The 144,179-nt window shown below is 34.7% G+C and overlaps 1 long non-coding RNA gene and 1 pseudogene across 3 annotated transcripts; one reads left to right on the top strand and one right to left on the bottom strand.

Annotated features, from left to right (window-relative positions):
- Positions 1-18,965: 18,965 nt before the first annotated feature.
- LOC100918213 lies at positions 18,966-19,563 on the top strand (annotated as a pseudogene).
- Positions 19,564-39,631: 20,068 nt separating this feature from the next.
- Positions 39,632-116,898, bottom strand: LOC116419047. 3 transcript variants are annotated; one of them, XR_004229271.1, is made up of 4 exons: positions 84,245-84,424; positions 78,620-78,846; positions 72,484-72,565; positions 39,632-39,850 (listed from the first exon to the last, which is right to left on the bottom strand). It is a non-coding gene; the product is annotated as an uncharacterized LOC116419047 (long non-coding RNA). The 3 variants fall into 3 exon arrangements; XR_004229273.1 differs by lacking the exons at positions 78,620-78,846; positions 84,245-84,424 and adding an exon at positions 116,828-116,898; XR_004229272.1 differs by lacking the exons at positions 78,620-78,846; positions 84,245-84,424 and adding an exon at positions 89,692-89,983.
- Positions 116,899-144,179: the final 27,281 nt, after the last annotated feature.

Here is a 144,179-nt window from a genome sequence, read left to right as displayed (position 1 = left end):
ACTAAGTACTATTTAGCTTTTAAAATCCTATGGAACTAAACACAATCTATTTTCCTGGCCTCTTTGACCACTTTGCCACCTTCCATACACTGTGATTCAATCAAACTGGTCTCACTCTTTCTCAAAATAATACTTTTATCTCCTAGAGCTCTAGTTTTCTATTGGCTATGTCACACACTTAAAACATACTTCCTTCTTACTATTATGGTTCTCCTAGACCCTCTCTTAAAATGCAACCCCAAAACAGTTTCTTCATGAAGTTCTCTCTAATTGCTATTATCTTCTTTCTCAGATTAAATTGCATGCATTTATATTTATTCACATTATAATATGTATTTACCCCTACATATGTATATAATGCATACTTCTCTCTTCCATTATATTCTTCTATATATCCCATCCAAATATTATAATAGGAATTTGTCATTCTTTGTACTTGTATCTTCTGTGCTTAGCATAACACTTGGGATAAACAGGACCTTAATAAATAATTTTTGATTAATTGCCTCAAAAGCCTATTAATTGTCAAGATCCTATATTTAAATCACAGCTGTCTCTTGCTCGGCATTAGCACTACCATTGTTTTAATTTTCACCCTGATCGTTTTTTATCTATGCATTTGACATGATCCCCAGCATTTCTCCCAGGCTTCTAGTCTGTCTGCTCAGGGTCAATAAAGGAGATGATATACTATAAAGAGTTCTGGATATTAATAGAGGATCTGGTTTCTTACCTCATCTCTACTATCTGTGTGATTTTGGTCAAACCACTTCATTGACTTCATCCAAACATGAATATTTAGAGAGGTAGAATCATACTTTTATGTTGCACAAAACCAACCATCATTCCATGTACTAGCTATTTTCAAGTTCCAGCAATCTGAGCATATAGTTTTGTGAAAATAAGTTGCATGTGAAACACTTTATAAACCTTAAATAATTATTGCTAATTAAATTAGTATAGTTATCTGGCCCATTCCTTTCATTTTAACAGAGAGAAAAGATAAATTATCGATATCAGAAAACAGTTATCACTAATAGTAATTTGATGCTTTGGTAAAAAGAAAATCTATCAGAGAATTTATTTTATAATTGATAGTACCAAACCATAGAACTGACTTTTTATTGCCAAAGCACTTTATGTCCATTATCTTATAGCATCATAACAACTCTGTGAGATAGATGCTAGGGAAAATTTTATCCCCATCCTATGTACTAAACAGTGACTTGCCCATAACCATCTGGTGAGTTAGTTAGGGGCACCATGCCAAGCCAGGCTTTCCTGATTCCAAATCTACAAGTCTATTCCCTTAGCTTAGCTGCCCAGTGGCCTTCTCACCCAAAGCCTACTATTTCTAACCACTTGGACAGGACATCACAAAATGAGTATTTAACCTGAGTGTCATACTTAGCTAAATGATCATTAGGATATTTTGGAATGCAAAAAATACATGCTTGGAGAGGAAATATGTAGGAGTGGATTGAAAGCCGACTTTGGAGGCTAGAAGAACTGAGCGTAAGGCCTGTCTCTGATACATAGATGCTGGTTGACCTTAGAAAAATCTTTTAGCCTTGTAGTATTATCAGGCAACTTACTAAAACTCTAAGTTGCAGTGCAGTTGAATATCTGTATAAGTAGGAAGAGTTTCTTCTTCTCCTTTTTCATACAAATAAAAGTATATATCCAAACCCCTCCCCAAAAAAGGAATTTTAAAAGAACAAACAAACATGAAAATTTCAAAATACTTTAAAGATCCATAAGAAAAAAATGTGTCCTCAATAAACTTACATTCTATTAGGAAAAAAAAATTTAGTCATTCAGTTGTTTCAGGTATGACTCTTTGTAACCCTATTTGGGGGTTTCTTAGCAGGTATGATACTTAAACATTTCTTTCTCTACTTCATTTTACAGATGAGGAAACTGAGACAAATAGGTTTAAACTATTTCTCCAGGGTCATATGATTAGAATTATATGAGACCACATTTGAACTTGGGTCTTTCTGACTTCAGACCTAGTGCTCTATTCACTGTGGCACTTTCCTGCCCCTTCTGTCTTTTAGTAAACATGTAATAGATCAATTTTGATTGATTAATTGAGCCTCATATCAACTCTGGGAAGTAGGTACTACAGATTCTTTCTCATTTTGAAGAGTAGGACAGAGAAAGTCATGGTCACATAGTGGTGATCAGTGGCTTTTTTTTTCTTATCCATCTTTAAAGTATTTTGAAATTTTTAAGAAAAATTAGGAAATTGTGTTATTTAGGGCATGCCACTGTGTAAAACACAATTATATTGTGTAAAACATAATTAATTCACCAAGTTGTTTCTGTTTGCTTGTTATTCTTGTTTTTGGGGGTTTGGATATATACTTTTGTGCAGAAGAGGAAAGGAAGAAAATCCTTCTGTTTATGCAAATATCTATCTTCAGTATAACTTAAGAGTTTTAGTAAGTTGTCTGGTAGTACTACAAGGCTAAAAGATTTTCCTAGGGTCATCCAGAATCTATATATCAGAGTATCTTTGCTAAAGAAACTCTGATTGGAGTCATAGAGAGTTGTATATTATTGAAGCAACTAAATAACAATAACAAGGCATGATGCTATATATTAGAAATACAAAAACAAAGATCAAGTAGTATTAGCCTTCAAGAAACTGACATTCTAAGGGGGAAGACATCATGTGATTTGGAACTACATATAAAATATATGTAAGATGATTGTGGAAGAGGATAATACCAACTTGGGGGAAGGGAAGAGGATGAGCAAAAAAGACTTCCTGTAGAAGATGGTACTTTATTTGAGTCTCAAAGGGATTCAAGGATTCTAATCAACCAATTTGTGTAAGTCCAAGGGGGAATATGGGGAAGGATTCCCTCCTCATAATTCACATAGCATATGCATATCACAAATGAGATAATATGTCTAAAGTGCCTTATAAACCTTTAATTATTATATAAATTCAGTGATTATAATTATTACTAAATGAACAAGTCTGCATGTCAAGTCTTTTTGGTACCTCTTGAGCTCTGATTGGATTATAGTGATCATGTACTTAATTTTCAAAGCCCTAGAAGAAAAAAAAATATGAAAAGTTCCTTCCTACACCATCAGACTATTACAATCAGAAATCCATTTATCTTGGATTCTGTGAATCCCCCTTTGTTTCAGAATTCCAGAATCTCAAGTTCCATTCCCAGATTTGTAGTTTCATATTCAGCTGGACTGCCAATTATCTGTTCTTGTCTAAACACGGACACTGAACCAGCACTGCAAGTAGAATTTTTTACACAAAGAACAAGTATGAAATGCACTCTCAATTGAGCAAGTTAGGATAGAGAAAGATTTTCCACTAGTAGGTCACTTTATAATACTATTTGAACTAATTATTCTTGCCAAGTAGGTGCTAAAATACTGCAAGTGTGTCAGCCTTCTAAAAATCAATACCCTGCTATAATGTCCTCTTCATCTGATCCTAGTTATACCTTAGCTAATCTTTTGCTAAGACTCATATCAAGATATAAACCTCCCCAAATAAGCCTGAAGTTCAATCCACTTATAAAAGTCCCTATATTCCTGAGCTTCTTTGCTTGCCCATTTTCACAGGAGGATTCCACAATGTTTTGTTGTAGTTATGAGAGCTAAGATAGATAAGTATCTCTGCTTTACATCCACCCATGCCAAGATTTCTGGATTCTCCTACCATGATTTGGGTCATATAACATTACTTTGATTATGGCTTCTCATGTCTGATACAAATACATTCGCTTTGTGCATATTCCTTTAAGCTGAAGTACAAAAATATATGACTCCACTCTCTCTCCTTCTTTTCTTTTTCTTAAGAGAAATAGCAATGTGTAGAGAGCTGGAACTCTAGAAAGGTATACTTGAATTAAGGACAGCAGGGTGCTTATAGTTAAGCACCTAGTCAGTGTGATTGATGGAATAATGGTTCTCTAGTTAAATATATACTTAATGTGATATAATGATGTAATCACTCTAGTTGGCATATACTTAGTACTATATGGTGATGTAACGACTACAGTTGGCACATGCTCAGTTGCTGTAGTGATGTAATTGTACTGAGGTATTTAAGGGCTGAGAGGACTGGGAATTGTTCTCAGATACAGAGAGACTCATACATAGACACAAGAGAAGACCCTTGACTCCATCTTTGACCATCCTCATGTGTCTCCTGCCTTCAGCACTCCTCCACTAAGATCAAGGACTCGGGCTGGTCCTGAGGTCCTCTAGATATCTAGTCCAGACATTACAGCAATGTAATCATAATTATACATACTTCTCACTGACAACTGGACAAGCTCTTATTTTTTGTATTCAGAACCCTCCAAGAATGAAGTCCATTCTAACTTGGAGGAGTTGTTTTATCATTCCATCTAGGATTTCACAGTTTTCTAATCCCTAAAGTATTGACTCATAAATAGTTGAGAAGGGGGAAGAGGAGGAAGGAGGGAAGGAGGGAAAGAGGGAGAGAGGGAGAGGGAGAGAAGAACAGGGAGAGGAAGAGGGATAGATGGAGGGAAGGAAAGAAGGAAGGACAGAGAAGAAAAGATTGTGAGAGAGACCAGAAGAGAGAAATAAAGAAAAAGACAAGGAAGGAAAGGAAAAATGTACTTACAAATTTAAGTGATTAAAAATTCTTGCTACTGTGGATCTGGTAAAAACAAACAGCAGTATAATGTGTAAGGTACAGCTAAAATTTTACTAGCCTTTAATAACTCAAAAATTATAATTGTTGGATAATTGGTGTCATAGATTACTTGGGATCGAATTGTAATTCTTATTAAATGATAAGATTTTAAATCTTGTCTTTAATTGCCACATCATTTAGTGGGCTGAGAGCCCTTTCTTTTCACATGTAAGGTCTTGTGTAATGAATTGTACTCTTCTAAATTTAGAACTTCTAACAGACAATGAGAAGAATGATTCATGGGGGGAGCTGCTGATCTTGGAAAGAAAAGTTATGGGTAGTTTTGCTTATAAATAAGCCAATTTCTCTTGGTTTCAAATTGGCTATGAGCCAAAAACATTAATGAACCTTACTCTTTCTATACAGACCTTCAGAAAGGTCAGAATGGGGGTATATTATTTATGTTTTATGGGAAGATGTATTTAATGTTTGTTTGTAAATCCATTTGGATAATAACATTGATTTTAACAGGCTGATAGATGTATTTGTCTTTTAATGTCCATTATAATAACGATCGCCTAGAGCCTATGAAATATTCAACATGTACTTGTTGATTAGTCTGTTTTTTTTTTTTTTTTATTGTTGGAAGTCTGGATTAAGCAAAGTTTCCAAAGGCATTAACTTCTCTACCAAACGACCTCCTTATTACTTCAAGCATCCTAAAATGTATAAAACTATAACTTTAGAGTTGGAAACAATCTTAAAGACCATCTACTTCAAACTCCTTGATTTACAAATTAGGAAACTGAGTTCCAGAATCATGTGAGTGTAGAAGGAAAATGATGACTTGAAGTCAAAAAACTGAATAGTTCAGGATCAAGAATTGCATTTCCTCAAGAATAAAGCAATTCACTTCAATAAGTATTTAAATGCCTAGTATGTGCTTAGCGGCATGGAATAGATGGTGAATGGTCAGCTTCTATTACAACAACTGAAATTATTCTTTTTTGAATATAGATGCTCATTACCATGTACAAGATTTTTAGATTCTCGGGATTTCAGAAAACTTATTATAGGATTACCAATCTGCAATTTATTATATGATACAGAGCAAGTCACTTAAACTCTGTAGGATCCCAGTTTTCTCCTTTGTAAAATGATGGACATCTAGGTAGTATAGTAGATAAAATACATGACCCTAGAGTCAGAAAAATTCAATTTTCTGACTTCAAATCTGACCTCAGACACTTACTAGCTAGTAAGGAGGAGTTAGCAGACCTAGCAGACCATTTTGGTATGGAATAAATGAAGGATAATAATGTACAAAGATAAATGAGAGCCACATAGTAAAGAGAGCAACAAATATCAAGCTGAAGATTTTTATTTTTTTGCTAAAAGCAAAAGTTCATCATTGAAGAATTTTGAGTAGAAAAGTGATATGTGGAATATCAATTTATCAGCTAAGAAGAATATAGATTTGAAGAACGAGACACTAGTATTAGGAAGCCTAATTAGGATGTGAAATACTGGGCCACTGAAGTTTGGTAAAAAAACTATGTGACTAGAGATGAGATTTATTAAAGAAATGTGGTATAAGAATATCAAAAATAATTAATTGAATATGAGTGTTAAGAACCAAATAAATCTCTTGGACAATTCTGAGTTTGTAAATGTGGATAATAAAAAAGCTATCTATACTTTCAAGAGAAATTTGGAAGTTTGGATAAAGGATAGATTGAGAGATAGCTTGATTTATTGCCTTTCATTTGAGAAATACTGAGTTTGAAATAACTAGTGAACCACTATGTGGAAATGACCAAAGCATGTTTATTAATATAGGAGTTAGATACTAGATTTAGGTGATATCAAATGATAATTAATCCATAATTAGCTGAAGATATTACCAAGAGAAGCCTACCATAGGACAGAGGGTTGGGAAAGCCAACACAGTAATCAGGAGTAAAATGATGAACCAACAAAGTATTTAGATTAGAAATGGGGAATTATCATCAAGAGGTAGAAAAATCAAGAAAGAGAGAGACAGAGACAGAGACAGAGACACAGAGAAAGAGAGAGAGAGAGAGAGAGAGAGAGAGAGAGAGAGAGAGAGAGAGAGAGAGAGAGAGAGAGTGCAAAAGGAGGTTTTCCAGGAAGAGGAGATAAGTCATAGAAACAAAAAGCCAAAAAAAAAATTCAAGAAGGAGAAAACGAAGAAATTTTGGAGTGGTATTATTCAAATGGAGGTATCAGAAGTCTGTTTGCAAGTTGGTTAAACAAAAGCAGGTGAGCAAGTGAAGAAAATGAGCAGAGATAACAAGATTTTCTATTGGTTGACCACTAAATTACATTACCAACTTATATGGTTAGGGGAAGAAGAAAACTTAGAGGTCATCTAGCCCAACTGTCTGATTTTAAAAATAAGGTACTGAGATAACACTACATGTACCTCAACTGGCTAAGATGATAAGAAAAGATATAATAAATGTTGGAGGGGATATAGGAAACCTGGGACACTAATATGTTGTTGGTGGAGTTGTGAACTGATCCAACTATTCTGGAATGCAATTTGGAACTATGTCCAAAGGGCTATCAAACTGTGCTTACTCTTTGATCCAGCAGTATTTCTACTGGGTTTGTATCCCAAGGAGACCATAAAAAAGGGGGAAAGGACACACATGTGCAATAATGTTTGCAGTAGACCTTTTTGTAGTGTCAAGGGACTGGAAACTGAATAGATAGATGTCCATCAGGTGGAGAATGGCTGAATAAGTTATGGTATATGAATGTTGTGGAATATTATTTTTCTATAAGAAACTATCAGCAGTATGATTCAAAAAGGCCTGGAGATATTACATAAACTGATGCTAAGTGAAGTGAGTAGAACCAAGAGACCCTTGCATACTGAAGCAACAAGATTATCTGATGATCAATTCTGATGGCCGTAGTTCTTGTCAACAATGAGGAGATTCAGACTAATTCCAGTGGATTTGTGATGAAGAGAGCCACCTGCACCCAGAGAGAAGACTGTAGGGATTGAATGTGGATCACAACATGGTGTTTTGCAAGTAAAACACTTTACTTGCTTTTGAATTTCTTTCTCATTTTTTTTTCCTTTTTGATCTGATTTTTCTTGTGCTGCATAATGATTGTGGATAGATGTGTGGAAGAATTGCACATGATTAACACATAATGGCTTGCTTACTTTAGGGGGGGAGGGGATGGAGAGAAGGGAAGGAGAAAAATTCAGAGCAGAGAGTTTTGCAAGAGTGAATGTTGAAAATAATCTTTGTATATATTTTGAAAATAAAAAGCTATTATTTAAAAATAAAATAATATAAGGTAATTAAAATTTAAAAAGTGTAAACAATTTGCTCAAGGTCAAACAGGTAGTTAAAAGGGTGAGCCACAGGTCAAACCTAAATCCTCCTGACTTCAAATCCAACATGATTTCCCTTGCACTGCACTGCAGCTAATTTGGATGCTTTTATTTAGAATGAAATGGTTAGGAGTTTACCTATGATCTTTAAAATGGAAAGAGAGAAACATTTAATTAAATGCATAAAGATAAAAAAGAGGGTTTATTTTCTATTGAATTGATACAGTTGCAAATGTATTTATCTTTTTATAATAAAATATGTTTGGGAAAAATATTGGAGAAATGATCTTCCTCTAGACCTTGGTGCTCTTGACTATTCAAAAAAAAACTTTTAAATAAAATATAATATTGAGGCTGTGTTCTGCATGCCAAAACCATATCGGTGTTGAGCCCAGAGAGCCAGTAACTAGACTCCAGATAATTAAGTCTGAACAAAATTACATTATCCATCCTTTTCTCCAAAAGGTAACTGCATATTGTAAAAAGGGTCAAGAACGCCCAGACAACAAGCATTGTATCCCTTACAAAATGCATAGCAAAATAAAACCAAAAGGATCTCAAATATGCCTTACTTATAAATTCTATATTTCTGTGTGTAGTTGGGCTTGATATAGTAGATAAAAGAAGCCAAATGCTACTGTTCACAACTGAATAAATCTACCATCTAGAATGCAGAGAGCTTCACAACTGGTTCATAAGAATAATGGGAATTTATGGGGGCTGGAGAGTCTCTGTCTATGCTGATTAGAAATTTCTTCTACAAATATAATCCAACAAGCAATTATTCCAGGCTTGAAAAATACTAGACACTGCTAGATACAAAGACAAAATCAAAACAGTCTGACTTTGACTTCGAAGAATGTACATTTTACTGGGAGAGGGTATTATAGAAATTAATAAATATGGAAAATATAATTATGAACCCATTTTCTTTCACACAAAAGTTGCTATTTGGGGATTTTTTTTCTCTGCTTACTCCTTTTTTAAATTTAATTTTATTTCACTTGTAACAGTTTACTATTATAATCAGATTTTAGTCCCCAGCTATGGATAACGTTACCCTGAGCCTCAGGTCCTCTTGATTGTCATTTTCTCAATTCTGCCTGAGAGCTCAACATCAGGGACTCTTCTCCTACCCTAAGTCCCAGTTAGGGGCCCCAGCTACATTTTCTTGAAACTGTCCCTGCTATCTGCAGTACCACAGTCACAGGGTGTGTACTGGCTCCTGTTCAACCCCCAACCACAATCTCTTGCTCAGCAAGAAATGACCTGCTTTCTGAAATCACAAGATAGCTCATCGATCTTCTCCCACTCAACCATCTATTGTTCTTTGTGAGGTAAAGTCCCTCAAGTTGTGATATAAAAACTTGTGAGGTGACATTTCTTACAGCCTCATCTCCTTCCAATGGAGCTGCCCCTAGGTCCTACTATCTGTTGATTCAGTAAAATTGATCTGCAGGTGACTACACTCAACTGCAGTTGACTTGCAAGTGAACACACTTCACTCAGACCAAACTCTAGTTCTTGGGAGCCCTATCTTTTCTGAGATCCTCCAAAGTTATCTTTTTTTTCCTCCCAAGTTATCTTAAGAGGACAACTGTTTTTCTCCTTTATTTTTGCTGTTCTATGTTCATTTTGTGGCAATCTTCTGTCTGTTTATGGAGGAAATCTGGAGAATCTGAAAATTACTATTACTCTATCATCTTCCCAGATTTTTTTATACATGACTATACATATATAACCCATATCAAATTGCTTGCTGTCTCAGATGGGTTGGGTGGGTGAGAAAGAATTTGGAACTCAAAATTTTAAAAGTTGTTAAAAATTCTTTATATGTAGTCGGAAAAATATTTTTTAAAAAGAAAATGCAATTATGATGATGTTAATTACTGGCATGTCTGTCTCATTTTAGGTTTGTAAAGAGCTGTACATATATTGTTATTCTACCCTCATAACATCAAAATATCATCCCCAGTTGACATATTAGGAAACTGAGGCTTAGAAAATTGGGTTATTTGTGCAGTGTCAGAGACATGACCTAAAATAAGAGTTTTGCTCTCTGCCAAGTATAATATATCATCCACCATATTACTTACGATTTGAAGAGAAAGCATGAAAAATAACATCTAGTGGAAAAGGAAAGGTTTTTTATAGGAGATGGTGCATTACAGCTGAGTTTTGACATAAGCTAAGAAAGCTAACAGGCAGAAGAGAAGGGAGTGCTTTTCAGGAATCAGGGATAGACTGAACAAAGGCATGAAAGTAAGAGCTAGAATACTGAAGAGAAACAGCAAGTGGGCAAGTTTGAAATTAGAACTGCAGTAAATACTAATTCTGTCATATATTAGTTATCTTATCTTTCTGAGCCTCAATCTTTCATCTTTCATTTGTAAAATGAGAATAGAAATACTCACATTATTTATGTCACAGGGATGTTATGAATATCATAAATTAAATCATTTTCTAAAGCTCAAAGACTGCCTAAATTTCTCAAAATACATAGATGAAAGATCCCTCAACCTGATTGTGCTCATACAACAAAAGCTTTAAAGGTAGGGCACCACATCAGAGAGAGAGACAGACAGAGAGACAGAGAAACAGAGACAAAGAAAGAGAGACAGAGACAGAGAGAAGTATGAATACTTTCACTATATACATTGGCTTACACTCAGCTATTTGTGAAATAACTTTTTATTCAACAGAATTTACATTTCAATCAAATAATCCTTGAGAAATAATGCCTGAGAAAGCATTAAATGTCTGATCTATGACAAGTAATGTCAGGTGCTAGGGATACAAAAACAGAAGTGGAAAAATCCTTGTTCTCAATTCTGTAATTATATTGGTGATGAGGCAGTTGTGCAGTAATTCTGCTTGGGTTGGTGTCTTCCTAAAATAGATTTCATGTTTGGTCTCCTTACTAACTATTGCTCAAAAACTTTTCTTTCCCTCCCCGTCAGAAATAATTTTTCCCTCCTATTAATTCATTTTTTTTTTCTGGTTTCTGATTCTTCTTGCCAATGGAGCCTTCCCTCTTAGAAGGTATTGTCTGTTTTGGATGTATCTTGTACATACAATGGTCTTTCCCATCAGAATGTAAAGTTCTTGAAACCAGGGATATTTATTTGATTTTACTCTGTATCCCCAGAACTTACCATAGTGTCTGGTTCTTGATAAGTATATATTTGGTGCTTAGTAGTTGATTAATTAATTGATTTCACTGGAAGTTGACAGGAAAGTTATGAGTCTCTTCTCATATTACTTAGGGATATGTGCTAGTTGTGGTTATATATTTAAGTGACTCCATGGCTTCTTACAGATTGATCAAGAAATTCCCTCCTGAAATATATTTTCAATAATTGCCACATTGATCAATTTCTTCAGCCAACATTTATGAGGTACCTATTATGTACACTACTAAATCCAATTGCCTTTATTCAGGCTTCATCTTTCTCAAACTCTCTACCACAATTGTTCTACAGATGCAGAGGCTATCTATATTCAATTTCTGTTGAAGTTGCCCATCATATCTATGCATATCCAGCTTCACAAACTCATTGCCATACTCATTTTTTTCCTTTTCAATTGTTCCCATAAACAATTAGTCCAAAGTTATATTGATTTTGCTCCCATAATATTTCTTACAATTCTTTCCTTGATTCCATTCATATGACCACCCTTCTAACTCCACTTTAATCATCTGTTTTCATGTACAATTGAAGTCACTTGAGAACTGGACTCTTGGTTTCCCATTTCATCAGTAGCCAATTCATTTTCCATGTGATTTCTAAAATAATCTTCCTAAAATTACCTAACCACATCACTCCTTCCCTCAAGAACATCAGTGGTTCCCTATTGCACAAGGTAAAATGCATACTTAAGTAAACATCTAAAAACATACATAAGCTATCTCCAACTTCATCTAGCTCATTTGATGAGAAAGGGAATACTAGGGCTCAGAAAGGGAAAGTGATGTGACAATAGTCATATAACTAATAAGAGAAGGAATTACTGTTTTGTCTCTGATTGTATAACTCCAAGTCTTTTTCTCTTTTTAGAAGATCATGCTTCTTCTCAAGCATCAAGATCAATGTAGCAACATTTTAATAGTAGGATGTCACTGATGCCTTAGGAAATTAAGGCACCACAATCTATTCCAAAACTGGGCATCTACTTTCCCTTATATTCTATTTTTAGCCATACATATTTATACAATTATCTCGCTGCACAAGAAAAATCACATCAAAAAGGACAAAGAAGTGAGAAAAAAAATAAAATTCAAGCAAATCACAACAAAAGAAGTGAAAATGCTACGTTATGATCCAGACTCAGTTCACACAGTCCTCTTTCTGGATATATATGCTCTCATGATCACAAGTTCTTTGGAACTGGCCTGAATCATCTCATTAGTGAAAAGAACCATGTCCAGCAGAATGGATCATCATATAATCTTGCTGTTTCCATGTACAATGATCTCCTGGTTCTGCTCATTACACTTAGCATCAGGTCATCTAAGTTTCCCCAAGCCTTTCTGAAATCGTCCTGGTGATTATTTCTTATAGAATCATAATATTCCATAATATTCATATACTATAACTTATTCACCCATTTTCCAAATGATGTTTCTCTAATATTCTGGAGAAAAACAGCTGCCATTGCAACAGCCTTTTAGTCTTAGTACAATACTAGTATCATATTTATTCTTTTCTTAATCTTTGAAGTAAATATGATCCCAGATGAAGTTTTTCACCATAGATAGCTGCTTATTTTGGAATGTGAAAAAACAATGTAGGAATATGTTGATAGATTTGTTGTGCAAACTTAGTGTGCCTCAGTTTCCTCCTCTGAAAATTGGGGTGGGAAAGGAATATTATATGATCTAGAAATTAGAGTTTCTTCCAAATCTAATCTTTGTGTCTAAAGTATATAGCAATTAAGATGATCTTATTCTATTTATACCTTCGAATTATGTGCAATTCTTTCCCAAATCCTTCTGTATGTAATTCATTGAATATCATTTTTCCTGCTTGACTTGGCCTAGAAATATAGTTTTAATATTTATACATAAACCAACGTTCTATTTTATGTGTGACTACCAAACATATGAAGCCTTTTCAAAAAGAGACAAGGATCAACGAGAAGATGACAAAATCAAGAATCTGGGTGATGAGATTGACCTATGCAGTTTGCTTAAGTGATCAATTCTCACTTTATCCTTGGACATTCAATCTGAAGGAATTCTGGCACATGTGTGATACACTATCTACAATATCTCCTCCTAGACATCTATGTGGCACAGTATATAGAGGGCTTTGTCTAGTCAGGAACATGTGAATCAAAAACATCAGCACTTAAGATCTGTTTGCCTTAGTTTCCTCAATTGAAAAGTGGGGATAATAACTACACTTACTTCCCACTGTTGTTATGAGAATTAAAGGAGAGATTTTGGCTTAGCACAATACCTAGTAGATAGTAGGTGCTTAATAAATGGTTGTTTCTTTGCCTGAGAAATTCTCTAAAGCTGTAGTTACAGAATAGTTGTGAATTGCAAAGCAAGAAAGACTTTCTTTCTTGGGAGTTCCCAATACTGATGAAATCATAAGCCAGGGTCATTTGTAAAATGCAAGATTTCTTTATGAAGTCAAACTTCTCAGTCAAAGGTCTGTATTTTAAAAGTCATCATTACTTTTTTTCTGTTTTTATATAATAGCTTTTTATTATTTTATTATTTGTTTTATTATAAAATATATGGAAAGATACTTTTCAACATTCACCCATGCAAAACCCTCTGCTCCAAATTTTGTCCTTCTTTCCCCTCACTTCTTCCCCTAGACAGCAAGCAATCCAATATATGTTAAACATGTTCTATTATTCTATATATGTTTCCAAATTTATCATGATGCACAAGAAAAATCAGAACAAAAAGGGAAAGAAATGAGAAAGAAAACAAAAAGGAAGCAAACAACAACAAAAAAAATAAAATAAAATGCTATGTTGTGACCCATATTCAGTCCCCACAGCCCTCTTTCTGGATGCAGACAGCTCTTTCCATCACAAGTCTATTAGAACTGGTCTGAATCACTTCATTGTTGACAAGAGCCATGTCCCTCCAAACTGATCACCACGCAATATTGTTATTGCTGTGTACAATGTCTTTTGGTTCTATTCACTTCACTTAACATCAGTTCATGTAAATCTCTCCAGACCTTTCTGAAATCATCCTGATGATCCTTGTTTTTAAATTAAAGCTTTTTTATTTATAAAGCACATGCATGGGTAATTTTTCCAACATTGCCTTTTGCAAAACTTTTTGTTCCAAATTTTCCCTTCCTCTCCACACCCTTGCCTAGCTAGCAGGTAGTCCAATACATGTTAAATATGTTCAAATACATGTGAAATCTAATATATGTATAATATATATATATATATATAGTTATCTTGTTGCACAAGAAAAATCAGATCAAGAAGACAAAGAAAAACTAAGAAAGAAAATAAAATGCAAGCAAATAACAAGAGAGAGAGTGAGAATGCTATGTTGTTTTCCATGCTCTATTCTCATAGTTCTTTTTCTGGGTATAGATGGCTCTCTTCATCACTACACAAGTGGAACTGATTTGAATTGATGATCCTTTTTTATAGAAAAATAATACTCCATAATATTCATACTCCATGACTTACTCAGCCATTCTCCAACGATGGGCAGTCACTGAATTTCCAATTCTTTGCCACTACAAAAGGGCTGCTATAAACATTTTTGCAAATCCTGATTATTTTTTTCCTTTTTTATGATATCTTTGGTATTCAGACCCAGTAGAGACACTTCTGGATCAAAGAATATGCACATTTTGATAGCCCTTTGGGCATAGTTCCAAATTGCTCTCCAGAATAGTTGGATCAGTTCACAACTCCACCAACAATGGATTAGTGTCCTAGTTTTCCCACATCCCTTCCAATATTCATCATCATCTTTTCCTGTCATCTTAGCCAATCTGAGGGGTGTGGAGTGGTACCTCAGAGTTGTCTTAATTTGAATTTCTATAATAAATGCTTATTTAGAACATTTTTATAGGACCAGAAATGGCTTTAATTTCTTCATCTGAAAATTGTCTGTTCATATCTTTTGACTATTTATCAACTGGAGAATGGCTTGTATTCTTAAAAAATAAATCAATTATATATATTTAGACATGAGGCCTTTATCAGAATCTTTGAATGAAAAAAATTTTTTCCCAGTTTTCCATTTCCCTTCTAATCTTGTCTACATTGGTTTTATTTGCACGAAACTTATACTATAATCTTATAATATAATCAATAAATATAAACAATAAATAAAAATAAATAAATATAAACTTATAATCAAAATTATTCATTTTGTATTTCATAATGTATTCTAGTTATTCTTTTGCCATAAATTCCTTCCTTCTCCAAAGATCTGAAAGGTAGACTATATTTTGTACTTTTAATTTACTTATAGTATTACTTTTAGTATTAATTAAAGTATTTAGTATTTACTTATAGTATTACTTTTTATGTCTAATCATGATGTCTACCTTATTATGGTATAGAGTATTAGGTGTTGGTCAGTGCCTAGTTTCTGCTTTATAATATAGTTTAATGTCTGGTAGAGCTAAGCCACCTTCATTAGCATTTTTTCATTAATTCCTTTGAAATTCTTGACCTTTTGTTGTTCCAGATGAATTTTGCTAATATTTTTTCTAGCTCTGTAAAGTACTTTCTTGGCAGTTTGATTGGTATGGCACTATATAAGTAGATTGATTTAAGTAGAATTGTAATTTTTATTTTATTAGATTGGCATATCCATAGGCACTTGATATTTTTCCAGTTGTTTAGATCTAATTTTATTTGTGTGGAAAGTGTTTTCTATTATGTTCAAATATTTTCTGACTTTATCTTGGCAAGTAGACTCCCACATATTTTACATAATCTACAGTTACTTTAAATTGAATTTCTCTTTGTATCTCTTGCTACTAGACATATAGAATGCTAATGATTTATGTGGATTTATTTTCTATACTGCAGATTTGCTAAAGTTGTTAATTGTTTCTAGTTGAAGCTCTAGGATTCTCTAAATTTTTTTCATGATTTAATTTTTTTAAATGATACTGTATATCATTAAGTATACAAAAAGTGATCATTTTGTTTCTTCGTTACCTATTCTAATTCCTTTAATTCCTTTTTTTTCTCTTACTGCTAAAGATAGTATTTCAAATACAATATTGAATAGTAATAGTGATAATGGGCAACCTTGTTTCAGCTCTGATCTTTTTGGGAAGGTTTCTAAATTATCCCTATTATATATGATGATAAATTATCCCTCTTATATATGATGGTAAATGAATAATTTTCATTTTAATCCCCAGACTTGTTTAGTTTAATCGTTAGGCCAATCAGACAACAGGTTTTTGAGTTCATTGATATCATAATTATTCTCTTCAATAACTATGCTCACATAAGCCTACCATACCATGCAACTCTTCTCCATGTTATCTTAAAGTTTGACACAGGGATGCCAGGCAGCATGCTAGATACAACTGTTGTATTATCTTTTTTTTTTTTTAATAGCCTTTTATTTACAGGATATATACATGGGTAACTTTACAGCATTAACAATTGCCAAACCTCTTGTTCCAATTTTTCACCTCTTACTCCCCACCCTCCCTAGATGGCAGGATGACCAGTAGATGTTAAATATATTAAAATATAACTTAGATACACAATAAGTATACATGACCAAAACATTATTTTGCTGTACAAAAAGAATCAGACTCTGAATTATTGTACAATTAGCTTGTGAAGGAAATCAAAAATGCATGTGTGCATAAATATAGGGATTGGGAATTTAATGTAATGGTTTTTAGTCATCTCCCAGAGTTCTTTTTCTGGGCATAGCTAGTTCAGTTCATTACTGCTCCATTAGAAATGATTTGGTTGATCTCGTTGCTGAGGATGGCCTGATCCATCAGGACTGGTCATCATCTAGTATTGTTGTTGAAGTATATAATGATCTCCTGGTCCTGCTCATTTCACTCAGCATCAGTTCGTGTAAGTCTCTCCAGGCCTTTCTGAAATCATCCTGTTGGTCATTTCTTACAGAACAGTAATATTCCATAATTTTCATATACCACAATTTATTCAGCCATTCTCCAACTGATGGACATCCATTCAGTTTCCGTTTTAACCACTACAAAAGGGCTGCCACAAACATTCGTGCACATACAGGTACCTTTCCTTCTTTATAATCTCTTGGGATATAATCCCAGTAGTAACACTGCTGGATCAAAGGGAATGCACAGTTTGATAACTTTTGAGCATAGTTCAAACTACTCTCCAAAATGGTTGGATTGGTCACAACTCCACCAACAATGCATCAATGACCCAGTTTTCCACATCCCTCCAACAATCATCATTATTTTTCCTGTCATCTTAGCCAATCTGACAGGTGTGTAGTGTATCTTAGAGTTGTCTTAATTTGCATTTCTCTGATTAATAATGACTTGGAGCATCTTTTCATATGACTAGAAATAGTTTCAATTTCTTCATCTGAGAATTGTCTGTTCATATCCTTTGACCATTTTTCAATTGGAGAATGGCTTGATTTTTATAAATTAGAGTTAATTCTCTATATATTTTGGAAATGAGGCCTTTGTCAGAACTCTTTGACTGTAAAAATATTTTCCCAGTTTATTGCTTCCCTTCTAATCTTGTCTGCATTAGTTTTGTTTGTACAAAAACTTTTCAGTTTGGTATAATCAAAATTTTCTATTTTGTGATCAGTAATGATCTCTAGTTCTCTTTGGTCATAAAGACCTTCCCTTCCACAGGTCTGAGAGGTAAACTATCCTATGTTCCTCTAATTTATTAATGATTTCATTCTTTATGCCTAGGTCATGAACCCATTTTGACCTTATCTTGGTGTACGCGTTAAGTATGGATCAATGCCTAGTTTCTGCCATATTAGTTTCCAATTTTCCCAGCAATTTTTATCAAACAGTAAGTTCTTATCCCAAAAGCTGGGATCTTTGGGTTTGTCAAAGACTAGGTTGCTATATTTGTTGACTGTTTTATCCCTTGAACCTAATCTATTCCACTGATCAACTAATCTATTCCTTAGCCAATACCAAATAGTTTTGGTAACTGCTGCTCTATAATATAATTTTAGATCTGGTACAGCTAAGCCACCATCATTTGATTTTTTTTCATTAATTCCCTTGAAATTCTTGACCTTTTGTTTTTCCATATGAACTTTGTTGTTATTTTTTCTAGGTCATTAAAATAGTTTTTTGGGAGTCTGATTGGTATAGCGCTAAATAAATAGATTAGTTTAGGTAATATTGTCATCTTTATTATATTTGCTCGCCCTATCCAAGAGCATTTAATATTTTTCCAATTGGTTAGATCAGACTTAATTTGTGTGAAAAGTGGTCAACTGTTGTATTATCCATCCACATTAAAAAGATACCAAATAAAGTAGATGGGCAGTATACTAAATATCCCTAATTTGTACTGTATAATTATACATATTTTCTCCATGGCTTTTTTGATTTGTCTTTTATTCAAAGTCTCTTTCATAATATTTTGCTTATGTTATATAGCAGTCTATGTTTTATTTTATAGTTGTTCCACAAATTTAGTTTTCCCAAGACTAGAAATTCATGACTTGCAAAGTTATGATATAACAGGAAAAAAATCAATTTGTGATTTCAATGAAATAGGGAAATTTTGTTAAGAAAATACTCTCTCCCAATGAAATTTGGCACCTCTTTATTCCTTATAGAAATACATGTAGATTATAAGTCTCTAGGAATGTAATTTTTGGTTAGTTATATTTTTATAAGATATTTTGAATTTGGGGTCCTTCCCAGGGTGCCCAGGAGAGAACAGCCATTCTCCTGACCTTCTAGAAACTGATTGCTTTCAGACATGGTCCATCCAATCAGCTGCAATGTCACTGTATTCCAGAATTCAGGCATAGATAAGAAAGGAAACTTCCCTTGGCCCCCACTGAGGAATGAATTCACATAGTTACAGCAAATGAATAGAGCTCCTTCAGTAGAAGGTAAACAAATCTATTGGTAATGGAGAAGAAGATATGATTTCCCATTCTTGAGAAGAACTGACCCTTAAAAGATAGGAATAATTTAACTCTCAGCAGATAACTGAAGGAACCTCCTCCTGGAGTTCATTATTTTGCTAAAAGTCAGGATGATGCATTAGACCTCAAATGTCTAGAACTAGCAAATAAGGTAGACCTGATTTTGGTGGATGGAGGTAGCTTTGTGTATCAGCCATGCAGAAATCTGGTCATCAACAACTGTTTTGACAAGAATTTTGCAAGAATTTGAGAGTGATACATTCCCCCACATACACACAAATTGACCTAAATTAATATAAATTTCTCCCACAATGTCCAGGTATTCTTACTTATATCCATGTAGAAAAAGACATTCAGTATAAATTTGAAGTATCTGAAGAAAACATGATTAATATTAAAGGTTTGAAGATTGTTATTTCCAACTAATTCTTTTTTTTTACCATATAAATTTTTTTTTATTTTTTTTTATTTAATAGCCTTTTATTTACAGGATATATACATGGGTAACTTTACAGCATTAACAATTGCCAAACCTCTTGTTCCAATTTTTCACCTTCCCCCTACCCTCCCTAGATGACAGGATGACCATAGATGTTAAATACATTAAAATATAAATTAGATACATAATAAGTATACCAGACCAAAACGTTATTTTGCTGTCAAAGTCAGCTAATATTGCAATTAGCTTGTGAAGGAAATCAAAAATGCAGGTGTTATAAATATAGGGATTGGAATTCAATGTAATGGTTTTAGTCATCTCCCAGAGTTCTTTTTCTGGGCATAGCTAGTTCAGTTCATTACTGCTCCATTAGAAATGATTTGGTTGATCTCGTTGCTGAGATGGCCTGGTCCAAGAACTGGTCATCATATAGTATTGTTGTTGAAGTATATAATGATCTCCTGGTCCTACTCATTTCACTCAGCATCAGTTCATGCAAGTCTCTCCAAGCCTTTCTGAAATTATCCTGTTGGTCATTTCTTACAGAACGTAATATTCCCATAATTTTCATATACCAAATTTATTAGCCATTCCCAACTGATGGACATCCATTCAGTTTCAGTTTTTACCACTACAAAGGGCTGCCAAAACATTCGTGCACATACAGGTACCTTTCCCTTCTTATAATCTCTTTGGGATATAATCCCAGTAGTAACCTGCTGGATCAAGGGTATGCACAGTTTGATAACTTTTGAGCATAGTTCCAAACTACTCTCCAAAATGGTTTGGATTCGTTCACAACTCCACCAACAATGCATCAATGACCCAGTTTTCCCTCCTCACAATCATATTATTTTTCTGTCATCTTAGCCAATCTGACGGGTATGTAGTATCTTAGAGTTGTTTAATTTGTTTCTCTGATTAATAATGACTTGGAGCATCTTTTCATATGACTAGAAATAGTTTCAATTTCTTCACGAATTGTCTGTTCATATCCTGCCATTTTTCAATTGGAGAATGGCGATTTTTATAATTAGGTTAATTCTCTATATTTTGGAAATGAGGACTTTATCAGAACCTTGACTGTAAAAATATTTTTCCCAGTTTTTGCTTCCTTCTAATCTTTGTCTGCATTAGTTTTGTTTGTCAAAACTTTCATTTGGTATAATCAAAATTTTTCTTTTTGTGTCAGTAATGATTCTAGTTCTGCTGGCAAGACCTTCCCTTACAGGTCTAGGAGGTAACATCTATTTTCTTCTAATTTATTAATAATTTCATTCTTTTGCTAGGTCTGAACCATTTTACTTATCTTGGTGTACGGCATTGTTGGATCAATGCCTAGTTTCTGCCATATTGGTTTCCAATTTTTCCAGCAATTTTTTATCAAACAGTAGTTCTTATAAAAGCTGGGATCTTTGGGTTTTCAAAGACTAAGGTTGCTTTTTGTTGACTGTTTTTCCTTGAACCTAACCTATTTTCTGATCAACAATCTATTCTTAGCCAATCAAATGTTTTGGCTGCTGCTCTATAATATAATTTTAGATCTGGTACAGCTAAGCCACCTTCATTTATTTTTTTCATTAATTCCTTGAAATTCTTTTTTTTCCATATGAACTTTGTTGTTATTTTTCTAGGTCATTAAAATGTGTTTTTGGAGTCTGATTGGTATAGGTAATAATGTTAGTTTGGTAATATTGTCATCTTTTATTATGTTGCTCGCCCTATCAAGAGCATTTAATATTTTTCAATTGGTTAGATCGGCAATTTGTGTGAAAAGTGGTCTGTAATTTTGCTCATAAGTTTCTGATTTTCCTTGGCGAAGGGTTCTAAATATTTTTTTCAGTAGTTACTTTTGGAATTTCTCTTTGAACTCTGACTGTTGGATTTTGTTAGTGATATAAAGAATGCTGGATGGGTTTTTTATAACCAGCAACTTTGCTAAAGTTGTGGATTATTTCTAATTTTAACAGTCTCGGGGTTCTCTAAGTATACCATCATGTTCATCGGCAAGAGTGATAATTGGTTTTCCCTTGTATTCTTATTCCTTTAATCTTTCTCAGCTCTTATTTTATAGCTAGCGTTTCTAATACAATAAAATAGTAACGGTGATGGGAAATTGTTTCACTCGATCTTATTGGGTGGTTGGTTTGTCTCCATTACAATGTGTACTGATGGTTTAATACATGCTGCGATTATTTAAGGAAAAGTCCATTTATTCCTAACTCTCAAGTGTTTTTAATAGGAATGGATGTTGGATTTTATCAAATGCTTTCTTATCTATTGAGATGATCATTGGTTTTGTATTTGGTTATTAACAGGCCAATTATATTGATAGTTTTTCCTAATATTGGCCAACTCATTCCTGGTATAAATCCTATTGATTGAGTGTATTATCTTGGAGATGATTTTCTGTAGTCTTTTGTTAATATCTTATTTAAGATTTTAGATCTATATTCTTGGGAGATTGGTCTATAATTTTCTTTCTCTGTTTCAGCCTACCTGGTTTAGGTATCAGTACCATGTCTGTGTCTTGAAGAATTTGGTAGGACTCCTTCTTCCCTATTTTATCAAATAATTATATAGCATTGGGCAATTTTCTTTAAATGTTTGGTAAAATTCACTTAAATCCTCTGGTCCTGGGATTTTTCTTAGGGAGTTGTTTGTTGCTTTTTCTTTTTCTGAAATGGAATATTCAAGCAATTTCTTCCTCCTCTGTTAGTCTGGGAAGTCTGTATTTTTGGAGGTGTCATCCATTTCACTTAGGTTATCAAATTTATTGGCATAAAGTTAGCAAAATAACTCCTTATTATTTCTTAATTTCCTCTTATTGGTGGAAAGTTCTCCTTTTCATTTTTAAGACTAATTTCATTTCCTCCCTCCTTTTTCTAATCGGGATTTACCAAAGGCTTTCTATTTTATTGGCTTTTTCATAGAACCAACTCTTAGTTTTTAATTAGTTCAATAGTTTTTTTACTTTCAATATTTTTAATTTCTCTTTTAATTTTAGAATTTCCAATTTAGTATTTGATTGGGGCTTTTTAATTTTGGTCTTTTTAGTTTTTTGTTAGGCCAATTCATTAATCTTTTCTTTCTCTGTTTTATTCAAGTAGCCTCTAATGATATAAATTCCTTTTATTACCTTTGGCTGCATCCCAAATTTTGGTATGATGTCATCATTGTTATCTTGATTGAATTATTAATTTATCATAATTTGCTGCTTCACCCAATCATTCTTTAAGATGAATTGTTTAGTTCCAATTCTTTTTGGTCTATTTCCCCTAACTTTTTTGTTGAATGTGGTTTTATTGCATCATGATCTGAAAAGGCTTTATTTCTCTTTCTTGCATTTAATTTGAGGTCTTTATGTTAAATTTCAATTTTTGAATGGTTCATGGACTGCTGAGAAAAGTTTTCCTTTCTATCTCATTCAATTTTCTCCAAAGATCAATACCTAATTTTTATTTCTATTTACTTCTTTAATTTTTCTTATTTGCTTTGTGGTTGATTTGTCTTAATTCTGAAGTTGCAAGGTTGGATCTCCTACTATTACAGTTTTGTTGTCTTTCTTCTTGCATCTCTTAACTTCTCCTTTAGGAAGTTGGTGCCATCCACTTGGTGCATATATTTAATATTGATATTGCTTCGTTGTTTATGCTACCCTTTGGGATGTAGTTTCCTTCCTCATCTCTTTTAATTAGATCAATTTTACTTTTGGCTTGATCTAGAGATATGGCTACCCTGATTTTTTGACTTCACCTGAAGCATAATAGATTTTGTCAGCCTTTTACCTTTATATATGTATCTCCCTGCTTTAATGTGTTTCTCTAAAACATATTGTAGGGTTCTGACTTTTGATCAGTCTTTCTTGCCTCCTTTTTATGGGAGTTCATCCCATTCATTTATGGTTAGATTACAAATCTGTATTTCCTGCATCTGATAACCCAGATTATGCTTTTTATTCTTGCCTCCCCGACCCTCTTTCCCCTTTTAATTATGTCCCTCTTGTTCCGATACTTATCCTCTTTATAATCCCTCCCTCCCCCTTTGAGTCTTTCCCTTCCTTCCTCATTCTTTTCTTTTCCTTTTCTCTCCCCGTTTTTAATGAAGGCGAGAGAATTTTTCTAAAACAAATGTCAATTATTTTTTCTTTTGGCCAACTCTGATGAGAGTAGATTCAAATTTCTCCCCTCTCTAAATTCCCTCAGATATGATGTTTCCTTTGCCTCTTTGTGGGGATGTGGTTTCCTTTTTATCCTCCTTCCACCTTATTCTGCATCATCCTTTTCCATATCACTTCCTTTTTTGTTATATCAGTACAAATCAAATTTAATATATTCTTTTTGTATATCCAAAGAAATACAATTATCAAGTAATTTTTCCTTCTTGATTTCTAGTTGGGAATCAAATTTTTGTTTTAGTTCTGGTTTTTCTTCAGAAACAAATGGAATTCATTTGTTTTCATTAAATGCCATCTTCTTCATGGAAGAAAATGCTACTTAGCTGGGTAGTTTTTCTTGGCTCATCCCAAGTTCTTGTGCCTTTTCGGAATATCATATTCCAGGCCCTTCTTTCCTTTAATGTAGAGGCAGCCAGATCTTGGGTGATCTTTTTGTGGCACCTCGGTTTTAAATGTTTTTTTTGTTTTTTTTTTTTTGCTGTCAAATTTTTCCTTAACTGATAGTTCTGAAATTTTGCCACAATATTCCTTGGGGTTTTTTTTTTGGGTTTTTTCAGAAGGTGTTCGATGAATTCTTTCAATGCCTATTTACCTTCGTTCTATTACATCTGGGCAGTTCTCTTTGATGATTTCTTGTAAAATAGTATTAGGCTCTTTTTTTCATCATGGTTTTCAGAAAGTCCAATAATCCTTAGATTATCTGTGCTAGATCTATTTTCCAAGTTTCCGTTTTTGCAAGTAGATAATTCATGGTTTTCCAGTTTGTCATTTTTTGTTTTTGTTGACTGATTCTTGCTGTCTAATGAATCATTAGTTTCTTTGTTCAGTTCTAATTTTTAAAATTATTTTCTTCATTAGCTTTTTACTTCTTTCTGTATATGTCCAATTGAGTTTTAAATGTATTGTTTTGGTCTGTGGAATTTTTTTCCATTTCACTAATTTTTTTTTTTTTTTAGTGAATTATTTCTTTTCCAATTCACAGATCCTACTTTCTTCCGTGTTCTTTGTCTTTTCAATTCCACGATCCTACTTTTCTTTGAGTCTTTTCTTTTCCAATTCATAAATCCTACTTTCTAGTGAATTCTTTATTTTTCCAATTCACAATTTCTTACTTTCTAGATTTTTTACTTTTTCCAATTCGTATTTCAGGAAGTTGTTGCTCTCTTGTAAGGCTTCTCTTTCCTTTCCCCATTTATCTTCTAACTCTCTTTTGAGACTTTTAATGGTCTCTTCTAGAGCATCATGTAAAGGAGGACAGTCGATGCATGTTTGCTGTTTGAGGTCTCTTCAGGTTTGCTGACCTGCTCTTTTTCTGCATAAAAGCTGTCGATTTCTTTTCATCTTTTTATTCATGTTTTAAAGCCTTTAGGGTAGGTCTCCTAGGAGGGGTTACCAGCTTCCTCTTGCAGGCAGGGAAAGATGTAAACCGATTTCGCTCGAGGTTTGGGGTGCTCTGGTGAGAGTTTCCCTTCCCCCAAAAGGAGAAGTGGATTCGCATGGCCGAGATATCAAAGTGCCCAGTTGCTGAGTGGGTTAGCGTGCCCTCGGCTAGAGACAGGGTGAAAGTGTCACTGCCCCAGGCCGGAGCCTCGTGGGACTGTGAGTATTAGCAGCTGACCGCAGACCGCCAGTAACTCTGCCCCAGTGTCTCTGCCCAATGCAAATCGGCCCTGGAAAAGCTCTATGGCCCCAAGCCGAGCTCCCCACTGTGCAGATTGGAGGCTAACCCGGGCTGCGTCCTCCTGCCATGCAGGATCACAACTGCCCCAAGGAAAAGCCCTTACTGCGGGTTGGGGCTGTGCGCTTGTGCTGAGATCTGTGCTTTCACCCTCGGTTTGAGACTCTCCTCGGAACCTAATTTCTCTCCCCGTCTGCGCCGATCTCCCCCCTGGCCCCAGAACCAACCTTTTTTGGTGAGACTGCAGATTTTCTTCGGCCGGTGAGTTGTTCTACTTCTTATCTTTACGAATTGTAGCAGTCAAGACTATTTTTGAGGCTCGATATAATATTGATAAAGAGGGTAAGAGAAGAGCTTAGAAAGTCGTGTGTGTCTTCTCCGCCATCTTGGCTCCGCCCCCTTTTACCATATAAATTTATATAGTCTCACAGGGAAAAGGAGAAAGGAGGAAGAAGACAAAAAGGAAAAAGAACAGGAGGAGGAGGAAGAGGAGAAAGAGAAAGAGGAGGAGGAGAAGAGGAAGGAGAAAGAGAAGAAGAAAAGGAGAAGAGGAAAAAGAAGGAGGAGGAGGAGGAAAAAGAGGAAGAAAGAAGAGGAAGAAGGAAGGAAGAAGAAAGTAAAGGAGAGAGAGAGAAGTGAAGAGAGAGGGAAAACAAGAATTTCAGATGTGGAGGACAGCCAGAGAGAATACCTGGAGCCAAGAGACAGAGTGTCTTATTTGTGGAATAGCCAGGAGTCCAGTATCACTGGATGAGAAAATATGAGCTGAAAACTAAGGTATAAGACTGAGAAATTAGAAGAATTAGAAGAAATTAGAAGAATTAGAAGAAAACTGAACATTTTGTACAAATAAATTTTTCCATTTTTTTTTTTTCAAATCACAATTATATTTTTTTGTCTTCTGTCCTAGTTCTGGTTCTGCTTATAGATTCATCTGTTGTTACAGATTGCTAGGTTATTCTGCAATAAATAAATAAATAAATACATAACAACACAAGTTTGCTTTAAAAAGAAGAAAATTCTTTTACTTCGAAATGTGACTTTTGTCAGTTGAGAGAGGGAGATTAATTTTTTTTTGTTTCTTTGTTTGTAAAAAAATAATTTTTTTTGATGAGTGACAGAAAGGATTCTAAGTATTTTTTAAATTGTTTTGAAAGGACCCACAATTCTGTATTGTGAGATCAAGAAGAAAGTTGCTACTTTTATTTCCCTACTATTTATATCTAAATTCCTAGAACAAATCAAATTAACAACTTTAAAAACTATCTGCTAATTTGGGATTTTGTTTTGTTTTTAATATATAAACTTTGGGTAAATTACTCAGGCCTTTAAACTTATTTTCCTCATCTGTTTCTTAAAAATGGACTAGAACCTTACTAGCTCATGATTTTATAGATTTATAGATTAGGAAACATGATGATGATGATGATCTATAATAATAATAATAATCACTAACAATTACCTGGCATTTTGAAGTTTCCAAAATATTTTGCCAATATCTAATTTGGGATCACAAGAACTTGGTAGGTTGGTTCTATTCTTACTTTACAGAAGGGAAAGCTAAGGCTGAGGGAGGTTGGGTGACTGCCCAGAGGCAATTAAATAAATGATTTTTAATTAATTAATTAATTAATAAGTGTCTGAGCCTGGATTTGAACTAAAATTGCAGAACAAAACTTGACTACATATAGTACTCTGTCCACCACAATTAGCTACATCTGCCATCTAGCAAGAATTAGTTGGAACTACCTCCAACAATTTTAGATTAGATTATTATACAGACTCTTGTTTATTTGTTTATTTGAGGGGTATGTAGAAAAAAAGGTAATGAACACAAGGAACCTGACTAAAAAAGAAGTTCAAAAAGAACATGATTTTTAGGGTTTATTGGACAGAGTGACTAGAAGTATGATTAGATTAGAAATAATAACTTAGTGGATCAATCTTGGAAATATATATAATTGTACAAGGGCAATTTCAATTTTGAAATAGTAAAGATGGGATCCATCATTTAATAAGACTTTTTGAAAGTTTCTTGTTCCCTGCTGACTTCCCTCATCAAAGATATCCTCATCTCACTTATGGAGCTACCAAAAAGATTTTGTATGGAAGAAATTAAAACCATTTCCTGTCATATGAAAAGAATGCTCTAAATAACTGTTGATCAGAGAAATGCAGATTAAGACAACTCCGAGGTACTACTACACACCTCTCAGATTGGCTAACATGAGAGAAAAAGATGGTGATAAATGTTGGAAGGGATGTGAAAAAATTGGGACACTGATACTTTGCTGTTGGAGTTGTGAACTGATCCAACCATTCTAGAGAGTAATTTGGAACTCTGTCCAAAGGGATAATTAAACTCCATATACCTCTTGATCTACCAGTGTCTCTCCTGGGCCTGTATAGCAAAGAGATCATAAAAAAGGGGAAAGGACCCACATGTTCCAAAATGTTTGTAGCAGCCCTTTTTGTAGTGACAAGGAACTGGAAACTTAGTGGATGCCCATCATTTGGAAAATGGCTGAATAAGTTCTGGTATGAATGTTATGAAATATTGGTGTTTTATAAGAAAATATCAGCAGGAAGGCCTGGAGATACTACATGAACTGATGCTAAGTGAAGTGAATAGAACCATTGTACACATCAAGATTATGTGTTGATCAATTCTGATGGATGTGGCTCTTGTCAACAATGAGGTGATACAGGTCAGTTCCACTGATCTTGTTATATAAAGAACCATCTTCATCCAGAAAAAGGACTATTGTGACAGAATGCGTATTTCAACATATTTTTCCACCTTTTTAGTGTTTGCTTGCTTGTTTTTTTTCTCATTTTTTTTCTTTTTGATATGATTTTTCTTGCATGTCATGATAAATGTGAATATATGTATAGATGAATTGCATATGTTTAACATATTAGATTATTTGCTTTCTGGGGGACAGGGCAGGGAAGGGAGGGAGAAAATTTGGAACACAAGGTTTTGCAAGGATGAATGTTGAAAACTATCTTTGCACATGTTTTGAAAATAAAAAAGCTATTATTTAAAAGAAATAAAAATATTTTGTATGGTTAAGAAAGTAGACATATGGGTCAGTAATTTCTGAGGTTCTCTCAGTCACTTTTTTGGGGGAATAAGGGAGAGTGAAATCAATAAAATCTGAAGTTCTCCCACACCTTTTGTATCTTCCTGTCATTTAATTTTCTTGATGTCTCCACAATTGTATTATATCCAGCAGGCTCTTGTCTTTTGTGTACTTGCTCCAAAATGTTAGCTTTTCTCATCATTGTTCCCTTTGGTATTACTTCTATTTCTTCCATAATTATCTCAGGACCTGAAATATTAAGTTCAAGATTGGTATTTCCCACTATCCTAGATGGAAAAACATTTTTGCTATATTTTTGCAAATCTTTTCCACTTTTCTTGTCTGTAGTTCTCTTCTTATTTTCTTTCTTAAATGACTTTAAGATGACTTTGCCTAGTTGGTTATCTTGCCAAGCTTTCTTTAGACTAGTTTGACTATGTACCATTTCTCTCTGTTTCATGAAATGCTGCTCTTATAATTTTTGTCACCCTTAATAAAATTTTATAAATAAGTTTATATTCTAATCCAGTGATGTCTTTGGCAGTCATCTCTCTCCCTTTTTGGCATAATTCAAATATACCCTAAGATATTTTCAGGGTTCTTTTGAACTCCTTATTGTAACAATTAATTTACCTTGATTTAACTTCTGGATCAAATTATTATAGTCTGTGTCAATATAATTTCTGTTATCCATTTTCATTGCAGTTTATTTTAATAAATCAGGTTTAAATCTTCTTAATTATGCACCATATCTTCTTCTCGTTGCATTTATTCTTTCTTTTCTGCATTTATATATTATAAATTCTGATCTTATCTCTGATATGTCAGTGGTCTTATGTAAAGACAGATGATTCCCACATACATAATAAAATTTCCTTGTCTATTATATTTGTATGTATACATATATATATATATATATATGTGTGTGTGTGTGTATGTGTGTGTATATATATATATATATATAAATTTGGGAGCTAAATAGTTTTTCTAAAGGCTGAGCCAATTTACTTTTTGTCCTGTGTAGTTTTAATTTGGCATTTCTTGAAACATAGTTCTGAAAAAAAAGTTTTTTTTTTTCCCCAAAGGAGTCCAATGGACCAACCCATAGTGTTTCAAATTGACCTACTTAATGATGCATTTAAACTGAAATTACTCTGGTTTTCACTGAATGGCCAATAATATAGCCCCAGCAAAAGCTTTGGTGGCACATTGTTTAAGTTTTGATGTCTTAGAATGAGTGTAAATACCATTTTGTTTTCTTTTCTGAGCAGAAATGTTGAGTGTCTTGCCCTCTTAAGATTGATATTTTTATGATGATAAATTATGACATATTTTGTCTCAATTCTTAACTAGTCTTTGGTCAATGAATGGACATTGCTCAGTCAAACTGGAAAGTCTTAATTTAGAAACATCAAGTACATCCTCATCATCCCAGGCCAATGCAAGTCATCTTGACTTCTGTCTTGCCTCTTGTTCTGGAGGAGAGAGTAAAGCTGACAATTAGACTTTGAATAATTCTGCCTCACTTAAATCCAATTCATTAGACATCAACCTCATAATGACAGTGATGTTCTTAAGAATTAACAAGTCACATAACTGAAAAGTTAAATGACTAGCCTCAAGTCATATGGCCAGTAAGAGTTGAGTTCAGGACACATACCCAGGTGATCCTGACTTTGAGCCTATCCCTCTGTCTTATATAAGAAGTATCAAACTTGAAGGTCATGGTATGTCTCCCGAAATAGAATAAATTGTAATTGGGTAGTATATAAAAATAGATTTGTGTTTTTCTAAGTCAATGTATGGCTAGCAAAGATCCATTTATGTTTCATTTTGACACCACTGAATTCCACTTTACCTTCTCAAGAAAAATGATGATTTTAAAAATATGTACCTCTTAGAAAGAAGTTCCAGATAATTTAAAGAATTTTGCATTTTACCACTGGCAACCCAATCTATCCTCTCCTTCCTATTGAAGCAAATGTCAAATTTGTCTATCTGATTTGTTTGCCAGTATCTAAATACCAATAGAAATATTTTATGAGCTATTCATCTATCTACACATTATTGTCCAGAGCTATGGTCTTCCAAAATTATGATTACTACATGATCTACCACTATTTAGGAAGAAAATAACTCAAATTTCTATTTCTATTTATTTCATTCACAATTTTAAAAATTGAGCTTTCCTCCAATATGCGAGAAATACTATATCAACTATGACTTTTACACCAATTTTTTCCTAGTTTGCCAACCACTAATTATTACTGTAGTAATCGCATTATTAGATTAGTATCAAAAACTTCTGAAAATTGACTCATAAGAGCCAAAATTTAATTTCCTCTGATGACTCACTAAGCAGATTAAACCACAAAAGAAAAAAACATGTCTCTTAAAATTTAACACATATAGAAAGGTATTTTTTGTCAAATTTTATCTTATTCTTTGCTTTTTTTACATTAATTACTTTGATACTATTGATCTTTTCTTTTCCAGGTAAATTTTATAATTTTTTCTAGTTCTATAACAATATTTTGGTAGTTTGGTTGGTATGGCACTGAACAAGTACACTAATTTAGGTAGAATTGTCATTTTTATTATATTAGCTCAACCTATTCATGAGGGATTGATGTTTTTCTAATTGTTTAGATCTGACTTTGTATAAAAAAGTTTTTTTTGTTTTGTTTTGTTTTGTTTTTGTAATTTCATTCATATAGTTCCTGGCTTTGTTTTTGTAGGTAGACACCCAAATATTTTATTTTGCCTATAGTAATTTTAAATGGAATATCTTTTTCTATCTCCTGCTGCTGGGCTTTGTTAATAAAATATAGAAATGCTGATGAGATTTTTGTGGGCTTATTTTATATCCTGAAATTTGGCTAAAGCTATTGATTGTTTCAAGTAGATTTTTGGTTGATTCCCTAAGTAAACCATCATATCATCTGCAAAGAGTGATAGTTTTATCTCCTAATTTTCTTCTCTAATTCCTTTAATTTCTTTTTCTTTTCTAGAGCTAAAGCCAACATTTCTACTACAATTTTGAATAATAGTGGTGATAATGGGCATCTTTGTTTCACCCCTGTCTTATTGGGAATGCATACAACTTCTCACCATTACAAATAATGATTGCTGTTGGTTTTAGACAGATGCTGCTTATCATTTTAAGGAAAACTCCATTTATTCTTATATTCTCTAGTGTTTTTCATAGGAATACAAACTGTATTCTTTCAAAAACTTTTTCTTCATCTATTGAGATTATCATGTGATTTCTGTTACTTTTGTTTTTGATATGGTAAATGCTGCCAGTAGTTTTCTTTATATGAACCAGCCTTACATTCCTGGTATAAATCTCATTTGTCATAATAAATTATCTTGCTGATAAGTTCTTGTAATCTCTTTTCTAAGATTTTGTTTACTATTTTTGCATTAATATTCATTAGGGAGATTGGTTTATGATTTTCTTTTTCTGTCTTAGAACTTACTGGTTTAGGTATCAGCATCATATTTGTGTCACAGAAGGAATTTGACAGCACTCTTTCTTTGCCTATTTTTCCAAATAATTGATATATTGGAATTTTTTTTTACTTATTTAATAGAATTCATTTATAAATGCATCTTCTTCTGGAGATTTTTTTCTTAGGGAATTCATTGATGCCTTACTCAATATCTTTTTTTTTTCCTGAAATGGGTTATTTAAGTAATATATTTCCTTTTCTGCTAATCTGTGCAGTTCATATGTTTCTAAAAGTTCATTCATTTCAGTTAGATTGCCAGATTGGTTAGCATACAGTTAGACAAAATAGCTCCCAGTTCATTGCTTTAATTTCTTCTTTATTGGTGGTAAGTCTATCCTTTTCATTTTTGATGCTGGTAATTTGTTTTGTTTTGTTTTTCCTTCCAATCAAATTAGCCAAAGATGTATGTATTTTTGTTTATTTATGTATTTGTTTGTTTTTGCTGAGGCAATTGGGGTTAAGTAACTTGCCCAGAGTCACACAGCTAGGAAGTGTTAAGTGTTTGAGAACAGATTTGAACTCAGATCCTTCTGACTTCAGGGTTGGCGCTCTATCCACTGTGTTACCTACCTGCCCTTTTGTTGTTGTTGTTGTTTAATAAAAACAACTCTTAGTTATATTAACTAGTTCAATAGTTTTCATAGTTTCAATTTAATTAATGTCATCTTTAATTTTCAGATTTTCTGACTTATATTTAATTTTTGAATTTAATTAACTAATTTTTATTGAAGCTCCCAAATCCTGGGTAATCCTGACTGTATTTCTTTGATATATTTTAATTTTTTTTTTTCTGATAGCCTGCAGTATATTTTTTCATGAGATTATAGTTCTGGAGTTTTACAAGAATGTTTCTAGGGATGATCCTTGTGGGTTCTCTTTCCAGAGTATATTGATGTATTATTTCAATGACTATTTTGCACTCAGGTTCTAGTCTATCAGGGCAATTTTCCTTGATGATCTCTTGAAAGTTTGCTATCCAAATTATTTGCTTTTATTTTGACTATGGTCCTCAAGTAGACCAATATTTTTTATACTGTCTCTCCTGAGTCTGTTTTAAGGTCAGCTGTTTTTCCAATGAGATATTTCCTTCCATTTTTTTCATTCTTTTGTTTGATTCTTGATGCCTTAGTCATTAGTTTACATTTCTTGGTTCTAGTTTTCCTTCCTTCCTTCCTTCCTTTTTTCCTTCCTTCCTTCCTTCCATCCATTCTTTGTTCCTTCTTTTTTTCCTGTTTTGTGAGTTTTAAGGTTGAGTTCTGCTCTTGGCATACAGGAAGTGCTTTGTCAAGCTTCTTGTGCAGCTCTGAGATTTGGCTTTGAACACAGATTCTCCTTGTGCTTGGTATTTTGCTCACAGCAAGAGGTAGCTCTATCTAGCCTTTTCTGCTGCTGCCTAGTTTCCCAGGCTGGTGATTTGCCTTCTCCCCTGGAACTGGAGGCTGGCCCACTGCTCTATTCTGCTATTGAGATAGGACTGAGTGTCACAGTTGCTGATCTCGTGTGATTTAGACTCTTTCACTGGCTTTCCTGTATACTCTGTGAGCTGTGTTGAGCACCCTTTTACCCCAGTGAGAGTGAGTTTTCTTGAAGTTCTTCCAAGCTATTTTGAACTGTAGTTTCATTTCAACTTTTCATAGCCTGTCATTCCAGATTCTGTTCAGATGTTTGATTTCATATGATTTTGAAGGGAATGTAGAAAGCCAAGTAGCTTCCTGGCTTCACTCTACCATCTTGGATCTGCCCCCTACACACCCTGGCATTATTTTATGGCTCAATTTTGAATGGTGTCTTGTATATAGCAGGTGCTTAATAAATGTTTTGAATTAGGTTGTAGTGTATTAAATGCTTGGACATCCCACACCCTCTACCTCCTATTAGTTTTCTAGACTGGAGAAGTATCTTCCTGACATCTTTCATTCTTTCCTTTGATGCAGGTATTACACCGGTAAAGGCTTTCCTCACCATACTGGACTTTCGCACTGAACTCAACATTAAGCTCACTACTTTGTCTTCCCCTGCTCCTCTCAATCTTCTACTCAGCTGTGGAACTGATCTCTTAGATTCAGGTCTGTCCATGTCATCCAAATAAACTTCAGTGGCTCCCTATTTTCCCCAAAATAAAACTTAAAGTTCTGTATTTGGTTTGTAGGAATGCTCATCACTTGTCGACTTACTACTTTCCAAATCATTTATGTACTCTTCCATCTGATAGCAAGATGGTGCAATGGTTAGAGTATCAGGCCTGGAGTTATGAAGACTTGAGTTCAAATCTTACTAGCTATATGATCCTGATCAAGTAACTTAATCCTGTTTGCCTCAGTTTCTCCATCTGTATAATTAACTGGAAAAAGAAATGGCAAACCATACTAATATCTTTGCCAAGAAAAGCCCAAGAAGAGTCAGACATCATGATGGAAATGCTTTCTACCTTTGAAGAAAGTATTCTTTGATCTGCACGCGGATTATATAGTTCTAGTTCCACTTTTTTCATCTTTATCATTTTATCCTTTTTTTTTTTTGATTCTTCTGTCAGAACACAAGTAATATGGAAATACATTTAATATGATTGTACCTGTGTAACCTATATGAGATTGCTTACTATTTTGGGGAAGGAAGAGCAGAAAGGGGGAGGGAAAAAATGGAAATCAAAATATTACAAAAGTAAATGTTGAAAACTAATAAATAAAATTTTAAAATAAGCACTTATTAATCCCCTTTTATAAAAGAAGAAAGAAAGAAGACATGACTGAAATGCCTCTGGCCTCTTTGATGTTCCTCAACTCCAGGAATTTTCATAGGCTCCACAAGAAGGTCCATTAGATAGAAAAGAAGCCCATTAGAAATGGAATGTGTACTGACATTAATGTAGCACTTAGATCAAAAGTATTTAAGAAGTGAAAATAACTGAATTCAGTCATTCTATTCCTCTGTCATATTGAATAGCTTCATTCATTTATATACTCACTCATTCATTCATTCAACTAAACTTTATTCAATGTATAATAGGAAATGTTAAGAAGTATTCAAAAATATATAAGAACATGCTCCTTCCTTTCAGAGATTTCTAGAGACGTTCTAGTGTTTCAATCATATTATTCAGCTTTTTACAGTTTTATATTTTATTCATTGACCTAGCATCTGGAATATCAAAATATCATTTTGTCTACGTTAAAAAGTCCTATGTAATCAAAATTTTGCTCATCAAATATTTAGAATAGGTTGATTATTTTGTGTTCTTTTAAAAAAAATCATTGAATCAATCAATTACTTCAGTAAAATACAAATATAGTCACAGATAAGACAAAAGATTTTCCATAAAGTACTTGCAGGCCACTGTTATACATCAGTTGCTTAATCTGCCTGAATAAAGAAATAAGCTGTTTTCACAAAGTTTCAGTATTTTTTCACATCAAGTCAATTGTTTTTTTATCAATTTAACATTCACAAAACATTCAAATATATGGGTTGTTTGGATTTTTCTGATTCTTATCCAACTCGATGACTCGATTTGGGTTTTCTTGGCAAAGATACTTTACCATTTCTTTTTCCAACTCATTTTACAAATTAGGAAATTAAGGCAACTAGAAGTGACTTCCTCAAGATTGTAAATATCTGGATAGTCATGAGGTAATTTTAAACTCTAGACAAATAAAAAACTCCAAATAAAAGATAATGACAAAGAAAAAGGAGAGCTTATGAAAATATGTAGCTAGATTTAAAACTTTTAGGGATGTGCATATATTCAAAATCAAAATATCACAGAAATTCAAAGTTTTAAGGGACTTTGGCAATTATTATGTTCATGCCATTCCCAAATGAGAATTTTTTTCTTCAAGATTCTCAATTACCATCCAGCCTTTGCTTATAGACAACCGGGGAGGAGGAACCCACTAATGGGAGGAGAAACCCACTAATGAGAAGAGGCAGTCCATCCCACTTGGAGACAGCTCTGGTTGTTTAGAAGGTGTTTTGCTGGTGCTGGTGGTATTGTTTTTGTCCCCGATTTCAAACTGAAATGTGCTTTTGGGGAATGTCCACATTTCCCCTAGATTTGTCTTCTGGATCCAAACAAAATATGTCAGTTCCATCCTCCACTTCAGAGCTCTTTACATACTTGAAGACAGATGCTCCCCTGAGTCTCCTTTTCTCCAGACTAAACATCCTCAGAACCTTGTACTGATTCCCATATGCCTGAATTCAAGATCATTCTCCATTTTGTTTGTCCTTTTTTGGATTTATTCCAGCCAGCCATTGTCTTTTCTAAAATATTTCATCAAATAAATAAAGAGAATATATTCTAGGTTTGTTCTGATCAAAGTTGATTTAATTCACAGTTTAAATTCCATATACCTAACATTTCCCCCTTCCTGTTTAAGTAAATAACATCCATAAATTTTAAATTATTGATGCCTAATAGTTCTGTTTTTGTCTGCTACATACTCTCAGTGTGGTCCTACAATCACTTAACCTCTCAATTCTCTAGGAAATTCTCTAATAAAAGAAGCTGCAAAGATACTTAGCTTCATTTTTAGTAGAAGCTACCCTATCTGGGACTTCCCTCTATTCATGCTAGTACAGATCCAGCCACTATCCCTATGTCTGAGTCCTGAATGTTTTCTGAGAGCATTCGAGGGAAACTAAGTTTCATAAACCAAATCCAAGTTCACGAGAAGTATAATGGTATAGTGGAAAGGACACTGGATTGGGAATAATGAGTAAAAAGAATGGATGGATGGATAGATGAAAAAGCATTTATTAATATATGTATTACTTTTTAAAAAGTGATATCTTAAGTACTCAATCTGTGCCAAACTATCCTATGTGTTGAAGCTATAAAGAGCAAGATATATCTGCTTTCATGGAGCTCATATTCTAATTGAGGAAGATCACACATAATAGAAATTTCAGCTTCAGGGAGGAAGAAAAGGCCTAGAAAGCATTTGGAAGCAGCTAAAAAAAAGGTATCTAGTACCAAGACTCGTGAATTATGTCACAAGATCAGGTGATAGTGCCACATTGTCAAGAACATAAAAGAAGGTCCAATAGTAATAGCAGCAAACATTAGGATACAATATTCAAACAAATGGCAAAGCCTCAGATCCTCTCTCACACAAAAGAAGTGCTTAAAAAGACTTGAGGTACTTTACCAACTTTTCTATATATTAATTCTTCATCTTTGGAGAAGTCACTTTTCTAGATCTCAACTCCCTATTTTAGAAGGTAAAATAATAAAATGAAATAAGATACTTTGAATTATATATTCTTTAGGGTTCTTCCCCATCCCTGAAATTTCTGGGGGGGAAACAAAATTTCCTTATAGACTTAGACAAATTGTTTTATGCCTTTGGACCTCAGTTTCCTCTTCTGTAAAACTGATGGGGTTCAACTGGATGATTTCTAAGGACTACTTTGTTTATGAATTTGTGATTTCATTTACATAAGATATTCCCCCTGAGGAAATTCACCAAAGCAGATAACCAATTGTTCTGCAACTTATTGACTACTGAGTGAGTTAAACAAAGATTTCAGATTTTTATACAGTCAGATTATAGTAGTAACAAGATTATAACTTCAAGGCAGTGTGCAATACTATTTCTCAAAGAGGCATAAAAAGTCTATGACCTATTTGATACTGAGTTTTTAAATAGTAGGTATAGACTAACATTCTGTCCCTCTCTTTTCACCCCCATTTAGCCCTCCAAGGATTTGTAATAATAGCTCTATCATACTAGGAATCAGTAATCACATTTGCAATAATTATAATAGCAGTTCTCACTAATCTTCTATTGTAGATATGGGGGGAAGTGGGAAAATTCAGCCAAATCTTTTGTGGCAACAGTGTTATAATAAATAAAGAACTAGTCTCAGTGTCAGAAAGATCTGAGTTCAGATCCTTCTGTTTTTGAAATATACTTCAAGTGACACTACCAAAGTCATTTAATTATCAGTGTCCTAGGCAAGTCTTTTCAAATTACATGACTTTTAGAGAAATAAACAACATCCAGAAAAGCCCTATAACAATAAAATCAGAAGACTAGATCCTTTCCTTTTCCATTACTTGGATAAATATTACTTGAATAGCAACCTTAGCCTGAGCAAGATAAATTATTAATACCTATACCAATGGGAAAATATGGCAGATCTTTCCTGCCAATACATAGCCATAATAAATCTATGTGGAAAGCAGCCATCTTGGATTCAAAAGAATTTATGACTCTCAGCCTAGGACAGGAAAGTGTTGACCTTCAAACTGAGACTATGTAGGTGTTATAAATAAATTAGAGAGGAATTAATTTGACCTAGAAATTCATCATTAGTGGTTATTATTCTGCTATATTCATAGAAAGCCAGCTAGATTTGGAGAAAGAAAACTTGGGTCCACATTCTTAGCTGGACTCCTTATGATCTATGTGACTTTGAAAAATTTCTCATTTCCATATCTCTCTAAACCTCAGTTTCCTCCTTTGTAAAATGAGATGATTGAACTATGATTCCATTTCTTTTAAAATAGTATCAATAACTTCTATTACACTACATATAGTTAATCAGAGAAATTGCTAAACAGTCAGAATATCTTGGATCTGTTCTTCAATGCTTCCTTTAATATAATGTCTGGTCTTGCCTCTCTGATTCATCTCAATCTAATCTAAAGAGGGTTAGATTACTTAAAAGTTCAATTTAATAGTTTTTTATATTTTATTTGTTTTAATATTTAATAATCTACTGAGGCACTGTTCTAGAGATTGGAGACATAAAAAGAATAGTTCCTACTTTCTAGGAGCTTATATTCTACTATAGCAGAGAAGTACATAATGGGAGCCCACCCACTTCTGTTACTATCTATGTTAATGTAGACATCACAATCCCACTCTGAACCTCAAATTCTCATTTTTAAAACTAGGTAGTAGAACTAGATAACTTTTACAATCCTTTCAAGCTTTAAATCTATGAGCCTAAATTCCTAAATAGATATAGAACAAATAAAATTAAGGATGGAGGGAGCATGACAATTAGAGTGATCAAAGAAAGCCTTATGGATGAAGTGGTATCTGAATCAAGTCTCAAAGAAAGTCAAGGTTTCTGAGAGCAATTGTTTCATTGCATGGAAGGTGGAGGTATGGGACAGATTGTGGAAAATAGGTAGTTAATAAAAGAATGCCTGAAGGGTGATTTTCAATCCTTGAAGAGCAGTCTAATATATATGCCAAAGTATTTTTATTTATGATGATATGGTGTCAAAGATATACAGCTGCGTTTGTTGAATTATTGGCATACCGGGAAAGTGTATCTAGGTCGATGGAGAGGGTTTTATTTTCCTCCAAATGCCTTTTATAAGAATTTTCTCTCTGCCTCTCAAAAGAATATATTTCAATTTCTGTGATTATTTCTCCCCCAAAAACCTCATCTTCATTATAAAAATGTCTCCAATGTCCCTCTTAAATATTACTTTTTCAGCATCTTTATCTACAATTACGATCCTCAAAAAGGATTTTTCTTGGTTACTTCATGTCTGTTCTCAGCCCCATATTATTCTGTCCTTTCCATTATATCCATGGAATATCTAGTCTATTTCATATAACAGAATGTGGGAGAGTTTAATTCAACAATTATTAATTATGTATTGTATGTAAGACACTGTGCAAGGTTCTGGGGTGAAAAGTCAGAAATAGGACACCTCTTCTTCAACAGCCACCATCTTGTGAACATATTATATTTCTCACTGTGTTCTTCATTATTTACACAATCACTGCTTCCACCTTTTTTTTCTCTTGCAAGGTTAGACAAGAAACATTGTTCCTCCTCATGTTCTCTCTAAAACTGAAAAATAAGGAAGATATTGTATTAGTCCACTTCTTTGCCTACCCAGCAATACCACAGTGATGTTCTCCCAACTATCATATTGTGAAGTTCATTGGAATGAGATGAGATTAGATCATGATTTCATTGTCACAGAAAGTTCCCAGGAAGAAAATAAATTCAGCAACTGTTTGACATCTCATGATCTCAGAAAGTTGCCTTAGATGCTTTAACAGCTTAAATCAGGAATTCTTAAACCTTTCTCACTTAGGACCCCTTTTGCCCAAGAAATTCTTACATGTCCTTACATGATATGTCTTACATGAAATTCTTACATGTATAAAATAGGCATACAAATAAAAAAATACTGACAATCAATCATAATTTCATGATCACCCACAAGTCATTTCAAGTTGAAATTATAAGTCTTTGATGTTACGAGGCTGCATCAAAGTCACAAGACTTTCAAGCCTTCTTATGACTTTGATAGATTTTCTATCTATCATACCATGTTCCATCTTTAAATTTAAACATTTCAATTATTTCAGCCTATTCCCATCCTCCTCATCATTTGCTATTAGTTTCAGGATAATTCTCCACTTGTCAAGATCAATAGATAATAAACATCACAAGTGGGAGTTGAACTCGGGTCCTCTGATTCCAGTACTAACCTTCTTTCTTCTATATCCCACTAACCACTTATGACAATTGTTTTCAAGTGTTTTAAAAGCTGCCATATGGAAGAAAGCTAACTCTTCTTGTCTTGGAGAGCAGAATTAAGAATAATGAGTAAGAATTATAAAGAAGTAAAATTAGGCTGGATATAAAGATACATTTCTGAACAATTAGAGGTATGAAACAGTTAAATAGACTGACTTAAGAAGTAGTTGACTCCCCCTCACTAGAGATTTCCAAACAAAGTCTGGATGACCTCTTCTCAGCTAGATAACAATGGGCATTCTTTCCCAGGAATGACTTGGACCAGGTGGCCAGTGATATAATTTCCAACTCTGAAATTCAACAATAATATGATTTTTAATGAAGAAAAAGATGTGTCCTTACCAGGAGCACAACCAATTCCAAGATTCTGGCAGAAAGGGAGTTTCACGGACACTGCATTAAGGACTCAGCACTAGCTGAGTAATAGGGTACTGTCCAAGAAACAGTCCCATTTGCCTCACTTGTGTTTTTGCAAATGAAAGTATATGTTTTTATGCCCAAGACTGTAATACTGGCTCATCTTTTGCCTCATTCTAACTAAGGTTTAGTGAGAAATATCTCCAATTCTCTGGGGTAACATCTCTAAATGGCAGTGGATATTCTGACTACTTTAACAGAATTAAGTCAGATTTTAACTTGATCTTACATTTTCTTGCTTATTTCACTAATGGAAGCTGTTTCAATAACTTTAAGATGGCTATAACAATCAATTGCTGATTCATTAATGAATAATTGATTTTAGTTTACTATGAGAAGTAATAATGTGTTAGATTTTAAGTAACAGTCAACCACAAAAACCTCTCCAATATATCCTCTCTTCCTTTCTCCCTTCCTTCCTGTTCCTGGGAAATAGTCCCGCTCTTCCCTTCTCTAGGACCTTGTCTCAATAATCTTCATTTTCTTGCATTTTCAATCTAATTCTCTCCCTAGCTCCTTTTATTCCATCTAGAAACATGATCCTATCTCTCCTTTTAAAGAAACAGAAACTCTTAACTCTCTCTTTCCTTTGGGCTATGATCTCATGTCTCTCAATTTTATTCCACAATCAGAATTATAGAAGGAACAGTATTTTCGCTGTATCTTCTTCCTTCATCACCAATTTTGTTCTCAATTCCTTGAAACTGACTCTACTTCTAGAAACTGTTCTCTTGAATATCATCAATGACATCATGACCTCCCAATTCTCTATTCAATTTTCAGCTCCCATCTTTTACAAACTTGGGAATTTTTGATATTGTTGACTATCTTCTCTTTCATTCTGTATTTCTTGGGGAATCTTTTGATCCCTCCAAATGTTATTTCTTTATCTTTTCTTTTTGATTCAGTTTGTGTTGGAATCTTTACAAAGTGTTAAGCCATTAGAGTTGATAGAGACAATAATTATCTAATTTGGCATGGTTCAATATGATTGATTTGATCTTAGAAGGAGATATTTTGGGCCAGAACTTGAAACAAGGTACTAAGTACAACTGATGGAAACAATGCTTGTGTTCACACCTTTAGAGAGCTCATAAGTATCTAAGTACTCAATGGAGTTCACATATTTGGGAGAATTCAGGGTTTAGAAAGAGATATCTGAATTCACATCTCCCTTAGGGCCAGAGAGCATGCTGGGAGATAGCCCACAATCCCATTCTCGGAGAAGTAGCATAAATATAGCTCCAGTAAGCCACTAGAGAGAGTTTTTCTTGGGAGCATTCCCGAGAGTCTGAGAGGAGCACTCTGGGAGGAAACCTACAAGTCCTATCTCCGAGGCAGAGAGGTTTCATTGCATCTTCTACCTTGGTGCTGGCTGGAGTCAGAAGGACAAACCTTTGGATTTGGAGACATTCGGAGGGAGCTCTTGGAACCAAGCAGAGCGATAGGCCTCTGAGCTAACTAGGCTATATTGAAGGACACAATAAAACATCTGAACTTTTATCACCTGGCTGTGTTTTGGAAAAGGAACACCCACAAATTTGCTCACTTTTTTGGCCATTTTCTTTTTTTGTTGTTGTTATTCTATTCCAAAACTAATAACCTCAGGATTTGCAGTCAGGTAGTACCTATCTTATAAAAGCATTTCTTTGAGAATCATCAAAGACATCCTCACTGAGGTCATTAGTGGGGAAAAATAAGCTTCCCAGGTGTCACTGCACAATAAAATCCATCTTTGCCATCAAGCAACTGGTTGAAATAACTTACAGAGAATTTCACTGTGTTTATTTTTTGTTAATTATATGAGATAACACATTTTATTTTGGAGAGCAAAATGTTTCCTTGAAGGTTCTTCCAATAAGATGTCTCCCACCCCTACATCAAAGTTATTTAATATTCATTGAAAATATGTCAGGGAGAACTTTATGTGATTTAGCTTTATTGAAAAATAACTGGTTAGGAAAAAAAAAGAGGAAGAACTATGCTATAAAAGAGATCTGGGTGCTGATTACATGCAGAAGAAAGATTCCCAGTGAGTAGTGAAGGCTCCCAGGTGTTCATATTCCCAGATACTATACTAGTTGCATCAGGCCCTGGAGTATTGTATTAAGTTCCTCAAATAAAGTGATTCTTAGTCATAGGAGTTTTACCTCCATTCTACTGAAAAATCAAGTGAATAATGAATATCTGTTTAAATTTTGACATGCACTAGCAAATTATGAAGCTCATCCATCAGCTATATCAATGTATGTATGTTTTTAATTTATACATTCACACATAGATATATGCATATGTACAAGCCAAAAGCTTTAGTGAAATTTTAAGTTATTAAAACTTATAGGATACTGTGTATTAGAACCAATATGTTATATGTGAACATGTAAGATACATATATATGCATATATGCATTCCTGTATGCATGTATATTTACATAATATGTAATACATATTACATGCAAATATGTGTGCATTTTTATGTGTTATATATGCATATGCAACAGAAGCAATAGTTGAAAAAAGCTGAGTTTTAAAGCCTGAAGACCTAGATGGAAGGCCAATTTAAGGTTATGATCTGTCATCCTAGGAAAATTATTTAACCTATCAGTGAATCAAGCAAGCTCTCAAAAACTATGAGTTGGGGGAGGTGCAGGCAAGATGGTGGAGATGACATATGTTTCTCTCTGATCTTCTCTACATCCCTCAGACAAATTAGCAAATCCAGCCTCTGAATTAGCTCTAGACTGGCAGAACCCACAAATATTGGGAGTGCAAGAAATTATCAGCAGAAGATAATTTCAAAAATTGCCAGAAAATATCTGTTTCAATTGGAAATGGGAGTAAGACAGTGAAGCACAAGAAGCTGAATACAAACACCAGCACAAACAGCACAGAGTTTGCATGGCAGATAATCTATGGGAAGGAATCTACAGGAATCTACAGCAGTATTGGCCACTCTGTCCTGGTTGCAAGCCAGTAGATCAGCAGAGAAGTTATAAAACATCCAACACAAACACAAAAGATCAATTGTGAACCCCAAATACCAGAATATCATGGGAATGGCCACAGTCACCCAGCACCAGGAGTGAATCAGCACTGACTCAGCACTGGTGTGGTCACTTGGAAAACTTTCCCAGCCCTATAGGCAGAACTTAACTTTTAAAAAAAAATGATTAAAAAAGTAAAGAGGACTATGATGATAGACAGCTTCTATGGCGAAAGAAAAGAACAAATTTCAAACCCTGAGGAGGCTGAAAGCAAAAAGCAAATTCTCCAGATGAAGCCCCAAAATTCATTAGGACCTGGTCTCCATCACACAAGGCTCTCCTAGAAGAAATTTTAAAATATCTTAAAAGAGAGCAAGAAGAAAAATGGACAAAGGAAATGAAAACATTTCAAGAGGGTTTGGAAAAGGCAACACAGAAATTATCTGAAGAAAATTCACTACAAAATAAGACTTAGTGGAATGGAAAAAGCATATAATTCATTAAAACATAGATTGGATAAAATGGAAAAATAAAGCAACTCCTAGAAAAACAGAATTTGTGAAACAGAAAAAGAAAATAATTCCTTAAAAAACAGAATTTGTGAAATGGAAAAAGAAAATAACTCCTTAATAAACATAATTTGTGAAATGGAAAAAAATTCCATAGAACAAAATAACTCATTTAAAAATTCATTGGACAAATGCAAAAAAAAGTTTAAAAAAAGTAAAGGAAGAAAATAATTCACTAAAATTCAGAATTGACCAAATGGAAATGAATGACTCAATGAGACAATAAAAATCAATCAAGCAAAACAAAAACAAAAACAAAAGAAGAAAGAAAGAAAAAAAAAGAAAAGAAAAAATAGAAAAACAAGTAAAATAACCTAATTGGCAAAACAACTGACCTGGAAGATAGATCTAGGAGAGACAATCTAAGGATTATTGGACTCCCTGAACTACATGATAAAAAAAAGATCCTAGACACTATCTTTCAGGAAACCATCAAAGAGAAATGCCCATATATCATAGAATCAGAAGGTAAAATGACCATTGAATGAATTCACCGAATGCCTTCTGAAAGAGACCCCAAAATTAAAACCCCAAGGAATATCATGGCTAAATTTGAGGACTATCGGGCCAAGGAAAAAATATTACAAGCAGCCAGAAAGAAACAAGTCAAATACTGAGGAGCCACAATAAGGATTACTCAGGTCCTAGTAGCTTCCACTTTAAAGAATTGAAGGGCCTGAAATCTGATATTACAAAAGGCTAAGGAACTTGGAATGTAATCAAGAATAAATTGCGCTGTTAAACTGAGCATTTTCTTTTAGGGAATAAAATGCACATTCAATGAAACTGTTGAATTCCATTTATTTTTTATAAAAAGACCAGAGCTAAACAAAAATTTTGACCTCCAAATATAGAACTAAAGAGAAGCATAAAAAAGTAAAAATAATTTAAAAAAACAACTCTTGAGAACTATATTTCTGTTATGAGTATACATTGAGAGTACATGCATAATCTAATTTTACTGTTTTATATATATATATATATATATATATATATATATATATATATAAACTAGAGATGGAAAGGGAATTATAACAGAGAAAAAGGGGAAAGTAGAAGTAAAATGAGGGAAATTACATCTCAGAAAGAGGCAAAGAAAATATATTATACTTGAAGGAAAGAAGGGAAGGTGACAAATATTGTTTGAATCTTACTCTCATCAGATTTGGCCCAAAGAAAAATTTAGAAATATTTGGTTTCAACGAGAAACATCTCTCATCTTATAGAAAAGTGGGAAGGGAAAGGGGAAAAGGGAAGTTGTAGGCTAAATAGAAGGAAAAAGAGAAATAGTAAGGGAAAGGTATAAAAAAGGAAGAGGGTCTCTAAAAGGAAAGGATTGCTTGAGCCAAGCAATGCTCATAAGTAAAATACTGGGGAGGAGGGAAAGTGAAAAAGGAAAGAGAAAAGTATAATTTGGGGTTAATGAAATTATAGGAAATACTGAATTAGTAGTTTTAACTGTAAATTTGAATGGGGTGAACTTTAAAGCAGAGTGATACATACAGAGTAAAGGTAAAAAACTGGAGCAGAATCCATTATGCTTCAGGTGAAGTAAAAAAAGAAGAGGTAGCCATCTTGATCTCAGATCAAGCAAAAGCAAACATTGATCTAATTAAAAAAGATAAGGAAGGAAACTATATCTTGCTAAAGGTATACCATAGATACCATAGATAATGAAGCAATATCAATATTAAACATATATGCACCAAGTGGTGTACCATCTAAATTCCTAAAGGAGAAGAGAATTGCAAGAAGAAATAGATAGCAAAACTATAATAGTGGGAAATCTCAACCTTGGTCTGTCAGAACTAGATAAATCAAACCAAAAACTAAATAAGAAAGAAGTTAAAGATGTAAATAGAATAGTAGAAAAACTAGACATGATAGCTCTTTGGAGCTTTGGGGAGATATACCTACAAAAATTGCCCAGATTTTAAAGAGGAACTAATTTACTTTAATAATCCCATTTTAGAAAAAAAAAAGTAATAGAACAAGCTATTAATCAACTTGCTAAGAAAAAATCCCTAGGACCAGATGGATTTACATGTGAATTCCACCAAACATTTAAAGAACAATTAACTCCAATATTATATAAACTATTTGAAAAAATAGGGAATGAAGGACTCCTACCAAATTCCTTTTATGACACAGAAATGGTATTGATACCTAAACCAGGTAGGTTGAAAACAGAGAAAGAAAATTATAGACCAATCTCCCTAATGAATATTAAAGCTAAAATCTTAAATAAAATATTAGCAAAGAGATTACAGATAATCATCTCCAGGATAATACACTATGACCAAGTAAGATTTATACCAGGAATGCAGGGCTGGTTCAATATTAGGAAAATTATCAGCATAATTAACTATATAAATAACCAAATTAACAAAAATCATATGATTATCTCAATAGATGCAGAAAAAGCATTTGATAAAGTCCAACACCCATTCCTATTAAAAATATTAGAGAGTATAGGAATAAATGGACTTTTCCTTAAAATAGTCAGTAGCACCTATTCAAAACCATCACCAAGCATCATATGTAATGGGGATAAACTAGAACCATTCCCAATAAGATCAGGGATGAAACAAGGTTGCCCACTATCACCACTGATATTCTATATTACATTAGAAATGCTAGCCTTGGCAATAAGAGAGGAAAAATAGATTAAAGCAATTAGAGTAGGTAAAGAAGAAACCAAATTATCATGCTTTGCAGATGATATGATGATATATTTAGAGAATCAACTAAAAGACTATTAGAAATAATCCACAACTTTAAGAATTGCAAGATACAAAATAAAGCCACATAAATTATCAGTTTCTTATATATCACTAACAAAATCCAACAGCAAGAGATACAAAGAGAAATTCCATTTAAAATAACTGTTGATAATATATTTGTGGATTTATCTGCCAAGGGAAAGTCAGGAACTATATAAGCAAAACTACAAACACTTTCCACACAAATAAAATCAGATCTAAGCAATTGGAAAAAACATCAAGTGCTCATGGATAGGTGGAACAAATATAATAAAGATAATAATACTCCCTAAATTAATCTATTTATTAAGTGCTATGCCAATCAAACTCCCAAGGAACTATTTTACTGGACTAGAAAAAAATAACAACAAAATTCATATAGAATAACAAAAGATCAAGAATTTCAAAGGAATTAATGAAGAGAAAGGCAAATGAAGATGGCCTAGCTGTACCAGAGCTAAAACTACATTATAAAATACTGGTTATCAAAACCATTTGGTACTGGCTACGAAAAAAGAGTAGTTGAGCAATGGAATAGGTTAGGTCCACAGAACAAAATAGCCAATGACTATATTAATTTAGTATTTGACAAACCCAAAGACCCCAGCTTTGGGGATAAGAATTTACTATTTGACAAAAACTGTGGGGAAAACTGGAAGCTAGTATGGCAGAAAGTAGGCATATCCCCACACCTAACACCATATACCAAGATAAGGTCGAAATGGGTTCATAAACTAGACATAAAGAATGATGTTATAAACAAATTAAAAGAACATAAATCCTTCAGATTTGTGAAGGAGGGAGGAATTTATAACTAAAGATCATTATTTATCACAAAATAAATAATTTTGATTATATTAAGTTAAAAGGTTTTTGTACAAACAAAATTAATGCAGACAAGATTAGAAGGGAAGCAATAAACTGGGGAAACATTTTTACATCCAAAGGATCTGATAAAGGTCTCATTTCTAAAATATGTCAAATTTATGATAGTTCAAGCCATTCTTCAAATGATTAATGGTTAAAGGATATGAATAGACAATTTTCAGATGAAGAAATTGAAACTATTTATAGTTGCATGAAAATGTGCTCCAAATCACTATTGGTCAAATAAATCCAAATTAAGACAACTCTGAGATAACACTACACACCTATCAGATTGGTTAAGATGACAAGAAAAGGTAATGACGAATGTTAGAGGGGATATGGGAAAAACTGGAGCACTGATACATTGTTGTCGAAACTGTGAAGAGATCCAACCATTCTGGAGAGCAGTTTGGAACTGTGATCAAAAAAAGTTATCAAACTGTGCATACCCTTTAATCCAGCAGTGTTCTACTGGCCTTATATCCTAAAGAGATCTTAAAGATGGGAAAGGGACCCACATGTGCAAAAATGTTGTGGCAGCCTTCTTTTTGGTGACAAAAAACTGGAAACTTAATGAATGCTAATCAATTGGAGAATGGCTGAATAAATTATGGTATATGAATGTTATGGAATACTATTGTTCTATAAGAGATGACCAACAGGATCTTTTCAGAAAGGCCTGGAGAGACTTACATGAACTGATGCTGAGTGAAATGAACAGAATCAGAAGATTATTATACATGGCAACAAAACTATACAATGATCAGTTCTGATGGACAAGGATTTCTTCAACATTGAGATGATTCAAAGCAGTTCCACTTGTTCAGTGATGAAGAGAGCCATCTACATCCAAAGAAAGAACCATGGGAACAGTGTGGAACACAACACAGCATTCTCACTCTCTCTGTTGTTATTTGCTAGCATTTTGTTTTCTGTCTGGTTTTTTTCTTCCTTCTTGAAATTATTTTTTTTTGGAAAAATTACCCATGCATATGCTTTGTAAATAAAAACGATAATAATAATAAAAAGACAAAAAGAAAATATATTAATAAATAAATGAATAGATAAGCCCCATTATCAAAAAAATTACTATGAGTTGCATAAAAGATGATTATCTGCAAAGGTAAAGAAAGTTCCCCACACACACATATCCACATATCCCAGCATCCATAATACATTGTAATTTCTGGATCCATGCCCTCCCATTTCTATAGTTAATTTGCAGCTTTCTACTTTTCCCCTTACATGTCTACTGAGTCTAAGGAGCTTCATTTCTAATGATCTTCTAAATAACACTATGTAGATGTCCTGCTGACCCCTCAAAATGCAGCATATTAAAAAGTAAGTATATCCTGTCCCCTAAAACCTATTTCACTGCTGGACTGCCCTAATTTTTTATGTTTTTTCTAGTAAATTTATTTTTAATACACAATACTTTATGAATCATGTTAGGAGAGAAAAATCAGAACAGAAGGAAAAAACCATGGAAGAAATTTTAAAAACAAGAAAAAAAGAAATGAACATAAGTATGGATTTGCTTTTAGTCTCCTTAGTTCTTTTCTTGGGTTCAAATCATATTTTCTGTCCAAGTCTGTTGCCATTGCTTCGGATCACTGAACCACTGAGAAGAACCAAGTTTTCCTAGTTGATCACTGCACATTCCTGCTGTTATTGTGTACAATATATTCCTGATTCTACCTGTTTAGCTTAACATCACTTCATGTAAATCTTTCCAGGCCTTTCAGTAATCAGCTTGTTCACTATTTTTTATAGAACAATAATATCCCATTACCTTTATATAGCACATATTGTTCAGCCATTCCCCACTGGATAGATATCCACTCTTTTTCCATTTCTTTACTTCCACAAAAAGAGCTGCTATAACATTATTGCACATGTGGTTCCTTTTTCCTCCTTATGATTTGCTTGGTGTACAGACCCAGGAATGACACTGCAGGGTAAAAGGGTATGCATTGTTTTATAGCCCATTTGGGCAAAATTCCAAATTGCTCTGCAGAATGGTTGGATTATTTCACAATTCCACCAACAATGCCTTAGTGTCCCAGTTTTCCCCACATCCAGGCCAACATCATTATCTTTTCCTGTCAATTTTTTCCTTATCCAATCTGAGAAGTATGAGGTTATATCTCAAAGTTGTTTTAATTTGCACTTATGATTTGGAGATTTTTTTTCCATGTAACTATAAATAGGTTTAATTTTGTCATCTGAAAATTGTCCATTTATATCCTTTGACTATAAATTAGGGAATGACTTGTATCCTTATAAATTTGACATAGTTCTTTATATATTTTAGGAATGAGAATTTTTCAGAAGCACTGGTTATAAAGATTTTTCTAGCTTTGTACTTCCCTTTTAATCTTGTTTCTGTTGATTTGTTTTGCAAAAGCTTTTAATTTAATATAATCAAAGTTGTCCATTTTGCCTTTTGTTATATTTTCTAGCTCTTCCTTGTTCATAAATCGCTCCCTTCTCCAAAGATCCATTAGGTAAATTATCCCTAATTTGTTTATGGTATCATTCTTTATGCTTAAATCACATACCCATTTTGACCTTATTTTGGTATGGGATGAGAGTTGTAGATGTGTGCTGAGTTTCTGACATTATTTTCCAGTTTTCCCAGCAACTTTTGTCAAGTAATGAGTTCTTATTACAGAAACTAGAACTTGGGGGGTTATGAAATATTAGATTATTATAGGTCTTGATTATTGTGTCATGTGTTTCTAATCTATTCTGGTGATCTACCACTATTTCTTAGCCAGTACCAAATGGTTTTGATGACTGCTGCTTTATAATATGGTTTTAGGTTTGGTACTGCTAAGCTACCATCCTTTGTAATTTTTTTTTATTAATTCCCTTGATATTTTTCCTCTTTTGTTCTTCCAGATAAATTTAGTTTTTATTTTTTCTAGTTGTATACAATAACTTTGGCAGTTTCATATGGCATTGAAAAAGTAGACCAATTTAAGCAGAATTGTCATTTTTATTATATTAGCTTAGCTGAGCCATGAACAATTGATATTTTTCCAGTTTTTGTTTTGTTTTGTTTTTTTTACATTTGACTTCATTTGTGTAAGAAGTGTGTAATTGTGTTCATCTAGTTGTTGTGTCTGTCTTGGAAGGTAGACCCCCAAGTATTTTATTTTGTCTACAATAATTTTAAATGGAATTTCTCTAACTCTTCCTGAGAGGCTTTGTCAATAATATATAGAAATGCTAATGATTTGTGGGGATTTATTTCATATCCTAGAACTTTGCTAAAGATTTGAATTCTTTCCAGTTGTTGGATAATTTTCTAGGATTTTCTAAATATATCATCATATCACCTGCAAAGAATGATGTTATTTTTTATTGTCTATTCTAATGTCTTTAATTTCTTTTTCTTTTATTATTGCTAAAGCCAACATTTCTAGTACAATGTTGAATAACAGTGGTGATAATGGACATCTTTCTTTCACTCCTGGTCTTATTAGAAATGCATCCAGCTTTTCTTTACAAATAATGTTTGCTATAAGTTTTAGATAATGTTTATTATTTTAAGGAAAGCTCCCTTTATACCTATGTTTTTTCCTGTTTTTAAGAGGAATTGATGCTATATTTTGTCAAAAGCTTTTTCTGCATCTATTGAGATTTTCATATGATTTCTGTTGGTTTTGTTATTGATATGGTCAATTATGGTAATAGTTTTCCTGATACGGAATCAATCCTGCATTTCTGATATAAACTCCACTTGGTCACATTTATTATCTTGCTGATAACTTATTGTAATCTCTTTATTCATATTTTATTTTATTTAAAATTTTTGCATTAATACTCATTAGGGAGATTGGTCTGTAATATTCTTTCTCTGTTTTGGCTCTTCCTAGTTTAGTATAAGGACCATATTTGGTCATATCAGGTGGGCCAGTAGTTTTAAATGGTCTCTTCTGGATCTGTTTTCCAGGTTGGCTGTTTCTGCAATGATATATTTCACATTTTCTTCCATTTTTTCATTCTTTTTAGTTTGATTAATTAGTTCTTGCTGTCTCATAGAGTCATTAGCTTCTTTTGCCCTGTTCTGGTTTTTAATGCTTGATTTTCTTCAATTATCTTTTATATCTCTTTTTCAATTTGGTTAATTTTACTTTTTAAGGAGTTGTTTTCTTCAGACAAATTTTCCTTCCTTTTTCAAGCTGTTGACTTTCTTATGCATATCCATCATTTCCTTTCTCATTTTTTTTTCTTTTACTTCTCTTATTTGCAATTTTAAGTCTTTTATGAGCACTTCTTAAAAGCCTATTTGGGCTTGAGACCAGTTCAAATCACTCTTTGAGATATCTTCTGTGCACATTTTATTCTCGTTTGAGTTTGTGTTTCGGGCTGCCCTTTCACCAAGGTAACTTCCTATGGTCAAGGTTCTTTTCTGTTTTTTGCTCATTTTCTTTCCTTTTCTTTTGATATTTCCTCCTTTTTTACTATTATGGTTGAACTCTGTTCCTGTAGCTCTGAGCCTTGACTTTTAGCAAAGGGCCCCTTATCTTTGTAAGGAGTAGCTTGGCTGTTCTTTTCAGGAAACATCCTGGTTTCCCAGAGTTTGCCTTAGAAGCTGAGACTGGAACCTGCCCCACTTACCTGCTTCTCTACTGAGCCAGGACTGAGAGTCTTAATTGCTTATTTGCTCTGATTAAGACCCTCTCTCAGACTTTCCCAGAATATCTGGCCTGGGCTAAACACCTTTTTCACCCCAGTGAGACTGACCTTTCTTCTTTTTTTTCCCCCCCAGTCTATTTTGAGTTGGAGAATAGTTTCCATCAGAAACTGTCCAGAGACTTGGTTTCATATGGTTTTCCAGGGAAACTGGGAAAGCTCAAGCAGCTTCCTGGCTTCACTTTGCCATCTTGGCCCCTTTCCAGAAATCTTCTCTATTTCTTTTGTAAGTCACTTCAATCCCCTTAGTAAATTCATGTTAAAAATTGATAAGTTACTGAAGCTATTTCCTTCCCTTTTCCTCCATCCAAATTTTCATGTTCTATTGATTCTATTTCCTCTTCATCTGGAAAAGTATGACCCTTTCTACTCCCACTGTTATTATATGTGTCTGGTCCCCATTGGGTTTAATGCCAACTGATGCACTAATCCCAATTCAATCTAATTTCAACAAGCATTTGTTAAGCACCTATGATTGATCAAGTATTGTACTGGGTTCCAGGGCTATAAAGGCAGAAATGAAAACAGTCTGAAAACAACACTGGGTTGATCATTCAAGGTTGACCTTCAAGGAAGAGTAAATTTTAGCTGTGCTACTTTTATGGAAATATTTGAACCTCAGTTTCCTTATTTGCAAAATAAATATACCTACCATAGTGAACTAGTGCTAAATAACACAGAAAAGCAAAAATGTTTAAAAAAAAGTTTTTCTATATTTTTCTATAAGAAGCCTTTTATGATTCCCTTTAATGCTAACACGTTCCCTTGTGAAACTATACCCAATTTATGCTATCTATATTTTATTTGTCCATAGATGTCTGCACATTGTCTCCCCAGTCAGCATAAAAATTCTTGAAGGGTAGAGATTGTTTATAGTTTACTTTTGTTTTTTTTGCTTTTTTTTATATCCCCAGTGCTTAGTATGATACCAGATATACATTAAGCACTTAATAAATGCCCCTTAATTTTTTAACTATGGAATGTTATATATACATATATATGATACTTTTGTTTTTTAATATTTATAATATAATATATTTAAATATTTTATAGGTATGATTTTACATGTATTACCTATATATATGTATTAAAACATACACACAGATATATAGAGAGATAGATATACACAAAGATATATACAAGTAAATACATATATATATATATATATATATATATATATATATATATACTATCACCAAAGTACAAGATCCAATATTAAGTAGAGAGTTGATTTTTTATTGTCTTTCTTTTTTTTTTTAAACATTTCCCTAAAATGATGGGGGGAACACCAATCTGTATATTTTATATCCTTATGGAGATTATTACTTTTATTCAAAATTATGTGTCCTGAGTTTGTTAACAAATTGTCCAATAACAATAAAGTCCTACTCCAGGCACCACTTTGAAAGCATGGCCTCCAAACTCTCTCCACTTCCTGCTAGATCACCAACTGATGACAATTGATGGCAAAATGGTTTTATTAAATTGAGTCTTTTAGAAAAGACTTTTGTTCTCCAGCAAAGTAGCTATGGGCTTAATATGCATAGCATGCTGATCCTGAAGATGAAATCACTCGAATATGCCTTTAAATTGCATTTCCTGAAAGCTGCATTTTTGTATTTGTTTTGGACCAAACACAAAGCCATTTGGGTCTTTTAAGGTATAGCTTTCACCTTCTGAATTATGACTAATATGAGTTATGGAAATTATTCCATCAGATATGTCAGGGGAAAATGATTTAATAAGTGGTTTGATTTGTAATATCAGGCAGGGGCTCTGGATCAATAGCAAAGCAAGATGCTGTGAAATCCATTTTCAAGTGTTATTTCCACTTTGAGGCCAGTTAGAGTTAAAGAGAAAGACCAGCTCTACTCCATCCCCCTATGGTCCCAGCTTAAGAAGTAGTCTTAGGTGACCAGGAATAGAATTCACACTCTCCCCCTGAGCTTTATCACTAAAATGAGAGTGATACAAAGCATATAATAGAACAACAGAGATAAAACTGAATACTCTGCGATTTCAGTGACTAATGTGGACCTTAAAAAGATGAGAAAATACACCCCTCTCCAATCTTTGTAGAGATGGGATGCTTTGATTGGGACACCTCATAGCTATACTGAGATTAGCTAAATGTGCCACAATTCAATTGAGCTGCTTTTTAAAAATTTTCTTTTTATGTTTTTATTCTTTGTTTTGAAAACCTTTTCTGTAAAATCCAAGGACACGGATTCAAATATGACTCCCAACACCAATACCAATATGACTTTGAACAATTGACTTCACATATCTTTCTGTCTCGTTTCCATCATCTATAAAACTGAAGGTTTAGATTAAATGGCTATGACATCCCTTCCGGCTCAAAATCTGTGACTCAAGTATATATATGCAAAAGGAAAATCCCACCAAGTGACAGAGGAAAAAAGTTTTGAGTTAGGGGTGAAAATTATAGGAAAATAAAACATATCAATATTTTAAAGAGTAAAATCAAACAGAAATAATTATATTTCGACTATTTGATGGACAAGGTTGTTGTAAGAAATAAGTTTTATAAACTTTAAAGTACTATTTAAGCATGAAATTTTATTATTGCTTATAAAGCACAGTGGATAGTGATCCAGGTCTAGAGTCAGGAAAAGCAGAGTTCAAATCCAGCCCTAGACACTTACTAGCTATGTAACCCTGGACAAGTCACTTAAGCCTCTTTGCCTTACTTGTAAAATGAGATGGATAAAGAAATGGAAAAGCCTTCTATTATCTTTACCAACAAAATCCCAAATGGCATGGCAAAAATCAGATATGACTGACATGACTATACAATTCTTAATGCTTGAATCCTAAGAGGGAAAGATCCCTATCTGTCTGTGAAATAGAATCAGAAGATAAGATAGTCAAGAATCTAACCAGTTGTAGATTGTTGTACAAGAAGCCTTGAAAAGCACAGAAATAGGAACTCAAAGCCAAAATCTTCTAAAATGAAGGAAAAAGTGATTATCTTACTGCTATAATCAATAGAATTTAAGATCCTTGAGAACAGATTTCAGAATATGCCTAGAATTCACAAAGGCATTTGATAAAGTTTCTAACAGTATCTTTGTGGATTAGTTGGAAATGTGGAATCAGTCAGTTAATCAATTAACAAAATGTACTAGGTGCCAGACATAGGACCAAGAACTGTGCATACAAGGCAAAAATGAAGCCCCTACTCTCAAGGGGATGACGTTCTCATAAAGACACCACACAGTCAAGAATATCAAGGGAAGTAATCCCAGAAAACAAAGAAAGGTGGTTTAGTTGTACCAGATCTAAAATTATGTTGTAAAACAGCCATCATCAAAACTATTTGGTACTGGTTAAGAAATAAGAGTGATGTATCAATGGAATAGTTTAGATACAAATAATACAAACAACAGTCAATCACAATAGTAATCTACTGTTTGAAAAAAAAACCCCAAAGACTCCAGCTTCTGGGATAAGAACTCATTATCTGACAAGGGGAAAACTGGGAAACAATATAACAGAAACTAGATTGATCAATATGTCATACTCCAAACCAAGATAAGGTCAATATGGGATTATGAGTTAGATCTAAAGGGTGATACCACAAACAAATTAGGAGAGTAAGAAATGGTTTACCTGTCAGATCTATTAAAGAAGGGAAGAATTTATGACTAAACAGGATATAGAAAACATGCAAATTGGATAATTTTGACTACATTAAATTAAAAAGGTTTTCCACAAACAAAACCAGTGCAGCCAAGATTAAAAGGGAAGCAGAAAATTAGGGAACAATTTTCACAGCCAATGTCTCTTATAAATGTCATTCCTAAAATATATGAAGAACTGAGTAAATTTATAAGAATACAGGTCATCCCCAAATGATAAATGATCAAAGATAATGGAGACAATTTTCAGATGAAGAAATCCAAGTCATATGAAAAAATTCTCTAAATTACTACTGATTTGAGAAATGCATAACAAAAGCACCTCACACCTATCGGATTAGATAATTTAACAGAAAAAGGAAATGATAAATGTTGAAGAGGATGTGGGAAAATTGGAACACTGATATATATTGTTGGTGGAGTTCTGAACCCATCCAAACCATTCTGGAAAGTAATTCGGAATTATGCACTTGGGACAATAAACCCGTGGACAATAAACCTGTGCATATAGTTTGATCCAGTAATACCACTATTAGGTCTGTATCCCAAAGAGAGCATAAAAAAGGGAAAGGACCTCATGCATAAAAATGTCTATAGCATTTATGATGACAAAGAATTGGAAATTGAGGAGATGCCCCATCAATTGGGGAAAGGTTGAACAAATAGTGATCTATGAATGAAATGGAATATTCTTGTTCTATAAGAAATGATAAGCATGTGGAATAGGAAAAAACCTGGAAATACTTACATACACTGATACTGAATGAAGAAAGTAGAACTAGGAGAACATTATACACAGTAATAGCAACATTGTGGTATGGTCAATTTAGAAAGAGTTAATCCTCAGCAAGACACTGTCTAAGGAAATTTCCAAAGATTTATGATGGAAAATGCTACCTACAGCCAGGGAAAGAACTGAATCAAGGTCAAAGAATATTATTTCACTTTTTTTTTTGTTTTTTTTTATTCTTTCCATAGTTTTTCCCTTTTATTCTGATTCTTCTTTCACAATAAGTAATTTGAAAGTGTTTAATATGTATGTGTATTGTATAGCCTATGTAAGATTGCTTGCCATCTTAGGGAAAGATGTGAGGAGGGAGGAAAAAATAAAAATCTTATAAAATTAAGTGTTGAAATCAAACCAAAATGTTAAAAAAAGAAAGCTAATAAAAAAATAAAAAGAGAAACTATAGAAAAGCTTTCTTTGTAATCAGAACAACCAAGCACTGTTGCTAAAGGAAATGTGACTGGATTTAGAAAGAATTTTGTTACATAGAATTCTTTATCTTAATAATATCTAAATATTTTGTTGTTATTGTTTCATTTCGAAGAAGACTATGACATCAGGGAGGTAATACCATCATAAAAAACAATGTACTTAAAAAAACATTTAAAATGACTATGCATGTACAGCATATATGTTTGAATGACAGTATGAATGACATAAGGAAGGTATAATTAGGTATATTCAAAATTATTCAAATTACCAAATAATTCACCAAATATTTATTAAAGAGTCCTTGTTCTTAAAAAAAATTTACTGATAATTTATTAATGTTTTCCTGGTATGAATATTCAGAGATCCTTCCTTGGTCCTGTGGCAGCTTGGTAGTTAGTGCAAGAGACAGAGAGGTAGGTATGAAAAGACCTGAACTGAAATCTGGTGCTTATTAGTTTAACCTCTGTCTTCCCTCAGTTTCCTCATCCACAGAATGGGAATAGTATTAAAAAAAAAAAAAAACCCTTTACCAATGGCAAATAAGTAGCACAATAGTGCATTAAATTTCATCTTCCTGAGTTCAAATCTAAGCCCAAACACTTATTACATGTGTGTCCTTGGGTAAGTCATTTAACTGTATTTGTCTCACTTCCCTCATTTGCGTAAGTGAGCTGAAGAAGGAAATATCAAACTAATCCTATGTTTTTGCCAAGAAAAACCAAGTGAGGTTATAAAGAGTCAGGAATGACTGAGACATCAATAAAAACAACTACTTACTAAAATATTATATTATCTGAAATAATTTGTTTTTAGGATTAAATGAGATGATATTTGTAAGGTGCTTAGCTAAAGCTACAAAGACAAAAAAAAAAATAAAGAAAGCAAAAAAGAATATAAAGACTCCTCCAGCCTCAAGAAGCTTACATTTTATTATTATAAAAGACAACATAGACATATATAAATATATGCAGAAGTGAACAGAACCAAGAGAAAATTGTACACAGTAACAGCAATGCTGTGAGATGATCATCAACTATGATTGACTTAGCTCTTCTCAGCACTGATCCAAGACAATTCCAAAAGACTAATGATGGAATGATTTTAGGTAGAATTTTATTTCTTTAGTTCCATCTTGAAGAAAATATGTAAATTTTCTGAGGCATAAATGAGGAAAAACACATTTTAAGCATTAAAAACTTCCAGAAAAAAAGGCCTGTTAATGGGAAATATATTACCATGGCTGAGTTGCAAAGATACAGATATTTGCCTGGAATAAAAAATCCAGAAACAGGATTAATGTACAACAGTTTGGATTTCTGGAATAAATGTTTTTTTCCCAAAACAGAGAAATTTATATTTTATTCTAGAGGCAATAAGGAATCTTGGGGGTTTGTGGAATATGAAAATAATATGATCAATCTGTATTTAAGGTAAAGCACTCTCACAAATATTTGAGGAGGAATTGGAATAAGAACCTAGTGAAGAGTAATCAATTAGATGGCTATTTCAACAGTACAGATAAAAGTTATGAGAGCATATATATAAAAAAAAAACCATGAATGTGTAAGCATAGAAAAAGGGATCAGATACAAGGGATGTCATGGAGGTAGAAAAGGCAAGATTGGCAACTCACTGGATACATAGGGTGAGGGAGAGAATGGAGGGCTTTTTTGTTTGTTTGTTTATTTGTTTTTAAGCTGAGATCATAAGGGAGAGCCATCTTTCCATTTTCTCAGGTTAAGTAAGCTCAGGTAATCAGGTCAGAAGCCAGATGGAAAGGGCTGACAAGTGAGAAGTTTAAGCAACATTTCCTGAAAGTTTGGATGAAACAAGGAAGAGAAATTTAGAATGGAAGCCTAGGAGACTGCTAGTGGATGTCAGGATGCAGAGGATGACCTGGATGTGTTCAATATTGGACTAAACTCTAAGTGTTTCACGCTACCTATGCAAATTATTGTCATCCATTCATTCTGCCAGAAGTCTTTACCTGATTGGAGGCAGACATACCTCTATTTACCAAGTTTGAGACTGTTGGTTACCACTGAGCATGTGACAACTTCTTGGAGCCACAGGTGAATGGGATGATAGGTAGATATCAAAGATGGATAAGCAGGCTGAAAAGAGCTTAGTAAGCCTTCACAGCAGAGGTGCTAGTCCTCCGAAAACACCCTATACACCTCTTCTGTGGGTAATGAGACAGAAAATGAATTGATGTGAACAAAATAGAAAGAAAAAGTATCATAAAAGAGAAAAAGCATTGTGTCTATATTAAGAAGACTTGAGAGGATTCATCTGTCGGAACTTAGGCATCATTTAACTTGAATAAGCCTCAGTTTCCTCATCTGTAAAATTATAGGATTATACCAAGTTGACTCTAAGGTCCCTTTCTGCACCATAACTATGATTCCAGTATTATCTTTAAGACCCCAGGAAGGATATCTTGCTAGAAACAATGCCTCTACAGCTAGCAAGCTGATACCTAAAATTCTGTGAGTAGAAAGAGATCTATTAATTTCATTTGATCCTCTCTTCTATTTAAAATGTAATTATTCATGAGAGGGGTCTCATATTAAGTCTTATCTATTGTATATATTTCAGAGACAGGCTATGAAAATTGATGAGGTTGATATCTACAAAAACATAAAATACCCAAATTAACAGAACATGAAATAGAGATTTTAAGCAATGTAATTTCAAGGAGAAAAAAAAAAGAAATTTAACTAACTGTATAGCATCTATAAAAGAAAGAATTCCCTAGTCTAGATGGATTTGTAGGTGAATCCTATCAAACAGTCAAGGAAAAATTAATACCGAGACTATACAAATTAATCTCAGAAGTTGAGAAAATACTGTATAAGACAAATGAATTCCTAATTTTAAAACCAAGGAAAGGCTGAATTAAAAAAAGTGAGGAGGGATATGGATATGGAACAATACATCACTAATGTAATACTGATGCAAAATATTAAATAAAACCTTAACAAAAAGACTAAAGCAATATATCCAAAAAACTGATTCTTTATGGCCATCTGGATTTATATAAACATTTCAAGGATGGTTTAACATTATGAAAACAATACCAAAATTAATCATATTTAAATCAGCCAATGAATCCGCAAGCATTTATCAAGCACCAAAGCACTGGGGATCCATAAAAAGACCAAAAACAAAACAAAACAACCAAAAAAAACAAAAAAAAAAAAAACAAATTCTACTCTCAAGGAACTCATAAAGATCTCAAACCACAGGCATGATTGCAATAAACAACGTTTACATGGTGCTTTCAAGTTTGCAAAGTGCTTTATGTGCATTATCTCAGTTAAGTCTTTCAATAACATTGTATGGTAGTTATTACAGTATCAGTATATCAGTTGAGGAAACTAATTCAGGGGAGGAAAACCTTGTTCATGGGGAAACAATTCTTAAGTGTCAGAGGTGATATTTGAGCTCTAGAATTATTGACTTCAGGTTAAGTTTTCTGTCCATTAAGTCCTGAGCTGCATCAAAAGACAGCAAGTTTCCTGAAAACAGACATCTTGAAGCAGAGGCTGGAAAACCACTTGTTGGCTAAAATGGAGAGAGGATTCTTGTTCATGTAACACACACAGAGAGATGTGTGTATGCATGTGTGTGTGTGTGTGTGTGTGTGTGTGTGTATAAAACTGTTACATCACCTGTGTTTCTGACTATACAGTTTTCCCACTTCTAAACCCAGGGAGACATTTGTTATAACAGAGCTTTTCTTCTAATCTTATTTCTTTACATAGAAAAACATAGTATTTAGGACTAAATTCTAATGAGAACCTAAGGGACTGAGATGATACGTAAATGATTATGTCAGTAAGAAATGGGACCAAGTGTTCTTAATGCTGCCATGTGCCCTACATTATTTATTCACTGTAAGCAACTTCTTTTATCTGCTTAGCCCTCAGTTTCCACAACTGGAAAAATGAGGGAGCTATCCTAGATGATAGCAAAGGAGCCATCTAGAAATAACCTTAACTAGCAAATTTATTGCCAAGAGCAAATATCAGGTGAGGTGTGCCTAAAAATAAATTTCACTAACTCTAAGAAGTTTTTGCTCTGGAAATAGGAGAGGGAGTGTTCCTTGAGATGTTATTAACATTCTCTGATTTTTTCTTGGGACAAAATGTGTTTGCTTACTTGCGGGTCCTGAGGAGTCCCACTTAGAAATCTAAAAGCTGTGGGTCATTTGAGCTGGGAAAGGCAGGAGAAATTAATAAATAACAGCTCATAAACTGTTAATGAAATAGCTAGTTTGTCAAATTCTAAATACTTTTATTTACTACATTGAAGAAAAAAAGCTGGAAAGTATAGATGTGTTGTTTTCATGAAAAACAAACAATATAAAGGGACTTTGTTTTCCAACTTCTTTCTGTTTTGTTTTGTTTTTTAATAAGAAGTAAGGGTCACCTTAAGGAGTGAGTGAGCATCCTTGACTGGCTATATCCCCTTTCTTGAACACCTTCCTCTCTACCCCCTGCCTTGACACGAGGATTGGAAAGTCCTCAGAGGAATGAGCCTTTGCAGTCTTTCCTTTGAGGTGTGTGTTCAGGTGGCCCATGGCAGTGTTCTTTTATTCCTCTCCAGGATGGATTTCAAAAGCAACCCCAAATGCCATCTTGCAAGGGTGAGACTCGCAGATTGATTTTCCATATTGACACAACAGGCCAGACCCCGTCTGGTTTATAAACTGATGCTGTATTATTTCCAGTTCTCTTTTATGAAACCAGAGTTGGGAAGGTAATCCTTATACACTAGCCTCTGGAGGATAGGGGGAGGAGGGATTGAGAGCAACCCTTGTTCTCCTCCTCTCAATGTAATGTTTAACCATTTTAAAGTGCCATCATCCTGGGAAAATGCTGGTTAATTGGCAACATGATATATTCTTTACCTCCAGCTGGTTCAAGCTGAGGATGTGATTTCATGTCATTATCACTTTCAAGTCCAATGCCTTGGTGTATTTCTATCACAGGTAGTTATTTGTAGGTAAGAGAATTTCCAGATCAAAGTGATACCTTCCCTTCAAAGGTCCTTTTAGCTATGTTTTTAACACCTCTTCAGAAAGGGCTAATTATTATAAACAAGGATAAGAAAGAGAGAAGCAAGTTCTATATTGAATAACCTAATGGATGATATCTCATTCAAGTTTATTTCAGTTTAATGCATTGTCCCATCATTCAATTAGCCATTCAATTCAATTTAAGAAATATTTATTTATTATGGACTTCCCAATGGGCACTGCTGTGTGCTGGGACCAGAAATGCATCAATGAAAGTCCCTGTCCTCAAAGCATTTACACTCCACTGGAAAGAGGGGAACCACATGTAGATAGGTAAATAGGTAAATACCAAATGGATGATATTTATATACAAAGAAAGTTTGGGGAAAGAATTGAAAGATCTTGCAAGCAGGGGTGCCTGAGCCGAGTCTATAAGGAAACCAGGAATTCCAAGAAATGGAAATTAGAAAAGCAATCATTCTAAACTTGGGTAACAGCCCGGATAGAAACATTCAGTCCAGAAATTGAAAACTTTATAAAGAGAACATCGAGCTGATAAGTTTGGTTCTACTAAGGAATATGTAATGGAGAGTAATGTCAAATCACTCTGGCAACATAATTTAGAATCAGGTTATAAAGGGCTTTGAATGAATGAGGGAATGAATGAATGAATCAATTCTTAAGCATTATAATGTAAAAAGTACACTACTAAGTGCTGGGGGTAGAAATAGTGAGCCAAAAGAATCCCTGTTCTCAAAGAGCTTGTATTCTAATGGGAGAAACAATATATAATAGAAGCTTCTGCTACCAAGTGAGATAAAGATGTCATTTGGGTACAGCAGCAGAGCAAATAGCAGTGTCTCTCCTTTTAAGGTCATTGCCGTTGATAAAGTCACATCACTTGTTCAGAACTGTAAATATAGCACCTTCGGAAGTTGTTACCAGGCTGCAATTCTACAGGGATTACTTTCCAGGATTAGGGTTGAGAGCACTGAACTAGAGGCACTTCTATTTTCAAAGCTCTGGAGTTTAGGGTCCTGAGATATCTTCCCTAGGGTATAAGGAGAGATATTGATCACAGTGGTGGTAGTAGTTTGACTTGCCAATCAAAGAAATTTGTAGTTTATGTTATCATGGTTTATTGGAAACATTATTAGCTCTGCTATTAGAACTGGTTTCACTTCCCGTGTCTGACCCTACCATATCATCATGGACAAATCATTTTGCCAAATGGCTTTTAAGGTTTTTCCAGTTCTAGATCTATGACCCAATATAAATGCACTGAAACTTCTTAAGCAATCAATTAATAAACATTTATTAATCACCTGCTATGTACCATTTATTGTGCTAAGCACTGGAGATAGAAAACCAAAGGAAAAGACAGTCCCTGCTCTCAATAAGTTCATTATTTAATGGTGAAAATAAAATGAAACATCTGTGTACAAAGAAAATATATACAGGATAAATTAGAGACACCATTAAAGAGGACTAATAAAGGCTTCTTGTATTAGGTGAAATTTTATATAAGACTTGAAGGAAATGAAGAGGTTGAAATGGGATGGGACAAAATTTCAGGCACGGGAGAGCAATGAGCAGTATATGGGGGAGAAGGAAGAAAGGGGTAGAAAGTCTACAAAAGTAAGGGATATGGATACTTTGAATTCTAAGTCAAAAGTGGTGAGATTAGACAGATAGATGCATGAATGGGGTGGGGAGAGAAACAGAGACAGAGAGAGAGAGAGACAGACAGACAGACACAGAGAGACACAGAGAGAGAGACAGACGATAGACAGACATTGAGATTTGTTATTAGATGTGACAGGGAACTACTGATGTATATTGAATAGGGATGAGACTTGGTCATGGTACAGGAATACATCGACTTGGCAGTGATATAGCAGTTAGATTGAAGAAGGGAGAGAGTGAAGACCAGGAGAGAAATTAGAAAGACTTGCAATAGCCTGTGCAAGAAGTAGAATTCTGAAATAGAATGGTGGATATAAGAGGGGAATAAAGAAAATAAATGCAAAAAATGTTGAAGAAATTGGCATAACTAGCTTTGGCAGTTTCTCAGATATAGGAAGTGAGGAAGTATAAGGAGTTAAGGATGGCTTCAAGATCTTGAACCTAGGTAAATAAAATCATAATCATGTACTTGATAGAAAAGGGGAAACAGATGAGAAGGAAGGGAGAATGGAAAGGAGGAAGAAAGAAAGGAATGGAGGGAGGGAAGAAGGAAGAAAAAGAATGAATAGGGGAAGAAGGAAAGAAGAAAGCAAGGAGGGAAGGAGGTAAAGGTGGAAGAAATTCAATTCCAATGCCCTTTACACTTCTGAGTTTCTTCTCTTTATTAAGACCCATACATATCATAACAAGCTATGCTATTTGGAACAACAACATCTGTTAACAAATGGATGATCCCTACCTAGATTAATTTCAGTTTCATAATGAATTCTTTTTAAAAAAATGGACAAAGGAAGAGATATGAGATCATCTTTAATTTTACTTTATCTATACAATGTTTTTTCCCTAATAATAACTATAATCAGAATCTGACTAAACTTATCAGATGACTAAAACACTAACCTTGAATGCCAAAACATGAAAATCACAAGCTAAGAATGTTATATATTCTTAATGAGTGAATTTCCTGAACCCCTAACATTATATTTGTAAAAGGTCATGGGAGAATGAGAGAAGTTGAACAAAATGAGATTTGAGTTAGAAAGAAAAAAGCAATTTTCATGTCTCTGATGATGGTGATGGTGGAGGAATCCCTAAACAGAGGAGAATCAGAAATTGGAATTATAATTTAAGATGGGAGCTTTAAAAAGAAAATTAGAATATTTTCGAAATACAAACTCATGGGAAAAGATGTTGGCAAAATAAAATATTTGCTGAGAGGTAGCAAAATATAATAGAAGAAGTCCTAAGTTGGGAAATTTTATACAGGTCTGTGTGCCAGACCCCCTTACCACCCACGCCATCCCTAAGTTTTCTGACCTTGGGAAAAGTCATTTGACTTCTAAGGGCATCAGATTCTTGAAGAAATTGGACTCTATGACTTCCTAAGTCCATTTCAATTTTGAAAAGCTATATTATTATTATTTTTATTTAAATAGACTGAAATGGATTGTACAGGTAAGTATAATCAGATATTAATGTTGCTGGAAGGGTATTCAGAACACTAAAATAAACAACGATTATGGTGCTAGAGAAATTGATTTATAGAAAAAGATGAAAATAAACTTCTATTTACAACCAGATCAAGTAATGACTAAAGGGGATGTACTATGTCAAAAAATACTGTAAGTGAAAGCAAACATCTACGAGTAAAATTAATTGGAAGGGGGGGTTGGGTAAAAGTAGTATTCATTAGGAAGAATTATTAAAGATAATTTACAACCAATATGATTTATATATCAAAAATATAATTTATTTAATCACAGCAAGGAATGTTTTGAAAGACAGAGAGAACACACTCAATGGGTCTCCAGTATGACTCCAAAACCAAAAAAGCTAATTTGATCTTAGGTTGCCTTGTCAAACCAAGAAAAGTATATAGGAATAGAGAGATGATGATCCTGCTTTCTTCTCTCCTGCTCCACAATATTGGTCATATTCTTTTCATTCCTAAATTTCAATCCTTCAGGAAGGATTTTAATAAACCAGAACAAAATTAGAAAAGAGGCAGCAAGGATAATAACACTGTTCTTGAAGACCTTGTCATGAGAATCACTTGAATGAATTAAGATGTTTCAAACTGAAATAGAAACCTCATGGAGACGATAGGGGAGTTGACTGAAAGGAAGAGTTGAGGTAGGAAGGGCACTTAGGGGATGATGACTGTTTTGATGTATTTAATGGGCTGTCATGTATTTTTCTTAGCTCCAGAAGACACTATTAGGGAAAATTTGTAGATTTCAATCTGTTCCCCCTGGCTTCGATTAACCTTTCTGTACAAATGACTCTGAAATTGATGTATCTCTATCCAGTGTCTTTCTGGATCATTAGGGTGACATCTCTGATGCTTCACTGATGATCTCTACTTGGATATCATAATAGAATCTCAAATTCAATATGTCCAAACCTGAATTTAATTTTTTTTTAAATTATAACCTCCTTAGAAGTAAGGATTATTTAATCCTTTATGGTATAAATAATAATATATTTATAAACATGTATTTATCATATATAAATATATAATAAATAATATCATTTTTACAATCTAGACTAGTGCTTTATATATAATAGACATTTACTATGATGCTAGGTAATTGATTCTTCCCACATGCTTTTTCATTATTTCAACTTCCCTACTTCTGGTGCAAAGCAGTATAGTAGAACACAGGATTTGGCAGTTAGAGGGATCTCAATTTGAATTAAAGCAGCTAGAGAGGTAGGTAAGAGAGCCTGACCTGGAGCCAGGAAGAGTCATCTTTTCGAATTCAAATCTAGCTATAGACACTTACTAATGTGTGACCATGAATAAGTCACTTAACCCTGTTTGCCTCAGTTTCCTCATCTCTAAAATAAACTTGACAAAAAAATGAAAAACTACTTCTATATTCTTCCCAAGAAAACCCCAATTTGGATCATGAAGAGTAGGACACAACAACAGTAACAAAAATAATGAATTTGGACTCTCTTATTATGCTATGATCCTGGCCATGCCCTCTGACATCTCTGACCTTCAGTTTCTTCTTCTATAAATACTTTTAAGTACTTGCTTCACAGGATTTATCATAAGATCCAGTGATTTGATGGATCTAAAATGATTTGGAAGCTTTAAATTTTATCTAAATATGGGTTATTACCTTTTCTACAACTAAGGCTCAAAAACTTATAATTATCTTATACCTTTCCTTTTAGTCTCACTTCATCTCCATTCAATTACCAAACTCAGAATTCTACATGTCTCCTTATTTCTACTCCTATAGCCACTATCTTTGTTCAAGTCCTCAAATCTCAACATAGTTGTTGTAATGGCTCCTAAAATGGTAATATTGTTTCTAATTTTCCCATTTTACAATTTATTTTCCCCAAAGGAAAGAAATAAAATAGAGAAAAGAAGAGAGAGAGGAAAGGGAGAAAGGGAGGAAGGCAGAAAAGGAGGAAGGGAGGAAAGAAGGAGGGAAAGGAGGAAGGAAGGAGGGAAGGGAGAAAGGAAGGAGAGAAGGAAGGGAGGAAAGAAAGGAAGGAAAGAGGGAAGGAAGGAGAGAAGGAAGGAGAGAAGGAAGGAGAGAAGGAAGGAGAGAAGGAAGGAGAGAAGGAAGGAGAGAAGGAAGGAGAGAAGGAAGGAGAGAAGGAAGGAGAGAAGGAAGGAGAGAAGGAAGGAGAGAAGGAAGGAAGGAGGGAAGGAGGGAAGGAGGAGGAAGAGGGAGGAAGAGAGGGAGGAAGAGAGGGAGGAAGAGAGGGAGGAAGAGAGGGAGGAAGAGAGGGAGGAAGAGAGGGAGGAAGAGAGGGAGGAAGGAAGGAAGAAAGGAAAGAAGAAAGGAAGGAAGAAAGGAAGGAAGAAAGGAAGGAAGAAAGGAAGGAAGAAAGGAAGGAAGAAAGGAAGGAAGAAAGGAAGGAAGAAAGGAAGGAAGAAAGGAAGGAAGAAAGGAAGGAAGAAAGGAAGGAAGAAAGGAAGGAAGAAAGGAAGGAAGAAAGGAAGGAAGAAAGGAAGGAAGAGGAACTGGTTGCTTGTTCTCAATAAAACAGGAGTTGGTATGATACTAAGGAAAGACTCCTGTGAATGAAGGTAGAAAAGCAGGCCCTGAATTAGTTCACCTGTTCTCTACATGATCTTGGGATATAATTCCCTCCTCTGTAAAATGAATTAGCTAGACTTAATGACTTCTGAGCTCCATCTGAGCTCTAAATCTATGATCCTATGAAAAAAGTCCTTGTCTTAGTATATTAGACTTTCTACAAGCCACTTCTTTTCTACATTTCCAGTTTTACACTATCTTCATGTGATGTATTCTCTATGTTGCAATCACAATGGACTATAAATAGTTCACCAGTTTTACCCTACATTTTCCATGCTGGCATATTCATGTTTTTTCTCCTCTGCTCAGAATGTACATACTCATCTCTGCTCTCTTCAAGTGCTATTTGTAGAAACACTGACTTTTAAATTTTGAAGGGAACATACTAGCCATCTAATCCAAACTATAGTGAAAAGAATTCCAAGTATAACATAGCTGACAAGTAGGAACTTCTCTTTGAAAGTCTCAAAAGAGAAAGGGAAGCTACATGGCACACTGGATAGAACATTAACTCTGGAGTCAGGAGAACTTGAGTTCAAATCTTAACTCAGACACTTGCTAATGTATGACCCTGAGTCAGTCACATAGCCTATATCAGCTTCAGTTTCTTCATCTGCAAAATGATGTTAATAATAACTTCTGCTTCCCAGGGTTTTTGTAGGAATCAAAGAGATAATATATGTGAATTGCCTTGTCAACTTTAAAATGCTATATAAAATCTAGCTTTTATTATTATGAATAACAAGATTTATTCTGATCAGTAAAGGCAATATTTCTGCAACAACAAGTGACTATCTAAACATGTTAAGATTAAGTTCTACCTCAAAGTAAAGAGATGGAACTGAAAATTACAGGAGTAAATAAAATAAATTGCTCCTCTAATTGAGAAATCATAGGCATCTCTTAGGAAGCTAGTCTGAAAATGTTTCTCAGAGAGCACAGAAGGAAGGAGAGGATTAAAAAGGAAGAAAAGCAGAAATGTTGGATCTCAACTAAAGAACTGCATTTATTACAATTTAAACTAATAGTTATTCATTATTCAGTCAACTCTTTGGTACAAACAAATAAATATACTCCTACTTGTAAGTCCCTGGGGGCTTTCTTAATCCTTTTTGGATTTACTTTCTGTGAATTTCTAAGTAATCAAAAGTTATAGGTTGGGTACATCTTTTGTTGGGAACACCCATGGTGTTACTGCTTATTTTTTTTTCTTTTCATTTCAAAGGAAATGGGCCATCCAAACTGAAGTTGTTTTGGTGGCCTTTTTTTTTCTTTGTTCTTTGTTTGTTTGTTATTGTTGTTTTTAATCAGATGGAGTTATTTTAATCAGAAGCAATCAGGTTTTTTTTTTTTTTTTTAATTGTGCTTTCCCCATGTAGCTAAGAAAATGCCCTTGTTAGAGCTGTGATTCATCTATCATGTGGTGCAGCTCAGTTTCGGCAGCTGCGAAGACTGGTAAACCATCTGAGAGAGGCTGCACAGTGCCACAACACTGTGGCATGGAGCATAATTTCAATGCAGGCAATCTCCCATTCAAGGTAGCCTTCCATATATGCTGTTATCTAGTAATTGATAAGCAGTCTGCCTGCTTAGAATGGGAACTTCTTGAGGGCATGGGCATAAAAAATGCCTTTCTCTTTATTCTTACTGGCTGGTACTAAGTGTTTAAGAAATGTTAGATTAAGGTAAATTAAGTGTTTATATCCTGAATGATGTTTTAAGATCCCAGTTCCTCTAACTTTCCAATTCATGGTTAATAGGATCAAAGATTCAAAGCTAGAAGGAGCATTGGTGTGCATCTAAGAGAACAAAAAGGCATCTAGAAGCATATTGTAGGAAGTGTGATCACTAGCTCACTGAATAGTGCATAGTATGTGCATTTAATAAAACCTAAATTCTAATCTAGTCTCAATTACTGTGTGATGTTTTAGAAAGTCAAAAATCTTTCACTCTCAAATGCCTGAACTCCAAAGTGGGGGATAATAATAGCTTCTTTCTTCCAAGGTTATTTTGAAGATCAAAAAGAAATAAAATATGTAAAGTTGTCTGTCAATTGTAAAGTAATATATAAATGATATTATGACTAAGACTAGAAGCAGCAGTAACAGCACTAGTAGTTTTTATTGTTGAGGCAGTTGATAATTCAATAGATAGACTGCCAGATCTATTGTAAAGATGAGTTCAAATCCTGCCTCAGGCACTTACTAGCTGGTGTGACCATGCTAGAGTCATTTGATCTCTCTCAGTTTCCTCAGCTGCAAAATGGGAATAACAATAAAACCTGCCTCCCAGATTGTTGTAAAGATAAAATGAGATCTTGATTGTAAAAACACTTAGCACAGTACCTGGCACATAGTAGATAGTTTTAAAATTCTTATTGTCTTCCCCAAAAAAGTAGTAGTAGTGGTGGTGGTGGTACTAGTAGTAGAAGTAGCTGCAGAAGCAATAGTAGTAATAATAATGGTAACAACAGCAGCAGCAGCAGTAGTAGTAATAGTAGTAGCAGTAGTTGTCTAATCACCCTTTCATTTTTCAAATGAGGAACATAAGACTAAGAAAGCTATAGTTTCTGACCCAAGGTGACATATCTTAGAAATCACCAGAGAAATTATTTGAACCCCAGTCTTCTGACTCCCAAACCAGCACTCTCTATTCACTATGCGATGCAGTCTCTCAGTTTAAAGAACATTTACTAAGCACAAAATAGGTCAATTATGATTGAAAACAGAAATAGGACAAGGTCTAGAGCCTTGAACACTATTTCGAGAGGACAGATCTGGGTATGGGTGTTCTGTTTTCATCTGTTCAATCTGTTTTTAAAAGCTTGTTTAAATTTAGTCTAAAATGCTCCACTCTCTGCAACAGATACAGGCTCTTTAAAAAAAAAAATCTATGAAACTTTTAAGTTGCTAATTGCTGACAGGGCAACTTAACTTAAAGCCTGTTAGTTAACTAATGAAGTCTTCATTCAAATTAAATTAAACTAAAAATGAGTTGAGGGAGGGGGAAGAGCTGACTCCTGAAGAGTAAAGTGGAAAATTACCTCCTTTTGATTGGTAAGAACCTAATCATAGGAACTTTTTATACCTCCAAAAGCATCACATTGCATACCAGGTGATTCTTCTTTTTTCTTGCTTTTACAAATGGAAAGGATGAGCACAAGAAATGTATAACAGATGGATAGATGTTTAATGCTATTGCTCCCCTGTGAGGTTATATGAGATTTTAAAGCAATGAACCAAAAGGGAGACTCTGTCCTTTGGTACCCCACCAGGTGGTATAATGGATAGAGCAATACACTTAAATTAAGAAAAATTTAAGAATGAATCCTGACAATGTCATTTTAATTAGTTTTTTGACTCTGGGCAAGTAATTTAACTTCTCTGATTCTCTGTTGCCCTCTTTGGCTCTCAGTTTCCTCATCTATAAAAATGGGCATAAATAATAACAAAATCAATCTTGCATGATTGTTGTGAGCAGCAACAGAGATCATTTATAAAATGCAGGACTGGGGAAAAAAACAGCTGTAGGCTGAAGAAAGATGATACAAAATTTTAAGCAGTTTGAAAAAGCAATGATGTTTTGGATTTCCATTGCTTATTCCAGGTCCTTCACCCAAGTTGAGATTGAAATCTCTTAATAGCTGACAGTTGCAATTAGTAAGCCCCCCCCACCCCCACATCAGCACCAAGATGGAAATAAGATTTATTTTTTAAAGTAGAATGGAATCTAAATTGCATATAACTGAATCTTTTTTAAATGAATATAAATACAAAATGCAGGCAACATAATGAGTCTACTAATAAAAAGCATCACATAATTAACTAGAAAATTAATTGACTAAAATTCAATGCTAAAAACACCTTAGTTAATTTAACTATGTCTTAACTGAAAATTTTATATTTGATCCTGAACAATTTATTGAATGGGACAGGAAGAAGTGATATGATCAGAACTGAAATTTAGGATACTCACTTTTGCAGCTAAATGAAGACTGGACTGAGGAGAAACTTGAGGCAGGAATTTTGTAATAGTCCAAGTGTGAAGTGAGGAGGACCTGCAATATAGAGCAGATAGCATATGTGTGAGATATTACTAAGGTAGAGCCAACAGTACTTCCACAAACCATAACATTTACCACACACTGAAACCCATCCTATATGACCACTCATACCCTTGGCACATTTAAGCTGAACTAATTAAGATACAGGCAGAATCTATTGATAATATGGATAACAGATAAACAAGAGGCAGAAATGTAAGCCAGGTTTTAGTGAAACAAGGATAGAAATAAAGACAATTTGCAAGACAAGGGGCTAGAGATCATAAATAAAAGAAAAGCTTAAACAAAGTCTGAAAAGATTGAAGAGGCTTTATTGATTTTTAGGTCTGCTATCGTGGAGGCACTGGCCCAATGATTTGTTGATCTTGGAGAAATCACACAATAACATGAATCATAGAGGGTAAAGGAGGCTCAAAGCCACCTAATATAAGCTAAAAAAACAATCCCTTTTATAATATGTCCCCATAAGATAATTTTGATTATATTAAGTTTAAAAAGTTTTTGTACAAACAAAACTAATGCAGACAAGATCAGAAGGGAAGCAATAAATTGGGAAAATATTTTATATCCAAGGGTTCTGATAAAGGCCTCATATCTAAAATGTATAGAGAATTGCCTCAAATTTGTAAGAATGCAAGACGTTCTCCAATTGATAAATGGTCAAAGGATATGAACAAAAATTTTCAGATTAAGAAATTAAAATCATTTCTAGTCATATGAAAAAAATGCTCTAAATCATTATTTGTTAGAGAAATGCAAATTAAGACAACTCTGAGGTATCATTACATACCTCTCAGATTGGCTAAAATGAACAGGAAAAAATGATGAACAATAAAGGGGATGTGGGAAAACTGGGACACTAATATGTTATTAGTGGAGTTGTGAACTGATCTAAACATTCTGGATAGCAATATAGAACTATGCCCAAAGGGCTTATCAAACTGTCCAATCAGTGTCTCTACTGGGCCTGAATCCCAAAGAGATCATAAAGGAGGGAAAGGGACCCACATGGGCAAAAATGTCTGTAGCAGCGCTTTTTTAAGTGACAAGGAACTAGAAACTGAGCAAAGGCTCATCAGTGGGAGAATGGCTGAATAAGTTGTGGTATATCAGTGTTATGGAATATTATTGTTCTATAAGAAATGATCAGCAAGATGATTTCAGAGAGGGTTGGAGAGACTTATATGAACTGATGCTGACTGAAATGAGCAAAACCAGGTGATCATTGTACACAGCAATAAGATTATATGATGATTAATTCTTATGGGCATGACTCTTTTCAACAAGAGGTGATGTAGACCAGTTCCAGTGATCTTGTGATAGAGAGAGTCATCTACATCTAGAGAGAGCACTGTGGTGACTGAGTGTGGATTACACAATAGTATTTACAGTTTTTTTTTTGTTGTTGTTGTTCTTGTTGATTGCATTTTGTTTTCTTTCTTATTTTTTCCCTTTTGGGCCTGGTTTTTCTTATGCAGCATGATAATTGTGGAAATATGTATGGAAGAATTACACATGTTTAACACATATTAGGTTACTTGAAGTTTAAGGAAAGGGATAGGGGGAAGCAAGGGAGAAAAAATTTGGAACACAAGGTTTTGCAAGAGTGAATGCTGAAAATTAACTATGCATATGTTTTGAAAATAAAAAGCTTTAAAAATTAAAATATATGAAAAATAATGTGCCCCCATAGAGATTATCCAGCCTGTGTGTGAAGACCCTCTCTCTTTTTTTAAGATTCACAATAAAAGGAAACCCACCTCCCCTCACCACCAGTCCATTCCACATTGGGACACGTTTACTCTTTCATAAGTTTGTTCCAAGTTCTACCTAAATTTGCATATAATTTTGATCACTGTACTGACTTTTATTCAAATGTAATTCATCTTTCACAGGAAAGCCTTTCAGATATTTGGAGAGAAGTAGAATATTTCTCATCCACCAACAACATTTTTTTAGACAGCACAATAGATAGATCACTCTACATAGTGTCAGGAAAACTTCGGTTTGAATCCACCCTCAGAACCTTCCAAGCTGTGTGGTCCTAGACAAGTCATTTAATCTCTTTACCTTAATTTTCTCAACTATAAAATAAGAATAATGATAGCACTAACCTCGCAGGTCCAAATAAGATAATATTTGTAAAAACACTTAGCACAGTACCAGGCATATAGTAAGCACTTAATAAATGCATCTTTCCTTCCCTTTTCCCCCAAAATTTTCATTTCCTTCAAACAATCTTCATAAACCATGATTCAAGGTTCTTCAACATTCTAGTACCTCTACCGTAGGTACTTTTCCCATTATCAGTGCTTCTCCTAAAACATGTTTCAAATATTGAAAAATCTAACTAATTCTCAGAATACAACTATTACCATCTACTTTCTGAATATAAAGTCTCTCTAAGTAGTTTTATACAATATCAGCTTTGTCAGCTATTGGCTCATACTTAACCTGTGATTCATTAGGAACTACAGATGTTTCCCACCGGATGCTGGAAGTGCTTCTCTTATAGTATACTTGTAAAAATGATTTTCAGAATCCAAATACAGGACTTCACATTTTCCTCCACTCACTTTCATCAGATTAAATTTAGCCTGATATTATGGTATATCAAGTGTTTTTGAAGCCTAATTATTTCATATAAAACAAAATCGATATATTAGATATTTATATCATCTGCATGTTGATCCCATTAATGCCTAAAAGAAGAAAAACAGTTTAAGATCAAGCACAGATTCCCCGAGGCAGTCTAGCAGACTTTGATGTTGGTTAACCTGAGACTATTCATAACCACTCTGAGTCCAACCATTCATCTAGATCCATCTAACTGGAAAGTCATCTGATCAAATCTCTGCAATTTGGTGACAAGAGTAATATGAGAGACCTGGACAAATGTTTGTTGAAATATAGATAAATTAGTCAGCTATAATTGATGTATTAGGTTGGGAGAAAGACTCAATACAGAGCAATAGGTATGATTGTTACTGTTGTTGTTTTTGTTGTTTAATGAGTAGCATAAAGGCAAAAAGCATCAAATATGTTAAAATAAAATAGAATAATATATAAATAAGCTATAGTTAACTATGCCCCGAAGCTACAAATTGTGCACATCCTTTGATTCAATAGCGTTTCCACTGAATCTGTATCCCAAAAGGATCATAAAGATGTTTGTAGCAGCCCTTTTTTTAGTGGCAAGGAATTGGAAGCTAGGTATTAGTTGTCTATTAGTTGGGGAATGGCTAGATAAATTATATTATATGAGTATAATGGAATATTATTGTTCTGAAAGAAACAATCAGCAGTCTTATTTCAGAAAGGCCTAAAATGACTTATATGAACTGATGCTAAATGAAATAAGTAGAACCAAGATAGCACTGTACACAGCAACAATAAGATTGTGTGATGATTAAGGTGACAGATTTGGCTTCTTTCAACAATGAGATGAATCAGGCCAGTTTCAATAGACTTGAAATGAAGAGAGCCATCTGCATGCAGAGAGATGGGGACTGAATGTGGATTACAACAGAGTATTTTCATCTTTTTATTATTGTTTGTTTGCTTGGTTTTTTCTCATTTTCCCCTTTGGATCTGATATTTTTTGTGCAGCATGATAAATATGGAAATATGTTTGGAAGAATTATGTATGTTTAATCTATATTAGATTACTTGCTGTCTACAAAAGAGAGAGGTAAGAGGGAGGGACAGTGAGAGAGGGAAAGAAAAAAATAACTTGGAACTTATGTTTTACAGGGGTGAATGCTAAAAACTATTTTTGCCTATATTTTGAAAAATAAAAAGCTATTATTATTTTTAAAAATAAACTATGTCCCAAAGCATTCTCCTTATCTACCAGTCTAATAGTCCTCTAATGATCAGAAATGTTCTGAGAATCAGTCTGACATAACCTGTTCTCAATGAAGTGATGTTATTTTTTTAATTGCTACTCTTTTTAAAAGATCTCTAACAATCATTTTTAGGTGATGTACTAGAATTTTATCAGAACTCAAAGTTAGACTCGACACTACAATTTTCAGGTCCTACTCTGACCCCCTTTTGGTGAAAATGGAAATATTTACTCTTTCCATTCTTGTGGTTCTCTCATATTCTTCACACACTTTCAAAGATTATGAACAGTAGCTCAACAAACATGTATACTTCTTGGGGGCATGTTGGAAAAGAGATGAGATTTGCCTTCAGACCTCTCCTATCTTCTTCGTTGGTATTCTTGTCTAGCTTCTCGTGATCGCCTTCCTGTGATTTCCCACCCCAAGCATCCATTATACTCCTGCTTCCCTGTGGATGTCTTTTTGCCCTCTCTATGACAACTTGTTACACTGATAGTCACTCTATAACATTGATTTTGTAGCTATTACTTTTTTTAAATGGTATATTCACCCCGAAGGAAAAAAAGACCTCAGCTGACAATTCAAATCACCAGACAGTGATGTCTTGGTTATAATAATAATTTATCTTTATCACTTTCAGGCTGATGAACCAATTTCTCTGCAATAATCTTGTGACATAGATAGCTCAAATATTACATTCTCATTTATACAGATGGAGAAACTGAGGCTTAGAGAGATTAAATATTCTCCTAAATCACAGAGCCAGTTTGAGCCAGGTTTCAACACTCAAGGTACACAATTCTTTCTTTGATATCACCATGGTCCATCTAAGAAAGCCAAAGGCATGGCAACTCAAATGAGTAGTAGAGGTACTGTCAAGATATAACTAGGCCACACATGATTGATGGAGGAAGAGATCATCCAAACCTTTTCTTTTCTAAAATCTTACTGTCTATAAGAAATCTTTCCCAGTATGCTGAGGTTTATGCTTTTCCTTCTGAGATTACATATTATATCTCTTCTGCATATATCTTTTTGTGCCTAATTATTTACCTGTTATATTTTGTGCTAAAATGTGAGCTTTTTGAAGGCAAAGATCATGTTTTTGCTTTCTTCATTTTTTCAGTGCTTATCACAGTTTCTAGAAAGTACACAGGATTGAATAAATATGTGTTGATTGACTAACTGAATTGGTATCCTACAAGCTAGAATCCTACAAGTGCTCAATTCCAAGGATGAATACCTTGGAAAACCCAATTTCACATTTCCTTTACTATGAAAGAGTGATCTTTTCATCATTCATTACATTTCATTTGAAATGCCTACTTTTCTTTGATTCCACCAACCTGGGAACAAAGCACAATGTCATGATAAAATACATGAGGCTACAATAAATCCTAGAGAAATGAGCCAAAGCATCCCTGTTTCTTTTCCCTCAGTCTGCCTGAGTAAGGTTTTGTGTTCAATTAGAGTGTTTCCTTGTATATTCTTCTCTCTTTTATACGTCATCCCTGGATCCAAATATTTTGAGTCATGTCCCGGAGTGAGGATATAAAAAGCATAATCATGAAGACATTTAATATGCACGGAGCTGAGAGTCACAATACAAACCAGTGAGCATGTCATAAAGAGAGCAGTATGCAACCTTCCCAGGAAGCAAAATGTAGCTATTCATATTTTCCCTTGGGGACTCTGTCTCTCCCAATGTGAGGGACAAGTACTCTCAGAAAGCGTTTTATTTGTCTGGGATTAAAACAGTGTATGTTTCTGTGTTATGTGTGAGGCAAAATATGCATGAGACTACGAATACTATTTACATCCCATATAAGGTGGTCTTTGAATAACAGGAGGTCAGAGAAGGTTTTGTCTATCTAGGTGACACGAATAAAGGTGAACATAAAAATTATTTAAGAAGTGTTCTTAATGGAGCAACGTGCAGATCTGCTTGGGTTTGAGTACTCAATGGTCATCCACTCAGAGTTGTAAAAGTTCTTTTGACTGAATCCCATGGTCAAATCATGGATTGGATGGGCCAGTTCCAAAAAAGTTTTGGAAAATCTCACCAGATTCCAATACACAGTATCAACATGTTGTTTATTGGTTTTGTTCTGAGTCTTTAATTTTGTTTGTTTAAGGAAATTCTAGCAAGGAAAGTTTTATGCCTTCTACCAAGGCAGTCAGCAATTATTTTGCAACTTACAGAATTAGAAGATTCCCTCAGGGCCTGGGAAGTGAAGTGATTTGCTCAATATTACAGCATTAATAGGGTGGAAGACTGGAACTGAAACCAGGTTTTCTTGATTGTGAGGCTGGGGCTGGTTTTCAAGTTGCTACATCATACTGCTTCTCTCTTACTTGATTAAATTGGTATGGGGTACGATGGTTTCCCTTTTCTGTAGACATATCAAGTGTTTCTGTTTATTCTTCCTATAACACACACACACACACAATAGGACGTGGCTTTAATTTGTCTGTCTAATGTGGCATTCTACCTAATTCCCCCATAAATCGACCTTCCTACGAATGGAGAAGAGATAGGAAAAAAAGAGACATGAGATGGGGTAGGAGGGAAACCAAGTTGATGGATGGAGTACAGGCCTGGATACACTGGATACAACTGAATTTTCCTAATATAATCTTCTAAGCAACTTTAAAATAACACCTCAAATCAAATTTTGGAGCAACAGAGCAAAGAAAAAGTCAAAGAGGGGAATTTTTCCAGCCTAAAACAACTTAGGGGATCAGTAGGAGAGGTCTGTGATACAAGGACAGGCTCAGGTTTAGAGTATAACATAAGCATCAGCAGTAGGCCATGGAGGTGGCTATGGCAGCAGCAGCAGCAGCTTAGGGAATTCTCAGGAAAGAGAAGGTAAGAAACCTGAGCAACTGATCAGAAAGATTATAGGGGACCCTTTGCTGGCACGAGGTGGGCAACTCTCTTGTCCATAACCAGATGTGGAATACTTCCAGATGGAAGAGAAGGACTTGTAATGAATCACAAGGATGCTGGGACCTTAAACATAGGCCCATAGGTTCCATAAAGGAACATTAGTACTTGTAAATGCAGGGTAACAGAAGTCCTTCCCAGGTAAAGACAAGACAGAACTCCAGGTGGGCAGTGACCACACCTCTCTCAGGATAACACCACCTTGGAAACACGGAAAATTTGAAGACCCCTGGAACTAGTTCTGAAAAAGGCAGCACAGAATATCCTGAAGCTTAGCAGTATAAAATATTGGGGAGGGGACAGAGATATGGAGGAGGGGATAATAAGAGGAAGAGCAGTTTGAGGGAAGGAAACAACACAGACTTTTGAAGAGAAGAGAAGATAAAAAGAGATTGAGAAAGAAGAATAAACAGAAAAATAGAGGGAAATGTTCAATTAGTGATCACAAATGCAAATATAAATTTAATGAGTTAACCCACAGATTAGAAACCAAAGACTAGCAATATGCTATGTATAAGAGACATATTTGGAATTGAAAAACACACACACACATACACACAGATTTGAAATGAAGAGCTGGATCAGTCTCTTCTATCAGCTCAAGTGAAGAAGACAAAGGTGGCAATCATGATCTCAGACAATGCAGGAACAAAAATAAACCTAATTGGAAGAGAAAAATCAGGGAAACTACATTTTGCTAATAGATTCCATAAATAATGAACCAATAAAAATTGTAAAAATTATCCAAAAAATTAGTTTCTCTAATAAAGACCTCATTTCTTAAATATACATAAAACAGAGTAAAATTTATAAAATATAGATTCATTCCACAATTAATAAAGGATCAAAAGATATAAACAGTTTTCAGAAGAAAAAAATCAAAACTACCTATAGTCATATAAAAATATTCTAAATCACCATTGCTTAGAGAAAGGCAAGTGAAAACAGCTCTGATATACATTACACATGTCAGAAATGACAATTACTAGAAGTGATAGAGGAAAACTGTTGGTGCAGTTGTGAATTACTCCAACCATTCTGGAGTACAATTTGAAACTATGGTCTCAGGGGTGCTGATTTGATACAGCAATATTATTAGTGGATCTATAACCCAGAGAGATCAAAAGTAAAGGAAAAGGACCTATATGTACAAAAACAAATTAGCAATTTTTCTGTGGTGACAAAGACTTGGAAAATGAGAGAATACTAATCATTTAGGGAATGAATGAACAAATTGTCCACTTGCAGAGAGAGAACTGATAAACTCAGAATAGAGATTGAAGTATAATTTTCTTTCTTTACTTTTTTCCCATTTTCTGTGATAATACACAAATATGTTTTGTGTGATTTCCCATGTATAATTGATATCATGTTCTTTTGCTTCTCGAGAGGTGAAAGATGTGAGGAAAGAGAGAATCTAGAACTCAAAGTAATAATAATAAAAAGAAACCATTTCAATTAAAAAAAGAAAGATACAGGAAAAGTCATAACTCCCAGACATTTGATAAGGATGATATTAAATTGGAAGAAAGGTGGAATCTTAAAAGACAGCCTGACAAGAGTGAAACATACTGATAGAGACAGGGTAATATCCTTTTCAGAAAGTCTTGGTAAGATTTAGAGAGGAGGCACCTATTCCATAAAGCATATCAGGTGGGGAGGAGAAAATATGAAATTATACCATCCCATTCCATCCCCCAGATAGGACAACATTCTTCCTTAGGGAATGAAATACATTTCCACAATATTGCCACCTTTCAGAAAAATCCCTTTTTGCTCCACATTAATTATTCTTCTGAATAAAGAGAGATATCACATATCAAGATACAGAAAGAAAAATTCCATGTAAAATAACACGGACAATATAAACTATTTGGAAGTCTATCTGCCAAGATAAACCCAGGAACTATTTAAATATATTTACAAAACATTTTTCACATGAAGTCAGGTATAACACATTTGGAAAAAATGTCAAGTGTTCATGATTAGACATAGACATGAAAATTCTACTTAAATTAATTTACTTATTCAGTGCCATACTAATAAAATTACCAAAAATATTTTATCAAGCTAGAAAAAATAATAACAAAATATATTTGGAAGAACAAAAGATTGAGAATACCAAGGAAAATAATGGGGAGAAATGGAAAAGAAAGTGTCCTACCCATGCCAGATCTAAATCCACATTATGAAGTGGCAATCATCAAAACTATTTGGTAGTGATTAAGAAATAGAATAGTAGATCAATGGAATAGATCAGTAATCAATGACAATACTAATTTACTATTTATAAACCCAAAAATTCTAGCTTCTGGGATAAGAATTCACAACTTGACAAAAGTTGCTGGGAAAACTAGAAAATAGTATAACAGAAACTAGGCATAGATCAACATCACATACCCCATACCAAGGTACATGATTTAGACATGAAAGGTGATATCATAAGTGTAAAGGTCTGAAACTCTGAATAGGTGCACTTGAATCAGACAACCAAGCACTTAAGGCTAATTACCTATTGGACAATAACTCTATTAGCATGTTTGGAATTTCTCTTCTCACTGTTAATGCTAGCTCAATGCTTGGGGTTAAAGAGAATTGTAGATAAGGATTAGGGGGTGGAGTGAGAGAGGCCAGAGAACTTCATTTGGCCTCAGGACAAGAAGGAGAAGAGTGTGAAGATTCATAGAGATTCTGAACTCTAGAATCAAGGAAGGATCCTTGGCAAAACTCCCTGTAGTTTTGTCCATCTCCTTCACTTCTCCCCCTGAAGACCAAGGACTTCTGCTTGTCCTGACTGGCTGATTCTGAGGCACCCAGGGAGCTAGTCCGGATTTAACATATAAGCAAATTAGGTGAGCAAAGAATAGTTTACTTACCTGTCAGATATATGGAGAAGAGAAGAATTTATAACCAAACAAGAAGTAGAGAACATTATGAAATACAAAATGGATAACTTTGATTATATCAAATTGTAAAAAGTGTGGGAAAAAATTTTACTGCCAGTGTTTCTGAGAAAATCCTCATTTCTAAAATATATAGAGAATTTGATGGAATTTATGAGAATGTAACTCATTCCCTAATTGATTAAGTCAGAGAATATAAACAGCCAGTTTTCAGATGGAGAAATTAAAGCTATCTATGTCATGTGAAAAAATCCTCTAAATTACTTTTTATTACGGAAGTGAAAATTAAAACAACTCCGAGGCATTACTTCATACTTCTCAGACTGGCTAATATGACAGAAAAAAATGATAAATGTTGGAGAGAATGTGGAGAGAATGTGGGGAAAATGGAACACTAATGCATTATTGGTGGAGTTTTTGGATTGATCCAATAATTCTGGAGAGCTAAATTGCTCTATAACTATTTTGAAAGGGCTTAATATGCAGACCCTTTGATCCAGCAATATCACTCTTAGGTCTATAACCCAAAGAGATCATAAAAAGGGGAAATGAAACCACACATACAAAAATATTTATAGCATCTCTGTTTGTGGTGGCAAAGAACTGAAAATTGAGAGGACACCCATCAGTTAGGGAATGGCTGAAAAAATTGTGGCATGTGGATATAATGGCTTATTATTGTTCAATAAGAAATGATGAGCAGTTGGGTTTTAGAAAAACCTATGCTTTTCTGATGCTGAATGAAGCGAATAGAAGCAAGAGGACATTGTACCCAGTAACAACATTGTGGGAAGACCAACTATGAGAGACTTAATGATGCAGTGATCCAAAAAGATTCCCAAAGACTCATGATTGAAAATGCTATCCACATGCAGAGAAAGAATTATGGAATTTGAATGTAGAGAGAAGAATACTATTTTGTTGGAGGGTTTTGTTTTCTATTTCTTTCTCATGGCTTTCTCCTTTTGTTCTGATTCCTCTCTTACAACATGACAAATGTAAAATATGATGGCATATATATATATATATATATATATATATATATGGAGAGAGAGAGAGAGAGAGACAGACAGTGACAGACAGACACAGACAGAAAGCCTATTTCAGATTACTTGCTATTGGGGAAGAGGGATATGAAAGAAAGAGAAAAAAATTGAAACATCATAATTGAATGAATGTTGAAAACTATCTTTACATGTAATTGGAGAAAAACCTGATCCATGCCTCTCTCCTGAGCTCTCCACCAGGATATACTAGGGAATCTCAAATTCATTATGTTCAAAACAACTTAGTTTTTTATTCTATACCCATCCCTCTTCCTAACTTCCCAGTTTCTGTGGAAGATAAAATTTTCTTTCCAGTCACAAAATTTTATAAAATAACCCACAAAATCACCACCACATTTGAAGTTCTCATCAGCATGGACTATTATAATAACCTCCAACCTGTTCACTTTATAGTAAAGTGAGGGAAATCTTTTTTTAAATAATATTTTAAAAAGAAAGAAAATGGTGTATTTTGTTTCTTTAAAAAGTAAACACAGAAATTTCTAATCCATAAAGTAAAAATAAAAATCTTTTAAAATAAATAAAAATAAGAAAGCTATAGAGCAGAGGGGTTGGCTGGATGGAGAGGAGATAAGCAACATCTGTCAACAAGGCAAGAAGGAAGCTTCCTTCCCATCCTGTACTACATTCATGTCTTTTCAAAGAGAATGGGAAGGATGAAAAGTGACTGATCAAGAACTAACATTCTGTGTGTGTGTGTGTTTTAAGTGTAGGCTCTGGATTAGGCAACCTATAATTTACATTTTTTTTTCTTCCTTCACCTGTGCTGAGTTTCCACTACTAAAATAAAAATGTCACAGTAATTCTAAATTGAACTGCAAGGTGGCAGAAAGGTGGCTGGTGAGACACAGAAGGAATAAATGATCTTAGTTTATTAAGAAATATGTACAGCCATGTGGAAAGCTTACCTTCCTCTCTACCCCAATGGGCCTTTTTATCTCAGGTTCACTGGCTACACCAATACTCTGATGAACTCCATCTTTTACAAAACTCAGCCATTTCCTTTACCTATTACCATTCTGAAATATTCCTCTGAAACAATAGATGTTGTTGTTTCTTAACAACTCAACAGCCAGGTTCAAAATAGACTACTTTTACCCTCAATTTAAGCATTTTATTATCAATGGTCATAGCTTGCTTTCTCAGGGGGTTGTTACCTTGAAGATGTTTTGCTATTACATCATAATACCAAGCCGACTCCTGTTTGCTGTAAAAAGTATCTTTGCAAACCAAAAGGGAAAAACTTTCACCTCCAGAAGGCAAAGAACCTGAAGGTGGTCCTGTCCCTGTGCCAGGAACAAAACCTTGTAAAGTATTTTAAAAGTTTATTCTTCCCCAGATAGGCAAACATAACCCACCTTAGCATTAAATAGTCTTACCCATGTGCATCAGGAGAAGTCTGTTCCATCCCCCACAATTGAATAAGGCTTCTTTGAAAAAGAGACATAGCTTTGTCTGGATACTCTCATATAGTGCACAAAGTCTAGCCATGTCACTCCATGTGAGAGGAAATGAGAGGTGGTCAAGATTTATAACACAGTGGCAAGGGGATAGATGAAGTGTGAACATTTGGCCATGTGCGAAAAGAGTCCACCTGGGTATTGAAGGATTGACACTTATTTACCAGGGACTATGAGAGTCATTTTATAACTCTTTAAATCAAAGGAAGATCCTTCAAACTGCAAAAGTTTTCCTAAATGAATATTTAGTATAGAAAAGTTTGCTATGTCAAAGGCAAATAACTTCAAGTCCTTCATCTCAGATGTTAAATAATGCTGACAAGATGGGGGAGTGTTTTAGCATTCAAAACTTCAAATATGGGAATCTTCATATTGATAATATTTCATGTCCATTTTAGTATTTTGATTGAAACACTTCTCATTTATTCAGATTTATTATTTCATTTAGCTTTGTAATATGTTATTTATAGCACATTGCTACATAATTATTTTTACAGTTTGTTTGTTTTGAGGTAAGACAGGTTAGACAGCTGACTGATGGTAGTGAACAATAATTTTGCCACTTCTGTATTCCCACATTTTCTTCAAATCTATGTACCTGATTTGTGCCTCTCTCCTGAGCTCTAGTATCTCACTCTTTACCAGAATATACTAGGGCATCTCAAATTTATTATGTTCAAAACAACTTAGTTTTCATTCTAAACCCATCCCTCCTAAGTGTCTAGTTTTTGTGGAGGATAAAACTATCCTTCCAGTCACAAAGTTTTATAAAGTAACCTGCAAAATCATGACCACAGTTGAGGTCCTCATCAACCCTCAGCTGGACGATTATAACAACTTCCAACATATTCAATTTCCATCTAGTTTCATCTCTCTTCCATCTATCCTCCAAATCTACCAAAAATGATGAGACATTTGGTGAGACACTTGGAGTTATATGACTTCCTCAGGATCACACAGCTAATAAGTATTAAAGGTTTGAGGTCAGATTTGAATTCAGGTCCTCCTAATGTCAGGGCCTGTGCTCTATCTACTGCACCATCTAGCTGCCTCTAAATTGATATTCTTAAAGTAGAGATCTCACCATGTCACTTTTTCTGTTTAGAAAGTATTCTTTTTATTTCTAACTACCCATTTATTAATGCTTTAATATATAATTCACTTGTATGTATTATGTGTATATGAATACATGTATGTGTATTATATATACTTATGTATATGTATATATATATATAAAATTATATGCATATGTATTTTTATTAGGAACATAGATATAGAGCTGGGAGGCTCAGAGGCTACCTATTTCAACCAGTATATTTATTTTCAAGAAAGTTAAATAACTTGGTAATGATGGTACAGGAGTAAGTACCAGAGGAAGAAATTGAACCCAGATCCTCTAGCTCCAGAACTCCAGATCTAATCTCTATTTATACCATCATGTCATTTCCCTATTCAACTGGTATGTGTGTTGTGCTTTTTATCTTTTTAGATAAGTTTATATAATTTTCCTCCCTCTCCCTAGTAAAACATAAGTTCTTATAGGAAAGGGAAGGCTTGGTTTAAGATTTTTGTTTCCATAACTCAACAGTTTTTAGCAGGTAATTGGGCATTTGATAGATCCTTTCTTTTATTTGAATTGAATTGCACACAGGATTGCAAAAATGACCAAAACAAGGCAGAATATAGAGGAACTATCCCCTATTTCCTTTTGAATACTATTGGATACTGATCTATTTTAAATCAGGCTAATATTATATTTGCTTTGTGATTCTATACCATACTACTGACTTTTGCTGAGTTAGAAATCTAGTCAAATTTCTATATTTTTTCATATGAACTGCTAGTGTTTTTTTTTCTAATGAAAGCACAGGACTTCATACTTATCTTTATTAAATTTATCTCCTTATATTAGGTCTAATGTTCTGGCCTTTTCAGATCTTTTTGCATCCTGATTTTACTGCCCAATTTGTGATATGAGCCTCTTAGTTTTCTGTTATCTACATATGTGACAAAAATATCATTGATGTTTTCCTTTTTTTGAAGCAATAAGGATTAAGTGACCCACCCATGATCACACAGCTAGTAAGTAACCATTTATATTTTCATTGATAAAATGATTAAAAATGCACAAGATCCTTGAGGTAGCTCACTCGATTATCTCTTTCCAAACTTACATAAAATAATGACTGATCTAACTATTCAACCAGTTCCGTATCCAAAGATGATGACCATTATGAGGAGGAGAAGGAGGATGAGAATGATGAGTATGATGATGAACACAATAATGGGGGTAAAGGGTTTTCAAAATATTTTATATCTATTATCTTATTTGTACGTCACAATAGTCCTGTCCATTTTACAGACTAGGAAACTTAAACATGCAGGATCTAAATTATTTGTTCATAGTACAATCTCATAGATAGATAGAGATAAATAGAGATAGAGATATATATCTCTAGATAGATAAATAGATAGATAGATAGATACTCAGAGTTAATATTCAAAGCTAGGTTTCTTATTCCATATTCGGAACACTGAAGGTCTCAGTATCATACTACCTCTCTAACTAAGCATACTTACAACAATACCTGAACTTGGGGGAATGTTATCAATGGCTTTTACTCTGTGGGGAATGGGAAGTTCCAATCAGAGTTCCTCCTCAGGAATGCACATCTTTAATCTCTAATTATAGTTCAAAAAGCAGAGAATAAAGAAAAAGGAGATGGTTATTTGAGAAAAAGGAAGAGTTTAATTTACAACATATTAAGTTCAATGTAATGATATGATATCAATTGATCAAACAACAAATATTTATTAAGTGCCTACTCTATGCCAAGAATTATATTAGACTTTAGAAATAAGATATAAATATAAAAGATGCCTCTGTCTTCAAGAAGCTTATATTGTAAAGAGGAAACAAAATGGAAGAGATCTCTCACAGATAGTTGTTTATATTAGATCTTGAGCTAAGAGCATAGACCAAATGATAGATAGATCAATTTAGAATTGGTGTCAAAAACTGTAGTTTGGAAGTTAAAGTGAAATCACATAATAATGGAACAGGTTGGTTAACAAATGAATTAATCTGTAACCATCCATTAAAATATTACCAGGTGCCAGGAACTGGGCTAAGAGCTTTGAGCACAAAGAAAAATCAATAGGCCTACATCCTAATGGAACAGACTACTTGTATACAAATAGGCAACTTGGAGGGACCAGAAAAATCCATTTGTCCAAAAGTCACAAATCAAACTTCCTTATTTGCTGCTTTGGGGGCAAATAATAGCTATCTCTTCTGTTGACAAGATTTGCGTGCGTGTGTGTGTGTGTTTGTATGTGTGTTATCTATCTACATCTATATATCCATCTACATATAATATAGATGTAATAAAGGTAACTTAGGCAGGGTGAATCCTAGCAGTCAGGAAATCAGAAGAGGTTTCATAGAAGCAGTAGTGCTTAAGAGTTAAAGGAAACCAAGGATCCCAAGAAATGGAATGATTAGAGGGAGCCTTCCAAGTCTGAGGGAAGAGCTGGTGTGAAAGTATAGAGAAAAGAAAGTGAGCACTGTGGGTAAAGTTCAGTAGATAGGAACTATGGCTAGATTACAGGATATGTGAAAAAGAATATGGAAAAATACTGGAAAAGTAGACAAGGATCAGTGTTGAATGTTGAATATTTTAAAAGTCAACACCTTCTAAGGAAAAGAAGTTAGAGTGTAGGAGAAAGGATAACCTGGAAGAGAAGCAGCCTTTTTAAGCACCTCAGTATGTTAAATAACAGCTTTGTACTCCATATTCTTAGCAGATTACCTTACCTTATTCAGAAGGTCCAAACCATTCAATGTGAATTTCCTTGTAGCCCACCAAATATAATTATTAATTTTTCCTCTTCCTTCTCTCCTTCACTTCTATCTCTATGAAAGAAGATCCTTTCTTCATTCCTGAGTGATCTCTTGTTCTCTCCCCTCATATCAGGAGAGCAGCTACCATAACCTTCCTCAGACTACCATCATCTTCCTCAGGACCCCACTGGAAACAGTCAAGGCCCTAGAGCCCAACAGCTTTGGGAGCTGCAGTGCCTCCCAGACCTAATGGTTATGCTTTTAGCCCATTCCTTCCAGTAATGATAAAGAGGAAAATAACCCAAATGGAGAAGGTGGTCTCCATCCCTTCAACATCCACCTATCAACTGTCATCAACAAATAGGTTTTATGGGGCTGCAAAAGGCATTGCCCAGAGGAGTAACCTTTGTGTAGATGTACTATAAAGTATATACTAGCTCTACTGATGATACAATCCCATACTTCTAACAAAGATCCAGGAAAAAAGAGAGTCCTTACCAACAAAACTCTTGGCAAATAATTCAATATGGTTTTACCAATGGAAATTATAATAAAAATGCAATAATGTCATTTGTTTTACAGTTGAACTATGAGAATCTATCAAGTCAGGAAGTACTATTGTGATATACACACATGCACACACACACACAAATAGTCTCTTCTCTCCAGAAGTTCACATTGTCATTAGGAAGACAATATACAAATAATTATATTCAAACAAGATATATACGTGATAAAATTGGAGAGAATGTTGGAGAGTAGGCATTAGCATTAAAAAAAAAAGTATTGCATTTTTGTTTGCAAAAGGTAGTATTTTAGCTGAAACTTGAAAAAAAAAATTAAGAGGTTGAGAGGCAGGAATAACAAGAGAGACCATTCCAGGCAAGGGGACACTGAGGTAATGAATTATCCTATGCTAAGCACAACAAGGAGGACTCAATCATAGAATACATAAAATGGCCCTTTCCATCTAACTTGCAGCCAAAACCCCCTAAATGTGCTGACTCTCCCTGTTGAAATATGAGCTCCTTTAAAACAGTGATTGCCTTACCTTGCTACATATATTGCCAGTGGTTAACACGTATTTAAAAAATGTTTTCTTTTTCATTCATTGATTCATTTATTCCAGGAATTTGCTCTCCAAAGTTCCTCCAGCTTTTATACATTTTCAATTTCCCACCACTTACCCCCAATACCTGTCTTCTTTTGTACCCACAAACTACTCAAGTCTGCCCTATTGAAAATAGAGCTTCCTTCCATCTTGCTACCCCTGTTACCTCTGCAGGTGCTGACACTGCACAGATGTTGCTTTTAGCCCCCCAGCTCAGCTTGGCTAGAACATAAACCACCCACACCGTCACAGCTGTGTGCACTTTTACACCTTGCAGGTGGGGTGACCATCAAGGAAGCTCTGCCTAGCAGGAAAGCCAAGCAGAACTGCTGCACATTCACTTACGATCTAAGCAAACCAGCAGATGGGTCCCACCCATTGTTGATTATCCTCCCATGAGAACTGGCCAATTGAGTTTAATGAACTTTTTTTTTCCATTGCTCTGTATTTTTCCTGCATATCATCTGACAGATTGCCTCTTACATAATATACTACACCTGAAATTAGGAATGCTTTTCTTTCTTTGCTAAGTAAATTATTGGCAAGTATTGGCTAAGTAAAAAATTGGCAACAACTATATAATTTCAAAAGTCATATAGAAGATATCTTATTCTTCTAGATTTTCCCTCTTCACATAGAAGTCATCTTATTCTTAGTGTTTCAGCAAAAACTTGGTCCTGTTAAGTGTGTTTTTCTCATCCAGAGATCTTTGTGTAAACAAACCTATCTAGCAGGTCAATAGTATAGAATAACTTGTAGGTATCTGGGCATAATTAGAGATTATAAGAAATCAATAATTTCTCAATTGTTGGACAAATGGCCAAACAAAATATAGTCTATGAATGTAATGAGATATTATTGTGTCATAAAAAATGCCAAATAGGATATATTCAGAGAAACTTAGGTAGATCTGTATATAACAATGCAGAGCAAAGTAAGTAGACCCAAGAGAATGATTTACATAATGACCAAAAGACTTAAAAGAAAAGGACAAGCATAAGAGTTATAATTAATAGAATAAAAAATCCTAGTTGAATTGAATTGACCTATCTCACCCTCAGATGGACAGTGAAACATACCGCCCTTCTCCAAGCAAAGAGATGGTGGGTAATTGGTACTAAATGAGGCATGAGCATAGTCAGACATGACCAGTGGGTTGGTTTGCATTTGAAAAGTTTGTTCCTTTGTTGAAGACACTTTTTTAAATTTTGCTTTATCTGTTTCAGAAACCCTTTAGCAATCTAAGGAAGCCAAAGGACCACTTCTCAGAAATGTTTTAATTACATAAAATAAAATTTAAAAGTCAAGAATATGAAAAAGGCCAATTATATTGAGAAATAAAGATGTATTTTCCCCATCCAATATCATGGACCACCCAAAATGTACCCAGAGACCACCAAAAAGATCTGTGGACCATATCTGTGGGGCACTAGGAAGAAGAGTAGTATTTTTTAAAGCATAATAAAAACATTTTTTGTTGAGCATTCTATTATTTTTTTCATTTATTTAGAGTTTTATTTTCCCCAGTTACATGTAAAAACAATTTTTAACATTCCTTTTTTAAAATGTGGAGTTTCAGATTCTATCCTTTCCTTCTTCCCCACCCTTCTGCATTGAAAAAGCAAGGAATTTGATATAGGTTATACATCTGTAGTCATGCAAAACATTTCCATAATAGTCATCTTGTAAAAAAAAAATAGACAAAAAACGGTCAAAAAATAAAGTAAAAAAAGTATACTTCAATCTGTATTCAGACACCACCAGTTCTTTCTCTGGCTATTTATAGCATTTTTCATCCTAAGTCCTTCAGAGATGTCTTGGATCATTATATTGCTAAGAATAGCTAAGTCATTCACAGAGCTCATCATCTTACAATATTGCTGTTACTTTGTGGACAGTACATTCACTTTGCAAAAGCTCATGGAAATCTTTCCAGATTTTCTGAGAGCATACTGCTCATCATTCCTTATAGTATAATAGTATTCCATTATAATCACTTGCCAAAATGTGTTTAGTCATTTCCCAATTGATGAGCACCCACTCAACTTCTGAATCTTTGCTCCCAAAAAAGAGCTACTAAAATATATATATATATATATATATATATATATATATATATATATATATATATATATATATTTTACATATAAGTAGTTTTACTTTTTTGTCTCCTTTGTCATATAGATCTAGAAGTGATATTGGCAGGTCAAAGGGTATGTATGATTTATAGCCCTTCAGCATTGTTCCAAATTGCTTTACAGAATGGTTGAATCAGTTCACAACTATACTAACAATACATTAATGTATTGTTTTTCCACATTGGTCAATTTTCTTTTCTGTCCTATTAGCCAATCTAATATGTATGAAATAGTACCTCAGAATTGTTTTAATTTGCATTTCTTTGATCAATAATGAGTTTAGAGCATTATTTAATGACTATAGATAGCTTTGATTACTTCATCTAAGAAATGTTCATATCTTTTGATCATTTAGTGACTGGAGAATAGGGCTTATTTTTTTTTTTTTAGAAATTTGGCTCAGTTCTCTACATATTTGAGAATTGAAGCCTTTATAAGAGAAACCTGTTTCAATTTTTTCACAATTACTATTGCTAATTTTATTCACCACACACTTTATTCTATTCTCTCTCTCTCCTTTCACCCTGTCCCTTCTCCGATGGTCCCTGCTCTAATCTGCTCTCCCTTCTATCACCCCTTCCTTCACTTATTCTCTTCTCCTCCTACCTCTCAGTAGGATAAGATAGATTTCTATACTCCATTGAGTGTATATCTTATTCCTGCTTTGAGTCAATTCTGGTGAGAGTAACTCCCTACCATTATTAACTCCCTACTATAACTCTCCCTCTTTTATTCTTCTACTATAAAACTTTTTCCTTGCCTCTTTTATAGCAGATGATTTTTACCACATTCTGCTTCTCCCTTTCCCTCCCCTCCAGTACATTCTTCTCTCACCTCTTGATTTTATTTTTCCTCTTGATATTCAAGTCACTCTTGTGCCCTATCTATATATACCCCTTCTAACTGCCAAAATAATGAGAAAGTTGTTACAAATTACAAGTATCATGTTCCTATATAGGAATGTAAACAGTTTAACCTTATTAAGTCCCTTATGATTCCTTTTTCCTGTTTCCCTTTTTTTATTTCTCTTGAATATTATATTTAAAAGCCAAGTTTTTTATTCAGCTCTGTGTTTTCATCAAGAATGCTTGAAAGGCCTCAATTTAATTGAATATCTGTTTTCCCCCTTAAGGATAATACTCAGTTTTGATAGAAAAGTTTTTGATAGAAAGAAGATTGTTATTTGCTCTTTTGCCTTTTGGAATATCATATTTCAAATTCATATTCTTTAATGTAAAAGCTGCTAAATCTTTTGTTATCCTAACTGTGGGTCCACAATATTTGAATTGGTTCTTTCTTACTGAGTGCACTATTTTCTCCTTGACCATGGAGCTCAGAATTTGGCTATAATATTCCTAGGAATTTTCATTTAGTGGTCTTTTTCAGGAAATGATCTATGGATTCTTTCCATTTCTATTTTACCCTCAGGTTACAGAATATCAGGGAAGTTTTCCCTGATGAAAGATGATGTCTAGGCTCTTTTTTGAATTGTGGCTTTCAGGTAGTCCAATAATTTTTAAACTATCTCTCCTGCAACTGTTTTTCAGGTCAGTTTTTCCAGTGAAATATTTCACATTGTCTTCTTTTTTACATTTGGGGGCTTTATTTTATTGTTTTCTGATTTCTCATAAACTTATTAGCTTTCAATTATTCAATTCTCACTCTTAAAGAATTATTATTTTTTCAATGAGCTTTGTATCTTCTTTTCTCCTTTTTTATTAGGTTAATTCTGCTTTTTAAGGATTTGTTTTCTTCAATATTTGTATGTGTGTGTCTCCTTTATTAAACTGTTGACTCCTTTTTTCATGTTCTCTCATATCACTCAAATTTTTCTTTCCATTAATTCTCTACCTCACTTACTGGATTTTTTTTTTAATTCAGTCTTTCCATGACCTGAGACCAATTCAAATTTTTGGAGGTTTTGGATATAGGCACTTTGACTTTGCTATCTTCTTCTGAGTGTGTTTTGATCTTCTTTGTCACCATAGTATTTTCTATGATCAGAATTTTTTTCTGTTGTTTGCTCATTTCCAAACTTATTACTTGGTTTTTAACTTTGTTAAAGTAGGTCTCTGCTTCCAGAGTGGAGGGTGTACTGACCTAAAATTTAGAGGTTTTATGTAATTTTTCAGAGATACTTGTAGGGACCTGTAAGCTTTCAATTCTTCAAAAGTGGTATGATTTAGTAAGAAGTCTATTTCCTCCTCTCCTGCCCTGTGCTATGATTTGTAAGTGACTGCCAGCACTTTTTTTTTCTGCCATGAAAATGTGAGATTTCACTGTGACTGTGAACTGGTGTGCTAATGCTTCTCCTTGCCTTGGGATTGTCGCTGAAAACTGAAACCCAGATCCAAACATAAGCAAATCAACAGAGTGCTAACAAAGACATCCTGTAATCGCCTTCTGACCAGTTGTTTGACTCCTTTACTGCCTATGGGATGAGAGCTCTGTGAAAGCCCCTGCTGCCATTGTTGATTCAGTAGTTCCTAAGGCCTCTTCTTGGTTTTGGGGGGCCAGGGCTGTGCCAGCAAAGCCTGAACTGGACTGCAGTCCACTCTCACCCTAGTGCAATGGACTTTCTTGCCAACTTCCCAAGTTGTCTTAGATTGGATTTTTTTTTACTTCATCTTTTGGTGGACTCTGCTGCTCTAGAATTTGTTCAGTGTCATTAATTAAAAGTATTTGAAGGGGTTTGGTGGAAAGTTCAGATGAGCCCCTGCTTTTACTCTGCCATATTGGCTATGTATCCTTATATTCTTCATAATAAAACATTTTAAAAAGTGAACCAGAACCTCTTTCCTAAACATAAGAACAAACCTTGACCCCACCAAAATCTTACAGTGTAAGTCACGATGAAAATACAGGTCATCCAATTCTACAGCCATGGTTCTTTTCTAGATCACTTTCTTGTCCCTAGCAGACTCTCAGTAAGTAAATATATTGAATTGAATTGAAGTCAGAAAACATCACAAAGCTTCCCTCTGAAACTGAAACTGTAATAGTTCCTACAGCTCTACTTTATGATGGAAAAATGGAAGTAATGATAAGCTCAGTCAGGTAGAAACAGACAATCCTAAAGTTCAGAGAACACTCCAACTTTTCTTTTAAAACATTATAGAAATATTCTAAGCCTATTTTCATCTCCATGACAGAGTTAGGAGGATATCCCAGCTTATTATCCCATCTTTCTTTCTGTGCCTTTTAAGTCCTAATTCTGCTTTTCATTCTCACCATGACCTTCCAGATCTCTATTAATTCTTTCCTTCAGCCAGAGTTCAAATAGACTCATTGGTGAACCAATTCTAATACACTATATACTTGTTTTCCTTGTATTTATATTTTTATTCCTTGACAAACCTTGGCCTTAGGTTTTTCATTCCAACTTCCCTTCTAGCTATATGTTGTTGTACATAACTGAGGGGGTATCATAAGTCAATGTTGACCAGGTCCACTATAGATTTGTATCATGTAAATATAAATAAGAATCTTTAATGAACAAAAATTTCACATGGATTCTTGCTGTAATCCTTTTACATCCTCAAAGTAATTGATTATCCCACTCACCACAATAGCTTTTTCCAATTTCTTTATGCATCTTCAACTCTTCCCTTGTTTCCCTTCCCTTTACCTTATAGGTAAAAACCTTGACTTCATTGAAAAATGGAAGTCATTCTCTAAGAGCTCCATTTTCCCCCCTCTACCTTCTCTCACATCACTAAGAAGTCATCCCCAATTATCTTTGCCTTCAATCTTTATTTCATATGAAGTGACCCTTTTCCTTGCAAGGCTAGCCTTTCTATATGTACCCTTGAAGCTATTCCATCCTGTATTCTCTAGTAGATTGGCTCCTCTATCATCCCCATTCTCTCCTTTTCATTTATTCCTGTTTCCCCACTGCCTGTAAATACACTTATGTCTCCATCATCCTACTAACACAAGCGAAAATCAAAATAAAATCTCATTTAACTTATCTATCCACAAAAACTATCACTCCAAATCTATCTTTTCTTTCATGGCTAAACTCCTTTGAGAAACTTGTCTGCAGTTAGTGACTCTACTTCCTCTCTGCTGACTCTCCTAAACTCTCTGGAATTTAGCTTTTAACCTCATCATTCAACTGAAATCGTATTCCCCAAAGTAACTACTGATTGCTTAATTGACATAGCTAATGGGTGCTTTTTAAATATCATCTTTCTGGACCTCTCTGCAACCTCCCTCACTATTGATCATCCTCTTTTCCTTAAATGTACTTTTTCTAAGATTTCATGGCACGTGTTTTCTTGGTTCTCCTGCTACTTGTATGATGGCTTTTTCACAGTTTTGTAACTGAATTTGAATTTCCTTATACTCATTAACCTCCAGGTGCTTCCAAAAATTTTTCATGGGCACTCTTTGTGCAATCTGCTTATCCAGCACTAATCTCTCTTCTTACTTCCAGACTCACATTTCCAACTATCTACTGGATATCTTGAACTAGATGTCCTGTAGCATCTCAAATTCAACATGTCTAAAATGGAATTCATTTTTCATCTTAAAATCTTTTTCCTACCTTCACTCTTACTTTAGAAGGCACCATGATCCTCTCAATTACCCAGCTTGACAAACTAAGTCACAAGTCTTGTTTCCTCATTTTCTTTCATCCTCCAAACTTTTCTCAACGCCTAGGACTTGTTTCCAAGTCCTGTAAATTCCAAATTTACAACATCTCTCATATGAACTCTTTTGTCATATGAAACAGGTACCACTCTGGTATAGGCCATCATCACCTCATACTTGAATTATTGCAATGATTTGCTAATTGGTCTCAAATCTCTCCACACCCCAGTCCATCCTTCACTCTGCTGCCAAATTAACTTCCTAAAGTACATGCCTTACCATAAACTCCTACTGTCATGAAATATAAAATTCTGTTTAGTTTCTAAAGTCCTTCACAACCTAATGCTCTCTATGTTTATAACCTTCTTACATGTTACTCTCTCCTTATGTATTCTATGATCCAACAATAATAGCCACCTTGATATTCACGACACATGTCTTTATATTTTTCCCTAGATATTTTCCATGCCTGAAATACTTTTCTTCTTTCTCAGTTTCAGATGACTTCCTAGATTCCTTTACCTCTAAGCTCACATTCTGTTTTCTGTAAAAGGTCTTTCCCATTTTCCCTCAACACTGATGCCTTCACTCTGAGATTGTTACCAATTCACCCTTTCTTTATCTTGTATATACATATTTGTTTGCATGTTAGTCTTTTTCACAAGAATGTCACCTATAAATAAGGACTCTAACAGTATTGACAAGAAACATTTTAGAAAAGATCAAATAGGATCATATGTAAAGTGCTTTACAAAACTATTTTCATAAATATGAAATATTTATATAATGAAAATATGAAATAAATATGGAACTATATTCATAAATTCTGGTTATGTTAATTATGGAATTACATTTCAAAATTGGTTATCAAATTATTTTTAAAAACTTCTTCCAATTGATATAATTAACCAGTCTAAAATAGGCAGATGTTAGTGGTTTAATAGTATTGTTTCCACTTCCAAACACAGTGTAGTGAACAAAGTTCTAGAATTAAGCAAGAAAATATAGGATTGAATCTAAACTTAGATATTGACTAATTAGTAATGTTACCTTAAACATGGTCATTTGCTTCCATAAAATCCCAGTTTGTTTATCTGGAAAATGGAGTACTCGCTTCATAGAGTTGTCAGGAAGATCAGAAATATTACATATTTAAAGCACTTTAGAAATCTTAAAGTCCCAATTAAGTGTGAATTATCATTATTAAGCAATCTTCATGAGATAATACCAATTGATAAAAGTTTATAACTGTATTAGTAATAGACATTTAAACCAATAATTCTTTCCAATCTATCATTTAAAATTCTTCTTTGGGATGAGAAATTGGGGAAGTTATGAAGAAGTTCATTTAGTGCAGTGTAAATTACTCACAGAGCTCTTTGGCATTCTTCTCAGTGGGTGATCTTCCTAATAGTTGCTGGAAAAGGACAATGCTATCAATAATGAAATTCCTTTTGCATTTGAGTTTGGAGGGTTGACCTGTTTCAATAATACAGCTCATGTTTGTGGGAGGAAGCATCTAGTTTAGTAATGCTCTATTAACATACAAGTGTCTTTTGGTCAGTTCTCATTATGTTATGTGATCTAATGAACAATTCTTAATGAAAGTTCCTCAAATCTCAGTCAATTCTTATCAGGCTACCTAGAGGGATGAGTCTTTTTCTCCCTCTGTTCCAGACAAACAAGTCTCTCTTTGTCATTATGATAGATATTATCTGGGAATATTTTTAAGAAAGAGAACCCTATACTATATTCATCCATAAATGTTTCCAATGGCAGACAAAACTATTTTTCTCTACTTCTTTTTTTATAAATACCAAATCCAAAAAAGTTTCCCAAGTCCTGGTAACCATTAGAAGAAGAGGTTTATGTGAGTCATTGGAAAATGCTGAATGAAAACAAAAACAAAAATAAGTAGCAGGATGCATGCTGGAAGTTATTTATGAAAATCTGAAGTGCTCCAACCTAAGGAATTTAAAATACTAGCTTAGGGAAAAGTAGAAGTAGTCTCTGAGTCTAAGCACTGAAATTCCTGCGGTAGACAATCATATGGTGACACTATCACCAATGTGACTTAGACATCCAAAGAAATACACACTGCATGATTTTTTCATGATGTATGTTTCTGACTTAGAGTCAAATCTTATCAATTCTGGACCATAAAAGTCTATGAGCTAAATGTATAATTGAGTTGATATGTGAGGTAAGATTGACAAGATTGAGTACAAATTGGATTGTCTTCTGATTAGATATTGGATGCACACATACTGTGACTTAGAGTAATGAAGGACAGCCATTTGTTCTTTCCTTGAACTTCTTGCTTTCATGATCATTTATCCTAGAAATTGAAATGTTATTGGCAATTAAAGCCAATTGCATCATCTCATTTCAACCTGTGAAGTGGATATTATTTGCATTTTTATAGATGGTGAAATGGATATTTAGAGAGGTAAAGGGATGTAGATAGAATCTGAATATTCCTTTTCATTTTTTTTTTAAAGTAGGACTTCTCTTTTGATTCAGTGGGGTGATGATGATGATGATTATGATGATGGTGATGATGAAGAAGAACAGGAAGAGGAAAAGAAGAAGGAATAGTCAGTTTTGTCTGGACCTACGATACCAACTGTATAGGAACTTTCAAAAGAGGAAATTCTCCCTCACAAGACATGTAATGGACTGAAACTGAGTTGATGCACTGAGGTCCGAGCACTTAAGGCTAATTACCAATTGGACAATACTCTATTAGCATATGCTTGGAGAAAGAATGGCACTACTCTGTGCAGGCTTGATGTGTTGGTGTATAGAGAGATTGGGTGGAGGATTTAGAGAGTGGAGTAGGACGAGTGAGGTGACTCCAGGTGGTAGAAGAAAGAGGAGATTCCTGTGTCCAAGAGCTCTCCTCTCCCTTCGATAAAGAATAAAAATCAAGGACTTTTGCTTATCCTGACTCTGGCTGATTTTAAGGTATCCAGGGTGCTAACACAGTCATCACAAAGACAGATATTCAACTATCCTGCAATTTAGTTGTCTGAGGGCATAGAGAGGTTAGATGATTTACAGAGGGTCACCCAGCCAGTACATGTGAAAGGCAGTCCTATGAATTATATTATCATGTTTTCTCAAGTGAAGAATCTGACATGCATAGTGGTAAGGTGACTTAGAGGCTGAATAATGAGGAAGGAGCAGGAGGAAGAGAAAAAAAGAGGGAAAGAAGAGGAGGAAGATATGAAAGGGGAGGAGAATGAGAAGAAGGGAAGATGAAGGAGGGTGAAGATAAGAGGAGGAAAGAAGGAGGAGAGAAGGAAAAGGGGGAAAAGGGAAGAAATGGAAAGGACCAAAAAAACGACTACTATAACCTCTAAAACAACAACAATCCTATGGAAGACCAATTTATTCTCCATGTCACAAGGGATGGCAGAATTGTACAATCAGTGAATGCTAGCCAGAGTGATGAATGGCAGAGACTCTATGTAATTTGAGAATGTTATGATAATTGGGAAAGCAGAGAAAGAAGATGAAAACATTTGGGACTGGGATAGCATCCCAGTCATTTAGCTGTAACTATCACCATGAATCTAAAAAATAGAGTAGTAGAGGATTGCACCCTGGTCCTACTCAACTGATCTTGAGAATCATTTTGACATGAATTATATTTCTTCATGTTCTGGTACCACACAAAAGCAAAATACATGGGGAAAACCCAGAAGAACCAATCACCCATTGCTTAAACCAATGTTTCACTGCAGAGGGCTTAACTATGGTAGCAAAGTATGAAAGCTCATAAAATGAATAGAAGATTTGAATATTTTCATGCTGGCTAGTACTATGTCATAAATAGTTTAATAAAAGGCATTAATTACATGCTTACAGGTATCAAGCACTGAACTAAGTATTGGGGATGCAAAGAGAAAATTGAGATAGTTTCTACTATAGAGAAACTTATGTAATGGAAAAGACAAGATATATATGGCAATTATGATAGGAAAAGGTATTTTGATTTAGAAATAGTGAGTAAAACCATAGAGATAAGGCACATTGATGTACCTTATTGAATAGTAATGACATTATTTATTTTATTATGGCCATGGCCTTAGAATTGAAAATGAAGGTAAAGATGCCATGAAAGTTGCACATGAAAAAGTTTGATAACTAATAAATATATGGTCTAGGGTAATAGATAATATGCTTCATGCATAAAGTCTCTATTGGGCCTATGATGAGGAAAAGCTGAGTCCAAGTCCAGACTCAAACACAAATTCTATGACTCTAGAAAAGTCATTAAACTTTTGTTTCCTCAGTTCTTGAACATTTATAATGTTCAGGCTAGCTTTCTGTCATAGTCTGACCCAGTCTCAATCTGAACCAGTCTCTTCCAGCAATCTGATAGTCTTAACAGTCTCAACCAGTCTCTGTTGGGGACTTTGTCCCCAATTTAAACACCCTATTACAATTACATCATTACAATATATGAGTATGTATGGACTAGAGAACCATTACATCACCATGCTAAATACTAAGTATATGTAAACTAGATAACGATCATCTCATCAGTTCCACTGAGTCAACACCTTGTTTCAAGTATACTTCTCCTAAGTTCCGCCCTCTGCAGATAATAATAATAACTACCTATTCAAAATAATTTGAGATATTCTTTGTAAAGAAATCATAACATGTCTGATATATAATAAGCATTATATAAGGGACAGTGAGTGGTACAGTAGATGGAGTACTGGAGTCAGGTTTGGAATCAGGTAGACTCATCTTCCAGAGTTCAAATTTGGATTCAGGTACTTATTAGCTGAGTAACCTTGGGCAAGACATTTAAACCTGTTTACCTCAGTTTCCTCATCTATAAAAGAGCTGGAGAAGGAAATGGCAAACCATTACATAAAACTCTAAGTAAGATCACAAAGATCCAGACATGACTGAAACAACAACAATAAGCACTATATGAATACAAATTGTTATTGTCCTTATTAAATCAAATATTTCTGTAACTAGACATAGTAGATCTCATAAGATACTGACCAATGGACAACTGGAATGCCAGCTTGGGGGTTCTAGAGCTAAGCAAATTAGTCTTCCAGTTCAAGTTCTCTGTTCTGAGTAGAGAGGGAATTGGTGAGAATATTACCCAGGAATAAATCATCGGAAATAATATTCAATAAATTACAAGCAAAGGTGATGGTGGTAGAGGTAGAGGTGATTACCTTACCCTCAATTAAGTCATTATAAAAACATTTTTTTCAAAAGTGTAGGGAATCAAAAATGATTTCATTCCCAAAATAAGATTAAATAATATAGGAGATAAAATCAAGGAATTATCCAAAATACAAACAAGAAAATTGGAAGATCTTATGGACACTGAAAATTTTTACTCAAAGCAAACTTCAGAAAGTATACCTAAAAAGTAAATATATGACAAAAATAGCACTAATATCACAAATGATTTTGAAGAGGAAATTAAATTATTTAGATAATAATTTTTGAAAGCCCATTTTTTCAATGTGGTGACAGGAATCCACCCAAAAAACTCGGTATTACAAAACAACAATTTTAAAAAATTAATTGGTATCTAATACAGCTTTTATGAATAAACTCATCCTCTCACAATTTTTGATAGAAAGTATGAACATATTTCAGGACCTGCCCACAACAGTATCATTGCCAACTATTGTCATAGTAACAGGCAGCAAATACTATCATGGTGTTTTTAGCCTCTAGAGAGGGCTAGTGAATATCTGTGGAAATTCATTGGAAGCCTACATCAATAACAAGATGTTAAATGCAGTAGAATGTTTGAGTATCATATTGCCCAATTAAAGGCAACAAAACAGAAACTTGCAAAAAGTGTTATTGGGAGAAAGATCCTATTTGCTATATTGTATTCCCTTAAGCATCAGTTGAAAACAAAAGTCAAAAAGTTTGTTTATACAAAGAGACAAAGCTAAGAACAAAATAAACACTTCCATATCCATTAAAAATATTACTATGTGGACTTAAGAAGTAAAGAAATAAGTGACATAAGAAAACAGAAAAGCAGGATGAACATTTTTGGTCATCTACATGACATCAAGAATTCCAAAATGACAAATAAAATGCAGATAAAATAAATAAGGGAACAATTGTCATCAATGCATTGAAGGATTGAAGACATCAAAAGAATTGAATAAAACTCTACTTTCTCTGCAAAATTAGAAAACAATAGTGCTGATTATTGGCTCAAATACATCGTATTCCTTATAAATTACTTACAAAGCACTTTACCAGCTTAATCTCACCTTCCTTAACAGTCGTCATTGTATAGCTCTTATTAAAAGATGAGAACCCCAGCAATCCCTCCAAATGCAGAGCAATTATATGTTTATATAATTAATCAAAGTATTTACAACTTTGATCATTTTTTAAAATCCATAAATAAATATGAAGAAACAATATATTGGCTGAGAAGCAAAAAGTGCCGGCAAAGATATCCCTAGGGTATATAGATGAATACATTATTGATTCGGTGATTATTGAATAAGCCTCCTGAAAGTTTATATTTATGATGCCATGTCTATTGATTGCTAAAAGACTTAACTTGTTCCACATGAATGGTGTATTCATGTACTGCAAATATATAAAATAGATCCAAGCATTGTGAGAATCATAGAACTCATAAAAACAATAGTTCCTTATTTAAAGAAAGCCATTAGCCACCAACATATCACCAACACAACAATCTAAGGAACTACCAATATGAAACTTACATGAAGGAAGTTTAAGCCTGAGGTGGTTCCATCTAATCTTAAACTCATTATCATTCCTGAGTAAAATGGAATATGACTTTTTTTAAATGAGCAAAAAAAGAGAATGGAATATGATTTTCATATCAAAGAAGGAGTCACAACTAAACTCCCTATGAATCCCTTGGTGTTTGTAGATGACAGTAAATTATAAGATTACACTGAAAATCACATTTAAATGTTCTTTTATCTCATTGAAAAATGAGAATTGATGATGATGATGACAGCCTTTTACAAAATACTATTTAATTCAATGTTCACAATAGTCCTTCAAAGTAGATTCTATTATTATTCCCATTTTACAGATGAGGGGAAGTTAACTAACATAAGAGGGACACATCTGAGCTGAGAGGGAACATCTGAGATAACATGAAAAAAGTAAGATCAGATCTTCCTGAATCTGTCCTATCCATTATATCTCACTCCTTCAAATATTGTGGGGTTAAAGAGAATACATGTTTGGGACAGTCTAAAATCATGAGGCTATCCATAAATTCCCACTCAGTAGTGTACTAGCAAATGTTTAGCATCTGGCTTTCTGCAAGGAGGTGGGGATGTATTATAAACCTTTTTAGTTTTAATCTTCACAGTTAACGTTTTTCTATTACTATTTTAAGTATAGACCATCAACACAAGGTCATGAATGAAATCCAGATTAGTAGAGTTTGCTGGTTCTGAAGGTATAAATATTCAAATTGAAAATTTACCAGATTCTGGGGGTAGCTAGACGGCACAGTGGATAAAACATCAGCCCTGAAGTCAGGAGGACCTGAGTTCAAATCTGATCTCAGACCCTTAACACTTCCCAGCTGTGTGACTCTGGGAAAGTCACTTAACCCCAACTACCTCAGCAAAAAACAAACAAACAAAAAAGTAGACTCTGCCATAGGTTTTCTTCTATTCTTCAACATACACACACATTCCTTCATACTCACACACACAAAAAGAAATGGAAAGACAGAGACAGAGAGGAAGGAGAGCCTTTAAGTTTGGGCTCCTCATTTAATGATGTTTAATTTTCTTTGGTTATTTCCAGAGATCCTAATGGACAGATTGCTTAACAAATTTTCATGTTTTGGGGGACTCTCCTCACCTCATTATGTCAAAAAATAAATTAATAAACCTCTCTAGTTCTTTTTTTTCTTATTGCTTCACTAATTCATTGAATCACTCTCTTATAAGAAAAAAGATATAATGGTAATCATGTAAAAATGATACCATCTCCAATTATAACAACAGCAACTAAAAAGTTCTGAAACAAAAATCATAAAATAAGTATAGTTCCATTTCAGGGTTGTTGAGAGGAGACACACATTCACACACACACACACACACACACACACACACACACACACACACACCCTTTTCTTTTTTCACTTAACTTGAACAACTATGATGTGTTGTCATTATGGAAAACAATTCCATCTCCTTAAAAGTCACTTAGAGATCATTTTCCATGAAACTATTTACTGGCCTGCATGAAGAAATTAGTTGAAATTACTTTGAAAGTGAAGGCAAAATAATAGAGATTCATAAGAGTAAATGGAAGTAAATGTTCAAATGTAAGTAAAAAGGGAACAGAAAATATCTCTGAAGACAACACCCAGAATGCTAAACATGAAGGAGGAAGGCACCTATGTTTTAAACTTTTAGAAAATAATATCAAAGTAAACCATGAGAATGCCTCCAAGTTATAAGTAATCTTCACTTTAAAAATTACTCCTAAAGTTTTCCTTCTACATTTCCTTATTTGTAGGTAGAAAATGATAATATATCCTCAAAATCTCAACAAATTTAAGAAGACACTGTCACTCACTGGAAAAAACACTAGCTCCAAAGTCCAAGTTTCTAGGATCCATTCCAAATCTACCTTTGTAACATTAGACAGATCTTGGTTTCTTCACTTGGAAAATGAAGATATTGGACTTGATGACCTCTAAGAGCCTTGCCAATTCTAAATCTAAAATCCAGTTATCTAGAAGAGACCTTAGACATCATTCCATCCAATCTATTCATTTTACAGAAAAGAAACAGGTCCATTGGCTTATTCCAAAGTTACACAGTCTTCACTCTGCCACATGTCCTTTCTACCATAATTTTAAATTGTCAGCCAATATAAATTAATATCAAAATTTGAGAGGACTTTTAAAGGAAGCAATTAAAAAATTTTCCTCCAAAGTGATTGAGATGGGTTTCAAACTATAAAAATCATAAAATTCTATACTTGGAAGGGAGCTAAGAATCATCGAGTAAAATTCATTATTCAATTAATGCACAACTTCAAGCAGACCTTAGACTCTGTTTATATTGAACAAAACTCTATCTCACAGTAACTTCCACATAGTGACATATAATAAGAGATTAACACTCATTGAATGATTGAATAACTGATTGTTGTCCTAACTTCAATGTATATTTCCATACATTTCATATGACTTCCCTTCATGCAGTAAGCATTCCAGCTAAATTTGAAAATTGCTGTTCCATAAATGAATTCCCACCTCCATGTTTTTCACAAAATATCTCCCATGCCTTCTCAGTTCTATTTCTTAGAATCCTTAACTTTCTTCAAAGTTCAAATCCAGCAAAACCTTTCTTAATATGTTTAGAGCTGTTCATTGCCTAAATTTAGCTTGTGACAAGAAGATAGATTTATTTATAAATCTACAAAGCCATCACATTTTCTATATTTCCTTTTCTAAAAATCACAAATGCATTTGATAGAAATTTCAAATAATACAAACCCTCCTTCAACATTTTGCCTGAAAGCTTCACTTTGGCATAGAAATGACCTCAGGTTCTTAATTCAATTCAACAAACATTTATTAAACACCAACTATATAAGAGCCAATATTCTGAGAAGAAAAAGAATAAAATAATTCATTCCTTTTAGAGTTTAAATCTTCTGAATTGTAGGTTTAGGAATTACTAGTTTAGAAAAACACTTGGATAAGGAAATTCTATGTCACTGTAATCAGCATCTTCTCTGAAATTTATGTTCTTGAAGAATTTTCCCAGAATATTCAGAATAACCTGTCAGATAACGTAATATGAAATCTGTTCTTTACTAACTGAGTAACCTTAGATAAATTGTTTAACTTCACTGGGACTCAGTTTCCTCTTCTGGAAAATGAGATTTTTGAACATTGAATTTTTCTGAGGTGGGACTTGAAACCTGCTCCTGAATTATAGGTGGCATATACAGAAATGTTTGTTTAAATAGATAAAAACAAAAAAGATAGAAATATTTATTTAGGTAGAAAAAAGATGGGTCATTAGATAGAAAGATAAGTAGATGATATGGAGGGAAGGACAAAGGGAATAAGAAGAAACAGAAATAGATACTGAGACAGAGAGAAAGAGAGAGAAAATGGTTTAGAGTATTTTCCTTCATTCTGGATTTTGATGTTCCCAATAAGAATGTAAGATATGTAGTAGAAATACCATTCTCATTTATTACTGACATTATTATCTCCATTTTACAAATAAGGAAATTGAGATTCAAAGTAGTAGATTTGCTAACAACAGTCATCTATCTAGTTATCATAATTGGGGTAGAGGTTAAAGTCTATGTCATCTTCCAGGCTATTGCCTCTTTTACCACACTTCATTGCCCCCAAAGTAATGCCAATACAACTTTTGGCAAATTTGGCAAGATATAAAACCTTGAAAAGGACCAGTTATTTACTAAGTAACTTAAGGATCAATTTAATTATGTTTGGAGAGACTCCTCACCAAGTTACTGATGAGTAATCACCTATTCTGAACACAGAATACCATCAGTTCAGTCCTATACGACTTGAAATCAGCTAGTGGAAAGGGTAAAATCACACATTCTGAGAAAAAACATTTTTAAAAGTCAGAGAAGCATGCCAATTGAACTTTCCCAAACTTTCCTTGCAAATGTTTTCCCTCACGAATGAAGTAGCCTGTTCTAATACCAAGTAGACAGACAAATTCTATTTTCTACATGGGAACATTCTCAAGGCCATTTGCCTGAACTGTCTTTGCTTGATATTTTATAACTTTTTTTTAAATTAGCTCTTCATCAGATTATTTAATGAGGGGAGATTTACAAGGCACAGCACCACATTTGCTCAACGTACAATTGGGTTACACAGTTCATAGACCACAAATTGCCTTCATGCTGAAAGAAGAACATTTACTATAAGAGTAATGTAGGTGAAGTTCTCTCCTATAGATTACCACATGGGGCTTGTTCAGGCAAAGATTAATAGCATCCAGCCAACACAGGCGGAATGTTAGGAAACATTTCAAAATGGTGAGATCTATCAGCATATGGACTAATCTCTCAAGGGAACTAATGGGAGTCTAATCACTTGAGTCATTTAATACTGGTTCAGACAAAGTCATTCCAGAGAAAACCACTGTACACTGGCAGGGTGATGGACTGGATGACCTAAGAAGTCTCTTCCATCTCTAAGTTTTATGACACAATGAAACAAGGTCATATATTAAAAATGAATGCATCTACTAATGTAATTCATTCTCCCCTCCAAAAGGACCACATTGTAAAATTTTGAAAATTTACACTTAATCATAGGAAATTAAGAGTCATATGAAAATTTGACCTTAGAGATCCCATCGCTTGACATATGACCTGAAGGGTCAAAGATAAAAAGAAAAATGACATCTGTGCAAAAAATACTTATAGCAACACTTTTTATAGTAGGAAAGACTTAGAAAAAAAGTAGGTGCCCATCAATTAGGGAAATTCTTAAATAAATTATGGTATATGGATGATGAAATATCACTGTGACATAAAGAATTCAGAAAAAATATGCATGGACTTATATGAATTGAGGCAAAATAAAGTAAGCAGAAGAAGGAAAGATATATAAAAAGGAAAATTATATTTAAAAAAGAAAACTATATAAGTTGACAGCACATACATATAAAATAAAATAAATCTGCAGCTGAATGCTATGTTATATTGTGACCAAGTATATCTCTAAAGAAGAGAGAGGAGGAAAAAAAGTTTCTCCTTCCCTGACTTTGCAAGCTAAGGAACTTGGGGATTAGGGTGAAATATGAATGAAGAGAACTGCTAATACTGTCAGACTCATACTCAAAGGGGGATTTAGTTTTGTAGAATTGATTTTTCTTCATTTTTTAGGTGTGGCACATCCGGAAATGAAATTGATGTGAAAATAAAAATATAAACATATATTTTTAAATCTCCATGTTCCCTGTAGTAACTTCCATCATCCAGGTTTATTTCTTCAAAAAACAAATGTTTTTACTTTTATACCTAACATTCAGTCCCATGATATGCTTTATAAAGAATTATATGTTCTTTGTTGCTGTTGTTGATTCATTTTTCAGTCATGTCCAACTTTCTCTGATCCCATATGGAGTTTTTGATCAAATGTACTGAAATGATTTGCCATTTCCTTATCCACTTCATTTTACAGATGAAGAAACTGAGGCAAATAGGGTTAAATGACTTGCCCAGGGTCATATAGTCAGTCTGAGGCCAGATGTGAACTCAGGAAAATGTTTTCCTAAATATAGGTGCAGGACTCTCTACTGCAAAACTTCTTAAACTGTGGTTTGTAACCCCATATGGAGTCATATAACTGAATGTGGGGTCATAAGATTTATTAACAATAAATATTTGATTGGTATACCTATTTTATATATCTATATAAATATAATTATAAATTATAATATAATAAATATAAATTAGATATACTCATATAAATATATTTTTATACCTATATAGGGCCATGTAAAAATTAGGTAAAAAGAGTTTGCAAAGGGAAAAAGTTTATGAAGCCCTGCTCTACTATACCATCTAGCTAACCATGTGTGATCTTAATCATCCATGAATTACAGAGAACTGTTGAAGTTGTGACATTTAACAGTTTTTTTTTCCTTTTCTTTTAAGTAAGAGTTCTATTGGACATTTGGGGAAGGGATAAGAGTTGGAAAAAATTACAATGATATTAAAAATAAAAAGACAAATTTTTTTCCCAAAAAAAAGGGTTCTTTGATCTCAATAAAGATTGCTTGTTTGACTTCCTTCCTACATTTGTTTCTACCTTTTGTCAGTTCTAATGTTATATACTAATTGACCTGAAAAAAATATGGCTTATAGAATGTGCAGAACAAATTTTCAGGGAGTAGTTTAATAAATATAATGTGGTGAACATTTACAGGTCTGCTGACATCTCTAACCAGACTGCAACCTTATCCCAGTGATATTGTTCAAACTGAGAGTGTCAGAAAATTGTTTTATAGCTCCATGGATTGATCAATCAACAAGGATTTAGTTTGCCCCTGATATATCATGATTGACCCTGTCCTAGGTAGTAAAGTCACAAAGACAAAAAGGAAAGAATGTCTGTACTGAAGGAGAGTACATTATATCAAGGGAGCCAAGAACACACATATAAAAGCCATTTGCTAATTATTATTTAACAAAAATCGCTAGTATTAATATAGTACTTTATGGTTTGCAACGTACAACAGATCCTCACAAAAAGCTTATGAGTTAGTCCCTTATATTGTCACTATTTTATATATGACATATATGAAGATTTAAAGAAATTAAATTATTTGTCCAGAGTCACATAGTGTCTATGACAGAATTTTTGAACTTGCACTTCCCATGCACCTAATCCAGTATTCCTGCCTACTGAAATATCTAGCTGCTTCATACCCAAGCCATCCTTCTCCTAGACACTGCGTCTGAAAGCCTGGGATCTGACAAGTAAGCTTTTTCTCTCATCTTACCTAGAACACAGACTACCGACCACTTCCCCAGTAAAGTATCAGTTCCTTCCAAATAGCGATTTTTTTTTTCTTTATAGTGTTTGTAATGTAGTAGATAAATACTAAATATACAATTAATTAATGAAGGCTTTGCTGGTTATTAGCATAAGTAGCTCAGCGGATGGAGTGCTGAGCATGGAGTCAGGAAAGCTCTTCTTCTTCTTCAGTTGTGTGATCATGGACAAGTCACTTAACTCTTTTTATCTCAGTTACCTCATCTGTGAGAGCTGGAGGAGGAAATGGCAATCCACTCCAATATCTTTGCCAAGAAAACCCCACATAGAATCAGAGTGTGAAGCAACTGAACAACAGGGAAGTTAATCATTCATTTCTCCATCCATTCGTTTATTTAATTATTCATTAATTAATTTAGCTGCTAATTAATTTAACCAATTACCTATCTAATCACTTGTTTTTTCTTGGAAGGTTTTGGACAGGTCTTAAGACTTACTTGACTCAGGAGACTGAGGCTTAAATCATAGATGACAAAAAGCTTCTTGAAAAGGCAGGAGTTCCTTTTCTTCAAGCTTAACCAGAATGTCAGCACTTTTAAAATAGAACCACAAAATTTTAGAATTAGAAGAGACCCTAATATCCTTCTAATTCAACCCGTACACAAAAGCAAATCCCCGTCATAAAATAGCATGCAAGTGATTGTCCACCCAGTCTCATTTTAGAGGCCTTCCATATTTGGACAGTTCTAACTTTAGTATATTCTAATAATTTCCAATTTAGTATTTCCTAATATCTAGTATTAGTATTTTCTCCAATCTAGCCAGACAGGACAAAATAATCAGTTTTTTTCAGGCCCACTGACCCAACACAATTCTCCCCTGAGCCTTGAAATTCTTCTAACTCCCTGTTCTTAGCAGTTAGCCTCTCAATATGATAGAAACAATCCCTTTAGCTTATCTTCTAACTTGATCCACAACAATAATCTTTGCCAATGCTGAAATTCCACCAATATCACCATTGGTGAGAAGGAAACAGAACTAGGAGATGTCGAAGAAGGCTTTCTCAATGATATGGCAGAACTCATTTTTGGTCTGCCAGCAGACTCCTGCCAGGTGGGTATTTAGCAGAGCGAGACCTGAGCTTGGCCAGGGAAAGAATATTGCCATGCTCCATAGGTTGTTATGATTTTGGAATCTGATATTTTGAGTTACTTCCAGGAAATCCAGTTGGTTTCAGTGTGTTTCTCTGTGAGGGAAGCTAGCTGAGATTGACTCTCCAGCCTGGCACTGAGTAATGGGCAGGCTGCTGGCCTTCCTCAAACTGTTGTAGTTGTATTTCACCCATGAGCCCTGGAAGCCCTTGGGCAATGGGCGTACTTAAAATAAATCAAATAAGAAGTAAATAATTTGAACAGGTCAGACCTGTCATTCAAAGGCCTCCAACAAGCAGCATAAGGCTTTTCAGAAGAAAAAGCATGAGTGCTCAAAGCAGGATCTGCTTTGCTGAGGGGAGGAGGAGACTGGTCTCATTTGAGTCTCAGCCTCAGAAAAAGAATTTGAAGAGATTATGGAGCTCATAATGCCTTCGTGATGCCTTTGGAAAACAGAGCCAGAGAAAACAGTGATAGCAGCCCTTGAGATGCAAGGCAGAATAACTTAGAACTTCATGTCCCTTTTTCATATATTTTAATTTTGAAGTTGCCCACACAGACATGCTTGTTTCTTACACACAACTCTCCCAAAGACATTAACCACCAGAAATGTGACACTAATATAAAATAAGAAGCTGAGCAAGGAAGATGGACGATTTCTGAATAATTTAAACACATTCCTCCCCTTGGAAGACTTTCTTTTTAACCCCTGAAACTTCACCTGACCCTTTTCCTTTGGCTGTGGCAGTAAAACAGGAAAAAAGCCCATCCGGAGCATTCAGGGGGAAGGTAGGGAGTAGGGAAGGAATGTACAAAAGACTTTAAAAAACAATGAGGCTCCTTACAAAGTTTTTGGGGTTTTTTTGGTTTGTTTTTTGGGGAGGATTTGGATTGTAGTTTGCTGCTTTGTCTCTAAACTGTATGTCCTGAAGTGGGAAAGGGGTGAATTTAGGTTAGGCAGCTTGGCTCTCAGCCTACTAGCCCTTCCTTGTTCTACCCCAAAGGAAATTGAAAAAGGATCTTGAATTTTTCAGATCATGGATTCACTGGTCAGAGGTTGAGTGTGAACAAAGAGCACAGCACACACAAATGGATGCTTGTTAATTGGGTTCTTGCTATTTCTGGCCAATTGAGGTCAAGGTTTCATAGTGAAGGAAATGGAAGGTCTAGGAAGCAGGAAGATGTCTCCCCAGGAGATGAGTGGTTGGGAGTCCAAAGAAGCTTGCTGGAAATAGGAGATTTTGACTAAGAGCCAACAGGAGAATGGCTAAAAGAGAAAAGGCTGGATGCCCTAGAAATCTGAGTCAGGAAAGATTTCCTTCACATGGTTCAAGAGTAGGATAAAGATAAAAACTTATACAATTCAAGGAAGGGAGAATGAGATCATAGCATCCTGGATTAATAGCTTGCAGACTTTTCAATAATCCCACTTTACAGATGAAATAATTGAGGCACAAATTTGGTCTCAGACACTTAATATTTCCTAGTTGTGTGACCCTGGCCAAGTTAACTCCAATTGCCAAGGAAAGAAGGAAGGAAGGAAAAAGAAGGAAGGAAGGAAAGAGGCACAAAAAGGGGAATATAACTAGACAGAAAAATTAATATGTGTCTGTGGAAGGATTTGGATCCAGATCTTCTTTTAGTCTACTTTCCCAGGCAAAGATACAATGTGAGAACAAGTGGTTCTGCCATCAATAAATCTGCATAATAAAGTTAATAATTCAGAATAGCAATGACCTCAAATCCATCATTTATTTTTTGTTCTGTCTCAAAATCATTTGATGATAAGCCAGAGAGGAATGTTAGCATGTCCAATCCTAAATGATATAATTATCTGCAAGAAAGAACTGTGATCTCTGTCTGGACATAATCACAGAAAACACCAAAGAGCCTGGAGACGAAGTTTTGTTGGCTAGGTGTGGTGGCTAGACTGGAGATGTCAGCCTCACCTTCCTCTGCAGCACCGATGCATTTAAAAGGGTAGAAAGTATCACCAAAAGAGCTTACAAGCTACAAACCAATCTGTCAGTCAATCAATCAGCATTTAATACAATCCCTCATATGTGTTGTCTCCTCTCATTAGATTATAAGTTCATGGAGGCCAAGGACTATGTTTTTTAATTGTATCCCATCACTACTGCCTAGATTATAGGGATCCTCAAACTTTTTAAATAAGGGGCCAGTCCACTGTCCCTCAGACTATTGGAGGGCCAGACTATAGTAAAAACAAAAAACTTTGTTTTGTGGGCCTTTAAATAAACTTCATAGCCCTAGGTGAGGGGGATAAACGTCCTTAGCTGCTCCATCTGACCTGCAGGCTGTAATTTGAGGACCCCTGGGAGTAGACACAATAAATGCATACAGAATCTAGTGGCTGCCACAGTGCAAGATACCAAGGATATAAAGGTAACATTTAAATAGCCTATCATTCTAAAGAACTTATCAGAAGTAAAGTAACAAGAGACAGCATAGATAGATAGATAGATAGATAGACAGACAGCTGGATAGATAGATATGTATGTATATATAGTATATATGTACGTATATGTATATGTAAATAAATATATGTATAAAATTTGAGAGAGAAGTACTAGTAAATAGGAGTATTAGAAACATATTAAGGAAAAGATATTTGAGCTAAGTTCCGAAATAATATAGGGATTTTAAAAGTTTGGGATAAAGAGGAAACATATAACAGACATGGGGAAAGGCTTGTAATAGCAAGTTACTTATGAAAAACACAAAGACCAGTTTAACTGAACCAAAGAATGAATGAAGGGAAATAAAGTATAAATTATAAAGATGAGTTGGATTCAGTCATGAAAGACAATTCATGTCAAGCAAAGGTTTTTATTTGATCCTAGAGGTAAGAGGAAGCCACTGGAGTTTATTGGGCAGGAAAGTTATCTATCATGACATGTCTGGAGGATACATTAGAGAAATGAGAGACCTGAAAGTGGAACAACACCAATTAGAAGTCTACAGTAATAGTCTAGGGAAGAAGTGATGAGGGTCTATATGTTAACAATATTACTTTAGTAAAAGTGACTCATAAAATCATAGATTTAGAGTTGAAAAACAACTTGGAGGTCATCTAACTTTCTTATGTAAGTTTTTTTTTGTTGTTGTTGTTTTGATGAGGCCCAGAGAGATCAAGCTCCTTATTCAAAATCATTCAAAGTTTCAAAGCAGGGTTCTTTAAACAACAAACCCAGCTTCCTGCCCATCATATTATCATGTTCCTTAAGCCTAAACTGGGATGGAAACCAGAATGGCTCTATAAATAGAAAGGAGACAGAAGCAAAAGATGCAGTGATATAGAACCACTTGAGACAATCAACCCAATATTCACCATGTGTCCTGAGCAATTCACAAAGCAATGCTCAGGAGTGATTAAACACTCTAAGTTAAGAAATGCTTTCATGTTCAGCAAATGATAGGATACCTAGTTAATACTGTGTGACAAGAGTCATCACCTCTAATGGTGAACAATTGCCCAGTAATTAGATCATGAAAGAGCAACACAAATATAGCTCCAGAAAAAAATGATGGTATTTAGTCATCAAGATGTGTAAGATGAGAACTTGAACTCAAATCATCCCAAGTTCTCTCAACAATGCTATCTTTTCCTCTCCTTTTACTCTTATTTTACATAGTTTGGAGAGCAGTAAACTAGATTAAGGAATACAAAAATAGCAAAATTCAATTCTATAGACAGCAAAGCTATAACCTCTAAAAGGATGCTCTCCTTATAATCGTGTCATTTAATAATGATTGCATGTTCTATGTCCTCAATTGCCATTCTCTTGCTATTATAAATGAATGGCAAGTAGAAAGAGAAATTCCATTTAAAGTACCTGTAGATAATACATATATAAATATATTACTTATGTAAATATAATACATAAAAAGATTTTGCACTCTACTTGTCAAGACAAATCCCAAAACTATATAAACATAATTACAAAGCACTTTTCACACAATGTTATAGCTAAACAATTGAAAAATATCAAGCACTTATGGGTAGGTCAAGATAATATGTTAAAAATGACAACTGCATCAAAATTAATTTATTTTTTAGTGCCATACCAATCAAGCTACCAAAAATTGTTTTATACAGTGAAAAAAATAATAAAATTTATCTGCAAGGACTAAACATCAAAAATATGAAGGGAAGTAATTAAAAAAAAACATTTCAAAGGAAAGGGGCCTAACAATAGCATATCTAAAACTACATTATTAACCAGCAATCATCAAAACTATTTGATGTTTAGAAATAGCATGGTGGATAACTGAAATAGGTTAGGTACACAAGACACAATAGTCAATGTCATATACTGTTTGATAAACTGAAAGACTTCAACTTCTGGCATAAGTACTCACTATTTGACAAAAATTGCTAGGAAAACTGGAAAACAGTATGATATAAACTAGGTATGCATTGACCAATATCTCACACCTTTTACCAAGATATGGCCAAAATGGTTAAATAATTAGACAATCTAATTTATTAAATCTACATAGAAAGGAAAAATTTATGACCAAACAAAAGATAAAGAACATTACAAAATACAAAATTGATGATTTGATTACATTGAGTTAAAAGGTTTTTGCACAAAGCCAATGCAATCAAGATTAGAAAGGAAACAAAAAGCTAGGAAACAAATTTTATGACCAATATTTCTGACAAAGGTTTCATTTTTTAAATATATAAAGAACTGAGTCAAATTTATAGAAACACAAGTCATTCTTCAATTCATAAGTTTCCAAAGATTATGAACAGGAAATTTTCAGATGAAAAAATTAAAGCTAAATCATATGACAAAGATGTTCTAAATCACTACTCTTTAGAGAAGTATAGATGAAAAAACCTCTGAGCTGCCACTTCACATCTATCAGATTGGCTACTATGACAAAAAAGGAAAATGATAAATGTTGGAGAGGATGTGAAAAAATCAGAATATTACTATATTGTTGATGGAGTTGTGAACTGATCCAACCATTCTGGAGAGTAATTTGGAACTGTGCCTAAAATGTTATAAAGCTAAACCTTAGAACCAGCAATAAATATCATTACTAAGACTGTATCTTTAAGAGATTATTTTAAAAGGGAGGGGAGACCTACATGTATCAATATATTGATATAAAACTCTCTTTGTGATTATATAAGAACTTTCTCCCCATCAATTGGGGAATGACTGAACAAATTGTAATATATGAATTTATTATTTTATAAGAAATGAGGAGGAGGTGGATTTCAGAAAAACCTGGAAAGACCTTAGTGAATTGATGCTGAGTGAAGTGAACAGAACTATTGTACTAGCAACAGCAAGATTACATGATGATCAACTATGACAGACTTAGCTCTTTTCAATAATACAATGATCTAACACAATCCCAAAGACTCATGATGGAAAAATACCATCCACATGCAGAGAAAGAATTATGGAGTCTGAATACAGATTGATGTACACTATTTTTGGTTTCATTGGTTTTTTTTCTTTCTCATTGTTTTGCCCTTTTATTCTGATTCTTTTTTTTTCCTCAACATGATTTATGTGGAAATATGTTTAATATTGTTGTGCATATATAATCTATAGCAAATTGCTTGCCAAATAAGCTAGTTAACAACCTTGATCAGCCACTCTTACCAACCATCAAGATAGAGAGCTGAAGTCATTTTTTCACTGTCCGAATCTTGTCTCCAGATCATCAGTGGTCATCTATAGACAGAGCAGTACCAAATGCTATCATTAAAAGGAACCATGGAGTTTTCTCTTCCTCAGTTAAACTATTTTCCTCTATAAACTAGTTCCTGACACAGAACACCTCCTGCCAATGATTATTGTGTTGTTGTTGTTGTTCTTATGCTTGTTTAATTGTTTCAGTTGTGTCTAACTCTTCATGAACTCATTTGGGTAATCCTAGTAAAGACATTAGAATCGCTTGCCATTTCCTCTGTCAATTCATTTTTTTCAAATGAGGAAACTGAGGCAAACAGGGTTAAGTGTCTTGCCCAGGGTCACACAACTAGTGTCTGAGGCCAGATTTAAATTCAAGTCTTCTTGAGTCCAGTCCTGCTACTCTTATCCAATGTGCCACTTAAAAGACTGCAGTTGCTATTAGTGGTGCTGACTCATATATTCCCATCTCTGTCAAACACAGATCAGAGTCCTACTCTAATCTAATCCTTGAACCTACTATGTTCTTATAGAGTACCATCTGATCTGCTCTTGTTCTACAAGACCCTCGTGGTCTTGTTATGTGTCCTGTAACTTTCCCTACATAAGTGCTACATGGCTTTTGCATGAACTACTATGAACTGAATATGAACATAAGACCTTTTGGTGTGTTCTCATTCCAAATTAGAATATTCCCTAAGAGAAGGAATTGTTAGGTAGGGAGGGAATAGTGGATAAAATGTTAGATTTGAAGATAAAAAGCATTCAAATATTACTTTAGACACTTAACTGTATGATCCTGGTCATGTCACTTAATCTCAGCCTTGATTTCTTTATCTGTTCAATGGGTATAACACATATAATACCTAACTTTCAGGGTTGTTGTATAGCTCAAATCAGATTTTATGTGTGCTTTGCAAATTTTAAAGCACTATACAAATGTTAGCTATTTATGATTATGAGTATCAGTTCCTACAGTTTAGTATAGTACTTTGCACAATGTAAATGCTTTAAAAATGTTTTGACAATCTATTCCCTTTAGGAATGTGGAGAAACCATATATCACTGGTAAGATCCAATTGTTAAATTTTTATCATGAGCATTTCACCTCAGAAATCAGCAAATGTTATATACATCAAAGCTTGGTTTGTGTTTTGTTGATTTTCTAGACTTAAGAAAGTAATGGAGAAAATGGTAATAATGTAGATTAAACTTACAAGTGTGTCTCATATATTTTTTTCCCACAGAGCTGGTTATTAAACATTAACCTGCCCACCTAATTCTTTTTTATAGAGAGGTTTCCTTTCAACACGATTAGGTTTCATGGTTTATGATCCCTCATTCTTTGGGTACTCCTTCCATTTATGCAGAAGCACTTAATGAATGTATTGGATTGAATTAAACTAATCAAATGTAAATAATATATCAATCAATAAGCATTTATTACATGCCTAATATGTACCAGTCACTAGGTTTACAAATCATAAATTAAATATTTCTTTTTGTCAAGTAGCTTGATTCTACCATAGATCAGATCACATACATAGATAAGTACTTAATAATACTGCTTCATGTAATTGCCTTTATTGATCTCTATAAAAAGGATAAATTCCCTTTTTTTTTTTCTTTGCCAGGTTCCCTAGGTCTATTTCCTTTTGTATAAAGGTACTTGATTGATTCATTAATTTAGCAGCCAGTACCTATCCTGAAATTTCAGATCTTAACTGAACATTGGGTATCTCTTCACTCAGTAGCTTAATTTGAGACAAGAATTCAGAGCACTATTTACATGCCAAAATCCATTTGGGGGATTTAAAAAATTCTGAAGAACCAAAATCTTTCATATACTTGACTACTTCAATCCAAATTACACTTATTTACCTTCCTCATACAAAAGAAACCTATTTCTTCTCTTCTTTACTACCATATGACTAAGGATCATAATTGGCTTATTTCCCCCAAGAGGGCAGGACTCCTTATTAACACAAGTTGCTAAAAACCTTCCTAACCCTAAAATGGCAAAAAACTAAGATATTCTCCCTAGCAAAACATTCAACATGTTCTAGGAAATTTAATTTAAAAGACCAAAATTGGACATTTTAATCTCCTTTGGCTAAATGTCTAGCCTTAGGATTTTGTATGATGATATATCAACTGAAAGACTTTCTGATGCCTTTTAGTATTTCATTTCAGGGTATCAAATGGATATGTGTAAAGCATCTATTATGTCCAATTCTGCTGTTTGCAGAAGATACAAAGACAAAACAAATTATCTTAGTTAGAGCTTACATTCTACTAGGGTGTTTTAGGACAGAAAGTGAAACAAGATACTAAGTGGAATTGAGGAAACAGTGGTTAAATCTAGTTTAGCATTGATTTAATCTTACAACAAATAATGGTTTCCTAGTGATATAATGATTGGTTTATATTCAGTGTAGAGCACATAAGCTCGGAGCGTGAGCCAGGTAGATTTGAAGAGTTAGAGGGAGGCTGGCAAAGGCAGAGAAGACAAAGGACTGGTGGCAGGAGTTCAACCTCTCGGAACCAAGGAGAGAGATAGGCCTCTAAGAAAGCTAACTGGCCCTCAGGAAAGGAGACAAGACTTAGAAAGAGATGATAAAGGATTTGGACTTTAACACCTGGCTGTACTTGTGATTATTACTCTGAACTGAACCAAAGACTGCTTCCAGAGACCCCAAGAAAACCAAAAAAGAGAACATTACACTAGGGCAAAATTTCTTAACCAAAAACAAAAGGTGTATAGATAGATTTCAGAGAATATGTGGATTGGGATGGGAAAAAATTAATCATCATTATTTTTACTACTATCTATAATTGAGTATTTTCTTCAATTATTTAAGAACATTTTTAAGGACTCCATGGGCTTCACCAAACTTGCAAAGAGTTCCAGCACACACACACACACACACACACACACACAGGGAAGTGACCAAAGGGAAAGTTAGCTACCCTATCTCCCACCAGGCTATGACAAGTATGAGCACATAGGCACTTTTATTCCTTATTGATCTTAATTGAAGATTATCTTGAGATGACACTGTCTAGAAGGTGACCTTGTGAGGTCTATAGATTTGAAGTTAAAATGAATTGGGTAGGTACAAACAACATGCTCCATCAGTATGATACCAGATAGAGAGTTAATAGAACAAGGGAGAGAGAAGACAAAGGACAGCAGGATAGGAATAAAGGATAGAATATATTACCATTATTAGCAATAATAATAGCAGTTAACAGTGTTTAAAAGTTTGCAAACTGTTTTAAATATATCTCATCTGATCGTCACAATAACTCTGAAAAGCATGTGCCATTCTTATTCCCATTTTACAGGTGATGAAATTGAGACTAAAGACAGTTTAAATGGCTTTTCTGTGGTCACACAGTGAGTAAGGATTTGTGGGGAGACCTAATCCTAAGGTCCTCCTATTAGTCCTAGTCATTCTGAATTGTCTAAACAAAAGATAATGGCTTATATCTTAATGCCACCTAAAAAAACTCTATATACTTCATTCACTAAAGGTAGTATAATCAAAGGGTCAACCCAGATCTGGAAGACCTGAATTCAAGATCTGCCTCCAATGCTTATTAGATAATTCACCATTCAGTACTTCCAGGCAACTTTCTAAGATTTTAATTTGCAGACAGTTGTAAATTCGTAATAATAGAGGCATTTTTCATCCTGGGAGTTCCCTCCAGACATAGTGGATAAGATCTGAATTCAGATCCTACCTCAAACATATACTAGATGTGTAGTCCTGAGCAAGTCACTTGATGTCTCTCAACTTGAATTTCTTCATCTATAAAATAAGGACTCTCATAGAACTTAGTTTTCTCAATTGTTACAAGAATCAATGAGATAACATAAGCAATACATTCTGCAAACCTTAAAGTACCATATCAATTTATCATCATCATCATCATGTCCTTCATTACTATTGTTATTTAATTATATTGGATATTATCGTGTAAAATATGTATATATTAATTATGGACATTAAATATATTATGTATTAATTATTATTATTCCATCTAATGAATTCATTTAGCATCTTTACTGTCTAATTAAGCAACCTTGCTAAATAATCAATGGGGAAACGCATAAGAGCTTTGTTTGAGAGAAAAAAGTGTCCCCAAGTAGAGAGAATCCTCCCTTATGTCTTTCCCCAGCAGATCAGCTTCCAAAGAGAATTCCCAAATCCAGGTGGTGACTATTTTTCTTTTGTTTATTTGGAAGGAGGGGAAAGAGAGCTTGTGATCATTTTTTTGCCATAGGTACATTTCCTCTATTTAATTATTTGACACAGTTGACTCATGCCTGTGCAATTATCTCTTGGTGTGTTTAACATTAATGTATAATGGTGCTGTATTTCCAAGCCAAATGGAATTTTTATGAGACCATACAACCCTTCTTGGCTTCCCTTTTTGTTTAATGGTCATGGTGTTACAAACAGCAATGTGCAATATGAACAGTTAAACTATTCTCTTAATTATTGCATCTGGTTTGCCATACCCTGCCCATCTAGTATGTTTTAATTGAAGGGCAGAAAAGATCTCTGGTTGATCATTGATGGCTTTAAATTGGCACATAATGATAATACTGAGTTCTGGAGGGAGTTCTCCCTAAATCTCAGCATATGTCTTTATGTTAAACAATTAAACCACATCTGGATAGAGAAAGCTGATCACTATATTTCTCAGTGGACTGGAGGAGAAAACAGATTCCATAGGCTTAATGCTTGTTAATATGTATTTGTATGGGTGTGTATGGGTATAATAATATTATAGGGGGAAGGAAAGCAAGAAAGGGAGGGAAGGAGGGAAAGAGACAGAGACAGAGAGTGAGACAGAGACAAAAGAAGACAGAGAGACAGAGACAGTGACAGAGAGGGAGGGAGGAAGGGATAAAGAGAGAAAAAAGGAGAGGAAAGGAGAAGAGAGAAGAGGAAAATAGAGAAGAGGAGAGAGATAACCTTGGACTAAAAGATTATTTTCAGATAAAAAATGAACAGGTGTTTGAAAGAAAATTCCCACAATGAAATACTTTTTTTATATATCAGCAAGGGCATTTAAGCAATAATGAGGAGATTTCATGCATTTTATGCAAGGGTACCAGAGGGAATTAGGAACAGAAGAATATAAAGATCTTATTTCAAGAAAGTATATTATTATTAGGATTTGTCGAAACTCCTGTGTAGTCTTAGCTCAACCAGAACCTGCTTAGCACTAAAAAGGGAGTGTAAAAAATGAGAGAGTGCAGAGCTTTTAGGAAGGGTTAATGAGCTTTTTCACAGGGCCTGAGGCAAATCAAATAGAAAATTTATGAGTAAACATATTTCCAAGTAGGATTTAAGGTGAATTTCGACTGTCCCCAGTGCAGTTAAGAATCTTATTGCCATACAATTTCCTTCATAAAACTGTATTACTAGAAAAGCCTTTAGACATCAAAGTTCAAACCCTCAAATAAGGAAACTAAGATGCAGCAGGAAAAAGTGACTATTCAAAAGTCACTCTATATTAGTTGACAGAAGAAAAATTTGAACCCAGATCCTCTGGTGCAAAAGCCCATGTTCTTTCTAATAGACTATATTTCCTTACTTTTCCACTGTAATCTGTATATGTATCAATGGATAAATGTAAAAAGGGCTCATGGATAGTGAAGATGCTATGCTTGTTTGACTCACAGGGAAATAGAATGGACCGCTCTAACCTCTTCTTCCCACAACCTTATCCAAAGGAGTTTTCATTCCTTCCAGGAGAGGAATAGGGAGATTAAGACTTTCTCCTCAAAGACAGGTGGATACTAGGCTAGAAGTATATTGTCTCCTTTGAATATTGTTCATCTGGAAATAGGATTAGTTTCCACGTAACTTTTGATCACTTCATCATTTGGAGAAAAGGGGACTCAGAGTTTTACATCTAAGACTTGATCCTGTCCCCATCTAATACCTATTCCACAATGAACACACATAGCAAATAGCAAAGAAATCCATCAGTGGATCAAATCAGTATCAGAACAGATATCAGAAAATTTAAACATAAGAACATATATAACAAACAATGGAGAGTAAAAGAACACTTTCACTGGGAACGAAGTAACTCATGTCAATCAAGAGGAAGGGTCCTATATCTCAACCAAGGGGAAACTCAAAATTTTAGAGGAGCAAGTTGGGAACAGGGACGTTGTAAAGACTTTCACTTCCTTCAGATCTTCCCAAATTATTTTTCATTCAGCAGTTTGAAATAGGGCTAGTTTCTTCCATCTTTTCTCCCAAAGTTGGAAGTTAAATAATGCTGTGCTTGAATGATCCTCTTGCTTGAAGAATCCCAAAAGATTACTTCTTGCTGCAAAAAGCCGGAACTTTCTCAACTCTCTTGCCAAAACTATCCTGCCCCTTAGAGGGAGGCATTCATCTCTATCAATAAGGAGAGAGTTTCATACCAATGGGCTTTTGGACAAAGGTTACACACACACACACACACACACACACACACACACAATTTCCATCAATCATTATCATCATCATTCAATTACTAGCCTTATCTTATACTAATCTCCTACTCCAAAATCTTCAATGCTTTTCCATTTTTTTTTTACAGAAAAAAGTAAGATTTCCATAATCTGACACTCAAGATTTTCTGTAATAAGGCCAAAGCCTCCTTTCCAATCTTGTATTTTCCCTCAGCATTTATATAAAATACACTTTTATTCCAAAGAAATATATTCACTGTTCCCTGAAAAGCGCTTGCATTTATTTGCCTGCCTCTTGCCTTGTATTAGTGTAATGGTCCAGAACTCTGGAGAAATATTCTTGAGGCAAGGATTCTTACAACAAGGTGTTAACTCAGTGGAATTGATAAGATAATGGTTATCTAATTTAGCATGGTGATTAATTCTCTAGTTCAGTATGATTAATTTAATCTTACAACAAATAATGGTTCCCTAGTGATATAATGATTGGTTTATACTCAGTATGATGAATTGATCTAATTGTAATAGAGTTTATAAACTGGGGACAAAACTCAGCCACAGACAGAGAAGACTTGACCAGTCTCATAGTGGCTCTCCTTCCTTCATCATTTCTCCATTAAGACCAAAGACTCAGGCTGGTCCCAAAATCCTCCAGAGAACTAGTCTGGACACTATATTTTAATCTACCATGCTGTGGGAGCTCTAGAAAGCAACAGTACATTTTGTTACCCCATCTTGGGGGACTCTAGAAAGCAGCACATTACATTGAGATGTGCAGACTATTGACTGGCTGATTGACTGAGACTGCTGACTCAGACTAGGAGAGTGAAGGAGACAATGAAGACTTTGGACAACACTATTCTTGTGGTGATTATTCTGCTGAAATCAAGGCCCATCCAGAACTCCAAATGGGCTTTGGTTTCAGCAGAATAATCACCACATGAATAGTCAGGAATAAAGTCCAAAGTGTTTATTATCTCCTTCACAATCTGTCTCCTTCACCTGGGGCTGAGCTAGCTTTCTGGGGGACCTTCAGACAGGCCTTGGTCTCAGTGGAGTAATGCAGGAGGCAGGAGAGCTACCAGGATAGTGGGAGATAAAATGTCTCTCTTCTAGTCCTTGTTGGTCCTTATATTCTCTATTACAATTACATCAATTGTAGAACCATTACATCACCATGCTAAGTACTAAATATATGTAAACTAGATAACCATTGTCTCATCAGTTCCTCTGAGTTAACACCTTGTTTCAAGTATACTTCTCCAAAGTTCTGGCTCTCTATACATTTTAAGTTATTCCTTCTTATCTAAAATTTCTAACTCCCCACCTTTTCAGTTATCTAAAGCCTATCCATCCTTTAAGAAGATGATATGAAATATTTTTTCTATAACTATCCCAGCCTCTACATCCTCTTGATCCCTTTCTCTTGCACGAACCATAGAAACAGGTGGTACAGTGGATAGAATACTGGCTCTATATTCAGGAAGATCTGAATTCAAATCCAATCTCAGACACTTCCTAGTACTATGACTCTGTGCAAGTTCCTTAGCCTCTGTCTAAGTCTTCCCAACTGTGTAAATCGGGTTAATAATATTACCTGCTTCCTAGAGTGGTTGTGAGGAATGAATGAGATAATATTTGTAAAGTGCTTATCGCAGCTCCTGGCAATTAATAAACGCTTGCTTATTTCCTTCCCTCCCTCCTTATTTTCTCCCTTCATTTGACATTTACATATATGGTAAGCCTTGTAGCCTTCTATCTGAACAGCTCTTGTTTCCCTAATTACTACAGAATATAAGCTCCCCAAAGAGAGGGTTCAGGTTTTATGCACTTTATATCCTTTATAATGTTTTGAATGATTTACACAAAGTGCTCATCAACCATGTGTTAACTGGTCAAACATGAGCAAACTTTAGTATCTTTTAACCTTAAAGTGTATTTCAAGGTGGAGAGGTGGGGATGGGGAATATCCATGAGCACTTAGATAAATATAATAGTGGAATCTTCACATTCACTTCCTGTTACTATACCCTCGGGTTCTTATTACAAAGTCATAATTTTAAGAATCAACCAATTAACATTTTATGGAACACACACTATGTGCCAGATATTTTGTACTAAGAACTGGGAATATAAAAAGAAGCAAAAAACAGTTCCTCCCCTCAATTAGTTTACAATCTAATGAATAGCAATAGAGTAAATAATGACGTAGGAAGTTATAGGTATTGAATCTCAATCTTAATTCTAAATCTAGATGAAATTTGCTTATCATGTCTGCAGTCACAAAGTTAATAGTCAAAGAACTCAAATTCAAATTTTAGTTCTTCTTTTTACTATCTCTGGGTCTCAAATAAGTCATTTCACCTATTTGAGCCTAACTTTCCCCAGGCATAACTAATGATCAGAGAACTGCAAATTAAAGACAACTTTGAGACACCACTCCTTACCTCTGAGATTGGCTAAAATGACAGGAAAAGATAATGATGAATGTTGGAGGGGATGTGGGAAAACCTGGACACTGATACATTATCATCTGTATCTATATCACTGAGACATATGCTCAAAAAGTTATCAAACTGTGTAAACCCTTTGATCCAGCAGTGTTTCTACTGGGCTTATATCCCAAAGAGATTTTAAAGAAGGGAAAGGGACCCACATGTGCAAAAATGTTTGTGGCAGCCCTCTTTGTAGTGGCAAGAAATTGGAACCTGAGTGGATACCCATCAGTGGGAGAATGGCTGAACAAGTTATGGTATCTGAATGTTATAGAATATTATTGTTCTGTAAGAAATGACCAGCAGGATGATTTCAGAAAGGCCTGGAGAGACTTACATGAAGTGATGCTCAGTGAAATGAGCAGAACCAGGAGATCATTATATAGAGTTACAGCAAGACTGTACGAAGAGCAATTCTGATGGACTTGGCTTTTTGATGTTGTTCACTTGGATTTTGTTTTCTTTCTCATTTTGTTGCCTTTTTTATCTGATTTTCCTTGGGCAACAAGAGAATTGTATAAATGTTTACACATATTGGATTAAACATATATTTTAACATATGTAACATATATTGGATTGCTTGCCATCTGGAGAGGGAGTGGGGGAAAGGTGGGGAAAATCTGAAACACAAGGTTGTGCTTGTCAATGTTGAAAAATTATCCATGCATATGTTTTGAAAATAAAAAGTTTAAAAAAAAAAGACATAATGACAGCTAGATGGTACAATAGATTGAGCACCAGCCCTGAAGTCAGGAGGACCTGAGTTCAAATCTGATCTCAGACACTTAACACTTCCTAGCTGTGTGGCCCTGGGCAAGTCACTTAATCCAATTGCCTCAGGAAAAAAAAATGCATGATTAGCTGAGCCCTAAAGTCCTTTAGAGCTTGAGATCCTACTTATGATACAGTTTGATCCCACTTTTGAATATTCCCCTAATTCTGCTTCTGTTCAAACACATAGTTGTTACTTAATACATGCCTTCTCATCTGATCTGTCCAAGTTTTCTTACACAACTAATGCCCTAATGTTCCCTCCATCCTTCTCTCTATCAGAACTCATTCTCAGAAAATGATCATACAATATCAATAACACCAAATAATTATATAGCATAATAATAATAATAAAGAAAAAGAATTAGCACCTTAATATTTACACAATGCCTTCCATATTTTATTTCATTTGAGCCTCATAGCAACCTTGAGAGATAGTTGCTGTTATTAGCTCTATAAGAGGTTAAGTGATTCATAAAAATATAAAAACAAAAAAAGTTAGTAAAGACCTGAGTGTGGATTTGACCCCAACTCTAGCATTCCATCCACTGTTACCTAAATAGTATTATTCCAAGTAAGGAATGGATTGTAGAATGGCAGAACTAGAAAGGAAGAAACACAGGGATCTTTAAATCTCACTCTCATACTTTTCAGATGAATAATCAAAAAAATTAAGTGGTTTGCTCAAGGCCTCATATTAAAGTAGTAGTGGACCCATGACTAACATTCAATTGTCTTAATGTTCAATCCAGCTCATTTTCCATTATAGCGTCTTGCTTTGCAAGGCACTGAGTCCAAGAAATGGAGGCTTGATTATGGAATTTCATGTCTTGTTATGCTAATTGAAAAGATATTAGAGGCAAGGTATGGCAAGACTTTCAGGTCCCTCGAAGTCATGTCACCTCCTCTTAAAACCAATCTTTTTAAAAAATATCTTGAGTCTATTTAGCCCTTTTTATTCCCCTCATCAGAAATGGGAATGGGGGTCAAAATGATGTTGCTCAACTTCCTGTTGCCTCCATCTCTCATCTTTTTTTGTAAAATGAGGGGTTTAGAGCTGAGGTAGGAGCCAAGCTATCAAAGAATACCTCATAAAACACACACACACACACACACACACACACACACACACACAGTCATTTGGAAATGGAAAGCCTCACTCAAATTCTTATTAATAATGATGTCTCTGCTGAGCATATGTAGAGACAGATAATTAGGTTCACATAACGAGTGGTCATTAATTGGATCCAGATGTGAAAGAGTATGCTAACCATTAAAGGGAAACTGCACCAAATATTCAAGGAACAAATAGAATTGTAGCCCCAAAGTTTATGGGGGATTAATGGACAGAGTAGCCATAAAGTCTTTCAGGCAGCTTTGAGTCCCAAGCTTGGATACATTTATCATAGCACCAAAGGTTATTACAAAGAAGCCTTGTCAGTAACCGATGGTGCCCCTTTGGAAAGAACACAAAACAGAGCCCACAGCAGGCAGGAAAGGCATTTGCAATGTCCCAGAAATGCCGCCTTTGTTATTTGTCAGTGGTATTTCACATGAAATTAGCAGTATTAAAAAATGACGACCTTCGTCTTTTATGGATCCCAAAACAATACTTCGGCTTTGACGGCTGGGATGAGGGGACAGCGTGTCCCCACGAGCCTGCTGCATCTACCACCATCACTGTCGAAAACCTAATTTGAAGATTGCCTGACATACATTTGTGAATTGGCTCTTTAAATCCAGCTGTAACTCTGACCAGGTGCTGCGGGGAAACAACACGGTTACCGGCTCCACCATCCACATGTGGCGGTGGGGCCGTGGAATTCGAATCTACACACCCTTAGCTGTGGAGGTAAGAGAGTATTATGTTGGCTTTGCAGGGTATTAGCAAGTCTATCTTCTCCACTGGCAAGTCACTGGAGGGTAAAATAGATTTCTGTGTTATATGCGTGAGAGAGAGACCGCAAGGAGTTACGCTCGCAGGAAGACCTCATTCCTTTTACTAGTGTGCAGTGAGACATACATACTTCAGTCAATACATCACACGTCTGTGAAGGGACGGAGGCACGTCCTGGTAATTGAAAAGAAAACCAAATACAAAAGGGATGGCATCCAGCATTGCCTCTGATTTTCCCAAGTCTAGAATAGATGACAAAACTTCAATACCTGCGAAGTGCTGTAGCCTGAGAGTTCCCAGACCTACCTGGGCAGTGGAAAAATAATACCTCTACCTTATCCCTCCGGCTAAAGTCCCCTCTCAAAGTTTTAGCGCCCAATGTCTTAGGGGACAAGCTAAGAGAACACAAGCTCTGACCCTGCCCAAGCTCCAGAACCTTCGAAGACGGGGCCCTAGGCAGAGGGAGTAAGTGTCCACAGCCAGATTTGAATACAAGGCTTCTCCCAGGCCCAGAAGCTAGAAACGAGAAGGGAGTGCATTCCAGGTGTGCAGGACAGAAAGGTGACCAGAGAAGGAAAGCAGGAGAAGGAAAGGACAGGAGAAGGTGAGCAGAACCGAGAGAGAGATAGGAGATGTTCATGGAACAACAGAGACCGGTGCCATTGTATAGAAATGTGTCTGTTAAGTATCAAGGCATATGCATGTGTGTGTGTGCATATACACATATATGAGTATTACATATATGTATGAGTATATGTATTGTGTATGTATATATGTGTGTGTGGAGAGAGAGACAGAAACAGAGAAAGAGAGATAGAGACAGAGAGACAAAAATAGAGACAGAGAAACCAAGAGACAGGCAGAGACAGAGACAGACAGAGAGAGGGAGAGATAGAGAGACAGAGACAGAGAGAGACAGACAGACAGAGAGAGGGAGACAGACAGAGAAAGAGAAAGAGGGACAAAGACAAAGAGAGACAGAAAGTCAGGGAGAGACAGAGACAGAAAGAGAGAGGGGGAGAGGGAGACAGAGAGAGAAAGAGAGAAATGAGAGAGACAGAGAGAAAGAGAGAAATGAGAGAGACAGAGAGAGAGAAGAGAAAGACAGAGGAACAGGGGCAGAGAGACAGAAAGACAGAGACAGAGAGAGAAAGAGACCAAGAGAGAGAAACAGACAGACAGAGAGACAGAAATTGAGAGAGAAAGAAATTGAGAGAGATGGAGACAGAGGGACAAGAGAGAGAGAGACAGAGAGAGAGACACAGAGAGAGAGAGACAGAGACAGAGACAGAGAGACAGAGAATCGGAGAGAGACAGAGACAGAGACAGAGACAGAGAGACAGAGAATCGGAGAGAGCCAGAGAAAGAGAGAGAGAGAGTAGTGACATGGTCAAATCTGGGCATTAGGAAAACCACTTTGGTTGACAGCTGAATGAGGTATGAATTACAGTGGGGGAAAAACTTGTGGCAGGTCGACCTCCCAGCAGGTGTGAGGTGCTGAGTCCCAGAATCAGAACGGCAGCAATGTCACGGGAGAGAAAGGGGCATATTTGTGGAAATACAGCCAAGATGTAATGATGAGCCTTAGCAACAGACTAAATACTATAGGGCAATATAGGGAAGGATTTGGAGATGATAACCATGAGAGACAGGAACATAACCAGAAAATTTAAAGAAGAAAAGTTGAAGAGGAAATATAAGTTCTACTCTGGACATACTGAGATTAAGAACTCCATTGACATGCCTGAAAAGTAGTTGGAGTTGGGAGATTAAAGATCCCATTGATATAAGAAAATGAAGGTTGACACCTCCTCTGCAATTTAGAGCTCTCTGTTGAGCAGTAAAAAGGCAAATGACTTAACTAGTGTTGCAAGGCCAGTATGAGTCATAGGACCTTAATTCAAGTGATCCTGCCTCTGAGACTAACACTCTTATCTCCTGCTCCATACTGCCTTTTATAATTACCACACTCTTTATTTATGGGATATCACTGAATCCTCACAAAAGATCAGGGAGGTATTATTATCCCCATTTTACAGATGACAAAAGAGAAATGAAGTAATTGGCCCATGGCCCCATGAATGGTAAGGAATAAAACTGGAACTCAAATGCAGATCCAAGAATCTCAAAGGCAATGGGACAGTCTGCTGCAGTTGAGAAAACAGCTACCTTGGGAACCATTTTTCCCAAATGAAATGGCTTAGTGGTTCAAGAAAAATTGTTTTGCCATTAATGTGCACTTCTCTTCTGGAGAGAACTAATATAAACTATGAAAAAACACTTCACTTAATCATCAGTCAACTTCTTAAATGCCTGCTTTATGCCAGGAAAGGGCATCCAGGTGGCAAGTGGATAGAATATCAGACCTGGAGACAAGAATAGTTATCTTTTTTTTAGTTCAAATCTAGCATCAGACACTTACTAGCTGTATAATCCTGGGAAAGTCATTTAACCCTGCATACCTCAGTTTCTTCATTTATAAAATGGGTTAGGGAAAGAAATGGCAAACTGTTCTATTATCCTTGCCAAGAAAACCCCAAATAGAGTTGGACACAGTTGAAAATCCCAAAAGAGTAGCAACAGCATATGCTGAGCAATGTACTTACTGAGCACCAGAGATGCAAAGACATTGATGGAATAGTCCTACATCCTCAAAGGGTCTCTATTCTAACAGGAGAGATAGTGTGTACCATAAAGCTATAGAGAAAGGACCTGTCATTCATTGATATGGGTAATTGTCGGATGAGGAGATCTCCTCTACCAAAATATAGGTGAGCATTAACTCTGGGATTTATATATCTTAGGGCCTTCTATAGCAGTGATTTCTAAACAATTTTGCTCTCTCCATGTGTGTGTATATCTATATAATTTCACCTAAACAAAAACACTATATATAAATTATATTATTATATTATATCATTAGAAATTAAAGTATATTGGTATTGTTGTGATAATAGCTTTGCCTTTGTAGACTCTCTGAAAGGATCTCAGGGCCCTCTGGAGGTCCCCAGACCACAGTTTGAAAATCAAGGATTTAGAATTCTAAGAGGTTAAGTAGCTTTCCCCAACATTATATTCTCAATAGAACTTGAATTCATTCTTCCTAGTCCTGAGATTAGATCTCTATATATTATACCATGGCTGTCTCTCAGTACAGCATATATTGGGTAAATACAAAATAAATAATACAAGGTTATTTAAGGAGAGTGAGGGCTAACCATTAAAGGGATCAAGGAAGGCTTTAAGTAGGAGATGGGGCTGAATTTTGAAGGAAGAAAGGAATTGAGATATTTCTGCATTTAGCACAGTTCTGGATATAGAGTAGGCATTTTTATTTAGTTAGTTAGTTAGTTGGTTAGTTAGTATTTGCTGAGCCAATTGGGGTTAAGTGACTTGTCCAGGGTCACACAGCTAGGAAGTGTTAAGTGTCTGAGACCAGATTTGTGCTCAGGTCCTCCTGACTTCAAGGCTGATGCTCTATCCACTGCGCCATCTAGCTGCCCCCATATAGTAGGCATTTTATGGTTGTTGAGTAATAGTATCTAGAGGGACTTCAATTGGTTTTTGCAATCCAAGATCATCCTACTTAAGTGGTCCATAAAAGTCTTGAGGGAACAGAAAGGATGACAACGTTAAGTTCAAATGATATTTCTCAGAACAGGTCCAAGAAAATGAATCCAAATTATAATCTAGGAAGTGGCCATTGTTTGACTGGATTGAAGGTAAATCAATGAATTCTGGATCCTACTACCCAATAATTACAAACTGAGAAGAGTACCAAATTTTGCCTAAACAAGACAAATGTAAACCTCAACTAGCTGAACTTCTCTGCTGGATTCATATTGTGCTTTGTCATTTAAATACCCTATTAATCTACTGTGACACACCTTTACCTTTCTACCAAGGAACTACTATGGACCACAGATGCATAAGCAGAGTAAATGACCACCTCTATGATTCAACTTCAAGGACAAGGGGAAAATCCCATGTTTTAGCCCATAGGAAGGTAGATTGAATTCTCCTTGAGGGAAGGAACATTTTTTTTCATTTTTTTTTTAAATTTGAAACTCCAGCACCTAGTCCCACGTGTCTGGGACACATAGATACTCAGCAAATGATTGGTGATTAACCGGCCATATGTAACCCTAGGCCATACAAAACCCAAAAGTTTTTAGTTTTAGTTTTTAGTGTTTAGTTTAGTTTTTAGTTTCTTGTCCCCAACGAAGGGCACAACATCCTGAATATAGTAGGTGCCTAATATGTGCTTTTTAGATTGGGATTAAATCCCATGATCTGCCAAATTTTCTCAAACTCTTGCATGATGATTCCTAATCTTCCTTATAATGCAGTCATTCTTTTAAGAGCCTCATCTTCATAATCTATGTATTTTATTTCTTTTCAAATTCAAGTACCTTCCCTCCCACCATCACTACTGAATCAATGTTGAATCTATTAATCATACATACCTTAATATGAAGAAAGGTTATGAGAGCTAGAGGGAAGAATACATCTGACAGCCTAAGGCAACTTGAAGGGGAAAGAAAGATGCTGTCACTCAATTGGAAGTTGGCCGAACCAAAAACAAACATCCTGATTTCACTTCTGGAAGGTTCTGCTGGGGAATCCAGATTATTTATTCTCATCAGCCTTCAACCTTAGTGGAGGGGCTAACTAAGGAACTTTCCCACCTGCCCATCATCACCCTTCACCTCCATCAAATCAAGAATTGTTTATTAATGGAGTCACTCATCATTTTATGAAAACAAAGAAAATCATTAGCAGTTTCTCCAATGGTTACATCATCATTGAGTCCACTGAGCTGAACAAAGAACAACTCAAACAAGACACCAAATATAGTGGGGAATGTGTATGTGTGTTTAATAATGTGAAATTCAATAAAGTCTAGCACATTTTTCCTGAAATCTTTTCCCTTTGGTTTTCTTGATCGTTTTTAAGTCAAAGGCAATTTAATGTATGACATATGCCGAAGAAGGTTAGCAATTGGCAGCAGCTGGTGAGAAAAAGCTTGAGCAGCTCCATCTTGTATTGCCCCCTTTCTGTAAGGAACTTAACAAGTGAAGGAATAGGACTATTCCACACTAGATTTGGAGGCAGAGATTTAGGTTCGAAACCCAGCTCTGTGAGTCTCAGGGTACAGTTGGAGATAGTCTGGAGAAGGGCAAATATCCATATACCTCTTTGTTCACCTAGACCATAACTCTGGCATCCCAGAATGCTATGCAGTCAAGTCTGACCTCATACCTGGAGCAGCTGATGTTTCTAGTCCAGGTAACTTGGATGGGCACCATTAGACTTGGGATGCAGACTCACAAGCAATCTTGCTCTGATGGTCACATAGGATTATTTTGATGCCCTAGCCTAGACCCAACATGGGTCCCTGAGATGGCCTGCTCTGTTGGCTTTCCCTCACTGTGGCCTGTTCAAACCCATATGGATTTGACCCAGTGGCAGCCTTAGGTCCCTCAGAGGGCCAAGATAGTTGTAACCTACTACCACCTTTGGTCCTGGAAGCAGAGGAAGCAAGAGACCCAGCTGATAAGTCAGACACTAGTGAGGGTCCTTCCTTGCACCTGAGAAAAGTCATAGGCTGGGGGAATGTGTGCAGAAAGGGCAACTTCAAACCCATCTGAGGGACAACCTAGATAAGAACCCATATGATTGCACTAGGCCTGAGTACCAGTAAATTATTCCCTGATGCAGTAGACACAGAAAGAGAGGAGACATTGCCAGAGGACTTGAAGCTTCCCCTGCCTGACGACCTGTCTCTACTTTGAAACCTCACCTGTGAAATAGACCTTTTGCCTAAGAATTGTTTCTTCCTTCCTGCCTTCCTTCCTTCCATTTTCCTTCTTTCCTTCATTTTCCTTCTTTCCTTTCTTCCTTTTCTTTCCTTCCTTCTTTTCTACCTTCCTTCCTTTCTTCCTACATCCTTCCTTCTTTCTTTTCTTTTTTCTTTCTTTTCTTCCTTCCTTCTTTCTTTTTGTCTTTTTTCCTTCCTTTCTTCCTTCTTTTATTCTTCCCTTCATTCCTTCTTTCCTTCTTTTTTTCCATTATGCCAACACTCCTAAGCTGTTATTTCTATCCTCTTCCCTGATATCACCTAGTTTCTGTCCTACTTTAAGGAAAATAAAGATATATTTGCATGTACACATGTATATATACTCAAATAATTATTGATATAGAGAGACAAACAAGACAGACAGAGACAGAAATTTATGGAGTGGTAGAGAATTAACTTTTAATTACCTCAGACACTCTCACCAAATGACCATTAAAAATACATATACAAGGACATATACCTTTACTAGACCTCAGTTACCTTTGTTAAAAGTATTGATTTGGGGGGGGGGCAAAAGGACAAAAAAGCTATAAAAATGTATTTTAGATGTAAAAGATTTTCTATAATTTTTTTTGCATGCATGGAAGGGGACCCACTGTCTTCCATTTACTAGTTTCATGATCTTGAAAAAGTTATCTAGAGTAGAATATCTCTAAGTTCTCTTCCATTGCCAAAAGAATCATAGAATTTCAGTTAATAACACCTCAATGGCTATCAACTGGTAAATTGATTAATTTTTTTCTATTCATTCCAAATATTTACTTGAAGCTCGCCAAGGAAAGGAAAGCCCATGGCCTCTCACGACAGCCTCTTCTACTTTGAGTTCACTCTAATTGTTAAGAATTTCGTTTATCTGTGAAAATATGTATAAAAGAATTGCACATGTATACCAAATATTACATTATTTGCTGTCTAGGGGGAGGAGGTAGGAGAAAGGGGAGAAAAATTTGGAACACAGGGTTTTGCAAGAGTGAATGTGAAAAACTATTTTGCACATATTTTAAAAATAAAAAGCTTTTATTTTTATAAAAGAATTTTATTTACCCCATCCTCTTTCTCCCCCTCCTCCAACTCCCTCCACCACCAGTCTAAATCTTCCTATTAAACATTTTACCTATTACTCAGTGCTTTGTTCTCTAGGGCCAAACCAAACAAGTTGACTCTTCTACATAATACCTTTTCCAGTATTTGATTGTAGGAAATGCAATAGCCCATTTGGCTGGGATATATAATATATGGAGGAGAGTGATGGAGGAATAAGACAGAAAGGTAGGTTGGTGCCAGATTGAGAAGGGCCTTTTAAATTCCAAGATATGGAGGAGTTTTGAATAGTGGAACTGCATGAGCACATCCTTGAATTGAAAAGATTGTTTTGCAGCTCTGCTGTCAACACATTATTGAAGGGAAGGATTGGAGACAGCAAAACTAGTTAAGACTATGATAATAGGCAAAGATTGAGATGGCAAAGACTTCAGCTGGATGGTTGCCAGATGAATGGAAAGAAGGAAAAAGATACAAGAGATTTTGCAGACATAGAACCAACGGATATTGAAAATTAACTAGACATTTTTAGGCTTTCTTGGAAAATTGTAATTATAACCAAAGAGCTGAACTGAAGCTAACAAGTAACTTTCTAGTTGTCTAAATTCAAGTTTATAACTATCATTAATTGCCTACCAGGTACCAGACATTACACCAGGCACTATACCTTCCTGTCTCTCTTGGAGAGCAAAGAGTCCTGTAAATCTAAATGGACATAGCTAAATGAGACTTGTGAACTTAGAAAAATTACCTGATAAACAGATATTCTCATTTAACAAGAAACCTGGTGCTACTGTGGAAATTGTGTTAGATGTGTGCTTAGAAAAGCTGGATTCATATTCTAGTTTTGCTAAAAAAAAAAAAAAAAGAAAAAAAAAAGAAAAAAGGAAAAAAAAAAACCTTTCCTTTCTGTGTGACTATGAACAAGTTGCATATCTTCTATGGCCTCAGTTTCCTTGTTTGTAAAATAAGGTGACTGGAAAATCTCCAAGATCCTTTCCAGCTCGAGATAAATAAATCAATGATCTTATGAAACAATGACACACCTCTAACTTGCAATAATGGTTGAAAATTACTTACCTCTCATTCATTCAACTCAGGCATTCTAAATGTGTCAGAAGAGTACATCATAATATGGTTGTGTGTATATATACATACATGTGTGTATGTGCTAATAGGTATGCATATTCATATAAATATATATGCATCATACCAATACACAAATATTATTATATATACATACATAAATTTGATTTTATAAAATAACTGGAATATCATGTGAATTGTTATTATAAAGTACTTAGCAGAATTCCTGACATATAACAGGTACTTAATGAATGTTTATTCCTTCCTCCCTTCCTAGGGCCTTCCTCTTAGGATTATTGTGGGTCTCAAGCAAGATATTTATATAAAACATTTCCTCAAACCACAGATCACATATCTGTAACAAGGAGTACCTTGTCAAACAGATTTGATTGAAGCACTGGACCTGGAATCAAGAGGACCTGAGTTCAAATCTGCCCTCATACACTTAATACTTCCTAGATGTGTAACTTTAGGCATATCATTTAACCTTACCCTATCCTCTCCTCCCCAAAAAACTGTGACAAAAGCTGTAATTTTTTATTATTGACTGTATCAATTCATTTGTCTATTCCATTCCTATATATTTCATTTCCAACCTCTTCTCTCTATTCATGTTGCTACCATCCTAGTTCAGGATCACTTTTAGATCACTTGCTTCATATAATAAATAGGAGCCTATAATACTCTCCTGTCAAATCTTCCCACTTTCATTCTTGTCTATCAAATCTAGGCTTCATATAGTTGAGAAAACAATCTTCCTATTGCACAACTCAGAAATCAGCATTCCCCTGCTCAAAAGTCTTTAGTGAGTTCCTATTAGATCTTTTTTTTAATAGAAATATTTTTTAATAATGTTTTATTGACAGAACCCATGCCAGGGTAAGTTTTTACAACATTATCCCTTGCATTCACTTCTGTTCCGATTTTTCCCCTCCCTCTCTCCACCTCCTCCCCCAGATGACAAACAATCCTATACATGTTAAATATGTCACAGTATATCCTAGATACAATATATGTGTGCAGAACTGAACAGTTCTCTTATTGCACAGGGAGAATTGGATTCAGAAGGTAAAAATAACCTGGGAAGAAAAACAAAAATCCAAACAGTTTACATTCATTTCCCAGTGTTCTTTCTTTGGGTGTAGCTGCTTCTGTCCATCTTCCTATTATATGTTAAGAAAGAAAGAAGAAGAAAAGGAAAAAAGGAAGAAAGGAAGGAAGGAAGGAAGGAAGGAAGGAAGGAAGGAAGGAAGGAAGGAAGGGAGGGAAGGAAGGAAGGAAGGAAGGAAGGAAGGAAGGGAGAGAGGAAAGGAAGGAAGAAGGGACAAAGGGAGGGAGGAAGGAAGGGAGGAAGGAGGGAAGGAAAATGGGAAGGAAAGATGGAAGGAAAGAGGAAAGGAAGGGAGGGAGGGAGCAAGGAAGAAAGAGAGGAAGGAGGGAAGGAAAAAAGGAAGGAAGGGAGGGAAGGAAGGAGGGAAGGAGGAAGGAGGAGAGGAAGGGAGGAGGACGGGAAAGAATGAGAGGAGGAAGGGAGGGAAGGAAGGAAGGAAGAAGGAAGGAGGAAGGAAGGAGGAAGAAAGGAAGGAGGAAGGGAAAGAAGGAAGAAAGGAAGGAGGTAAGGAAAAAGAGGAAGAAGGAGAATAATGGAGGAGGGGAAAAGAGGAAGGAAGAAAGAAAAGTGGAAGAAAGAGGAAAGGGAGGGAGGGAGGGAGGGAGGAAAGAAGCAAGGAAGAACTCTTTAGCTAAACATTAAGCTTTTCACAATATAGTTCTAACCTTCTTTCCAGATATTTTTCATATTTTTCTTCACACAATCTACATTTCAAGCAAACCATACTATTAACTATTCTCTTATCGTTTTCCATTGTTTCCTATTTCTATCTTTATTTAGACGATTCTCTCATTCCAGAACAGACTCCCATTGTTGAAATCCTTACCATCTTATAAAGCTCCACCCAATGTTTCTTTTTCCAGGAAGTCCTCCCTTAAGTTCTATTGGGGTAAATATTACCCCAATTACTTTCTTCTTCCATGTTTCTATTGCTGGATTTCTCCTTTGACCTTATCATATTCTACTTTATGGTATATGTATTTGTGAAAAGCCTTTACAACAGTGCCTGGCAAATAAGAAGCACTATAAAAATGCTGACTGCTCTTATTTCATTAGCAGAAATAGCAGCAGCAGCAGCAGCATTATTAGTTCCACTGTATTTACTCCTTGTTAAACTCCATCTGGAGAACTTTGTTCACTTGTAAGTACCTTAGTTTAATAAGAATGATGACAAGTAGAAAAGTGTTCAAGAAGAGCAGTCATACTGGGTAAGGACCAGTTAAAGGAAGTAGAGATGTTCAAGTGTGGAGAAGTCTTAGAGGAGAAATGGAGATTTTTTTTTGTTATTTCTTTAAAAAAAATATCTAAAAGTGTGACTTAAGGACAAGAAACTAAATTAAAGTTCTAACTTAGAAAAGACTAAGAGCAATGAGTAGAAATTTTAGATTGACAAATTTTAGCTGAATGTAAGTTTTTTTTTTGTTTTTTGTTTTTTTTTTTAAATAATTAGAACTATTCAAAATCAAATGAACTGCTCAAGAAGGCAGTGGATTTGCAGAGGTCTGCACACCCTCCACTGGATAAATTATAACATGACTATTCCCAGGGTATCTTGTATGTAATTGTTATGAGGAGCAAATAAAATAACCTAAGTAAAGTACTTCATATACTTTAAAGTTCTTTATAAATGTTATTACTGTTGCTTATTATTATTACCAGCTGTGTGAACTTAGCAAATCACCTATCCTCCATGGTCCTCAGTTTTCTTATTTGATAATGAAAGGCTTGCATTTTACAACTTCTTATGCAACTCTAAGATTCTATGATCTTCCCAGTTCTCAAAGTATCACTCACACACACACACACACACACTCTCTCTCTCTCTCTCTCTCTCTCTCTCTCTCTCTCTCTCTCTCTCTGTCTATCTATCTTAACACAATGCAAACCAGGGAGAAACAGGAGAAACAAGAATCCAACATGAGTGAGACCCTATTTGAGCAGTTTCATGGAGTGAGTTCTAAGCAGAGAGATTTTTTTTTCCTTATATTTATTTTCTTTCTTCCCCCAAGGACTCCATTGTCACAATGATTCACTTCACCCTAACTATTATTCTCCTTCCTGATCTTTCTCTATTTGACCTTTCAAACTTCAATCATCTCTCAAAGGGCACACATCATTACCTCTATTCCTCACCATGTTTCTCTAAGTGATTCTGAAAAGAATATAGGCTCTTATCAACCTCCATCACTACTAATTAACTCATTATCCGTCCCTAGCCCTTTCACTCAGTCTGGCAATGGCAATCTTCCTCACTTGGGTACTCATCATCCCACCATTCATCACTTGAAGATTCTTATTTACTTTTAATATTTTCCTTATGGTCCTATCAGCACTTCCTCTCTCTTCTTCTAACACCTACCCCACCTTATTACTGAGGCATTTGGTATTTAAAACTTTTCACACAATCTGGCTTCAGTCTTTCTTTTCAGACTGTTTCACATTATTTCTCCTCACATGCTTATTGTTCCACAAAACTGGGACCTGCCGCCTAGCCTTTGCATTGCCTATTTCCCATGCCCAGTAATCACTTTCTTATAAGCTTTGCCTCTGGGAATCTCTAGCTTATATCAGGGCTCAGCGGGAGTGCTGTCTTGTCCATATAAAGGTTTTCCCAATCCTGTCAGGAAGTAGCTTTCCTCATGCTCTCCTGCCCTCTCCCTGCCTTGGCTTCCCTAAGTCTTTCTTTCCCTCCCTATGCCTCCTTCTTTCTTTTTCCCCTTTTCTCTCTTTCTCTCCCTTCCCCTTTCTCTGTTTCATTCTTTTTCTTCCTCCATTTCTCTCTCCCTCTTTTCCTTCCTCCCTTTCATTTTTGCCATCTTTATTTCTTCCCTCATTCTGTCTGTCTTTTTGTCTCTCTGTTAGTCTCTGTCTGTGTCTCTCTGTCTGTCTCTGTGTCTTTCTCCCTTTCTTCCTTCCTCCCTTCTTCCCTCCCCCCTTATCTCTTTCCCTCAGTCCTTCTCTTTCTTTCTTCTCTCCATCTATTTCTCTTTTTGACTTTCTCTTTTTTCTCTCTCCCTCTCAATCCACATATACACGTATCTGTGTATGTGTCCTATCCAGCCCTTCCTTCCCAAAACAGAATGGAAGGTCCTTGAAGAAAAAAACTATTTTCTTCTTGCTTATACTAAGCACAGCAGCTGGAAAATAAGAGATATTTAATAAATGCTTATTGAATAAAGTAAAATAATTCTTGCCTTTATAGTTGAATCTGTTGCTTCTTTTTTTTTCAATCCTATTTCTTTCAGACAATGCTATCATTGTTTATGACATATTAATGAAAAAGTTCTAGACTCGGAATCAACATGCTTGCATTCAAGTTCACATGATTATCATGAACTCATAGTGTGATGGTGGACAAGTCACTTAAGTGCTTTATCCTGTATTTCTTTACCTGTAAAAATGGGAATAACATTTCAAAGGACTTCTGAGAATATCAAAGCAAATGAGTGCATACTGCTTGGCAGAAAGATCCATGGATTTGTGCTCAGAAGGTCTAGATTCAAATCCTCATCTATAAAGTGAGTCAGAATAGTACCTCAATGATCTTTCCTAATTCTAATTCTAATCTTGGCCTGTGCTACATTAATATAAAATACTATATAACTTGATTATTAATATATTAATCTATTACATTATATATAATAGATTAATATAAAATAGTATATAACTTAAGTATCAAGAGATAGTATGCACAGAGAAATTTCAAAATTGAAAACCACAAACACTAAGAGACTTGTCCACTTTCACAGAACTATTAATAAAAATCATTATCATCACCACCGCCATCACCACCATCATCATCATCATTTATACAGAATGTTAAGTCTTACAAAGTGCTTTCCATAGATTATTTTATTCGAGCCTCACAACAACCCTACAAAGTAGGCACTTTTAAAAATAATCAAGTCTCCCTTCTTCCTGAATGTAAAATATTTCTGTGAATCAATTTTCCCTCAAGCTACTCCTGAATCCACCAAAAAAGTACTAGGAAAGTAGCAAATTCCAGAATGCGCTTTCATTGTTGTTTGAAGTAACAAGACCTCCAGAACTAAGTGAATTCCATTGATACACAGATTGATAATCTATTAAGCTTAAATGACTACTTTATTCTAAGCCATTATTTTCCTTTGGATAACCCCTGGTGCTATGAACATAATAGACCATATCAGATACTTGGGAGCCATTACATATTTGAAGTTCATCATTTTTACTTCATGACTGATAAACTTTAATGAAAAAGGTCAGGAGGGCCTAGAAAGTAGATACTAGGTCAATATAAACTCCATACTTATACATTAAAAATTGAACTGTATTTTCAGCATGGAAAAGGAAATTCAGAAATATAAAATATTGGTCTGAGTGGTACCTCGAGAAAGAATTACTTAAAAACTATCTTTTAATGAAAAATAAACAACCCAAGTTGTTTAATCAATTAGATTGTAATTAATAGTGTATTAATTAATAGATGTAAATAAGTTAACCAAGGACAGGGGTTCCTTTGTTCTTATTTTTCTGTTTCTGGTGCCCAGCATAAGTCTTGCCACATTTGAATGAGTCCCATGATTTTATTGGTCTAAGGAACTTCTGATGAGGAATCTCCTTCTAGCAAGCAGATTGACAAAGTTCTGAAACCACTAATTTTAGTTATATGAAAACTAAGAGCGTTATTAATTTGCCCATAGTCATAGAATCAGAGGCTATCCTTGAACCTGAGACTTCCTGACTTTTAAGGCAGCTTTCTATCTAATTTGTTATGATGATTCTAAGGAACATATCAAATGCTTATTGAATTGAAATAAATTAATTTTGGATAAATTGCTCTTGTCACTAAACCTGAACCTTTAGGGACTGATCTCATTGCTATGTAGTGTACACAAATGGGGCCTGCAGTGGAAAGAAAGAATTAGTAGCACCAGCTAGGCCTAAGAAAAAGCCTAAAGCATTTACATCCAGAATAACTTGACTCTTCCCCATGATACAGCCCTCAAAAGTTTGAGGAGACTGATTAGATATCCTCAAACCATCCTGTATTCAGTTTAAATATAGCCTATATTACAAGACCCTTTTGATTTTCCTCATTAAACCTAGATGCAACCATATGTAGTATAATGGAATTAGTACTGGTTTCAGTGGTCAGATCCTGAGTTGGAGTCCTAAGCTAACTTAGAGATAGCTAGATGGTGCAGTGGATAAATCACTGGGCTTGGAACATGAGAATCAAAAAGATTTAGATTCAAGTTCAATTTCAGACACTAGACAAGTTACTTAACTTCTATTTTACATGCCTCATATTCTTCATCTATAAATTAAGGATAATAATGGGACCTAACTCCCAGTGTTTTCATGAGGATCAAATTAGATAATATTTGTAAAAAATTTAGTACAGTTCCAGGCACAAAATAGACACTTTAAAAAGTTTTCTTCCTTCCTTTATTTTTTTCTCTGAGTTGGGAAATCATACACTTTCTCTATATTTGACTTGTGCAGACTAGACTCTTGATCTCTGAGTTTCTTTCTATCTTTACACGTCTGATCCATCAACTACTGAAACATGTTGGGTTTACTAGAGCAGTATAGCATTAAAGTACATTGTCCAAGGACTATTTAAAAAGTGTTATCAGTTGGGAGAGATGGCACTCAAAAGCAAAAAACTTTTGAGGAGTGACAGGGTGAAAGGAAAGAGAGAAAAGAATAAATGGAGCAGGGGTGAATAAAATGGAGGAAAATGATACTAGTAATCATAATTTGGGGGAAAATGATGCCATTTTTGGCAAAATAAGTGTCATTTCCCAATTGATAAATGATGAAAAAATATGAATACTTTTCAGATAAAGCAATCAAAACTATCTATAGCTATATGAAAATTTGCTCTAATTCACTATTGATTGGAGAAATTTAAATTAAAATAATAATAAGGTACTAACTTATACCTATTAAACTGGCTAATAGTACAGAAAAGGAAAATGTTAGACAAATGTTAGAGGGGATATGGGAAAATTGAGACACTAATGCACTGTTGGTATAGTTGTGAACTGATTCAACCATTACGTAGAACAATTTGGAATTATGTCCAAAGGATTATAAAATCATGCAGATCCTATGATCTACCAACACCATAAGGTCTGTATTTCAAAATAAATAAATAAATAAAATAAAAAAGGAAATAAAAAACGTATTATCAGTGATGTGGATGAAAACAGAGATGGCATTCTTAGAATAAACATGATGGAGATGTCCAAGTCATATGAGCAACAAAATAGAAGACTACATATCTTCTCTTTATTCTACATGATCTCTCAAACCTCTCCAAAACTTTAGGTGCCAAAGATAAGGAAACTCCTGATACCTCCATTTTTAGATAAAAATCTAAAAGAAGTCAAATAAATAAAGGAAATTGAATCAAATAAATCATGTGCTGAGCTCATCCTCTCTCACCTCTCTTTGGCAGAGAGGTGAACCCAGGGGCTTGAATCCTGTGTTTGGAACAAAACTTAATCTCCCACCCCATCCTCTTTTCTTCCCTCCCTATTTTCAATACCATAGAGACCCTCCCAGTTGTGGAAGTGCTTAGGCC

Source organism: Sarcophilus harrisii, chromosome 4, assembly GCF_902635505.1.
Source record: "Sarcophilus harrisii chromosome 4, mSarHar1.11, whole genome shotgun sequence".
Lineage (NCBI taxonomy): Eukaryota > Metazoa > Chordata > Mammalia > Dasyuromorphia > Dasyuridae > Sarcophilus > Sarcophilus harrisii.
This window is presented reverse-complemented; position numbering and strand designations above follow the sequence as displayed.